This window comes from Solanum lycopersicum, chromosome 4, assembly GCF_036512215.1.
Source record: "Solanum lycopersicum chromosome 4, SLM_r2.1".
NCBI lineage: Eukaryota > Viridiplantae > Streptophyta > Magnoliopsida > Solanales > Solanaceae > Solanum > Solanum lycopersicum.
This window is the reverse complement of record NC_090803.1, coordinates 2,226,271-2,370,449: the sequence shown is the minus strand read 5'-3', so window position 1 is coordinate 2,370,449 and position 144,179 is coordinate 2,226,271. Positions and strand designations below refer to the sequence as shown.

At 31.2% G+C, this 144,179-nt stretch overlaps 14 protein-coding genes, 1 long non-coding RNA gene and 1 other non-coding gene across 19 annotated transcripts; 9 read left to right on the top strand and 7 right to left on the bottom strand.

Moving 5' to 3' along the window:
• The first annotated feature begins 5,025 nt into the window (after positions 1 to 5,025).
• LOC101262506 (histidine kinase 4) lies at positions 5,026 to 13,500 on the top strand. The gene is made up of 11 exons (XM_004236874.5): positions 5,026 to 6,058; positions 6,682 to 6,915; positions 7,011 to 7,180; positions 7,639 to 7,857; positions 7,948 to 8,134; positions 8,226 to 8,277; positions 8,383 to 8,612; positions 8,812 to 8,910; positions 9,208 to 9,911; positions 10,881 to 11,372; positions 12,884 to 13,500. Exons 1-11 carry the CDS (start codon positions 5,726 to 5,728, stop codon positions 13,143 to 13,145), a joined length of 2,982 nt encoding a protein of 993 aa, XP_004236922.1. The 5' UTR covers positions 5,026 to 5,725; the 3' UTR covers positions 13,146 to 13,500.
• Positions 13,501 to 16,204: 2,704 nt separating this feature from the next.
• LOC101262803 (U-box domain-containing protein 21) lies at positions 16,205 to 17,920 on the top strand. The gene has a single exon (XM_004236875.5). It carries the CDS (start codon positions 16,489 to 16,491, stop codon positions 17,815 to 17,817), a length of 1,329 nt encoding a protein of 442 aa, XP_004236923.1. The 5' UTR covers positions 16,205 to 16,488; the 3' UTR covers positions 17,818 to 17,920.
• A 389-nt stretch (positions 17,921 to 18,309) lies between these two features.
• On the top strand, positions 18,310 to 21,553 carry LOC101263103 (uncharacterized). The gene is made up of 3 exons (XM_004236876.5): positions 18,310 to 18,572; positions 18,716 to 18,822; positions 21,128 to 21,553. Exons 1-2 carry the CDS (start codon positions 18,480 to 18,482, stop codon positions 18,815 to 18,817), a joined length of 195 nt encoding a protein of 64 aa, XP_004236924.1. The 5' UTR covers positions 18,310 to 18,479; the 3' UTR covers positions 18,818 to 18,822; positions 21,128 to 21,553.
• A 14,901-nt stretch (positions 21,554 to 36,454) lies between these two features.
• On the bottom strand, positions 36,455 to 37,115 carry LOC104646726 (dirigent protein 11). The gene has a single exon (XM_010321081.4). The coding sequence runs from the start codon at positions 37,033 to 37,035 to the stop codon at positions 36,478 to 36,480; it is 558 nt and encodes a 185-aa protein (XP_010319383.1). The 5' UTR covers positions 37,036 to 37,115; the 3' UTR covers positions 36,455 to 36,477.
• Positions 37,116 to 40,071: 2,956 nt separating this feature from the next.
• Positions 40,072 to 44,265, bottom strand: LOC101259328 (cyclin-SDS). Its single transcript, XM_004237144.5, has 7 exons — positions 43,084 to 44,265; positions 42,643 to 42,804; positions 41,708 to 41,874; positions 41,220 to 41,348; positions 40,911 to 41,091; positions 40,643 to 40,687; positions 40,072 to 40,478 (listed from the first exon to the last, which is right to left on the bottom strand). The coding sequence occupies exons 1-7, from the start codon at positions 44,140 to 44,142 to the stop codon at positions 40,449 to 40,451; spliced, it is 1,773 nt and encodes a 590-aa protein (XP_004237192.2). The 5' UTR covers positions 44,143 to 44,265; the 3' UTR covers positions 40,072 to 40,448.
• Positions 40,452 to 41,666, top strand: LOC138348236 (uncharacterized). The gene is made up of 2 exons (XR_011220518.1): positions 40,452 to 40,656; positions 40,904 to 41,666. It is a non-coding gene; the product is annotated as an uncharacterized lncRNA (long non-coding RNA).
• A 2,372-nt stretch (positions 44,266 to 46,637) lies between the features above and the next one.
• Positions 46,638 to 46,723, top strand: LOC112941410 (small nucleolar RNA Z159/U59). The gene has a single exon (XR_003246694.1). It is a non-coding gene; the product is annotated as a small nucleolar RNA Z159/U59 (small nucleolar RNA).
• A 7,605-nt stretch (positions 46,724 to 54,328) lies between these two features.
• On the top strand, positions 54,329 to 57,622 carry LOC101263898 (vacuolar iron transporter 1). Its single transcript, XM_004236879.5, has 4 exons — positions 54,329 to 54,736; positions 55,456 to 55,541; positions 56,189 to 56,303; positions 57,140 to 57,622. Exons 1-4 carry the CDS (start codon positions 54,516 to 54,518, stop codon positions 57,435 to 57,437), a joined length of 720 nt encoding a protein of 239 aa, XP_004236927.1. The 5' UTR covers positions 54,329 to 54,515; the 3' UTR covers positions 57,438 to 57,622.
• A 1,022-nt stretch (positions 57,623 to 58,644) lies between these two features.
• On the bottom strand, positions 58,645 to 59,131 carry LOC101264206 (uncharacterized). Its single transcript, XM_004236880.5, has one exon. It carries the CDS (start codon positions 59,040 to 59,042, stop codon positions 58,833 to 58,835), a length of 210 nt encoding a protein of 69 aa, XP_004236928.1. The 5' UTR covers positions 59,043 to 59,131; the 3' UTR covers positions 58,645 to 58,832.
• A 1,987-nt stretch (positions 59,132 to 61,118) lies between these two features.
• On the bottom strand, positions 61,119 to 67,739 carry LOC101264510 (two-component response regulator ARR14). 2 transcript variants are annotated; one of them, XM_010321082.4, is made up of 7 exons: positions 67,198 to 67,734; positions 64,857 to 65,009; positions 64,384 to 64,779; positions 64,220 to 64,296; positions 64,131 to 64,139; positions 62,663 to 63,814; positions 61,119 to 61,565 (listed from the first exon to the last, which is right to left on the bottom strand). In XM_010321082.4, the coding sequence occupies exons 1-6, from the start codon at positions 67,349 to 67,351 to the stop codon at positions 62,663 to 62,665; spliced, it is 1,941 nt and encodes a 646-aa protein (XP_010319384.1). In that variant the 5' UTR covers positions 67,352 to 67,734; the 3' UTR covers positions 61,119 to 61,565. The 2 variants fall into 2 exon arrangements, with proteins under 2 accessions (XP_010319384.1, XP_004236929.1); XM_004236881.5 differs by lacking the exon at positions 64,131 to 64,139 and having other exon boundaries at positions 67,198 to 67,739.
• Positions 67,740 to 69,013: 1,274 nt separating this feature from the next.
• On the bottom strand, positions 69,014 to 74,660 carry LOC101264814 (microtubule-associated protein 70-2). 2 transcript variants are annotated; one of them, XR_740917.4, is made up of 12 exons: positions 74,182 to 74,660; positions 74,005 to 74,090; positions 73,074 to 73,139; positions 72,817 to 72,987; positions 72,553 to 72,723; positions 72,279 to 72,434; positions 72,036 to 72,182; positions 71,851 to 71,922; positions 71,228 to 71,758; positions 70,957 to 71,144; positions 69,367 to 69,461; positions 69,014 to 69,257 (listed from the first exon to the last, which is right to left on the bottom strand). XR_740917.4 is itself a non-coding variant. In XM_010321083.4 (11 exons), the coding sequence occupies exons 1-11, from the start codon at positions 74,405 to 74,407 to the stop codon at positions 69,422 to 69,424; spliced, it is 1,854 nt and encodes a 617-aa protein (XP_010319385.1). In that variant the 5' UTR covers positions 74,408 to 74,660; the 3' UTR covers positions 69,014 to 69,421. The 2 variants fall into 2 exon arrangements, 1 of the variants encoding a protein (XP_010319385.1); XM_010321083.4 differs by having other exon boundaries at positions 69,014 to 69,461.
• A 3,245-nt stretch (positions 74,661 to 77,905) lies between these two features.
• LOC101259627 (cleavage and polyadenylation specificity factor subunit 3-II) lies at positions 77,906 to 100,687 on the top strand. Its single transcript, XM_069296372.1, has 19 exons — positions 77,906 to 78,154; positions 78,258 to 78,435; positions 79,456 to 79,528; positions 80,186 to 80,303; positions 81,796 to 81,869; positions 84,613 to 84,749; positions 85,696 to 85,759; positions 86,557 to 86,622; positions 88,553 to 88,622; positions 89,959 to 90,063; positions 90,274 to 90,415; positions 91,656 to 91,755; positions 92,116 to 92,910; positions 94,275 to 94,417; positions 94,478 to 94,999; positions 98,418 to 98,537; positions 99,429 to 99,558; positions 99,639 to 99,797; positions 100,108 to 100,687. Exons 1-19 carry the CDS (start codon positions 78,130 to 78,132, stop codon positions 100,267 to 100,269), a joined length of 3,183 nt encoding a protein of 1,060 aa, XP_069152473.1. The 5' UTR covers positions 77,906 to 78,129; the 3' UTR covers positions 100,270 to 100,687.
• A 41-nt stretch (positions 100,688 to 100,728) lies between these two features.
• Positions 100,729 to 119,532, top strand: LOC101265122 (protein VAC14 homolog). Of its 2 annotated transcripts, none has more exons than XM_004236883.4 (20): positions 100,729 to 102,603; positions 102,764 to 102,877; positions 103,192 to 103,257; positions 104,446 to 104,535; positions 104,615 to 104,734; positions 105,113 to 105,141; positions 105,231 to 105,373; positions 105,473 to 105,567; positions 108,670 to 108,756; positions 108,914 to 109,021; positions 109,155 to 109,246; positions 111,565 to 111,646; positions 112,887 to 112,952; positions 115,189 to 115,304; positions 115,418 to 115,538; positions 115,759 to 115,920; positions 116,039 to 116,167; positions 117,297 to 117,365; positions 117,967 to 118,251; positions 118,874 to 119,532. In XM_004236883.4, exons 1-20 carry the CDS (start codon positions 102,508 to 102,510, stop codon positions 118,880 to 118,882), a joined length of 2,079 nt encoding a protein of 692 aa, XP_004236931.1. In that variant the 5' UTR covers positions 100,729 to 102,507; the 3' UTR covers positions 118,883 to 119,532. The 2 variants fall into 2 exon arrangements, with proteins under 2 accessions (XP_004236931.1, XP_010319386.1); XM_010321084.3 differs by having other exon boundaries at positions 103,138 to 103,257.
• Positions 119,533 to 122,185: 2,653 nt separating this feature from the next.
• LOC101265722 (probable calcium-binding protein CML25) lies at positions 122,186 to 123,464 on the top strand. The gene is made up of 2 exons (XM_004236885.5): positions 122,186 to 122,796; positions 122,910 to 123,464. Exons 1-2 carry the CDS (start codon positions 122,452 to 122,454, stop codon positions 123,138 to 123,140), a joined length of 576 nt encoding a protein of 191 aa, XP_004236933.1. The 5' UTR covers positions 122,186 to 122,451; the 3' UTR covers positions 123,141 to 123,464.
• A 3,653-nt stretch (positions 123,465 to 127,117) lies between these two features.
• Positions 127,118 to 127,698, bottom strand: LOC104646728 (uncharacterized). The gene has a single exon (XM_010321085.4). The coding sequence runs from the start codon at positions 127,680 to 127,682 to the stop codon at positions 127,383 to 127,385; it is 300 nt and encodes a 99-aa protein (XP_010319387.1). The 5' UTR covers positions 127,683 to 127,698; the 3' UTR covers positions 127,118 to 127,382.
• A 6,894-nt stretch (positions 127,699 to 134,592) lies between these two features.
• LOC101265426 (1-aminocyclopropane-1-carboxylate oxidase homolog 4) lies at positions 134,593 to 139,119 on the bottom strand. The gene is made up of 2 exons (XM_004236884.5): positions 138,121 to 139,119; positions 134,593 to 135,047 (listed from the first exon to the last, which is right to left on the bottom strand). The coding sequence occupies exons 1-2, from the start codon at positions 138,958 to 138,960 to the stop codon at positions 134,787 to 134,789; spliced, it is 1,101 nt and encodes a 366-aa protein (XP_004236932.1). The 5' UTR covers positions 138,961 to 139,119; the 3' UTR covers positions 134,593 to 134,786.
• Between the last annotated feature and the right edge of the window lie 5,060 nt (positions 139,120 to 144,179).

Genomic DNA, 144,179 nt, shown 5'->3' with positions numbered 1-144,179 from the left:
AAACATCTTATATATTGAATCAAATCTCTAACTTGATCAATTAAGATCAAATAGAGATTCCTTCTCATCATCCATTTGAAGAATTTTTCAATGTCATATCAACTTATCCATTTTTATTTATCGTCCTTTTCATATATTATCTTTTATATAATTTTGTTCAGTTAACAAACGATCAAACTTTCTAACATGACAGCTAGTCAAAATTATACATAACTAATTATAATAAAATATAAACTGTATTGTAATGAGACATTCAGTAAGTTATCAAGATGTCGCATTTGCTATAGAGTTAAAAAAATATATATTATAAAATAAAATTCGTTTAAAAAGAAGAGTTAGACAATATAAGTTGCATAAAGTAGGCATGAAATACCAATCTATTTGGATTTTCCTGCTAAGTCAAATTAAAAATCTTTTTAATATATGCATGTATCCAAACTCAGTATGAAAGGACTTATAATTTGAACACAAAGTTTGACTTTTAAGAGGCAGAAAATTCAATCGATTAATGAAATATTTGGTTCCAAATTCAACTAATTATCTTTGACCTTCTATAGTTGTGTGAATAGTTTTGGTATGACCTCCTTAATTTTATTTTTATTTTAAACATAAAAGAAAGAGAATATGAAAAAAGGATATACTTTGTTCACTTTAGAGACATGTTAGATCACCTTTTGGTATGCTTGGATTCATATTTATTTTTTAATAGAAAAGTATTGAGAAATTTATTGATAACTTTAAAAATTGGATAAGTACATAAACAGATTTTTAAATTTGTTGAGTTTTTTCTCTCATGTATTTTAATTACGTCATTTTTCTATTAAATCATTGAATCACCCATAATTTATTTCTTTAAAACATTGTTGGTTGATTTTGATCGCTTTTCTATTGTAAATGTCTTCAATTGTGTTTGAATTGTAATAATTTTGATTGAAGCAATGAAGTAAAACCGTGTTAGTTTCATTTGTTTAATTTAAGTAAAATACAATTATTTTCGAATATTTTCACTATCAATTGGACTAATGAGTTGTTGAACAACATATGTATCATCTATCAATACCCTTCACAAATCTGGTTCCACACCAGACAACGGTGTTTGTTTAAATGAAACAAATTATGGGGGCTCATTTATGATTCAATAGGAAAATGACGTAGTTGAGATACATGAGGCAAAAAACCCAATAAGTTTAGGGATCTGCTTATGTATTTGGCCTTAAAAACATTACTTTATATACTTAATTATTAACTAAACTGGATACACTTTCGATTTATCAACATAACAAGTGATCTCAATTTTTTGTAAGAATAGGAGGCTCTTAATCAAAAATCGAGAGAAGTATTGAAAGCAGCCATAAACTTGACAAGAATTAATGGGTGTGTTTCACTTATGTTGCAAGATTGAGGGTATATTTTAGTTAAGTTAGTCAAATAAAAAGTGTTTAAAAAATTGTCAACAGTTCGAGAATAAAACTAATAACTCATGCCAAATTTAAAAATATTTAAACACGTCCATTTTATTTATATAATATATTGTATCATACTTAGTCGAACTTTAGTTGTCACTTCACCTGAATTTTTGTTTTAATTGCTCGCTCAGTATTTGATTCTTACATTAAAACCTCAATTAATTTGATTTAATATATCTAGTTTATTAAACGAAAAATCATCTGCTACTAAGATTTTTCATATTTAAAAAATTAAAAATTGAAAATTTTAAGTAAGAGCGAAGAAATTATGCCAAGCTCCTAGTAAATTATTGTTAATTTTAACTACACCTTAAAATAAATGAGTATTATTATTAATTATTATTTTTATTTTCTATGAAATAATATGAAATATATTATTATTGTAATTTATTTATTTATAAGACCATTCTTATAAAATACCCATTCTTTTATGGGCAATTTTCACATTTAGCAAATAAAAAATGCATATTGTATGCTATAGCAAAGTTTGCATAATTGCGCTCTATAGCAAATATAAAACTGTATAATTCGCTATACATATACAATTGTATAACTCACTGGCCTAAATTGTATAATTCGCTAGCCTATTTTGCTGCAATTGTATAATTCGCTATCCTATTTCACTGCAATTGTATAATGCACAATTGTATAATTCGCTGCCTATTTCGCTGTAATATTTTTATAAAATTTGCTTATGCATGCAATTAAATCGAATTAAAATATATGTATATTGTATAATTATAAGTGTATAGCAAGAAAACATAGTTTTTCTCTCGCTTTATACAAAAACAGAAATACAATCTATACACTTCTGTTGTATAAAGCTAGAGAAAATTGTATTTCACTGCAATTGTATAATTGACAATTGTATAATTCGTTGGTCTTTTTCTCTGCAATATTTATATAAAATTTGCATTTGTCTACAATTGAATTGAAGTAAAATGTTTGTAAATTGTATAATTAAATGTATAACACGAAGATACATGTTTTTGCATCTATATATACAATTTTATCTCACTTTGTACAAAACATAACCAGAATTTATACACTTCTGTGTATAAAGCGAGAGAGGCGAGCAGAGGGAGAGTGGTGAGCGAGAATAGGAGAGTGGCGAACGAGATTTTTGAGAGAGAGGCGTCTGACAAACTTTTGCTAACGTTTGCTATAGAGCACAATTAAATCAAATCATAACTACTCCATTTATTTTAGGTCATTAATTTACTATTATATACAATTTTCTCTTCTTTTATCCCTTTTCTCAAAGAAGATTTTTTTTAAAAAGAAATAAAATCATATAAGGCAGAAAGAGAATAAACATAAATTATAAATTTATAATAATGTTTGTTTATTAAAAAAATAAAAATTCGGTCAAGATCATTTGGACATTGACGTAATTTAATCAGGAATAAGATCTGATCCTTGTCGCCAAGTCATTTTCTCAAAGATATGTGAAAGCGATTTATACTTTTTCGTTAATTAAATAATATATAATATAATATAATATGATTCTTATTAATTTTTATTATTACTTTTTACATTTTCCCACAATTTTACTTTTTTATTTTTTATTTTTTTATCTTCAAGCATCATTATCAAACTAACTTATTCCACTAACTAAAATTTACTAATATATATTAATAAAAAGAGCAAAATGCTTTCTCACTATGTTAGCTAATATATTTATCAATCATTTCGACTATGTTTATAATAATAATATAAGATAAAATTTTGAAATACTCATACTTTATTATTTTGATATTCACTGTAATTGTTAATTATATAAAATTGAATTACTGATTTAAATGTTATTGCTGATATTATCGATTCTAAATTAGCTAAATGACATAATATTAAATTGTGTATTTGATTTGACGAAAGCATTACATACAATTATATTTTTTTGAATGTGCTCTAACTTTTAGTTTTAGTTTCTTATTTGATATTTGATATGCATTTTAGAATGTCAATTAATTTAAATATGATTTGTATATATTATATAAACATATAAAGCTTAAACTAAATTCCTCTAATTAAATGAGATTGATGTGGACTTTGATGAAAAAAAAACTCAAGGCTTGTGTCTGTACATAGGAAATAAAATCACGATCTTAAATTCTAAATTCTCCCAAAAAAATAAATAAATAATGGAGATTCTAAATTCTATTTTTTTAATTATTTGAACATAACATAAAATAAAGCTCTTGTTTGACGTGAATAGAACTTTTCGTATTATACAAGGATAATGCATAAATACCCTCTCAATCTATGCTCGATATCTCAGATACACACTTAAAATATATTAAGGTCTCATTACTCTCCTGAACTTATTTTATAAGTAATTTTCTACCTCTTTTTGGCCTACATAATACTAGCTTGAAAAAAATAATCAGCGTTAGGCTCACAAGATAGTGCCACGTAGATAGAAAAATGGTAGAAAATTATTAATAAAATAATTTCAAAGGGTAATAGAAACTTAATATAGTATAAGTGTGTCTCTGATACTTAGGACATAGATTGAGAGGTACTTATGCATTATCTCAATTATATAAAAGAATTAAATTAAATGAACAAGTTATTATAATGATTTACTAATAGATCTCCATAAAATTATGTATATTTTTAAAAATTTTAATCACAAATATTATTTTATAAAAATAAAGAAAAATTAATTTATCAATACAAAGTTTGAAAATATTTTGATATTATGCATATCAAAATGGACCCAAATATCCAGGTAATCATCTCCTCCTGCAGTGTTCAACAAACCTGATGCTTTTATTGCCCCTACAACCTGAGAAAATAACAGAAAGCCCATCACTCCCCAATATATATTAAATAAATAAATAGATAAATTAATTAATTAATTATTTAATAATAAAGATTACTAGAGACCCATGTGAGAGTGAAAAGTCTAAGAGACGGAAGAAAAAAAAAATGTATATATGAGATTGTCAAAAGATTGAATTACTTTTTGTTGGATCCATATTTTTTTAAAAAAATTCTTTTGCAATTTAAAAGGTTAAAAGAAATAATGTAAGGAATTAATGGATTAATTGTTTGATAGGGGTGTATTAGGTAGAACAATATTGGTAATAAATTTCAGTAGTATAATATTTTATAGTAAATTTATGTCTAATAGAACTAGTCCTAGTATTAATTATACATCTACTTTAGTACTATTAATTTGATTAGGTAGAATTTCAGAAAAATGATAGGTACACCAATATGGGATTAATTAGAAAGAGAGGATAAAATTAGAATTTTATAATTATGATTTTAAGTGATAATAACTAAATTTTAAGCTTAATATTTGACTAAACTCGCATCAAAATTTCACTAGTTTAATCGATGAAAAAGTCAAACCGTAAATATATTTTGCATTCAGAAAAAGTTCAAACATCTATAATAATACTTTGACTTTTTTTTATAGAAAAAAAATAAACTTCAATTCAAACGAGGAAAAAAAATTAGGACAAAACTCTAATTGTGATAATAATTTTATCATTATGCCATGACTTTATTTTCTATATAGCTCAAAACATTAATTTTTTTTTTCCTTGTTATAAATTTAAAAGAAAATTATATATTGTTTTAGTTCTCTATTTCTAAAAATATTGAAAAGTGCTTCTCTTTTCGCTTTCTTGATTGGTTTTGTTTGTTTGTTTGCTCTTTAGCTGGTTTTTACTCTCTTCTGGTTTTTTTTGAGCTCAGTGTAGTAATTTTTTATGGTGTAAATATATAATAATGAAGAGAAAACAGTGAACATGCTCTTCATTGTCTAGATTCTTCAACTTAACTCCATGCTTGAGAGCACATGATTGGAGTGATTTTTCATTTTTTTATTCCAAAAACCCCATTGACAGACACTGTGTGAGGAGTTCTTGGAATTTGGGATTATTTTTTTTTTCATCTTTTTAGGACTGCAGTCAAGCCATGCTTGTTGTTCCATGAGGGGGAAAAAAATTGGTTCTTTTTCTTGGGTTTCACTTCTTTCCATCCTCATGATAGTGTGAGGAGAGAGGGGTGGGGTGAAATGATTTGTTTGTTCATTTTCTTGGTGGGTTTTTTGCCTTTAGCACATTTTTAGTGAATTCTTTGCTTTTCCCTATGATTTAAAAAAATGGGGTTTTAAGAAATTACTTGTACTTTTGCAGAAAGCAATGATTTTTAGCTCATTTGTCTATATGGGGTTTCTTGTTTCTTTGTGGTTAGGAGAATTTTGAAGAATATTGAGGAGTATTTTTTTTGTTGTTGTGGTGATGGGTGAGAAGATGCAAAGCCACCATATGTTGAGTGTGAAGGGGAGTGAGCAATTTAACTCAAAGAGAAAGCATAGATTTGTTCCTTCACAGGGTTATCTTCCAAAGCTTTTTGCTTTATGGATTATCTGGTGTACATTTTTTAGCATTGCTTTGTACTTTTATATGGATGCTAATCATAAGGAGAAAAGAAAAGAAGGGCTTGTGAGTATGTGTGATCAAAGGGCAAGGATGTTACAAGATCAATTCAGTGTTAGTGTGAATCATGTACATGCCCTTGCTATACTTGTATCAACTTTCCATTATGAGAAGAATCCATCAGCAATTGATCAGGTTTGTGCTCTTAAATGGTTACAATTTCTCATTTTGCACTGAATAAAGTTGTGAAATTAGTTTAGTTTAGTGAGGTATAAATTTGATTCTCTATAATTCTTGGTGGTATTGTTTTATCTTTTGCAATTTTGATGAGTTTTATTTGTCTACATATTGTGTCTTGTGAATATTTTGTCTTTGCTTGGCTCAATATTTTAACAAAGAAACAAGTATGTCACAGCTTATCGAGGACATGACTTTAAAATAAGACCTTGTGGAGCATATGGATTAGGGGTAGAAGTTTAGTATGTAGGAGTGCATTGTCTTGTTGTTTGTCCATACTACTAGTAGTAGTATTACTCTTGTAGTTTCTTGCTCTTCAGTTTTTGTAGCTATAGGTTGTTTCGAGTACTTCCATTGCTTCTTTATTCTTGACTATTTTTTCTTGAGTGGTGGTTTCTATCGGAAACAACCTCTCTACCTCTGAGGTTGGGATAAGTCTGCGTACACACTCTACACTCCCCTCCCCAGTCTCAACCGGGTATGTTGTTGTCGTAAAGAGTATGCCTCAGTTGTCAGCTGTGTGAATTGTCGATAGGTGTTTTGCTCCATTTGGACTCTGATTCTCTTTACTGAAACTGCAGAGTACTTTTGCTGAGTACACTGCTAGAACTGCCTTTGAGAGGCCACTATTAAGTGGGGTGGCATATGCAGAGAGAGTTTTAAACTCAGAAAGGGAAGAATTTGAGAGAGAACATGGATGGACTATTAAAACAATGGAAAAAGAGCCTTCACCAATTAGAGATGAGTATTCTCCAGTTATATTTTCACAAGAGACGGTTTCCTACATAGAATCACTTGATATGATGTCAGGAGAGGTAATGAATTAGTTCAGAAAGTTCCATGGATTTTAACTTTTTGTTAGTTGTGCTAGCTTATTTTATTGGACTGTTCTTTTCCCTGGTTCATTCAGGAGGATCGCGAAAACATCTTAAGAGCTAGGGCCAGTGGGAAGGCAGTTCTTACGAGCCCCTTCAGGCTTCTGGGTTCTCATCACCTTGGTGTTGTTTTGACATTCCCTGTTTACAGATCCAAGCTTCCGGAAAACCCGACGGAGCATGAACGGGTTGAAGCCACTGCAGGGTAAGCTTGTGTCAACGTCGTTTTCTAATTGGATGAATTTGTAGCATGCTCGATGGTCTTAAGATATTTGCTCATCATTTTTTGCTTTAGAAAAGTTCAGTTTATTTGGTTTTTGCATGGACGCCTAATGCCAGTCATCATTTTGTCTCAAACTTAGAGCATTTGATCCTTCTGCTTCTCACTCCCATAAGCCGGCTAATGGAAATATATGTAGCTTAAGTCAGATTCTTAAAGATGTAGGCGTAGTCTTATTTGCCGTGCTAACCACGTAGAAGGGATGAGTCATCTATTCTTTGGGTCTTGCAAGATTTCTCTCAGTAACCATTATTCATGTGCATTTGTTTTAGTGCATATTACTTGAAGACATGTTTTTGGTCAATTACCAGGTGATGGGTGAGATTGGGCAGGTTCTGCTGCTATTTGGTAATAGTTTCATCTAGCTCTTTAACTCAACGCAGGTATCTTGGTGGAGCCTTCGATGTTGAGTCTCTCGTTGAGTGTCTACTTGGGCAACTTGCTGCAAATCATCCAATTATTGTAAATGTCTATGATGTTACAAACTCTTCTGATCCTTTAATCATGTACGGACACCAGAACCCCAATGGTGATGCCTCACTAAAGCATGTGAGCAAGCTTGATTTTGGTGATCCATTTCGTAAGCATGAGATGATTTGTAGGTAAGTGCTCATCCTTCTTTGATAGCAGGTGCTCTGTGTAAGAAAGCTCAAACTTCGATGTGGAGCCTTGATATGTTTGTGCCTTTGCAGGTATCTTTACGAAGCTCCTATATCTTGGGGTGCAGTGACCACTGCAGTTTTCATTTTTACCATCTTCCTCTTAATTGGCTACACGGGTTACAAATCTGCAAGCCACATTAATAAAGTAGAGGATGATTTCCATAAAATGCAGGAGCTAAAGGTTCAAGCTGAAGCAGCTGATGTTGCCAAATCCCAGGTCTCTTAACACCTTTTTCAATTCGAGGTTCTTTATTCCATTAAATTGATCTTGAGATGTTTACGTGCATTTTCTGTTTTGCTAAATCCAGTTCTTGGCTACTGTTTCACATGAAATAAGAACTCCTATGAATGGAATCCTAGGTAAGGAGCTATTCTCATATTGATTTGCAGTATTATCTCAATAGCAATTTAACTAAATGCGGTACATCTAACTTTTAAGCGCCTGCTGTATGATTGTGAATTCAGGAATGCTTGCTCTGCTCTTAGATACGGATCTCAGTTCAACTCAAAGAGATTATGCTCAGACTGCTCAAGATTGTGGGAAGTCACTGATAAGATTGATAAATGAAGTGCTTGATCGGGCCAAAATTGAAGCGGGCAAGTTAGAACTTGAGGCAGTTCCATTTGACCTTCGCTCTATACTGGATGATGTTCTCTCTTTATTCTCTGATGATTCAAGGCGCAAAAGTCTTGAGGTACGCCCTTGAACATTCATAAGTTCCTTTATTCTCATGCACAAAGTAATTTATTGTTGTTGTCTGTTGGTTTACGTGTTAAACTGAGCCACTATGTCTTCAACTACTAATTTCTTTCGCTTCTGCTGCCTGTTACCTTTGGATTTCAATTGCTCCTCGTGCTGCTTCCTGACATGAAATGATTTATTGGGAACTGAAGTTGGCCGTCTTTGTTTCTGATAAAGTGCCTGAAATTGTTATGGGGGATCCAGGAAGATTCAGACAAGTGATAACAAATCTGGTGAACAACTCTGTCAAAGTAAGTTAAACAGGCAATCTTCTCATCCCTGAACCATAAGCACAAGTCCCTCTTTATGCTATTGGAAACTAGGAGGTAAAAAGAAAGGGATAGGAAAAGATGGAAATGGAGAAATAAATTTTAAAATTTTCCTTTAATTTGTGGAATGTGAAATTTCTGAGAAAGTTAAGATTTACCTTCTGTGTTGTCTGCTTTCTATTTTAATGTTGCATTCAAACAAGGAAATAGTAACCTTTAGAACTTCACTATTTGTTCTTTCTGAATCATTATGATCACCAAAAGTTTATTCTTTGACAGTTCACTTTACAAGGGCATATATTTGTTCAAGTTCATCTGGTAGAACTAAACAAAGATGGTGACAAAAAGGATACCTGCTTGAATGGAGGAACTGAAAGTGTTATTTCTTCTAGTGCTTTTCATTTCAAGACCTTAAGTGGTTACGAAACTGCTGATAGCCAGAACACTTGGAACACCTTCAAGCACATAATTGCTGACAATGGGTTGGACTATGAATCTGCAACTAAGGTGGTGAATGATGATCTCTCTCGGGATGTCACTGTAATGGTTAGTGTTGAGGATACTGGAATCGGGATCCCTTTAAAAACACAAGAACGAGTTTTTACACCATTCATGCAGGCAGACAGTTCAACTTCTAGAAAGTACGGAGGAACTGGTATTGGGCTAAGCATTAGCAAGTGTCTCGTCGAGCTGATGGGCGGTCATATAAGTTTCATTAGCCGTCCCAAGATTGGAAGTACATTTTCTTTCAGTGTTAGCTTCCTAAGATGCGAAAAACATGCTCTTGGTGATCTGAAAAAATCTCATTCTGATGATTTGCCTACATCATTCAAAGGTCTAAATGCTATTATAGTCGATAAAAAGCCTGTAAGAGCTGCTGTAACTGGATACCATCTGAAGAGACTTGGTATTCGGGCAGAAGTTGTCAGTAGCATCAAGAGAGCTGCAGCCACTCTTGGGAGAAATGTTTCTGTTGTTTCCAAGTATGTTTTCATCCTTTGGCAAACTCTTTGCTATTGATACTCTGTAGACTGTAAGTGATTCAGAACTGCAAGCATGTATTGCTTAGATCAATCTAACTTTGAGGCTTTGAAGGACACATTACTATTAATGTTATCTTAGACAAACTGTAAGCAAATGCCTTTGGCCATTGTAGGCACTCTACAGGCTTTGTTTGAGTCGGTGGTTGGGAAATAGACCGTTTGTTTTTTTATATGGATAGGTCCAAGTGCCGTATCTGCATGGTATTAGAGCCAGTTTCATCCCTTTGTGGGCTCCTGGTCCACACTCTGGTTTGGCCTGGGTGTGAAGGGGGGTTAGAGTAAGTTAAAGTTTCACATTGGTTGGGGAATCGACCGGTGGTTTGCTAAATATGGACTTGGACAATCCTTCCCTCATGAGCTAGTTTTTTTGGGTTGTGTTAAGCCCAAGTGCCTTATCTTTTACAGTCTTGTGTAGTAAAATGGAATTTAATCGACAAGAAGAGAAAAAGGAGTTCCAAATTGCAGATAATTGATAACAAAAAACATTTACCTAAGGATTGACTGAGGTTTGATTTTCTTCTGTTCAGTGATAAAAGAATTCATGTTCACCAATGTACGTTTCCAGACATATATGTACTAGTATTTTTCATTCTTGCATTTCTGCGCATTTCACCTGCCAGCTATTATCACCTAAATATATAGTAGCAGAAGGCAACATAGAGGAAAACATTTAGGTGTAGAAATATATCCAAATCTGTCATTTATGTGACAATGATCTTAAAATGCCACTAGGACACCATTTTTTTTAAATTCAGTTCCCTGCATGAGGAGTTCCAGTGTTTAGCAAGATGTTCAAATCTAGTGGAGAATAGCCTAAATAAAAATGCTGATATCCCCCTCAAAAGGGGAAAACAATGAACTGGAATATTGATACATTAATTTAAATAAGCATTTGTTATCTTGCTGCAGTGAGAGGAAGCTGGACATAATTCTGGTCGAGAAGGACTTGTGGATATCTGAAGATGTTGACCTAAATTTACACTTTCCAAACATCAATCAAAATGGACACGTGTACAAGTTACCTAAGATGATCCTTCTGGCGACTAATATCACCAACGCTGAACATGAAAAGGCTAAAGCAGTAGGTTTTTCAGTGATAATGAAACCTCTTAGAGCCAGTATGCTGGCTGCATGCCTTCAGCAGCTAATTGGAACTGGAAACAAGAGTCGAGGAAAAGATATGTCCAATAGATCTCCATCCCTTCGTGGCCTACTGTGTGGTATGAAAATTTTGGTGGTTGATGATAATAGAGTAAATCGCAGGGTTGCTGCTGGTGCACTCAAAAAGTTTGGGGCCGAGGTAGAGTGTGCTGAAAGTGGGAAAGCTGCTCTTGCATTGCTGCAGTTACCGCACAATTTTGATGCATGCTTTATGGATATTCAGATGCCAGAAATGGATGGGTATGTTCGAAACTTCTCATTTCCTGATCTAATGATTTTCTTCATAGTAGTTCTACTTACAAGTTTGTGACGAGCAAATTCGAATTATGCCATCTTTAAGTTGAAGCATCAGTATGTCTGTGTTGGCAGTAGAAAATTCAAAATGTGCTGTGTCAATAACAGTCTTCACATTCTGTTCTGTATTGGGACCAAATATTATTCTACTGGACTTGTGGAAGGTAAAAGGTGCTTTTGATTGCAGAAATGATTTTAATGTGCTTTATCCACAGTTAAGCCTTGTTTCAATTCTAGCTTTATAAAATATTTACTAGTTTTAAACTAATACCCATTCTTGTACCCAAGTCCTGGTTTGTACACCGTAACTATAGGAATTTAAGTCCCCTGCTGTAGTATATTGACATATTATCTTTAATCAACGAATCTGAGATAAGATAATTGCTGATAGACAACTTTTTTGTTTCTGAAAGGAAACAATGCAGCTTTTAAAGTCATATATTACAAAATTCAGTTTTAGCTCTCTGCTAACAAATAAATATATACAGACTGGTCAGTGAATTTGGGTTGCTTACCAATGTTGGTCATTGATGATTACAGAATTCGAACAATTGAAACTTACCTCAATAAAAAATGAACAAAACTTTAATTCTATTTGAAACTTGGAGAAAACTCTGATGAGAGAGTTAAATGGACAACATTCTTTTGTAACTAATACTTTCTGGAGTTTTAATCCCGACTAGACTGTCAAGACTTGTACCATCTCACCACGGTCCACCCAAAATTCAGTTGTTTGCTTTTCTTCTCATTTTGCACTTTGTGCTTCACTAAAGGATCTCTTCTGAACTGACATAAGAGAAGAACCTCTTATATACTCGGTAATGCCTTAGAAAAAGTGTTGGCTATTATTCTTGTGTTGCTTACCTCCTCAAGTATTGAGCTTAATAATCAAAAGGGGGGCTGTTGTTTGGTTGAGTCAAACTTGGAAATTTTGCTGTTTATCATTCGTCATATGGTTGCTGTCATTTGAGAGTTCCGACATTTAAGAATATGCTCGCAAATGACAGCAACCATATTTTAACCAGAAGTCTGATTCTCTTTGTTGTGTACATAGCAACTGAGATGATCAATGTTAACTTGTGTATATATTGACCATGTCTAGTGTCTGCATAGCTTCTGTATCAATCACAGGTTTAGGAACTTCTTTGAAACTGTTGCTTGTCGTTGGTGCATGTCGACCTACTTGCTAATACAGCAATGTTGATTGGATTTCACTTGAATGGCAAATGCTATTTCACTCATTTGTACACCTCTTTGTTCAGAACTGCACTTTTGGGTATTGAGATTCTGTGCATATTGAACTTCACTTCCTCTAGGAATACAGGTTTTACTAAACAAAAAGATTGTCTTTAGGACAATGTGGTTTTGTACCAAGGGAAAGAAAAGAGTGACTGAACACGAACATCCAAAGAAACTGAAGTACAAGTTTTTTAAAACTAATGCTTTTGAAATTGCAGGTTTGAGGCTACACGTCGAATTAGGGAACTAGAGAGCATTGCAAATGAACAACAGAATGGAGTGTCGAACTGTGATGGAGGTACAAAGAGGCGCAGGTGGCACATGCCGATATTGGCCATGACTGCTGATGTTATTCATGCCACATTAGAGAAATGCCTCAAGTGTGGGATGGATGGTTACGTCTCAAAACCATTCGAGGAAGAGAATCTTTATGAAGCTGTATCCAAGTTCTTTGAATCCAAGCCTAACTCGGACGAATAGCTAAGTACACCTATTCTACTGCTTTTGCTGCACCTCTCGGCTGAAACGGACTACCAGCAAATTTTCAGCATCCTGCTGGTGCATATTCTTGTTTGACTTGTTCTAGTGTATGGACATGATTAGCCACATTTAGCAAGTGATTAACATCTAACCAGTTTAGACCTCTGACATGATTAGCTTCTTAAGTATATATTGTTGTATGTATACTGCAAAAGAGCTTCTATCCCTCTCTTGTATGTACATTTAAAAGGGGAGAAGAAGTCAAAGCTGTATAATCTTGAAAATTTGGGTGAAATTTCACCATGTGTTTTGGCCATAGAATTTGGGAAATATTTATACCCATAAGTTTTAAAAACACTGTAAGTTTGTATTACGAGTTAACTGGATGATCGTTACAACAAAAACAAATAGTGTCCATGACACTAGAGCAATGAGGTAATTTGGAGTTAGTGCAACAAGTATCATTACATACATCGTGAAACAGACGAAGCACATGACTTTATTACCTTGAGCTAATTTTCATCAATAATCATATCATTATTTAGTATTCACTAAATCTTTCATCATTATTTTGGTGTTCACGTAAAAAATTATGTAATATTATGCAAACAACTATAATAGAGGGTGTTTTTGTAAAAAATAAAAGTTTGTAAAATTTTAATTTTCAAAAGATCTCAAATAATGAGATTTGACCCAACTACTAGAAAAAACTAGTATTTAAGAATTTGGGATATTTACTAAAAATATTTTTCAAATAATAAGAAATTGTATCGACAAACATTATTTGCTAAATTTTTTCTCAAATATTATTTGGGAATTCTATGACTAAACGGGCCCTAAATATGAATCTATTGTCTATTGAATTGTATTTGGTATATTATTTAACCTGATTTGACTTTTTTATCGTAATGAAATAAGAATTTTTGTCAAGAAGATTAAAAATACAAAAAAAACTACATATACATACGTACAATAACAAAAAAAAAAGGTTTACCTTTTATATATATATATGTATAATTTCCTTTTAGATATTTTTACCCTTTTAACTTAAAATTAAATATATTTTTGGAGAAAGTCATTTTTGGATCTCTATATTCTTCCATCATACTAAAAATAATTAAATGCATCAATAATTATTGAGAATCTCATAGTCAATTATGTACTACGAAATCCCTATGTACTACAATTCCTACCCAAATAGTACATTAATCATTAAGTAGATTGGATGACCCATAAAAAAAAAAATTCAATTATGTTTTAAAAATAACAATTATGACATAAACAGTAAAAAATAATTTTTGAATCACATTATATTCTTGTTGGTGTATTATAATAAAAATATACTCCATCCATAAATATTACTCAATGCTCCTTTCAATTCTATTCATTTGATAAATATTTTCTAAGTCAATATTTTTACTTTACATTTTTGACAAATCAAGAAAGAATAATTTATTTTTTTCTATTATATCATCAATTTATCAAGTTAAAATTTAACAACTAAAAAAGAATAAAAAAAATAATATATCATTCAAATATTAAAAAATACTATAATAAACAAATAAAAATAAAAGAAGAAATTATATAATATATTGTAAATTATACAAATATCTATTTTCTTGAAAACTTAAAGTTATATTATTTTTAAAGTCTATAATTATAATAATGTAATGATTATTTAAGTACAAAGACAAAAGAACACTAAAAGAGAATCATCACAAAATTTGATACGAAAGGAGTAGTTTTTAAGCCTGGATATATAATTTCATAATGATTTTAAATTTATATATACTATTCAAAAATTATAATTGCATATCACAAATTTCTCCAAAAAAAAAAAGCATGATATTATTCTTAAAAAAATTTAACACTTAACTCATAAATTTATATTTTGTAAAAAAAGAATTTCATATCATTTTAAAATTTTCAAGAAAAGATACTCATGCTCACTAATCACTATGAAATAAGATTGTTTGCACTATATGAAAGTAATATACATTAAAGAATAATTAGTTACTACTGAATCTATATATTTCGTGTATTTAAAAATTGACAATCATAAACATGTATTTATAAAAAAGTAACATTAAAACAATTACTTATTCATATAATATCTTAGGATATTTGGATATCTTGTTTATTAACATGATTTGCTCTTTCAATAAGATTGAAAAGAGTAATAGCTTTCATATCTTCTCCATGTTTATAAAAATAAAAATGTACGATTTATAATTTTTTTAAAAAATTATTTTACGTCAAGTCAAATTATATCACATAAATTAATACTGATTATGAAGGGAATAATATCTTTGACCTTACTACTTCATAGCTTGCGCGTTAGGTTTGCATGTAACAACCAAATTTTACATGTAAAACGAGTCCGTGTAGACCAAAACAAAGAAGCGTATACAAGTTTGATTCCTTTGAATTCTATTTTTTTTTAATATATAACTTTTTTTTTCTCCATATGTTTCATTTATGTAGCACTTTTCTTATATTTTATTTTAAAAAATATTGACATTTTTTTACATTGGACAGTTGGAAAAAGATTTTTAGTCTCACGATTATTAACAAAAAAAAAAAAAATTGTTTTGATTTTTGTGATACACGACTCAATATACTACCTTTATAATTAAATATTGTGTGTTTCTTAGTTCCTTTATATATAAAAAAATATTATCCTCATACATGGAGTAGTTAATTTATTTTTTAAACAAATGATCACTCATTTGTTTTTGTATATATAAATATCACAAGATTTGCTAAACTATTAATTATCTATAATATAAACAAATTACCCAACTTTGCTTTAAGTATCACATAAAGTAATTTTTTAATTATAAAAATTTAAATATACACTAAAATAAGGTTAGTCCACCGACCAGTTTTTTTGTCTTGTCTATTTTCTCCTGTCAAAATTAAGCCAACCTTTCAATTATTTTATTTTTTATTTTTTCAACCTAACATCTTTAGTCAAATAAAAAAAAAATTAAAATAAAAATCTAGTCTAAACAAATCTTCTTATATTAGCACCCCTTTTTTTCCCCATTCCTATTCAACACTTCACAATTTTTCTTAGTCAATATTCAATTTAGCTCACACGTTCATGAAATATTTTACTATTAAAATTATAATACATAATTGAAAGTACTATACAATTCAATTATATTAAATATTGAAAGTTGAACCGCGTGACATCAATAAACTCACATATATATACACATTAACTCCCTACAAACTTACCAAAATCTCATTAATTTCTATAACTTGCAAAGAATAAAATCATATAACAAAACTCATTTTTTTTCCAATTTCTTTTTGTTGTTTGTAACATAAAAATACAATGATTTCAACATGGAGGAAGAAAAGAGCATCAAAGAGGAGTAACACAAAGAAACAAATTGAAGAAAAAACCATGGAGTTGTTAATGGTTCCTAGCCATTTCAAGTGTCCAATTTCATTAGATTTGATGAGTGATCCTGTGACGTTGTCGACGGGGATCACGTACGATCGTGTGAGTATCGAGACATGGATCGAAAACGGAAATCAAACATGCCCCATCACTAAAAAATTGTTGAACACACTTGAGCCAATTCCTAATCACACCATGAGGAAAATGATCCAAGAATGGTGTGTTGCGAATAAAGAATATGGGATCGAGAGGATCCCAACTCCAAGAATCCCCGTTACCTCATCAGAGGTAACGGGGATTCTTAGAAAGATCGAGTCTTGCTGCAAATTGCAGCAAGGCTCAGAGTCTAGTCGCGAACTAGTAATGAAAATGAGGAATATGATAAAGGAAAGTACAAGGAATAAACGTTGCTTTGTTGCAAATGGTGCAGGGAAGATGTTATCATCTACACTTGATTGTTTTACGGAGAAATCATCCGTTTACGAAGTTGAAACGATGGAAGAAATTATATCAGCTTTGACAATATTATTGCCTCTAGATAGTGAGTCCAAGTCGATTCTTGGATCAAAATCATCTTTAAATTGCATGATTTGGTTCTTGAAATGTGGAAGTTTATCGAGCCGGAGAAATTCAGTGTTTTTGCTTAAAGAAATCATGAGGATGGAAGAAGTATGGAGAGTTGAAGAGTTATTAAAGATTGATGGAGGTTTAGAATCATTAGTGAAGTTAATAAAAGAGCCAATTTGTCCTACAACTACAAAAGCTTCTTTATTAACAATTTACCATATGGTTAATTCATCACAATTATCAAATGACAAAGCAAGATCAAAATTTGTTGATTTGGGGTTAGTGGAATTGCTTATAGAGACACTTGTGGATTGTGAAAAGAGCATATGTGAAAAAGTATTGGGAATTTTGGCTAGACTTTGCAACTCACAAGAAGGGAGAAAAAGGGCTAATAATTATGCCTTAACTATTCCTGTTTTGATCAAGAAATTATTGAGAGTTTCAGATTTAGCAACTGAATTTTCAGTTTCAATATTATGGAAGTTATTAATTGGGAAGAATGATAATGTTGTGCTTATTAATGAAGCACTTCAAGTTGGTGCATTTCAAAAGCTATTGTTACTAATACAAGTTGGTTGTGGTGAAAATACTAAGGAGAAGGCAAGTGAGTTGTTGAAATTGTTGAATTTACATAGAGGTGAGGTAGAGTGTATTGATTCTTTGGATTTGAAGAACCTAAAGAGGCCATTTTGAACATTTAGTTTAGTTGAAATTATGTGTATACATTCACTTTTCATATGTCAATATACAAAATTTAACAAGGAATGATAAGTTATGAATATTCTTTTGGATATAACTTTTCTTTTGTTTTACTTGTAGAAGCTTATGTTGAACATTTATGTTGTTGGAAAATGGGTAATTTTCTAGTGACTTTGTATAACAATTCACTCCCTCGATTTTAGTGTTGACGTACCAATTATGTTTTGAATTGTCTTTTATTATCACTTAGAACTTGTTGGGATGATCTTAATTAGGATTCAAGGAGGTTGAGATGAGTTTTTACTGTGCTGTGAATGTTAGATTGAATCTTTCACAATCGCAATCAATAGAAAGGCTAGTTTGATTATTGTGCTTAGTGATCATGAAATAGGAGGCGCGATCTTACCATTGCACTCGTAATACCTTGATCATGATTAACCATTTGTTATTTCTTTTAAATTTTTATGCACATTGAGCTATATTTAAAGATAATAAATACGTATAAAGCGTGAGACTAGTAGTACAATGTAAAACTTGTGGGAGTGAAGTATAATTTACATAAAATTTAACCCGTTTGAGAAATATTAACCCGAATTCAATTTTTCAATATGCAAATTACAGTGTTTCAGTAACAAGGGGTTTTGAGGTACTCATCAATGGAGAAGAGAAAATTTGTAGTGAAGGAACTTCTCAAGGACAAGAAACTCTGGTTCGCTTCATTCCTCATTGTCTGGGCTGCTGCTCTCCAGGTAATTTCAATTTTCAAGTATGCTTTGGTAAATAAATCTTAGTAGCAAGGTTGATTGACTATTTCAATTTTCACCTTGTTGGCGAGGTATCGATTCCTTCACTTTGTAGTATCTTCCTCCAATTTGTGTAATTTGTTGGGCAGGGTCACATGATGTGGTTGCAGAGGCAAGATTCTTTCAAGGACAAGTTTGGGAACCTAAAAAATGAAGGCATAGATCAACAGGAGCTGGCAGATAATCAATGAACCCGGTAACTACTTGTGAGATTGAATTCGGATAATCTGATCTTAATCTTTTGATTCTGGAATATGACTTGTATAACTTTTTGTTTGAGATGAGTAAAAAGGAAGCTGTTTTTTTTTCATGTAACTTTGGTGTATGGGTCAGCTTATGCTTACCTCGACTAATTCCATACGACACTTGTTGAACTCACCTAGTGTTTTTGCTACATGAGACATTATGGTTCTCAATGCACTTTATTGAACACTAGGCTTTTTAGTCCACTCCCTTGGGTGCTGATTTTGTTGTACTCTTATGTGTGCATTTTTGTGATTTCCTTTTGAATGAAGTATCAATATGAATGAAATATCTTCAATACCTATTAATGGTTTAATAAATTCATGCATTTAAGGCACCTCTGATCTGCGATGACGTTTGTCATGATATTGACATGAAAAATGGTGACTGTTATATGAAAGGAACGTTTTGTATCCTTTAAGGACAGGAAATGCTAATAAGAACTTATTGGTACATTTGATGATTCTCTCAATGGCCTGTCTAAACTGTACATAAATGATAACGCCAATATGTCTTTGAACTCATGCTTGATTTTTTCTAGTTGTGTTGTCAATTGCCAAAAGCTACATTTACCTGCTGGAGCGTAATGCACAAAGCACAACTGAAGCGTGGGTTTATTGAAGTAAAAAACTGTAATTATATGAGTTTATGTGGGGACAATATGGAAACCGTATTCCTTCTAAACAGTCTTGGCCTTCGGTTTTGTAATCAAGTCTAGTTGGGAAATACTCATGTGTCTAGTGGCCGAGTAAGCCACATTTCCCTAGTTGGGAAACCATAAAACCTTGAGTGAAATTTTATGGAAAAACACATTTGGCTTCAATATGTGTCTATACATACACATAATCGATAACATTCAACCAAAAGAGAAAAAACAGTTAGATTCAAAGTGAAACAGGAAGTAAGAATGTCATTTTTCATACAAAGGAAGTAACAAATAACTTAGAGCAGCAAAAGCAGTGGTAGCAACAACTGTACAGACATCTCATTTCCCTTTCACCATAGAAAGTTAATCTTAAACGGTATCGTTTCTTCTCCAACATACATCATGAAACTTAATGGGCAGTTTCACGGTTAAAGCCTCAGCCAGGAAAGGGGGAAACTCCCACTGTGCTTTTTCACTTATCACCCTACAAAGTTAGGAGTTTCTTCTACTTGCTGAATAAAGAAGCCAAACATGCCACTAAACCGAGGGAAAATATACATATAAAATATATTCAAGCCTTGTATTGTTTATTTATATCTTCTCAAGAAAATATAATTTGCAACAAGGAAAAGATTCAAGCATAGATGCAAGATTACTCGAACACATTACAGTAATTTATTGCAATCAACCATGAAAATAACACGGAATGATCAGTAGCGGGCTTAAGTTCTTTCCTTCTGTTCCCTTTTGGAATTGTAAAGTTTTAATTTTCACTGTGAAAATTAATTTAATGGGTTACTACCAAAATCAGTTGCTTATATGATATCTGCATTTCCTTTACAATATCGTAGTTAAGGCCAAACATGTTTTTCCTGATTAATTTTTTTAAAAAAATGTTTTTAAGTAGTCCAAAGATGTTTCTTTTCTAATCTATTCAGATCTCCTTTACTGAACGATTTGATATTTTGATTATAATAATTAGTCAGCATATTACTGCTGCTTTTGTTTCTGCTCGACATTTAAGTTCTACATTTTGACTGATATATATATATATATATATATACACACACACACACACACACACACACTTTTTTAAATCTCTGGGAATAAGGCAATGATTGCATATGCGCTATACACATATAGAGGTAATATTCTTGAAATACTGGGAATAGTCATAGATGATATGGTATTTTACTCTTGAAGCAGTTTGAGATTTTGTTCAGTTTGCAGCATGTGGTGATATTTCCTCTTGAATTCATTGCTTAGGTTGATAAGTTGTAGGTGTTCTTGATATAAATGTTGTCTAAAACTCTTAGTGTCATTAACTAGACTTTTTAATGCTCAAATCGGATTATCCGTTTTACTGGTTTGCCCTATATAAGCAAATGGTTGCTCCAAAGTCTCAATTTAGAAGGGTCTGACCTCAACACTTTAGGTTTCTTATCATTAGCATATAGTTCCACAAGATATAATGTCCATCATAAATCAACATCGTCTTTGTTTTGGACTTGAAATATGATATAAGCTTCAAGCCTACGTTCCTCATAAACAAGCTTTAAGATCATCTATACATTGATTCTTATCTTCTTTCTTTTCCTTTACATGGTTGCAGTAGTACTAGAAAAACAGTCGAGAGCAATACTGGAAACGGCACCACAAAGAGAAGGTTCAGTTGCTTACTGCTCACAGATGATAGATCCTCCACTTTTTGGATCCTGAACTCTCATTAGTTACTTCAATGTACGTTTTATCAGACTCTCAATCCTCAGGTCACTTGTTTATGAACTCACGTTTGGTTCGTCTTATGATGACAATTACGTCTTCTAAGATGCTATGAGGTAGTCTACTTTTGATATGTAAATGAAGGACTAGAAGTTCTGCTAAACCAACATTTGATATTGTTATCTTATGTTTTGGTTTATTTAGAGAAAGAAGGGGGATTCTTCTTTGCATTAGGTGATTTACTTTGTAATAACTAAGTTCACCCTTTGACAAAATTGAAAGCATTGTTATTTAATGATATGTTCATTCTCAATAATTCCTTTTTGATTTTGAGCTTGGCTTAATGATTTCCTTCAAGGTTCAAGCAATTTATGTAATACATTAGTTAGTTATAAAAGAACAATGTTATTGGTTTTTTTCGTCTTACACAGTGTAAGGTTTACATACGTCCCACCCTCTCGAGACCAGAGGAGGACCCGTGTGGTGGATTCGGGTGCATATGCATTCACTAACTTTGAAGAAAAACTTAGTATACATATATATGTATATACCTTGAAGAAAAGAAGACTTATAATCTTTGTATTTATAAAATGTTTCCGGTGCATCCTAGGGTGGTGTACTCGAAGGTGTGGCCTAGTGGTCAATGAAGTGGTTGAGAATCCTTAGATTTCAGTGGAAATAAAATATACTAGGTGATCTTTTCTATTGATACTTGTTGTGGGTGGGAGGTGACAGCCTAAACAGGTATCTCGTGGAATTAGTCGAGCTGAGTGAAAGTTGACTCGGACACTGCTGGCTTTAAAAAAAATTGTTTCTTGTCATTGAAATCTCTGTAAAATTAAAGACAAAACCAATTTGTTTTATTTAGCATAATCAAAAAGTTCGTTGCAACATATGGATCATTTTTCAAACCATTAAAGGTAGTATAAAATTGATCGTTTTATTTTATTTTTATAAACACTAATAATTACTCAAAAAAGCATTTGATGAAAATTTCGTCACTTTGTGTAACCAAAATTCCCCACTTTTTATTAACAAGAAAAAGCAACAAAAAATAAAATGTAGAGAGAAAATGGGGCCAAAATCCCATCAAATCTAATCAAGAAAATCATAACAAATGCTAATCATGAAAATTAGCTGTTATTGCCAAAAATCATTCCCCTTTTTCTTGGGTGAAAATAATCATTTACCTAGATTTGCTTTGCTGGATTTTATATAAAATAAAATAAAAATGTTTAAAAGATAATAAATATTAATTAATTTCTAATTTATTTTTTAAAATTCACTACCATAATGAATTGTACTATTTGCACCGCGGAAAATGAGCATGATAGACATAATTTTTATTTATTTTGTAGTAAAAACAAAAGATTCCTATGATGATAATATCATTAAGGGATAATAGCAATTTTAGTCCCTCGATATTCGACTAAGCGCATTTAATAATTAATTGAAATGTGTGGTTATATTTGTGCTAGTATTATTTTTAGAATAATATTACCTTCAAAAAAGAATTAATAACATAAATTTATCATAGCACATGAGTAATTAATGAGTAGAATAATTAATAATCATAATAAATTTGTGAACATATACTACTAGAAAAGGGATCAAAAGTATATATTTCAATTTTCAATCAATTAAAGATTAAATATGATTAGCTAAATAACAATAGAATCAAAATAGGAATTTACCAATAGCGAAGGAGGTATCAAAAGTACTATTAACCTTATTATTATTAATTATAAATGCCCTGTGTTTTTTCGAATCTATTTACGTACTATTAGACATTTGACATATGTAATTTTTCTTCAAAAAGTAATAATTAGCTTAATGGAAATGTTAAATCAGTTTGACTAATAATTACTAACGGGTTAATTACTCTCTCCGTTCGGTATTGTTTGTCATGGTTTTTTATTTTTAGAGTCAAACTATAAAAATTTTGATTAACATTTTAAGATGAATTTTTTCATCATAGTAATATGCAAAAAAATTGTTATTTATAGTACTTTTCATATAGTATGAGAATATCTAATTTTTTTGTTTAAAATACCGAATTAATGGGCTCTAATTTACTTTTAAAAATTAGTTAAATTGACTTTTAATAAGTGTAAAATGATAAACGTTTTCGGACGGAGGGAGGACTAATTGGGTAACACAAGTTGTAAATTGTCTTGAAACAGAAAATCCGTGTAGCACAAGTTGTAAAGTGCATGCAAAATTAAGTCAAATGATTAAAAAAAAGTCAATATTGAAACATTAATGAAACTATTTTGTCAATATTTCATTTCATAATAAGGTAATTTTTTCATGCTTTAGCTTCCTAATAAAACAATATGTTTGGCTTAATTGATTAAACATAGCTGATAAGTATATCTATGATAACTGATAAAAGTTTGAAATTAATTTATAAATAAGTAATTATGTGTTTGAATCGAAATGTTGATTTGATTATAAATATCTTAATATTTTTAGTTTCCTGTTAAATGGTTGAGACACCATGTCTTTATTTTATGTTTTCCGTTATTTGCCTTAGGGATTGTAAAAGGGTAATAAAATTTATTCGTATCGGATGTTTATGTTAAGTTAATATATGTATGTTATGTGTTTAAATTTATAGTTTATTTTATTTCATTAAATCACGTAATAATAAAAATTGCATTGATTTGGTATAAACGTCTGGTGTGATAAAACTATTTTTGCATGAAACAAAAAGTGTTAAAAAAATTAATTTTAGAAAAGTTATTCCTAATTAACAGAAAAAAGTAAAGAGATAAAATAATTAAAATAATATATATATATATATATATATATATATATATATATATATATATATATATATATATATAAAGACAAGATTTTATATTAATAATAAAAAATCAATACATACGTACCCAACAAGTATACTATGAAAGAGAAAACTACAGTATAAAAAACCTATAGTATATAAATACGAGGATATTAACTCCTAAGTATTGCAAGAAATGGTTGGAGTGTTAGTGGTAGAGCCGTCAAAATGAGCTTATGGGGTCGGCCTAATTCAATTAGTTATTGGGATGGAGTTGGGATAGGATTTTTTTAGCCATTCTAAACCTAGGGCTTATAAGCCCGGTCCATAAAAGTCTTTGAGGCTTTATCGAGGCCGGGTCAGGGTCGGCCCATGGGCCAATTTTTTTTATTAGGATAACTTATAATAATCTAACTAGTATATAATTTAATGGGCAACTTTCACATATAACAAACAAAAAAATCATATTTGTATAATATAGCAAACTTTGCATAATTGCGCTCCATAGCAAACATAAAAACTGTATAATTCGCTATACATATAAAAGTGTATAATTCGCTGGCCTAAATTGTATAATTCGCTGGCCTATTTCGCTGCAATTGTATAATTAGTTTTGCATACAGTTGAATCGAATTAAAATGTATGTATATTGCATAATTATAAGTGTATAGCAAGAAGATATATGTTTTTCTCGCTTTATACAAAAACAGAAACACAATATATACACTTCTGTTGTATAAAACTAGAAAAAATTGTATTTCACTGCAATTGTATAATCTTTTGGCCTTTTTCTCTGCAATATTTGAAGTAAAATGTTTGTAAATTATATAATTAAGTGTATAACACGAAGATATACATTTTTGCATGTGTATATACAATGTTCTCTCGCTTTATACAAAACAGAAACAGAAATTATACACTTTTGTGTATAAAGCGAGAGAGGCGATAATGGGAGAGTGGCGAGCGAGACTTCTGGGAGAGATACGCCTGGCAATTTTTTGCCAACGTTTGCTATGGAGCACAATTAAATCAAACCCTAGCTATTCAATTTAATTTAGGTTATTAGTTTGCTATTTTATACAATTTTTCCTAATTTAATTACTTAAATACACACTATGTTGTAATATTACGAATCTTATCAGATTTTGGTACATCCATATACATATATCTCCGAATATATGGACTCAAAATTAGGTGAATATGCTTTAGATACACTCTATCAAAGTAGATTCACGTATATCTAAAATGCATATACAGAATCTCGCACCCTCGCCTTCCTCAACTCTTGCTTATCACTTACTTATCTCACTCACGTATCTAGTATGTGAAATACATGTTAATTACACTAGACTTTTTTGTGGTGTCATTAAAATAACACAATTGTTAGTCATATTTGATTCGAAATCTTCTCATTTTCTTATAGAACTATAAGTTTGAAAAGAAAAAAATAAAAATAAAGAAGGGCCAGCCCGCCCCAACCCTCGGCCTTTCAAGAGTTTGGTTGGGTTGAGCATATTCAGACCTTTCCGAATAAAGGGTTAGCCCGTCCCAGGCCTTTAAATTGCTTGGTATGCGAGGCTTGGGCCGATCCTTTTTGACAGCTCAAGTTAGTGGTATGTTTGAATTATTTATTTTTTAAATTCTATACATGAAACATAGTAGAAATTCCCAAATTTTCTTTCATTCCTTTTAAATAGTATACACTGCTAATTCAATTCGTCAATTCTAGAAGTTTCTACAATTTCATTCAATTACATAGCATTCTTCTTCGTGAAATACTAATAGTCATGATAAATTCAATATATAGATGATCAAATGATTTTATTGAATTTTAGTGTATATCACCAAGTATAAACAAACATATCTAATCAAATAAGCTAGAATTGTTTTTATTTTATTTATGCATACTTATTGTTGTAGTACAATAATTTTCAAATGAGATGAAAACATGAATTAACTTCGCATAGTAATATTGTTATTTATAAAAATAAGCATTACTTCTAGCTAATAAACATATCACCTACATATTTAAGATATATTACCTTGGATGTTGTTTTAAAAACTCTATTTTAATACAAAATTTAAGTTATTTATTTTAAAATTCTAGAATATTTTTTTTCTTTTTATTATAAGTTTTGGACCTTTTTTTTTATAACAATCTTCAATATCATATTAAGTGAAAAAAATATATCACAAAATTTACCATTAATTTCTTTTTTGAGCCTCAATAATTTGGATGTCTAAAAATAAAAACTTTATTAATTTCGCCCTCAAGCCATTTATGTATAGAATTATACTAAACATATTTTTAGTATATTAAATATATGTAACAAAAAAAAATTAAACCCAATAAATTAATAAATAATCATAAAATTTCAAATCTTAACCCATAATATTAAAATATTGTAACTGGGTGTTTACGGGTCGGTTCGGATCGATTATTGGTCAAAATCAAAACTAAACCAACTTAATCGGTTTTAAAATTATCAAAACCAAACCAACTATAATATATATTTATCGGTTTGGTAGTTATCGGTTTCGGTTTGATTCGATTATTCGGTTATTAACCATATAAAAAAATAAAAGAAAAAATTAATTTAAAATGTGAAGAAAGTGACAACAATTCATTCAAAACAAAAAAAATAAAATTAGAATGACATAAATTATTGAACTTTTAATCACTGAAATTATTAGGATTAAAGCTTTAAATTCACTATGTTGTCTTAGAAGAAAGAGACATTAACATTTTCAGTCCCACGAAGAATTCTCACACGCTCCTATATATAAAATCAATAAAATAAATGTTTTCACCTTGAATATTTTTACTTTCAATAATTAAATTATAAAGAAATTATAATGAAAACATATATAAGATTGTTTATAAAAATAATATATTAAGTATGTATATTAATAAAATATGTGTATATTATATAATTCATCAGTTTTATTCAGTTCAGTTTTTTTTTCCGAATAAAACCATAACCAAATCAAATAATATCAATTTTCAAAAATTTCAGATCAAATCCAAATAAAATTGATTTTAATTTAATTTCTTAATTTAAAACTATTTTTATCCAAACCGTGAACACCCCTAATTCCAACCATGACTCTTTATATTTATCCCCAAATATTACTTTGCCTTTTTTAAATTACTTTTTTTTTAAGTACATAATCTCCCTACAAAAATAAAATTTTATTATTTTATGTATATATTAACATTTAACATAAATTTCAAAAGCCAAAGACGGCCGCCTCCATAACTCCGAAAGCATTGGCCGAAATTGGCGGGAAAAATCAACAGTTGAAACCTAACAACTACGCCTGACGTGGGCCCCTATTTAAATGATCAGACGGCTATCATTCCTTCACTTTCCCATTGCTTTTTATAAAGAGATAAAAAAGAAAGACTCTGTTTTCCACTTCTACTCAAAATAATAAATTCCTCTTTTTCTTCCATTTCACTAAAAAAAAAACCACAAAAAAATGGTTAGTATACAAATTAAATTTTTATATTTATATGTTTTTAATTTGATGATATTCGTTATTGTTTTAGATTTTAAACTGTAATCAGATCTTAAATTTTCAAATTCAATGATGCGATTGTTGTTGTTTTTTGTGAAGCTAATCGGAGGTGAAATTCGAGTGAGGAGTAAAGTAGATTGGATTGAGAATTTGCTTAATATTAAGTTTTTCGAATCGTGTGGATATCACAGAGAATTGAGAAGAAATGAGAAGAATATGTTTTGTATCGATTGTAATCTCTGTTTCTGTAAGCATTGTGTATCTTCTTCGTCGCATTGCTTCCATGAATGGCTTCAAATCTGCAAATACGTTTATCATGATGTTGTTAGACTTCATGAGATTCAGAAACATCTAAATTGTGCGGAAATTCAGGTATGTTTTTTTGTTTAATTTGAGATTCAAATTACGTAAATTTTGATTAGTACAGTATATAATACATTTTTGAAGTTGATCTAATTCAATTTAAAAAAATATTAGTCACATTAATCAATTAATTTGTCAATTCATGTAATTTTTAATTTTTGGTTTTTGTGTGTGTGAAAAATGAGTTTTGAGTTCTATACCCACTAACCCTCTAAAAAGAAGCAATCATGTTTTAAATTTATTTATAAGATAAATATTGATGATGATTTAAAATGTTAATTACCTTGATATTACATATTATAGTTTAATATTTTTTTGGTAGAATTAAGTCTTATTAAATAATAATTATTATTATTAAGGTAAATTTCTATGATAGATATTGATTGGTGATTTAAAATGGTACTTAACTTACATGTAGAATAATTACATGTAAAATAGTGATATTGATTGGTTTAAAATGGTAATTAGCTTAGATCACATATTCAAAATTAGCCCATAATGTTCCATAGCGACAAACCAAATCTTAATAAGATATTATCAATATTTTAATCGATTTTATTCATATATTTTCTTTTCTTCAAAAATTTCACTTTTAAGCTATATAAAACATTTTTAAGTGTTAATTCATCCAAATGTACCAATGTAGTATATATATGTGCTAATTAAAGAGAGAGAAATTTAACTAGTTGGCTCATCAAAAATATAAAATAATATTTGTTATAAATAAAAAATACTATATAAAGTTAAATATCTTTTCAATTCCTTTTAATAAATAAAGTTTATAGTGGTCTTGTATAGTAACATAGTAATGCATTTCATCCTTAAGCTCTATCAAGTTTTTATTTTAATATCTCAAAATATAATAAATTTTAATCCTTCAAACTAGAAAATTATACTATATGATTGCAAAGTTATGATTGATATTTAGAAAAGTTCATTATTTTCTTATATATAGTTACTACATTTAGGAATGTAGGAATGTAGTTAAATTTTCTTTTCAAACTTTTATGTTTTTCAATTAAGTACAATAGAACTTTATTTTATATTTTTATATAACTTCGAATTATATTACTTAAAAGCTTATTATCTATTTCTAAAATTTTACAAAACAAGAACTAAAATATTGTTTTGTGACAAATGAATAACATTTAATTAGGGAAAAGGGTCTGAAATCTACTTCAACTTTGGTCGAAATTGCTGTTACTATGTCAAACTTTATGGACCTTTTATTCTCCTGAACTATTAGTGTGTTTTTTAGCTCATGAACTATTTAATAGTGTATTTTAAAGGTATATATGTGTTCGTGTGGACACATTACTATGCTACACTATTTAATAGTCCAAAAATAAAAAGTTTTTTTTTCAAAATTTGATAACGTAATAATAAATTCGATCAAAATTTGAATGTATTTCAGATCCTTTTTCCTTTTATCTAACTTTCAAAAATCTTTTACATCTTATATAATAAGATGAATTAAATATTGATTCCTACCTACAAAATTATAAACGTTATATGATAATATATAATAAAAGAATTGGTTACTCTTGGACCTAAATCAGACCGTATTAGTAAATATAACTTAAATATCAAAATAATAATGTTTCATGGTTCATATATATTGTTAGGAAGTGGTTAGTTCGTACATTAATTATGTTCGACTTAATAATACAAATATCATAATGAATAGATGGTGTATATATATATATATATATTTGCATAATAATTTCTGTGCGCACCCAAAGAGTAGCGACTGAGAAATTTTTTTTTATCTGTATAAGAATTTATGTATAAGAATTTATGAGCTATAAATTTAATAGCTAAACATAAATATTGTTATTATTATAGTGTACATAAGAATTTGTCACTTTATTTAGCAATAAATTATCACAAAATGATTTGATTTTGCAGACTTACAAGATTAATGGTGAAAAAGCTATACATCTAAATCCACGTCCTCAATCTAAAGATAGCAAAACTTCAAAATTAAAGGGGAGTGTAACTTGTGAAGCTTGTGGGAGACACCTTCAAGATTTACCAAATCGATTTTGCTCCATTGCTTGCAAAGTAAATTATCTCCACTTTACCACATTTTTAATTATTTGATTTTAATTTTTCATCTTTATTAACGAAATTCATTTTTTCATGATAATTTTATTCTAGGTATCCGTCGATGCAAATATTTGCAAAGGACGTCAGAAGAACTATATCTCCAATCAAATCACGAAATTTGATCACTCGAATGAAAATGAATCTTGTATCTCTTTGAATGAGTCATCGGAGGTAATTCAAACATGGTGCATTTCACCTTTGAAACCAAAGAAGAATTTGCACAAAAGGAAAGGTGTTCCTAGAAGAGCTCCGATACGTTAAAAATAAACGTTGTTACTAGTATTTTACTAGTAAAACAAAGACTCATCGACTAAGAAAAAAAACTTATGAAAAAATCGATTACTATATTAACGTATGAAAATCGACCACAACTAGTGATGGTGAATATTGATCTTGCAATTTTATTTTATATTTTGAAAAGTATGGTTTCTAGTTGGGATGTACATGAACATATGATAACAATAATGTCAATCTATTATACAAAAAAGTATTCAATTATAATATTGAATGACAATCATTTTGAAAAAAATAGTCCACAATTTTGGGTTTTAGTTGGGTTGGTCGGTTTGTGATCCCCACCTTTTTGTCTGAGTAATAACATATTTTAGTGGTTGAATAGCATTAAAAATGGGGTCTTGACAGGCTTAATATTCTAACTTTTGAATCTATATACATTATTAAATTTTTTTTGATAATATCAAATATTATAATTAGAAAAATTCTACCTTTTAGTTAAAATATTATTTTTGCCATAGTTCCTTGTATGGATTTGTCAAATGATTCTCATTTTGTCAGCACAAAGGTGTAAACACATTAATATAGAATTATCTTAGGTTAAATAAAAAGAAAAGGAACTTTAGTTTCAAATATATGATATACATGTGTGATTTAATCAAAATATCGAGGGTGAATCAATTTGGAACAATAATATAACTTTAAACAAAAAAAAAAGATTTTTAGATTCAAATATATATGATATCCATGTGTTGATTTGGTCTAATTATTGGATGTGAACGAATGTAACCCAATATAATAAATTGTTTGATAGTTTCTTTTTTCGAATTTATTGATATAAATATTGGAGGTGAACTTATGTAATCCAATATAATAAATTTTTCATGTTTCTTTTTTAGATTATATCATGTATATGTATTCATTTTACTAGTTTTTTTTTAAAAAACCTTTAGAAAAACCAATAGTTATTATACATCTACTTTTATTATAGCAGTCCATTTGCTATATTCACTACTATTTTAGAGATTCAGAATCAAGAACCCAAAATTCAACATTGTCTTAATTTTTGCGTGTATTATTTTTTGAATTTTAGAATATGACTTATCGATCTTATTTGATCCATAATTTTATTAGTCCATTCATAACAATCATATTCATACATTATACAAGATTAACACCATTTTTTTCATGAAGTTTCAAGATTTTTCATATTAAAACGGATACATTCGTCATTCTTTTTGAGCAATATCGAATTAAATTATTATTCAAAATGATAAGCTCAAATACTGAGATTTTTAGCTCATTTTGTTCAGCAGCGACATATTAAAAAAATTAAAAAAAGAAAATTTTATTTTGTTTTAAAAATATTAATAAAATCAAATTTAACAAATTGCTGCTATTGCAGTGATTTTACTTTTTCCAGCGGGCAAAATCGCTACTTCATGAGCGATTTTACCGTTTTGGTTAAAAAGAAATTTCATATACCGTTTTGAAATTTTTGTTAACATTTTTCACCCTTTAAGCTCCGAACTCCTTAAAACATTATAGAAGAATACTTATCACATGATTATATTATTATACATATACTCCTTATATGTAATAGTTCTAGGTATCCTTTTTCATGAAAGGTCTCAACTTGTCATGTTATAAACGGTAGGATGTTATAAGGTAAAAAGTTTTAAATAAAAAATCATATTTTAAGTACTAAAAGTAAAAATATATCAGGTTAAATGGTTAAATTATTTTTACTACATTGATCTTTTAGAATGAAATATTTGGCATAGATGTAACTGGTAAGTGGTAAAGAATAAGAGCCGTAAATAATGATAAAATTGTATCTGTGTGAGCTATAGATTAGGAATTTGAATTATGAAAATAATCACTAATACTTACTGGTATTTAAAAAGATTATCTATAACGCATCTCTTAGAGTGTGTCTCTTTTCCTAACGTCCTTAACCCTAATTAACACAAGATATTTTGTGCACTGATATTTTGTAGTTCTTATCGTTAAAACTTATATTTCTTTTATTTTATTTTAATTGTAACTTAATTAGACCTCCATACCTTCCATGTGCTATTACAAGTTTATAAAAATGTTGTGTTCATACTTATATTCTTCTCATTTGAAAGTGGCAGACAAAAAGAGAAAAAATTCTGAATTTCTGGGACTAGGGTTTTGTGTTGTTTGATTAGTTTTCTACTTTTATGAATTTTTTTTTTTGGTTTTAAAAGTACAAAACAGCATGTGATATTAATTATTTTAATGGTAAAACTACATAATGGAGTTAGTAATAATATATGGTTTTATTAACCTAGAATATATATGCATATATATATATATATAACCTGATATGGAGTGACATTGAAGTCCACTTTAATTTGTCTTTTAATAAGACAAGAACAGTCAATATTTAAATTTTGATAAAACAAAACCAATTAGTAGATTTAAAATTAAAATTATATGTGGATATTGCAAAGTTTCCAAACTAATCTTCAAAAAATCAATTTAATGTATTGTGAAACCAAATCTTGGAGAAAAAAAGAATGGTATGGACAGATGGCTTATAAGTATATACATTTTGAAATTTTATTAGTGAAATTTAAAACTAAATGATAATAACTATTTATCAACTAAAGGGAAAAAAAAAATAGCCGTTATTTCTTACCACTAACTTAAAATATACCTATGTTGAGGGGACAATCGAAAAAAGAGAGAAATTTTTATTTAAAGTCGTAGCTTCGACTCTAATTATTAGGTAAAGTGATATATATTTAGGCCATAATAATATTGCAATATAATGTATTTGTGCGCATAATAAAAAGTATATTTATGTATATACAAAATCTCTATAGAGTAATACCATGCATCCATACATGTAAAATATAATAAATCATTATATAGTACCATTAAAAAATATTTTCAAACTAATATACAAATAACCTATTATTAATTATATTATATAATTTTTTAAAACGATCATTATTTCGAATAAATAGAAGTCTCTTTTTAATGTATCACGTAAATTTCCCCAAAAAAACGTTGAGTAAGATCTATATACATCAAACCATGCTTAGAGAAAATATTGAGACTAAAATAAGTGCTAATTTACTCTAGTTAAGTCATAAATGTTATATCAAAATACAAATTGGAGGAGACAAGTGTAGGATATGAGTTCCCAAATTCCTAGCCTTAGCTCACCACAAGCCTTATTTTTTATTAATGTTAAGTGGAATTTATGAAACAAAAATAAATCAACATTTTTTATTTAACATTGTTTTGATTTCAATTTCTTGATTGAAAGTATATGGATAATTTTATATATAAAATTTGAGGAAGATTAGAGGTGATTCGGATTAGTTTGGAGAAAATAATCAAATCCAAAATGCACTTGTGACATGTACATATCTCAGGTGTATATCATGTATATCAGTATGCATCACATAAATATATGATAGACATCACTTCAGTATACTTATATGACTTTATATGTATCGTATATCAGCGTATATTAAAAGTATAATGTCATTGACACACAAATGACGAGAGATAAAAAAAAAATATAGTGGAATGTACATGATATACGCCAAATATAATAGGGAAAATTGTATATAATAGCAAACTAATAACCTAAAACAAAGGGAATAGCTAGGGTTTGATTTAATTGTGCTCCATAGCAAACGTTAACTAAAATTTGCCAGCGTCTCTCTCCCAAAAATCTCGCTCTCCACTCTCCATTCTTGCTCGTCTCTCTCGCTTTATACATAGAAGTGTATAATTCTGTTTCTGTTTTGTATAAAGCGAGAGAAAATTGTATTTACACATGCAAAAATATATATCTTCGTGTAATACACTTAATTATACAATTTACAAACATTTTACTTCAAATATCGCAGACAAAAAGGCCAACGAATTATACAATTGCGAATTATACAATTGCAGTGAAATACAATTTTCTATAGCTTTATACAACAGAAGTGTATATATTGTGTTTCTGTTTTTGTATAAAGCGAAAAAAACATATATCTTCTTGCGATACACTTATAATTATGAAATATACATACATTTTATTTCGATTCAACTGTATGCAAAGCAAATTATACAATTGCAGCGAAATAGGCCAGCGAATTATACAATTTAGGCCAGCAAATTATACAATTGTATATGTATAGCGAATTATACAGTTTTATGTTTGCTATGGAGCGCAATTATGCAAACTTTGCTATAGCATACAAATATAAATTTTTTGTTTGCTATATGCGAAAGTTACCCAATATAATATTGAGGGATACATATATGGATTTGTTAATTGTTAAAAAGGGGAAGTTTCACGAATAGCAACTATAATAACTTGAATAGATTAATTAATTATAATTTGTATATTTACGAATTGTACCTATAGCTTATTCATTTGTATAATTCGCCCCTCGTTTGTTTAATTCGCAAACGTTTATATAATTCGCGTGTATTTGCCTAATTGGGTTATTTTTGTCCATTTGTACAAGAATAACTATTTTAGTAGACTTTTTTTTGTATAAGTAAAATATAGAAATATATAATTAAAATAACTACACTTGTACAAATATGGGCACAATGGTAGATCTAAATTTTGATCTATGTTTCAAGTAATACAAATTCTAAAATTATACAAATATGATAAAAACTTGAAATAACGAATTTATACGGACATAAACATCTGAACTTTAACAAGTTATACAAATTACGTTATACAAAGTGTGAAAGATACACTTTTGTACAAACTTTAAAGGTTAAGAAAAAAGATTGAACGCATCTAATAACATAAGTGAAAAACCAAAGGAAATCTTTATCATATACAAATACAAATTAAACAAAGAATTGTTAGTGATTAGTTATACAAATGTAGCAAATTATATAAACTCTGAAGCCAACCTAATTAATGTTAAATGTTTATGGCGAATTGTAAATTAGCTAAATTTATAACTATGTTAACTAATTAGCTAGTATGTGTTTAATTATTCACCTAATTTCCCTATTGTTATATTATCATATGAATGTTGGTTTTCTCAACACAAACAAATTCTAGCTCCAAATTATCAAACCTTACTACAACTGTACCAGCCTAATTCTTAATGGATAAAATCAATAAATAAAAAATTTCCACAAAAGGCCTAAGTTGAATTGAAAGAATATAAGCTAATAAAGCTTTTTTGGTATCCATCAAATCATCCTAAATGACAAAAAGTTGAAAAATATTGTAAATTTCTATTATGTATTTTAAATAAACTAAGATTAGTTGTGTGAGATACAGTAAAATCTATATAAATTAATGTAGATGAGATCGTGATATTTTATTATTTAATTGATAAATTAATATTTATTTTAATGAATAGTTTGAGATTTGATGAAAGTTAACTTTGATTATCTCAAAATCATTATACTCTTACTAATTTATGTATCATATTTATCGATTTTACATAAAGAAAATATCATACATAAAGTACAACAAATATATCGAAATCATCGTATCTTATTAATTTCAATGTTGTGATTATAAAAGCTTTCAAGATGTATTATCGAACATAATTTATCGTAGAATTTTAAAAGATTATGGAGTGGAACAAAATGATCTAACAAAGATCAATGTTTTGGATGCTCTCAATTATTCAATTCTTGATTGAACAACAAATGTTCAGCAAGAGACAATAAGAAATTGTTTCGATACTGTAAAAATCTTTTCGGAGATGCAATCTCAGTAATATATATATATATATATATAAAAGCAGTAAGGAGTAAGGAGATTAAACTCTCGGATGAGACTAAGCAGCTATCGACCGTTCCGACGCGCCCTTGACTGATTAATACCAAAAACCTATCTATATATATATATCTATTAAAGTTAAAAATAGTTTTAAAGTTATTTTAAAGTGTTTGGTAAAATAAAATATTTTAAGTATAAGAAAATAACGTAAATTAAAAATCATAACTTTAATTATAAGTTATAAATTTTAAAATCATTCAAACAAGACTCTTAACTCTAGCTCTTTTCAGATTATTTTCTTAAAGAAATATTATTACATTTATTTCAGATTATAGAAGTTGGGCTTTAGCCTAACAATCTATTTTTGAAAAATCAATACAAAGCTTTAATAAGAAATTCCTATCTAAGGAGTTGCAAAAGGGTAAATAAAAATAAAAATATATAAAAAAAACAATAAAGGATAATTTAATAAGTTGCTAATAATTCATCTTGCATTTAATTTGGATTTATTAGGGTATTTCAATTGAAGCTTTAATTGATAATAATTAGCTTCTAAATTATCAGAATTAATATTTTCCATTTTTGTTTGTGCAAAAATAGCTAAACCACGAGCAAAGGCAAAATAGCCAGTACCACCAACAACATTCAACTTGTTATTATCATTTGTCAAACTCTTAGCTTCAACACTAAGGCTCCCACTAAATTCTTTTGAATTAAATGTAAGATAAATAATATTAAACGCGGAATTCGCAAAATCTTGAATTGGGATTATGAAACCTTGCGCTTTTCCAACTATACGAGACGTGTTTTCAGGGCCTTCTGTTAGAAGGCGATGGAAAATTAAAGCTCCAAAGTCTGTTGGGGCTTTTTGAGAGGGAAAATTAGAAGAGGGGAATCGAGGTTGTTGAATATAAAGGGATAAATCAACCCAAGGGGGATTTTTTGATTTGTTTTGATTAGGTATTGGTGAGAATATTGCAAGGAGAATTACTGAAAGTATTGCTAATAAAATTGCAAAGCAAAATATGATTCTTGCTATCATGATTATAACAAATGTTATAATTAAGTTGATTTGAGGAATAAGATTTTGAGGTATGATTATCTTAAGGTGTGTTGCTTTTAATACTGTTCAGTTTTAGGGGATTTTGTTAAAATTTTAAAGGTTTTGGTTACTTAATCCACCTTTTTTGCCTTTTCTACCTAAACCATATAGGTTGCAACTTGCATGAGCTTTTTGTGCTTCAAAGGAATTAATTTACCCCTAATAATTGATCATGTCTTGCTTGTTAAATAGGAACTTGGTTACTTTATTGTTTAACCATGATATATATTCAATTGTCTATCGTTCAAATCTAGGATGAATGAGAACCTTAAAATAACAATAAAGTTATTTCTGTATCACTAAGTTAAATTATAATATCAATATCATATCAATCATATCATCTCCTTAATATATTTGGATCCGATGTAAACGCTAAATACTTTGTATATCAAACCTATGGTAAAGTATCATTTATGCAAAAGATCTAAAGAAACCCCAACTAATTAGTCACAACCAATTAATCAATAACAAACTTTTAGAAGAGGAAACATGGTTACATCATTACTCAACCAAGTTGGTGTAGTGGGTAAATATATATAGATTATATAGCATGATCAAATAAAACACATATTTACATTCCACATGCATGCAACTTACTAATGAAATAAAAAAGAACTTAAAAAACAACTCACCAACATTTTCTTCATGTTCAAACTTCAAAGCATTCATTTCATCCATTATGTCACATGCATGCCTTAAGCAAGTCAAGGTGATGGCATTTTATTTCATTTTCTTCATGAGACCAAGTCACCTTTTGGTCCCTATACAAGTAGAAATTGTACAAAATAACAGAAAGAAAAAGACACTATGATTTTTTAAAATCGATTTTGGAGTTCAATTAATTCAAATACGTGTTAAAAGTCTCGCTTTGAAGATAAATCATTCCCTACAAAAGACGATTTTATATCCAGAAATCAAATACGAGGTCTTTACTTAAAAATTTTTTTAAAAAAAGTATTTATTACTTCTTCAAATAGTCTATATAAACTATGGTTGATCATTTAGTACTCACATTATCCAAAGAAAGGCACAATGAGTACTACAAACTACCTAAAACTACTACACATACTCCAAATTTTATTCTCATTATCTTACCTAACAACTAGCCAACAACCATCAACAACACCAATTACCACCACCACATCAGTGTTAGATATTGGTGGTCATGAGCTACAAATTGGCTTAAAATACACAATTTTACCTATTAATCAAAATGGAAGTAGTAGTGGAGGAGTTGGTGTCCTAGCACTAGAAGCTAAAAATAGGCCATGTCCATTTTATGTCATACAAAAAAATATTGAATCATCAAATGGACTTCCAACAAGGTTCATTCCAATTGACAATAACCAACAAGTCATAAATTTATCTACTGATTTAAACATTGTGTTTGTTGCTTCCACAATTTGTGTTCAATCCACGGCATGGAAGGTCGGTGGCGCGGACGAGAGGACGGGGCGGAGGTATGTTATGAGTGGTGGCACGATTGGCCGGCCGGGGATTGAGACAATAAGTAATTGGTTTAAAATAGAAAGGTATGGGAATAATGAGAGTTATAAAATTGTGTTTTGTCCTAGGGTTTGTAGTAGTAATTGTAAGATAGTGTGTGGGAATGTTGGTGTTTTTAATGAGAATGGCAAGAAGTGGCTTGGGTTGATTGATGAACCACTTGTTGTTAGGTTCAAAAAAGTGTTGAATTAGTAGCAAAGAATTGTACTTTTCATTTTTCTTTTTCTAATATATACTTCATTTAAAATATTTGTCATATTTCATTTTTTCGAGAGTAGTAATTTGTCATAGTCTATGAGGTTAGTGCATGATTTGTACGATATAACCCTCCCCACCTCGCGTTTCAATAGTTGTATTGCTTGGTGCTCTATAACCGTTTTGCGGAGAAGAACTTATAGATTAATTTAATATTTTAAATTTAAAAGTTTGATATAAGAAATTACATGAAAATTACTACTATAATTATTATTGGGGGGGGGGGGGGGGGGGAGATTACGTCTTAAAATGCTGGACATACTCTACGTACGCTAGATCAAAATATGACAAATAATTTAAGACGGGAGGAAGTATAATTTTTTTTTCCGAGTGTGAGCTCGGAAAGTTGTATACCAAATTCATTTAATGGGTAAGTAACCAATTTCTAGACTATATAATGACATAATGTTATCTTATATGCTGGATTACAAGTAGATAACTTGCAAACTTTTTAAATTTAATGTTATGCCTTATTTTTATTCGAACTTCAGTCATACGAAACTTTAATAATTTGTTTTTCCTGAGGACTATTTATCAACAACCCATATATGGGGTTCTCAGATTTGGCTCCATAAACAAGGGAAGCCCAAACTAGCAAAGTTAGGTCCAAGCCCATTTTTCCCATTTCTATATGAGATAAAATAAATAAATTTCACACATTTGCTTATAGGAAGCTAAAAAACAAACACTCCTGCATGTTGTGAGAAGGTATTAGGAAAAATTTCCTCTTAAGGGTTCATAATCCTTATCTTCATTTGAATTTGAATTTCTTTGCATACACATCATATGCTTATTTAAATCCACATGTTAGATCTTTCTTGTTATCAAAAGCATATCCAAACTTTTATTGGACTCCTTTCTCCATTGGTTTCAAATTGCTCAAGGTGTTCGAAATGGCCAACCATTTCTTTCATATGTTACTTCCCTATTTTCGTCATTTAGCTGTATAGTTCAGATTTTTCTTTCCCTGGAACTGTGGTATGGTTGTAACTTGTAAGGTAGTGATTTTAGAATAAAACTAGGAGAGTGAGAATTAACCTGTTGAGGTATTATAAATTAGTTGGCAACGCTGGTAAAATACTAGCTTTCAGGTATGGAAGTCACAGTTAAAATCTCATACCTAAAGGTATCAAGTGGCTTTGCCATTGACAAACTCTCTCTCATTTGATATTCAGTCTTATCCTTCAACATTTGAGTTGAAAAATAGATCACAAATTTTCTTTTTCAACTAAACAATTGTTTATAGTAATTGATACTTTCTGAATACAATAGTGACTTTAAGTTCTTTCTACATTTCTGAGTACAGTAATGACTTTGAGTTCTTTCTACATCCTTGTTTCCTAAGTAAGGACAGTAAGGATTAAGTGTATATTTGTTATTGTTACAAGGACAAAATAATGAAGTAAGAATCACTTGATCAAACTTCAACAGAATATCTTGAAGTTATTACCCGCGACTTTGAGAAGAGACTAAGAATAAGTTTCGTCAAAAGAATGAGAAGATAAACTGATCAGCTCCAAAATATGAGAGAATTACTGAGATGCTGTTCCACCTTCATATCATGTGTACTGACATGCTGATCCACCTTAATATCATATGTACTTCACCAGCCATTCCAAGCTCTGTCATGAATGAATATGCCATTAGAAAATAACTTCTTTGATAAGCTAAAAGCAGTAACTTCATTTACTAATATCATAGCTTTGATGATACAAAACTCTGACTCTGCCTGTTTTTCAGCAGAGAAACAAGATGAACTAAATATTGCTAGGTAGGGATATAGTACCTTGATGCATTCAGGTAAATCTTCGTCTTCTATTTTGGCATGAGTCTGTGAATGAAGAGATGAAAAAGCATGTGAATTAGAGTTTTCAAATGCATTACTGATCATGACTCTCTACACTTATAAAAAATGTGCAAATGCAAAGCACAATTTTAGATAAAATAGTGCTTAAGAATATACTTGGATTCATCCTTGACGATACATTTCCAAGTGAAAAGAAAGTCACAAACACATTTCACTTGGATTAATATTTATGTCTTTCAGAAGTTACCTTGGTGACCAAATGGCATGAGGCATAAAGATTGGCAGCTGATAAAGCGAGAATCACCAGTGCAGAAGCTACAGTTGATGGTCTGTAGCACAAGTGTTCATGACCCAACAAAGCTAGGACTGCCAGGTATTTAGCTGTCTTCTCCATATATTCGGTAGCTGTAGCAGCTTTAAGATAGAACCTGTGCAGTTGTGACAAACGCCAAATAAAATATATGGATGACTCTTTACTTCTTCAGTTAGTGTATGTTAAGGCTAAGTCATCAAGTATCAAATTTAAGCAATTGTATAGCATGGTTAACCATTGTACCATAAGAAGTTGTAGATTGTGGGAAGAAAGCATTGGAAGTTGAGGACCTCCTGCACCAGCCACTCCATGGCCACCACTTCAGAACAGCTATATGTAGTGCCTGCAACAGAGAATGTCTTCTGGCGAATGCTGAAATGAAAGAAGTGAACTTGTCAACTTAATAACTTTTCAGCAAATGAGACTTAAGAAGACTAGTATGCTTTACTAATGATAAGGAATGTATATATCAAGACTTTTAAACTGTAATGTCCTTAGCTTGGTCAATTTGAACTTCCTTTGAGAATTTCTTACTGTATTTCCCAGCAAGTAACATCCGAAAAAATAAACGCAAGGTAATTTGCAATGCTGAGCAGTTCCCTCAGATTTTACAATTGATTTTGAGGCTCTGCTTATGTGCACTTCCTTTCGACATTTCATTTTGATACTATATACTCTAGTTGCTCTCAAGGGAACAAGCCTGGATTTAACATCAGAGCAAGGAATGTTACCTGTTGAAAGGCTGGTTTTCTTCGATCCTGACTGCCAGAGTAAGGCAGGCAATGCCAGCAATTTGAAGGCATCTTTTGGTTTTGAAGTACCCTTTACTTAGAAATCTGTCAAAGAGGTTAACACTTAGGAACATCGTCTCCTTCTGAAGGTCCTTCCTCGTGGCTTGCTATAAAAGAAACATGTCCATCATTAGACAAGGAAAAGTGCCAAAGTACTAGTGACATTAGTATGTGTATGTAAAGAGTCCAAAGCATAGGCCGTTGAAACAATTTTTAGTTCCTTTGTATTGCTTTTGTATTGCAGTTCTCTGCAGAAAAAAATGGGAATCTTAGATCCCTTGAACTACTCCCAGGACCTGGTGTTTTAGGGCCATCTTGTGGTAAACGCTTGAAATGCCAGTGGATCCAAATTCTTTAATTTTCATTACAAGGTCCTAACAGCATCCTGTGAATGAGTTACTATATGAATAAAAGGGAAATAGTATCGAGTTATAATACTCTTACTTCTTTCCAACTTACATGGCATCCTGTCCGTAATCAACTCGCCAAAATGTTTGACGACATTATTCTACACAACTTTCTAAGATCTCATGAATTTAAAATTTTAATATTTTACAGTAATATATATCAAACTAATCTTCAATTATTATACTCTATGGACCAATACTTTATTTCAGTAAAATTGTACTACTAATATTTAAGCACACACAAGCAATATGGACAGTATTATAGGATCACGTGCAAGGTGGATTCTATTGTCTTTCTACCAGTTGTTAAAAAATATAACTTCCACATGCACTATAAGCCGTAAATCTATATGGCACGAAAAGCTGATTTGATTCGCTAATAGCATCAACTTCCAGAGAAATTTTTAACTGCATTTCAGATCAACTAGAAAGGAACGCGGGGAGTAAACACGTTCATCACTAACTAACCTCAAGAATCCAATGAACCATCTGTAACCGTTGCTGCACGATTAGATCGCCGTAGTCCGTAGTGGAACAGTATTCCTCGGCGTAGTCGTGTAGATACAATTGCCTCCTCTCTCTGTTTCTTATCATCCTATAGCTCTCTTCATCCTCTTCATCTTCCAATCCCTCCATAAATTAAGGAAATAAACAGAATCATGATGATGTTAAGGCTAACTAATAGTATACAACATAATTTTTTTAAAAAACTTCAATAATTACTATCTCAATCTAAAACCAGTTCAATCCGCTAATTAAAATCCTCTCTTACTCTGGTACAACTATATTTGTTTCACTCCATTACTCAGTATTCATGAACTATAAATTCGATGAATTTAGAGAGAGATCAATAGATTTTGTGAAATGTAATTTCAGTACAGATTAAAGGAAGTTAAATAAATAGCTTACAGTGAATTCAGTAGAAATTTGATCTTCCGACGAGTTTATGGGAGTGGATTGCAAAGCAGCGGTTGATCTGCAGAACTGTTGACCGAACCGAAGAAACAACGTGAAAGTAGGTGAAGGACTAGCGTCTGCATTCGATTTCTCAGAGAACTGGCTTCCGGAGTCGTACCAATACGACGGACTATAGTCGGAGATATCTATATCGGAACTCTCCGGGAATATTTCCGATTGGAGTTCAGAATAAGCTGATGAATAGTCATCAGAGACATCAACAATTGAGAAATTTTCAGAACATTCCAGATCCAATTCTGCTTCAACGAGTTTCTCATGAGCTTGTTCTACAGCAGATAATTCTACCTCTGGACAGACTCGTGAAACTTCAGACTCGACCTCTTCCGCTGCTCTGTTTTCACTACATTTGATTGATTGAACTGATAAATTTCCACATTTTGACTCCGAAGGCGACTGTAAGACGGAATTGAATGAAACGACATCTTCATGGATGATTTTCGCAGCATTCCTGCTTCTTGCAACAGCATCCTCTCCAGATTTTGAGCTTTCACCGCAAAAACCACCAGAAGCTTTCAGAAATCTCGAAATTACTTCAGAATCCTCAGTTCCTTCAATTACTTTTGCATTTCTATTCCGCTTTGAAACAATATCGCGTGAGATATCAACTGGATCTTCAATTTTTATGATTTTTCCGATAACTTCAGAACACGAATCAACACAAGAGCACTCCGATAATTCGACTTCAGAATCCTTCTTCTGATCCACAAGTAATTTCTTCCTGAAATAAGCTCTAGTAATTCTCCGAAATTCCTCTCCTTCAATTTCACGCTTCTTCACTTCCTTATTCACAGAACCTTTGCTCGATTGACGCGAGACTTCACTTGTCAAGTACGACGAAGCAGCAATTGAGAATGAACGCAGAATCGGAGATATATGTGATCGCTTCCGGCGAGGTAATTTCGACCGGAGCTGCCTCTTCACTGCCGGTAGGATTTCCTTCGGTTGCTGAACCGCCGGTTGAACTGCTTCTGCATGTAACTTTCGCTTCATTGCTTGTACTTTGCTTAGAACGTGTGAATTTTCTCAAACTGAGTGTGTTCAAGTTGTGTGCGTCAGTGAGAGAAAGCCGTTAATGGCGTTTGTTTGCTCGGAGAGAAAATGAGGAAAATGGGGAGTGTGAGAGCTTATATACGCTGTGGTCGAGTGGGACCACGTTGATGTCACGTTGTTGTGTATTTTTCTTTCACATTTTCTTTTTCTTTTATTTTTTTCTCTAGGTAATATTTTCTTTTTCAAAAATAATTTAAATTTGATGAAAAATTTATAAAAAAATATCACATAAAATAAAATAGAGTGTGTATATATATATATTTTTAAAATTTTAAAAAATACAAATAGTTTAAATTATTTTATTTCTTATAAAAGAAGTCAGCCGATTATTTAATTCTGAATAAGATAAATCTACTAGTATTAATTTAAATGTGGATATTTTCGTTTTGAGAGTGAGAATTGTAGCTCACAGCATTACAAGTTTTTGCATAATTTGCTTCTGATTTCAATAAAATACTCCAAACTAATTGACTTGTATAAATTAATATCTTCAATGAATAACACGTTCATTATACAATGTTGCTCAAACAAATCTTATATACAAGGAATAATATTTTTATTGTTGACGAATTACTTTCTATTAATATTTATTTCTTAATTGAAAATATATAAAGAGTAAAAGTAATATTCAAAACTTAACAAATAAAAATAATTTCAAAAGATGTGTTTTGATGTCTGTGGATCTCTATGCAAAATTCAATAAGAAATCATATAAGATATCGATGGACCCTTATCCAAAATTTAGTACGATTCAATTAATTGAAAGCCATAAGTTAGATGCAAAAATAAGTACTTCATAAATCATTTCACTTTCTTCAAATTACTTCATGTATAAGAATGCTAATGTTTCCTACTTCGACGAGCGGATCTAAGTGTGAGGTAAGGGGTTCACCCGAACTCTTTTGATCGAAAAATTACACAGTATATACGATATTAGATTTGAATATTATAAGTTTATAACTTTAAATGAATACCCTCAACACCACTGAAAAGTGTAGCCCAGTGAACTTTGGGGTTCATTAATTAGCAGTCGTATGTTTGATCCTCTCTAACATCATATTTTGTACGTAAGCATGAATATTGAATCTAAAATGTTATGTAATTTTTAAAATATAGCTAAAATAAAAAATATTTCAATCTCTCCAAAAAAATATGATGTTAGGGAGAATCAAACACACGACTGCTAATTAATGAACTCCAACGACCACTATGCTACACTTTTCAGTGGTGTTGAAGGTGTTCACACTTAGATAGCTTGAAAGTAGATATTTAGACGCTCTCCCAACTGAGCTATCCCCGCAAACATATTAATTGCACCAACCGGGAATCGAACACGGGTCTGTACCGTGGCAGGGTACTATTCTACCACTAGACCACTGGTGCTAGATGCAGGCTTTTGAATAAAACAGAACTCAAAACACATTAAGATAAAAACAAAACGCCTCACTACAAAGTAAATTTTGTAGCTGAATACAAACGTTTCTATCCTCCCCACATGGCCAAATGTAGATAAACAAGAATTAATTCTAACTTCCGCCTGATGAAAAAAAGTAAAAGGTCCCAAATATGAAAGTGATCTAGTTTGACCATTGTATAATGCTAACATGAGAAAATTCAATAACCTAGAATTCCGAGTAACTTGCGAAGTCACAAAAATCGCTAAAATATTGATAAATCTTGTTAATAAAATAGATCTTATGATGATATTTTAGTCATTTACATCAGACTCAAACTTCCTTCCTGCATGCGCATCCCCCAAAAACACACACTATAATAAGAGAGGTAAATTTTTAATTGGCAGCATGTTCAATCAAATAGGTGATTTTCTCTCTAACTTAACTTATAACACTAAAAGATTTGTGCAAAATCTACTTTATTGTTTAATAATATGGGCCACTATGACCTACTTTTAGCTTTTTGAAAAAAATAAAAAATAATTGCCATAAAAAGATAAAATATTTTTTTAAAAAAACAAACTAAAAACAAATTAAAAAGTATATCACCAACTTAAAATTTTGTAGATGTTAAATGAGGCCTAACTGTTTTGTCAGTTTCAAAAGGTTGAACAGAAAAGGAACAACAAAATCTACGTGTTTATGATTAAGATGGGCCAAAAGAAGGTGATGAGCCCAAATTATCCTATGATGGGCCAAAAGCAGGCGAAGAGCCCAAAAAAATTAGGGTTGTACAATTTCCACACTTTGTCCTTATAAATACACCAATTATTCATAAAATTTTCATAGACGGCTTAGGGTTAAAAAAAAAATAATTGTTCTCTCTTCTTGTGTTTGGTGTTATCTTTCTCAGACTCATCTAACAAAGGATATTTTTTGTTTTTATTTGATGTGTGGTATAATTAAATTTGAATTCGATCTTTGTTTTTTTTTTTTTCAATTGCCTTCTTTTTGTGTTTTAATGCTATTTTGTTCAATTTAGTCTCTGATGATGATCAAATATATAACTTTCGTTCTTCTGAGATTAAATCATGCGGAAAAGTTATGGAGACCTGAACTGAAGAGACAAATTGAAAGTCTTTTTTGTATACTATATTTATTTTTCTGTTTTTTTTTAATAATATGGCTGTTCTTTTATTGATAATATTTTTGAGTACTAGAATAATTTTTTTAGAGGTTGAATTTTTTAAGATGGATCTTATTTTTTGTCTTCTAATGATGATTATTAGTAACGTTTACTGATATTAAATCGTGTTGATAAAAAACTTTGGAGACCTGAACTGAAGAGTCACTAATAAGATCATTTTTTTTTAGTACTTGTTATTTTGTGTATTTGTTTGGATATTGAAATGAAAATCCGTAAAGATTTTTAACCAATTCTAGTTAATTGAATAGATATTTTAATCAAATCCACACATCTTTTAGATTTTAATATCTTTTCTTTTAACTAATCTAAAATAATATCAATAGAGGGAAAAATTAAACAAAATAAACCCAATTAAGTTCTAGAATTGAACCTTTAAGTATATTTCATCTGTTCCAAATTAATTACATTGTTGTGGGGTTTCACATTCTTTAGGGGAAAAAAATTAATACATAAATTAGATCTAATTTTTCATTTTTATTTTTATTAGTTATTGTTAAATGTATTATGAATATAAATGAATATTAATTAATAATTAATTTCAATGGCAACTTGTGAAAACTAAATTGAACAACTTTCTAAAATACTCTTGAATATTGAATAATTAAATTAATTTGATATAATAGAGGGCTTAACAAAATAAGCTTAATTTGCAAAAATATCATCCTTATCCAATAAAATAAGCTTAATTACACAATTTATTTTATCATATTCTCATACAAATTAATTATCACTAGAAAAAATTATAAAAATTTCTGTTTTCTCTTCTTTTCTTTTTATACATTATTGATCAGATACATCGTCATGTATCATTATATAATATATTATTTTATGAGACATCAATCGAGATATTGACATTACTTCACTTTATAAGATGTTTTGGGACATTTTTGGAATATATCCGAGTTTCTAATTTTTAATACTATAGAATTTATGTAAAATTTCGAGCAACGACTATTTACGAAATTTCAAGAAGAATAAAACTCAAAACAATTATGCTCAAACTGTCTAACAGTTTAGTGATTTTATGGGCTACTGTTAACTGGGTCAAAGTGATTTGCAATCCAAAAAGTCGAACAAATATAGTCTTTTTTATGCTATTATTTAAATTTAGATGCCCTTAAAATATATATTTTACCAAGGATAAATTCATGTACGATATGTTTATTTGCTCGAAAATACCTTCCAAGTAGTTATTAAATAGTTGATGGTTACTCCATAACCAGGAGAAATGGATCAATTTCCTCCTTGTTCGTTAAAAAATAATGACATTTAATATGTTTTTTTCTTCTGATTTCTTACACATTAGTTTTAAATGATTAATTTTGAATAATAATATCATACACACTATCAATGTAACAATTTTTTACCATTTGGTTCACATAATCAAATATTTATATAAATATACAAGCCAAATAACGTATCAAAACTTCGCTCCAATCGCAAAATAAAAAGTAAAAGAATTACATAAATTTTAAATTCTGATTTCGTTCGCTCAGACTCATGTGCATTTTTTTTTGCAGCTTTTTACATACGAAGTGCATGGAGATTATTTGGTTGTTAATTTTGCCTTATTGGCGTGTGTCTTTTTTGTACTTTCATGTGAACTATTTTTTGGATTTGCTCTTGTTCTTGTTTTTTTTTAAAAAAATAAATTAAAGTATGTCTGGATATTATTTTAAATTATAATTTCAAATTCAATTGATCTAAAATTGAAAGTATATCTTAATTTTTTTAGTTTTCACCAATTATATGTTATTTTATTTTCTTTTAACTATATTTTTTTAAGATTGAAACGAAAACAAAAACAAAATTCATGTATATTTATTTCTTCAAAACCTTACTAAATATATTATTATCTTGAATTCATAATCTTGAACCTGTCATTAAAAAGATATACATGAATGTTAATATATTTACTAAATATATTTAAATGCAGTCATTATATTTAAAAAAATAAAACAGAAAGCCACTTCCCATGTGCATCTGCTACAGCTTTATTTACATATCAAGTGCATAAATATTTGTTCGTTAATTTACTATTGAAAAGAAAAAGTCAGTGATGTAAAGATAAATATAAATTTTTTATTTATAATTAAAAATATCATATTTAATCTTTTTTAGTATGATTATTCTTATTAGAAAGTATCTTATTTTTAATGTGATAGTTTTTAATATAAATTTATATTTAATCGAACTTTATCATTAATACGAAAGTGGATGGAATTAATTTTTCCATCTCTAGTGTTTTCTTTTTGAACTATTTATTGTTGTTGCTGATGATATCTTCAATTTTAGATTATTTTATTTTATTTTTATACTGTAGCTTCGATTAAACATAAATTGTACACTTCAAGATTTATAAGTGACATTTCTAATAAAATAATTTTCATACATAAAATTTGAACCGAAAATTTTGATTAATAATGTAGCAATTTCATTGTTCCATCGCAATTTATATTATTATATCCAAAAATATACATAATTTTGGCATGCAATCAAAAACTTTATTTTATTTCCTTGTCAATATACGGCAGTCATTAGTCATCCATCTTCTCTTCCGATTTCCTATGTATTCAAAATTTTCCTTCTTCCGACGTCGAAGAATCAAAGCATTTAACTCTATCGTATTTGATGTTTAAATTAAATTAATAAATATTAAAATTTATATATATTAAATGTGAATTTTAATTCAATCACTTTAGTTTCTTATCATAACATTTTTACTTGCCATTTACTAGATAAACTATTTATATATTAGATAAATTTTAATAAAACTATAATATTTAAGTAAAAAGATTTGTCTAAAAATTTAAGACTCCGCAAATATGTCAATGGAGTAAGTAGACATTAGATCCATTTACATTTGCTGCAGCTTTTTAGTCATGTGCATACATCTCACTGAGAAAAACTGAAAAAGGGACGACTGTTAACTGATAAAGAGGAACCCTCCAATTATTCCGATGAAATTTTGTTATCAGATATATTAAAATCAAAAGAAAAAGCAAATAAAATAGGAAAGAAGCGAGAGATTTGTTATGTATTTTGAATTTATTTGAATGTATTAGTAATATGAGAGATAGATGAACGAGATTTGATATGTATCACAGATACTGTTAAAAACAATATTTTTTTCTAATTTTTTCACCTTATTTCAAGTCTATAATTTTCATTCATATTTGAGTTATTTCCTTTGAAGAACAGATAGAAAAATATATAAATTGAAGATCATTATTCTCATAATCGAACAAAATATCTTTGTTTATGAAAGTTTTTCTCCTAAGTATATTTATATTTTTCTTAATATATTAGTTTTCAATATGTAAATTATTTGACCAAATCATATTAATAATATTTTTTAGTATACTTTTATTTGTCTGACTTATTAACTATACGATTTGTAATTATAAGCTTTTATATGATATTCTAATTATTTACGAATTCAAATATAATTTCATTTGAATATAATATATCTAATATAATAAGATACGTAATATTATAAACTAAAACGTATCCAAGTGGGTGGGTGCTATGTATTATAAATGGGCGTGTGCTGGTCGTGTGTCTTTTTGTACCTCCTTCCCAACCGTTTCTTGGACTTTGTATTCCTATGGCATCTTTCGTCCTATTTAGCTTTGTCCATATATTACGTAGGGAGTTGCACATTTAACTAAGACTAATATTTTTATGTTGTATATAAATATGATATTTTCTAAGACAATATTTATTTTATGAGAAGTACAATATATATTATTAAGGAAATTGTAGTTTTTTATTCAATAGCTAGACATGAAGTTTAAAAGGATAAATAAAAATTTAATTAATAAGAATATATATATATATATATATATATATGTAAGGTATCAAATTTAAATAGTTTGTTAGAGTGTATGATTTAATTTTAGTTCATTAATTCACATTTTCTCCTCAAAACCATTACCACAAATTAGGAGGTTCACAGATTAATTTGGATTCGTTACTGAATAAAATCAAAATCAAATCAGTATAATTGAAATTACAATTTTAAAACAGTAAATTTACTATGAATAAAGATTGAAAACTCACAATTTGACTTAAAAAAAGAGATAATAACATTTTTCAGTCCCACAAAGATTTGTAATTGACACTCATATGCATGAGTAAATGTTTTCACTTTGGGTATTTGTGTTTTCACTAAGTAAATTATAAAGAATTTTTAATAAAAACGTATATAAATCTCTAAAATTGTTTCTAAAGATAATATATTAGTGTTTATATGAATAAAGTACATGTATATAATTTATCGGTTCCTTCAATTCGATTATTTCTTCAATTTTTTGAATAAATCATAATCAACCTGAATACCATCGATTTTCTAAAATCTTAAATCAAATCAAATTCAAATAAAATTGAATTGATTTGATTTTTCGATTTGAATTAATTTTTACATCAAATCGTGAACACCCTACCACAAATTATTGCCAAAATCCTTCATATGGTAAAAATATAAAATTTGAATCAAAAATTAATTTTAAAAGTTAGCTTATATAAAGAAAATCGTCGAACACAATTCTCATTTTTTTTTGTCTAAATTTATATGTTATTTCTTTTTAATCATTAAAAAAAAATGTTTTTATGGTTCATACTCTTTAAAATATTTATCATATTTGATGAAGTAATTTATAATCGCATAAATTTAATTAATAAAATATTTTTTTTATATATTTAAAATTTTATATCAAATAAAGTTTGCCAATTGTGGAGGTGATTGCTAATTAATAGATGTGTGGCAGGTCAGTGGCTATACACCTTTTTTCTTTTCTATTGTCTTTTTGTTAGTAGTAAGAATATCAATCTTTTTTTGAAAATATTAACAACTTTTTATCTTACTTTATTTTTTTGGTCAAATAATAATGCTGCGCATCATGATAATATAAGGACAATCTAGACTTGTCCCATTATTATTTTTTTTTTTTAGGGTGGGGGGAGGACACAAAAATAATAAAATTATTAATTATAAATTACTGTAATTACGTGGGGATATTGTAATTTCAACTTACTTTTTAGTATTATTATTTATTTTGAGGTTAGTTATTTTAAAATTATTATTTTCTTTTTAATGTAGAAAAAGAAAAACAATTTTGGAGTTAAATTTTGTCCCTATTGGCCTACTTCAATGAAAATTATTTTAATATTAATCTCAAAATTATTTATTTTTTTAAATATCGATTAGTAAAAATATTGAGAAATTGTTATCTTTGTTTATGTTATTAACCTCTTGTAAACTTTATCAATTTCGAACCACAATCACCTGTGAGGTTTGTGATGAAATGAGTAGAATTTTTTCATTTTTAATTAAAAATTTCAGATTAAACTCAAAGTATCAAAAAAATATTTTTTTTCTCAAGTAAGTCTTATGTAGAATAAATTCAAATTACTCAATTTTAATATAATATTACTAAATATGAATAATAATTTTTAAAATAATGTATGTCCACTCACAAGTAATGATTTTACTTGATCACAATACTAATTTTAGATAATTAATATTGAAAGCGTACACGTAATCAGAATCATTGTTGTCTAAGAAGGGAAAAATCCAAAAGAAAATCATTTACTTATTTGACAAGAGATTATATATTATAGAAGAAGCAAATTTATAAATGGATTGTATAACAAAAAAAAAATTACTTATATTGGGTGTTTTTGCCAACTAATATACTATTTTTAGAAAAAAAATTAAATTTACTTATATACAAAAAACTTTAATTACAAAGCTTAGTTATTGGGTGTTTTTTTCTTAAAATTTTTCCTTTTAAAAATTGCAGGAGATTGCGTTTTTCTTTTTTGAGTTTGTACAATTTTTTTAAAAAAATGTATTAAAAAAGGTAACTTATTATTAAATAACCTAATTAGTTTGTCTTGACAAATGTCCTTTTATTAACTTGCCACTTTGCTAATTGTTGTAATTCTTTTTAAAAATTAATCTTTTAATTTAGTTTTTGAATTTATAATAAAATAATTAATTTGAATTCATAATCAAGAATTCATAGTACTGTTTTTGTGATTTTGATACGACACAAATTTATTGCTCCTATCAAATTGATATAGAGATAGATATCTAATTGACACGTGATAATTTTTCTTATATCTAATTTGATATTAATTTAAATTGATTGAGGTTTAAATATAAATATTATTATTTTGATCGCATTTCAAACTATTCTCTTTATATTTGTTATTAGATTATTTATGTGTGATATTATATAATATTATGATTCAATTTAAATAGTGTATTCATTAAAAAAAGAATAACTTTCATATGTAGCAAATATAAAATTTATAATTGCGTTTCATAGCAAATTTATATATGTATAATTCGCTATACATATACAATTGAAGTGAATTGCACAAAACAAATTATATAAAACGAGAAAAATAGAAATTATATACAATTTGAATTGTATGAAATGAGAAAGCGAGAAAGGCAGAACTGAATCGTATAAAATGATAAAGAGATAAATTATATACAATTTGAATTTGCATAAAACGAGAAAGAGAGAGGCAAAAAGAGACCTGTGCAGAGAATACACAATTGAATCGAATTGTAATAAAACGAGAAAGAGATAAATTATCTACGATTTGAATTTGTATAAAACGAGGAAGGTAAAAGAAACTTGGACGGAAAAATATTTGTATTGTATAATTATAAGTGTATAAAACGAAGATATATGCATTTACATGTATTTATACAATTTTTTCTCGCTTTTTACAATTAGAAACACAATTTATATAATTCTATTCTACAAGCGAAAGAGGCGAGCGACAAGAATAAGCGAACAAAATATGAGGAAGAGAGAGATTGACAACAATTTACTATAAAACACAAATAAATTAAACAATAACTATTATATTTATTTTATATTACTAATTTGTATTAAATGATCCCTTAAAAAAATACACTAACATAATATCACACACATCATGAAACGTCAATGACCATCCAAATATATGGAATTAAAATTAAACTTTAGGTGGAAATATCACATGAAATGTTTGGAAAATATTCATATACTTTTTTTAAATTATTTTTTCATTCCATATTTGACATCGCTATGAGATTCTAATTAATTTAAATTTATATCACGATATAGGGCCTCAAGAAATATAATATTTAATTTTAAAAACTTTTTAAATTTAAAGTTCTAATTTAAAATCTCTAATTAAGTCAGAGGATATGCTTCCACTATATTCATTGGTGATACTTTTAAAATTCTTTATTCTCCATTTAATAATATTAAATTTTTGGGATAATAGTAGAGGCTCATTCAGAAGAGACAAATTCATCAAATTACAATTAATTTATATTTATTTTAAATAAATTTAAAATTAAGTATTATAAAGAAATATTTCGAGAAGATTTTTTGAAATAATCATAAACTTTTAAAAGTAAAATATTAAATGTTGGTATTATTATATGGAATGTAGAAATGTCTTTTTCTCTGGAATTTCAGTTCCATTATATAGTAAAAATAAAAGTCAGAATATTATTGACAGATACTCAGAACTTTACCTGCTTCCATAAAAATCCAAAATACAAAAATCATCTTCCATTTTCTCTATAAGAACACTACACACAAACTCAAAAAATATATATATATAACAGAAGAAGAGAAACAAAAAAATTATTTTTATTTTTAAGATTATAATTTTTGTATTAGTAGAGAAATTGAGATATGGCTGGTGAATCGGAGCAATCGTTATTGGATCAACACAAGGAAAAGCATTTCACCGCCGGCGAGATTGTCCGGGATATAATAATCGGAGTTTCAGATGGACTGACGGTGCCGTTTGCATTGGCGGCGGGTTTATCAGGGGCAAATGCGTCATCTTCCATTATTCTTACCGCTGGAATTGCTGAAGTTGCTGCTGGTGCTATTTCCATGGGACTTGGAGGGTATTTTTGTTATATTTTTTATTTACAAGCACTCGTATCGGAGTAGAAATAGAGAAATTATTTTCGATAAATTTCGATATTAAAATTGGAAAATATTACTAATGAAACCAGGGCGAATTCAAAATGTAAACATGATATATATATATATATATATATATATATATATTTTGGTTATGAAATTTATTGTACTTTTGAATATGAGTTTAGAATTTAAAATTTACTTTTGAGGTTTATCGGAACCGTCTCTTTAACATATGCATGCATCTTACCATTTTCAGACTTCATTTGTGCGATTACATTGAATGTGTACGTTAAAAAAAAAGTATTTTTTATCTCATTTACATATATTTGTATCGAAAATATTTGACGTAAATCAGTGGCAGAGACACCTTTGTTCAAATCACTGAAAAATTACATTGTGTAAAGTGGATAACTTTTTTTGTTTGTTTGTATAAATGTATATAGTATATACTAAGTCATTTTTTTTATTTTTATTTTGTGTGATGTTACTCTTTTATAATTTGACTATCGTCGATGAAAATCCTGTCTCCGCCAATGATTTGAATTCTACCTGTGTGAACTCAACTATGTGTGTTTTGCATAAATGGTTTAAAGTACAGATTGAAGTTCATAGAATGTGAGATTTGTGATTATTTTTATTATAATGAATCTGTTAGGAGTAGTAATTATAATTAATAATTGATCTATTCGCTTTACAGTTATTTGGCTGCAAAGAGTGAGGCTGATCACTATATGAGAGAGCTGAAAAGAGAGGAAGAAGAGATCATCTCTGTACCAGATACGGGTATAACTTCTCAATTCTCACGACACGCGCATGATTTCATTCAAACAGCGTGTCACGTTTTCATCATAATTGAGCTTGTATATACGAGTATACATTCGAGGTCATGGAGGTTTAATAAGGATTACTTTTGTGTTATTTTTCAAGTGATATTGTATGCATAAGTATTTAACGATATTGTTTAGTGAATCGATGTCAGATGACACCACTTGGAGCAATGTGTGTCCCTGCCTGTCCGTCACTGATTGATCGACAATAGTGTTATGCTTTGTCGACTTCTTGTTTGTTGTTTTTTCATTATTGTTTACAGTCCATTGAAAAGAAGAATCCCCTGTTCATACATTAAGAGTGGCATAGCTTTGTTAAAACACATTTACGTTTCCGAATTAACGTTCACTTCTCTGTCCTTCTCAATATACGCTGGCTAGATTTTTTATGCGGATGGTGTGGGAGACGAGGAAGAAAGCGTGGATACATATATATATGACATGTTGATTGAATTATAGCGGTAACTAGTTTTATGAGGGAACTATTACTTACAAGAAATTAAAAAGTTATTTTGTGCTGGTTTTAAAATGTGCTAACTTGCAAATTTGGCAAAGTTTACTTGGTTTGACGAAGAGTTTGTGGTATCTTGGTATAAATTGCAGAAGCAGCGGAGATTGCAGAAATTTTGTCAGAGTATGGGATTCAGCCCCATGAATATTCACCGGTGGTGAATGCTTTGAGGAAGAACCGACAGGCATGGCTCGACTTTATGATGAAGTAAGTCTATCATAATCTAATCTTTTTCTCTGATGATACATCTAAGTCGAGATTTTCTAATATCATACTTTTATACGTGTTCTGTATATGCAATGTTCAACTCTGGAAAGCCAATTGATAATTGGTTCAGAGATGGAAAAAAGATGAGAAATGCATGCTAAAATTTTATGAGTAGTGTCAAATTTCGAGTTTTTAGATTCTTATTGCAGTATGTGGTACTGGTGTTTCAGCAGTCTGTTTCGAATGTACAAAAGAAGCCCTACCTGAACACTAGAGATTTTAATTTCTGCTGCCTTATAGCAAGTTTTTTTTTGAAAAATATTGGACTGAGACGGACTTAAATGGAGTGATATGAACAGTGAGAATTTATATCGATGGTGACTTGCTCGGGATTGAGGCATAGCTGTTGTAGTTCCATATAAGACTCGAGGGAAAAGAAGAGAGCATTTGAGTCCGATTTGGACCACAGAAGAAATCATGATTTTAGAAACCTTATCACGACCTATACTTAATGGCAGGCCACTCAAAGTGGAGCAAACACTTTGAATAGTTTCTTGCTTTTCTTTTTTGGTCCCTCCATTTAATTTTGGTATTTAGCTGATCGACGACTCCCTTTCTGTCCCGTTCTTCAACTTTATTGAGTTAGTAGGACGCATAAGTGCACATTGTCTGGTTTATCCGATCAATCATAGCTAAAATGTGGTCTCAATGCTAGATATTGTAAATTTCAATAAAAAATTCATCTGTCATAATTGTGAATATGATGAATAGTACTTTGACCTTGGCTTCTAATGGCGCGGACCTAGCTATAATAAGAACTTTTTGTTGAATGTCAGATTTGAACTTGGTTTAGAGAAGCCGGATCCAAGGAGAGCGCTGCAGAGTGCATTTACCATCGCGATTGCTTACATCTTGGGAGGATTTGTTCCTCTGGTTCCATACATGCTCATTCCTATCGCAAGACAGGCTGTCGTCGCCTCTGTTGTGGTAACTATACTAGCCTTGCTAATCTTCGGCTTCGCTAAAGGCTACTTCACCGGAAACAGGCCATTTAGGAGTGCTTTCGAAACTGCACTTATCGGAGCAGTTGCATCTGCTGCTGCTTTTGGCTTGGCCAAGGCTGTTCAAGGCTAGAGGACCTTGACATTTCATGTTTCTTGTAATGTAGTTTTTGTTGTTTTCATCTTTTGATTATGTAGACCTCTGCTATCTCACTAGTTTTATTTTGTGTACTACATGTTGGGACATTAGTTCTGAAGCTCACTTTTTGTTAATGTGCATTTTGTTGTTTTCGTTGTTAAAAAGTATATTTTAGCAAATTATATTCCATGATATTAGGGGTGGGGACGGTATCGTAGATATCGAATATCATATCTAGAATTTTTGATATCGTGGGTTTAGTATTATGGTATTTGGCCGTATGCATTTTTGAAAAAATTGATATTCGATACGGTATTTAATATTTATGTTGAAATATCGGATACTGTGCGAAAGCACTTAGTTTCGTACATATTATTATAATACTAGCAAATATATAGAATAAAATAAGTACAGACGACGTTGAAATTTTGATTATTCTATTTTGATTGAAATGTCTTTTATGTGTAATTGATTAATGAAGAAAATTGTATACTTGTACATTCTTTCGAATATTTCTACATGTATAAGGTGTTAATATAATACAATTTAGACTCTTCTCAAAAAGACGAAGGCATAGCTATATTATGTAAGTAAATGAGCGTCGAAGTCGAACAGACTATGATTATTAATTTAACTGTACTTCAAAATATAGAAAAACTAAACTTAAAAAATGTGAAGCATTTTGAGGAACATTGTCAAAAAGGGGCTAAAAGAGCATAATATCATACCATATTAAAAATATTTCGAGCTAGCTTAGCCAACACTGATAAAGGGTTGCATTGTTCTTTGATAAACGCTATAATCTTTTCTGTATCGTTCTAATTTTATCAGATTGTAATGATTGTAATCCTCGCATTTTAAATCATGTAGCCACACAACGAGTCATTACACTTTGACCCTATTTGGTGTTGGTCTTTAATTTATGCTAGAAAAAGAAATACATCATCGATAAATTGTTTGGATAATTTTTACATATATCATTTCATAATATATTTTACTGCTTCAAAGCATATGATGTTTAAATAAATTGATTTTCTGTCATTTCATAATACACACAAACAAACAGTCTAAAGAATAAACTTCAATATTGCAAAAAAGATATTAGGGTATACGAGATAGAGTCATTATAAAAAATAAGAAGTAAGATACGATTATCAAATAAAACATAACTACAAGACAGGAAAAAGATAAGTCAACAATGTGATCATATCAAATTAACGGTTACATAAAATATCATTTCTCATTGTTACGTAACAATGCATCAAGCAAATACAATATAATAATATTCAAATAACAATCAAAACAACCATCGTTCGTACGTATAGTACCAAATACCAACAAAATACAATAGGTTATAACAACTCAAACAAAATGAATACATTCAAATTTTTAACCAAGGTAGAGATGAACCTTAACAGCCAGAAAGAAGACACAAACAAGAGCAAAATAGAGCAAAGTATGAATCATAATTGAAGCTCCACTTGTATGAAAATTTCCAAATTCAACACAATGCCTATGCCCTGGAAGTTGAAACAACAATCCTGGAGATAACAGGATGAACAATATAACTGAGACCAAAACTGGACCCCAATCCAACATGGTTATTTTCCTTAAATTTGACAAAAATAATAATAATAATAATTGTGAATTTATGTAGTTGAAAAAAATAAATAGAAATGAAGATGATGTGAGATGTGGAAATGGGAGTAGTTGTTTATATATATATATATATATATATATATATATATGTTAAGGTGAGACAATATGAGACTTTGAATGGAAGAAAAGAACACCATCACTCTCCATGATGAGAATGTTTGCGAGCGGATTTAAGATTTTGAATTTGTATGCGGAGGTGTTCAGAATATGTGAGTTAAATTATTTAATTTTAATTATGATATAGTTTATATATTAAAAAAAAACTACATAACAAAAATGCTAGTCTACTAGAATAAATTAACATAATTAATGATTTTTAAAATTTAACGAAAAAAAAAAGAAAAAAAATTTGATTTTTCAAACAGTAACACTTCCGCGTAAAATGAGGCTATAGAAATACAATTCAATTAATTCTACTTTTGAAATTACTATATTTTTTAAAATTATTATATATAATTTATATTAGTGCGGTTAAACCTAGTAAATCACCATAATAGAGAAATAAAAAGAGTTTGAATTTTATATGTTATCGATGTAAATAATTTTTTCAAATTATCAAGTCATGTACGCATGAAGTTACTTAAAATGTAGATTTAAAATATTGAAATAAGATATGTAATTATTCGATAGTTAAAATACTATCAACATATACTATTATTACTTTAATATTTAAAAAAATAAAAAAATAATAGGAAGTGTGAAAGGAAGTAAAATGTAGTACTAAGTAACTTGGATACTCGGTAGCCGTCCCATTTCCCCTGCATGCACCTTGCTTCTTTCCAACTTTAATGCCAAGTTTCAATTTACTACTTTTATCGTGCATTTTTAATTGTTATGATTTTTTTAATAATTAAATTATAAAAATTTTATAATGTATTTTTCATTATTACTATATAAAAAATTATAATTTTTAGTATAGTTTTAAATATTTAAATATTTTTATTTAAAATATTAAATTAATCTAATATAATTTAACTTTAAAAATCAATCAAACTAACTTTAAGAAATGCAAGTATAACAAATAAAGACGAACAGAGGAGTACTCTTTAGTTTTCTCTGTTTTTTTTTTTAAAAAAGTATTATTATTATTGGACAATTTTTAATTTCAATTTTTAACGTTTTATGGCCGTGAAATAGTTGTATAGTCATACTACTCCAATTTTTTTTTTAAAAAAAAGCTAAATGAAAGTCAAATACTCTCTCTTTAAATACTACCAAAAAAATCTCTTCTGCCATATAGTAAATACGTCCTCCGTCTCCGTCTGGTATTGGTTGTCATCGTTTCTATTTTTAGAGTTAAACTATTAAAATGTTGATTAACATTTTAAGATGTATTTTTTTCATCATATTAATATGCAAAAAATTATAATTTATTGTACTTTTCATATTGTTTTAGAATATTTATTTTTTTAAAAAAAATATCAAATTAATGTAATCTAATTTATCTTTGAAAATTAATTAAATTGACTTTCAATAAACACAATATTACAAACGATTCTGAACGGAGGAAATAGATTTTAAAAAAGAGTATAAATAAGACTATTCATGTTCTCTTCTTAGTTATTTTCAGCAAGACTTTGCTACACTTCCGTATTTGCTTTTACATACTCCAATTTTTTAGAGGGCTTACTCATACAGAAAAAAATCTATCAGAAACAATCTCTTTACCTTATCGTAAGGATAAAGTTATGTACTTGCTGCACTCTCCCAAATCGATTTATAAAATTACATTGAATATGTTTGCATTTTTCTGCAATTGATAATTTATACAAGTAGCTACCAATTTATCTACTATTTTCCTAGATTTAATGAATAAGATTATATAAAACGTCAGATAAAGCTTCCGTCACAAGAAGCTCAGCAGACTCAAATCTTTCACATTACAGCAAATCAAAAGCACTATCATAATATTAAGCTTTCTGCAAATATAGTCTGGTGCAATTAACTTCCATGTTTTCACAATCAAGATAATAATGAAAAGAAATTAACAAGAAGCTAGCAATGAAAAGTAAAATATACGAAAAAAGACAATTGTTATGCATTTCAACAAAATCGTAACAACCAGTGTAATCCCACACGTAGAGTCTAGGCAACTGGCATGAATGTCAGTTTTATAATTGACATTCTTTTCATCTGCAACAGCTCAACTATCAATACTACACAACACAAAATCTTGATGATACCGTCAAGGGGATATTTTAGAACAACATACCCAGTGACATCTTCTCCAAATACTTACAAAGAGTATTATATTATACTCGATTCACACTCATTACCAAAATAGTAGATTGATAAATACACAGGCAAATAAATAGCCTTTACCTACATTTCTTCAATTCACACTATACGTGAAACTATAAGATAATATAAGACTTCAAAGTGGGATCTTGCAAACTTATATGGCAGAACTAAATGTTATGATTCATGGGGAACTTGAGACCTTCACACGGGCAAACGACAATCCTGCAGTAACATCAACCTAAAATTAGCAATTTATTAAAATTAAGAAAAGAAGCATGTGTGGACACAAGATCCAAAACCATATTACATAATAATAATCATAACAAAACTCAAAGATTTTATCCCCAAGGGATCAAGGCTAAATAAAGCGTTAGTTGCCTGGGATAAGTCACGCTCTCCTATGTTTACTGATGGTTTAAGTCTGATAAATCTTTACTGAGTGGAACAGGGCATCAATTGCTAAAACCTGTTGGGATCTTACTCATACGCAAGATCAACTCTGGACCTATGTTGATCAGACTCTTAAAAAATGTTGACGGGTGCGTGTCAGATACTACAAAAGTAGTGCATTTTGGAGAATCCGACACGGGTGATGCAACAATTTTGGAAAGTCCAAGCAACATAGATAGCTCTGGACTAAATGGGTACATTGTTTCTTACTACATCGAAGAAAGACAGTGGGATAGTATTTCAACACTAGCTCAAGCTTGTTGGATGCTCAGGAAGGTATTGGAGTCCAGAAGAATATTGGAGCAGGTGCATTGAGATTCTAATGATAGAATGAACCTTACAAGGCAAATATATACACGGTCCTAGCCCCTACCTTTAGAGTTCCATGGGAGTACCTCTTATTTTCTAATCCTGCTAGACCAAAAGCCAGATTCACTCTATGGCTTCAAAAGCATGGGAAGTTAGTAACTGGTGCATGGAAGGTTAGTAACTGTCAGACAGACTACTCAAATGGGGAACGGTGCTTGAATCCAAATGTAGCTTCTATCAAACCTGTAATGAGACAGAGAACATCTATATGCTAGATGTCCTTTTGCTAGAGATGTGGTGGATAGATTTCCAAACTGGATACATCAACAGTCTCTTAAAGGAATACTGGGGAGCAATTCATGACAGGAGTCATTCAGAGAGCCAAAGGGAAGTCACAACAGGCAAGGTAAATACAAAACAAACCACAGATAACTACTTAATTCTCAAATCACGTTAAAGTAATTCACTTTGTTTTCTTTCTTTTTGGGTGAGGCCGGAGGGGATGGGGGCTCTTTATGGGAACAGAAGAGACTAAAAAATAAGAAGACCAATTGTTTTACCTAGTCACTGAAGACACTCATAAGATCACCCGGTTGAAATTTTTGAAAAATCGCTGGACCAACTTTAGCATTTTCCATGACATTCATGTTAGGCTCCTGCTTAACTTTAGTTTCCTCAAGATAGATTTTTGCAGTATTGAAGTTGCACATTGGCGAATCAGACTCATCTACTGCAAAACGGCTGGGAATGGAGGCACCTTTCATACGTCCTTGATCAAGAACCAGGCTTGAGTTAATACAATATGGAACCGGTGAGCCCAAATGGCTTGGGATAAGGCCTGGTAGTTGTTTAGAAGAACCAAATGCTGAGCTCGAGTTATGAAGCTGCAGATCAACACTATTGTCAGCATTTATCGAGCATGACCGAGAGAGAGAACCTCCGCTGGGGAGCCTGTTTAAGCCACATTCTGGTTTGAGTTCCCTGTCTAACACTTGAACCACACCTGATGAATTATTTGATTGTGGCGACAGAACTCCATAATCAATAACCGAAGATTTACTCAGACTGCCGGCGCGGCTGATGGAAGCAGGACTATCTCCCACTTGGAAATGACCTGGTAACTGAGAGGGCAATACAAGGCAAGAAGGTTGCACATTAATTGAACGGTTGACCTCAGGAGGTCCAGACTGTCTATGTTGCAGTTCAATCTGCTGCTGCTTTTGCCATTGCTGCTGTTGCATCATTGCCGTTAACATGTTGCTGTTCGGAGCAATGGGATTGCTGCTAGGGACCATACATATATTTTTTGCTCGCTGCGATCCAAATCCGGAATGAACATCTTCAGCAGACAAGATAGCTTGAGAAAGATGTTTAGAATTAGAAATGCTGGCAGGGCATTTCAACAGAGGCTGACCATAAGCCATAACTTGGTCAACAGGTATGCACTTTGCTTGCTGCAGGGAAACTTGTACGAGATTCTGTTGCTCTACTGCTGGTAAAACCAAGTTACTTGTCGATCTACCTAAAAGTTCAGCATGAAGAGCTGTCAAAGTTTCAGGAGGAATTTGGCCAGATGCTGCCAGTGCTTGAATGTCAAATCTTCCAAGTGAACCAAGTTCTGAATTCTGCTCTATTGGCCCACAGAAGGTACTGGGGAGGCCACCCTGCTGTTGAACTACTCCACTTAACCTCTTCAAGTATAGCCTAAATTTCTGCATATTAGTCAATAGAAATACTTTAAAACATTCTACCGTTGAAACTAGAATTTAATGACCAGAAAGGAAAAAACAGCATGCTTCCTAACACAGAATATTGATGGATCACATAGCACATGACATGCCCATAAGGACTTGAACGGACTATGGCACAAACAAGGTTTATGAGTGACTAAAACAAACACTACATGAGGACATGGTATTTAATATTTAGGTTTATGGGTAATAAACACAAAAGCTACATGATGTGGATTCGTCTTGGTGAATTAGGAAGATATGGGGCCTTTTAGTTCCAAGTATATAGCATCTTTACCTGATTTTCCTGAAAAGGCAACCAGAACACTAGCATTAGGTAGAAAAAAAGGGACATTGGCAACCTTAAACATGCATAGAGATTCGAACCTGCAGATGGCTTGCCACATTTTCTCTTGTCAAACCAGGAACATTCATCAGTTCAAGGATTCTCTTAGGTACAGCCTCTGCAAAGGAAGAAAGGAGGCAAATTAATATTAAATAAAATAAAAAGATCTGAACTAACTGAAAAAGTCAAAAACTAAAGTTCATACTATCAATGCCAAGTTGGTTGACTGCACTAACAAATTGCTGATGGAGCTCCACTGACCAGACCACACGTGGCTTTTTGGTAGTACTTGGGTCATCATTTTCCATTTCAGTGTCGTCTTCTTTGGCTTCTCGTTTCTTTTTCTGTGGTTTTAGCACTCCATCTGCGCCTTCGATTACAGAAGAAGCACATTCAGCATCATCACTTCTTCGCCTATACCGATCATTATCATCCAAGCTACCAGAGCATTCAGGCTCTTTACTGGAGTTATATCTTTTTCTAACAACATGCTGCCAGATATTCTTTAGCTCCTCGTCCCGTATAGGCTTAATCAAATAATCACAAGCCCCATGTTGAACTCCCCTCATGACGAGGTTGGTTCTTCCATCACCTGACATCACTGTAGACAAAAAATATTAAGTTTAGTAGTTTACAGATGAGGCATCATGCTGCCGCAGCAGGAGAGACATCACTTACTTATTACTGGAAGGTCCATTTCCAACCCAACAAGCTCAAGAAGTTTAAAACCATCCATATCAGGCATATGAACATCACTCAGTACAATATCAAAAGTCCCCCTTTTTTCACGTAATAGATTTAATGCCACCATAGCTTGCGTGCAAGTAGTAACTGCAAGCAACTCAAATAGTCAATGTTAGATTTGATTTTTATAACCAATAGATATGTATGAAAACAAACATTAAGCTAATACAACACTCGACCAACACAATGTCACGACCCGACCCCTTGTTTTGACTAATTGTGTTTCAACTCATGTTTTGAGCATCTAGATATGTTGATATAGTAATTTGTGACTGGTTTGGGATGAGACCAAGGGGTTAGGACCTGTTCTGGACAAGTAACAAGGGATCTCATTCGCAAAGAATTAGGTCGTGATCGTGAAGGGGCTTGACCAGGCCTAGCTTTAAGTGAAGGAGGATACTTTGACTCATGAGCTTTTATTATCATCCACTTAACCTTTACCTTACCCAAAAAAACAAAAAAAGAACATCAACATAGCATATCTGTATTGGAGATATAAAGTTAAGCATATCTGTATTGGAGATATAAAGTTAAGTAGGTTTAAAGGAACATCTTGTGAAAAGCCAAGAAAAACAACTCACTGTCACTGGAGGTTGTCGCAGGAGCTTATGCAAGAAAACTTAAAGCTATTGTTCTCAATAGTTTTCTGTTATGACCAAACATGAGATGACTTTAGAGAAGGTTGTTACAGAGTCTTATGCAGAGCTCATTCTTGGTGAAAATTTAGGAGATAGTTTGGAGTCCACAACAAACGGAGGCCCTCATGAACATGTTTGGTATAGTTTCCAAGACCCTAACCTTATGATACTAAGGAATTCACGAATGTCATGTATGACAAGAATGGACCTGACTTTGCTGCAGCAATTGATGGAGATGTTGATATAAACGTGATTCCTGGAAGTCATTTTTTGTCACTCCAGAAGATTTTGTTTCAAATGTTGCTGCTAATTCATGATGCTATTCCATATTTCCAGTCTGATCCTAAGGATCTAGCCCGACAGATACTCACCAGTGATTCTAAATCGCGTCGCTCAAAGGCTTAACCTTCCTTTTTATGAGGTGCCAACTAGTTGGAAATTCTTAGGTGATCCAATGGATGCTCGAAAATTGTCAATTTATGGCAAGGTAAGCTTTGGAACAGGTTCTAACCACATTTCTTGAAAAAGATGGTATATAAGTTGTTTTAGCTTGGCTTTACATAATTACCTATCAGAACAAGGACAAAGATCAGGGAAGTATTCCAAAGCTATTCATATAATGCGACATTTCTTATGCTGACGAGGAAAAGAAGGCGTACAAAATTTGCAGTATCTCTTGTATCTTTGTCGGATAAATTTTATCATGGTGTAACAAATTCTTTCTTATTAAGTTAACAACAGAAGTGTTGTGGTTGGTACAAGTTGTGTGTGTTTTACTCTTCTGATCCACCTCATTTCCTGTACAATAGTGAACATACACCAATGTAACTACAATTCCAACTGCAGATGTATATTCTACTCATTCAAGACAGGAAGTTCTTGGAGCACTAATTACTCACATAGCCTTTAGGATACGTCATAAATTGACCTATGCTATGATGTGATGGTTATCACAGCCTACAAGTATTCACTGGAGCTTGTTCCACCTTTCATTTAAAGATAATTGGCATCCTAGATTACTTGGAGGCGTTCAATGGTGAAACTTACACAAGGTATAAGAAGTGCCTTCTATTTTGAGTACAAGGCCCTTTGCATTTTCTTGTGCAAATGGAACTGTAAAGGTCTATAAATAAGATATTCTCCTTCCAATGTAATTATCTTTTGAGAAATGAAGTAATCTTAGTTTAGTTTAAGTCTTAGACTTGTTCTTGTTATTCCTTCTCTACAGTAAGTTTTGTTAAAAGTTCAATGAGCTTCAATTTGACATTGTATCATATTATTATGAGGTGAAAAATAATGCATGGAATGTTATGCAATGATTGCCTATTTGTCTTTAGAATCACTTATCCATGTATTGCTAATTCATGTATTATCGTCCCACAATATATCTCGCTAATACATATATTATGCTGATATAAGTTTAAGACCACCAAACAAATGACACAATGCAATGCAATTGGGATTATTTTGCTCGTCTCCTTATACAACCAACCAATCAATGTACTACCTATCCAAGTTTACGCAAATTATCTTCATTGATGCAGTCATCAATTGACAAACCGGCAAATGGAATTCTAGTAAAGTCGTACAAAGGTTAAAACACCACAATAGAAATGAAGTGGTTGAAGGAAACAGACCTGAATACTTGCATCTGCGAAGCATTTGCTCAATAATTCGGAGGCAAACAACGTCGTCATCAACTACAAGGACTCTTAACCCTACTGGAAAGTGATCAGTGACAACCGTAGCTTCCGACTTACACGTGGCAACTTCGCCACTCATACTTACCATTGAAGACCACAAAAACGACAAAAAGAAAAACCCCGCACACACTTTCACCGATAGCTAAAATTACAGAAATGACACTGGTTTCACTGAACTGCAGCTGCTTCCATTAACAAGTGATGTTATGGTAGTGTTGGAAAATGCATTGTTGAGGGTTTAAGAACAAAAAGTGAGTCAGATCCAGAGCTGAGCTGAGCTATACAGTGTAACGGAAGGTGGAATTAGGGTTTCGATTATTGATAAATGAAGAATGGAGGAAGAAGAAGAAGAGCACTAGGGTGGGTGGGGTAAAGAGGAAGGATGTCTTAAATGGGGAAGATAAAGTGTGACGCGAGGAGTCGAGAGACACGCAGAAGGAAACTGCACAACACCTTTGATTATTTTTTTTTTCCATAAATAAGAAGATAATTTTATTATTTTATATTTTAAAATAGCTTTTGGTAACTTCACAAATAAATATAAATATTTTTTTAAAAAATTTAATCGTAAAGAAGATATAGATTAATATACTATTGATTAAATAAAATAAATAATTTATTTTAGAGTAATGATAGTACTTTTTTTTTTGCACATTATTGTTCCAAAATATTAAAATGGTAATTAAATAGAGAAATTTAGGAAGAAGTAAAAAAAGAAGCTATTGGCTCCACTTGAGATTAATGGTATTACGGTATGTAGGAGTTAGGACTAGTTGTTTGTATGAAAGTTCGAGTGTTAATTATATACTATACTATAATTGTTAAATTTATTTATTTATTATTCTTAATTAATACAGTATGTTTGTTAACATTAATATATTGAATAATAAATATATGTTTATGAAAAAATCTATAAAGATTAAAGTTTACGATTTCATTTCTTCGTCATCATCAATTATCGCTTTTTTTTCATTATCACCTAATACCACCTATCACCATTCACGCACAATTATTATTACTATCAATTATATAATCAATTGTCGTCATTATTATACGTAATAATCACCCATCACTATCAATAATCATCTTTGTTAAGCACCGTCATTATTCACTTGCATCATTAGCTATTACTATCTTCATTATTATTCACTTGCACCATTAGCTAATACTTTCTTCTAACCATTATTGTCTATCACCATCACCGCTAGCTACCCTCTACAACACCACCATTAACCAATATCATCCATAGCCGCATCCATTACCACCACAACTAATAATTATTGTTGATACAGTATCAAAGTAACTATTTACTATTTTTTAGATAAAGACAAATTATACATCCAATGAAGATCACGGTTTATTTGCAGAACTATAAATTGAAATTCAGTAGTTTCCTAGCAATTATTGTCCACTATTTACTTACCTACCTTATCTCAATGTTAGGTACTGATTGTATTAAAAACAAAAATTGTACATATAAGTATTGAAATTCTCTATGTTTCTCACTTCTTGTATTCGAAACTTAGACTTGACATATCTATGAAATTCCAATATTTTTAGTCGTTTGAACGTGACGTTTGTTTAAAGTCGCCAAGTTGCTAAAAAAATGAAAATCAAGTCCAGCTCACTAAACAATTTTTTTTTTTGAGTGTTATACGACCGCATATACTCAACTTTAGTTGAGCATGTCTGGATCAAGAATAGTAAACAAAAAATGGAACACATTAGTATTGATCTGATTACTAGAATATTGACAAACCTGAACCAATAACATATCACTTGAGCTGCAGATTACAAATATAGACTGCAAACAACATGGAATAAAGTAGGCGAAGTAAGTGCCAACACAAGCTATCTATACAACCACACAATTACTACAATAGAAAATATTCTGCCAAACGGTTAATTCAACTTCAATAGCTTGAGTTCCGTTCGTGCTGATCGCTTACCGTGCTTGGATCATAGCCTAAGTCAGAGGCACACTCAAATGTCACCTGTTGTACAACCAGAAAGCAGCGAGTACAGGCATCGACATGTATGTTACTATTTTACAATCAACCATTAGAGGAAGTAGGAGAATTGAAAAGAAGGCAAGAAGCACACCAAGCCTATGCAGAGTTGCTTCTTACAGCTGCCTCTACGGGTTTTCCCTTGAATGTTATTGTGTGCCTCGCATTAATCCATTCCGTGCTACATTCCTGTAGATAATCACATGTTATTTGAAGTTAAAATTAAATAAATTTGGATGACTGGCAAAAGGTGAAGTTCTGCATTGTAGTGTTTCTCCTAGCACTCATTGCAAGGGTGAGTTGGTAGTAACAGAAGAAAATGAACTAAGCATTAAAATCTTAGAGAAAGTTTTCTAGCTAGTGCAATTTACAAGTTTAGAATTGCAGCACCTATTCCCTTGTAGACCTACCTACATTGCCTAGAAACGCCATGTTACACCTTTCCAAAGCAATAAACGGATGTCTAGTCATTTATAGTTTTGGCAAGTTGTAACATGGAGTTAAATGTCTATAGTCTTTTATGGTTTCGGCAAGTTGTAACATGGCGTTTCTACACAATGCATATGCAGCTACAAGAGATATGTTACCTATAGCTGCCTTAAGAACCCTCACCTGTATTCAACTTTAGCAACATAAATTGATTTTGAAAAGGATTCTCCAGGATGAAAATTATGTGAGTTTCTTTTCAGGTATAAAGATTATATATCACTTATCAAAATTTAAAAAAGAAAAGATTATACTCCAAGTCAGAGTCTTGTCATTTAAAGACTTATTCAAGGAAATAAGTTATTAAAAAAACTAACAGTGCAGAAAGGGGTGAGTCCTCTATATGCAATAAACCACAACAAAAAGCTCACTAGACCGCTCCTCTCTTAATATTGTTCATGGAGTTATATTCTCCGATGTTAATCCATCCACTCTACAAGTTTACAGACATGTTTCCCTCCATAATTTTGTCAAAATATATGGCACAAGTCTTAATATGACAAGATAGATAACTTTTAAGTAAAGATATTCATATGTGATACAATCATCTGTTTCCACTACCATCATTATTTAAGGCCTCAATAAAATAAATAAATTGATAACCAAGAAATCCCAAGGCCAATGGCGCACTTTTCAAAATTCAGCAGATAATGGTCCGTCCCTCTACCTTTATACACTTAAATGCCAGGCTTTTGCATATCCCATACATTACAAATTGTGGCGATGAGCATTTACCACTTCACATTTTCTAAGGAAGAGCTCACTACCATTATGTGTTAGGTAGCAACAACACTAGAAACATGTGAATTTTCAGTGTCAAGATGATACTATTTTTAATAAGCAAGGAGGTCCTAAGTCTTACCTGAACAGAGTCTTTTTAACTTGGAACATAGATATATGTGTGGAGAACTACTAAAATTTCAACAAATGTTATACTTTAGACCAATCATTTCAACAATGTGTTTGGTGCGAAGAACCTTAAAGGATAGAAACTTGAAGCAACACAACAATTGTTGGTGTACTCTTCAGGATGTTAAAGACGAGAATAGAATGCTCAATTTCAAAGATTTTATTCAGGAATAGTTGTTTGTTCATATGGAACTCTATCTTTTTGTTTTTGTACAGAAAGTTCAGAGATGTGTATTCCCTGGCACCATTTTAGTGTTAGGTTACTGTTTTTAATACATTGAAGGCATACCTTCCTGGAAGTGGCTGAGAACTGTTAACTGGGCCCTTAGAATTTGCAAATCTTTTTGCTCTATTTTCTTGTTCCTTCTCAACACGCATGGCAGAAACCTCCTTCTCCATCGCAGCGACTTCCCTTCTCATCTTTTTGGCCTCAACTTCCATGGCTTTTGTTAAAGTCTCTACTTTCTTTGCTAACATCTAAACCAGAAAATACCATCAAGCTTAGCAGAAAATCAAAGTGAGTGAAGGTAGTCATGATACCAATCAGAAATCGATCTAACCTCAATAGCGTCGTCTTTGTCATTAAGACTTTGATCCTTCTCATGACCAGCTTTCCTCAAGGCAATTACTTCTTTTTGCAGCAAATCATATAAAACTCCTGGCACAGTATCCTCTGTTCTTGCCATTTGCGAGTCATTGTGTTTTTCATCTTGATTCGCTTTCCATGAATTGCTTTCAGTCTCATTGTCTTTGGACACATCACATGACTTGCTGCTGTTGAAATTTGGACCTGTTCCATTCAGAAGTTTTTTACTCCTGTCCAAAGATCTTGAACCACCATCAAACGACTTAGATGTCCCTTTAGCATGCTTCAACACTGTACTGGCCCCAGAAGATCTCAGCTGAAATGATGGTGATCTCTTGGGTAAGATACCATTGGAGGTCAATTTGGAGATGTTGTCAGCACCACCCAGTGATCGCCGACGCGAAGGACCGTTGCTTGAACTTCTTCCATCTGGTATAGTGCGGGCGCCTGTGCTAGTTGATTTTAATGTCTCTTCAAGGACCTTGAGCCTTAAATGATATTTCTCCTGAGGAGATTATCAAGGTTGAGATAGAAAAAATTATAGAAAAGACATCTGAATCATTTTAAGATACACCCTCTATTGGACAGAATTATTACTTTCAACTGGGCTTCAGATTTCGCAGTTCGTTCAGAGATTGCAAGCTTGTCGCGTAACTGTTGCAACTCACCCTGCAGAAAATTTTGTGGTGTGAGTTCATTTTCTTTATTCAGAACACTTTCAGTTGTATCAGGAAAAGATGACCCTATGATCTAGTTTCAGAAGTTATGGAAAAGTATCAAACCTGCAGAAACTTCCTTTCTTCAAGCCACTGTTTAACAGGCATTACTTTATCACTGGCATCTTTCCATTCATTAGCAACCACGGTTGCTACCCTATTAGCTGTAACCTTGGCACGTGCTAGCTCCCGGTCAAGAGTTTTTCGTTCTTCCTGTAGAACAGATAAGTAGAAGCATTCCACTTTAGGCTTATCCACGTACAAACTATTTAGAGTATAATTTATTAAAATATCGCAACGATCGATTACATTCATCTCTTGAACTTTTCTTTGGTAATCCCGGACAGCATTAGCAGCAGCACCGCCAGCAAGAACAGCCTCTTCAAGCTCACGTACAGTTTGGGTAAGCTTTTCAACCTCTGCAACTTTTTGTCGATGCATTCTGTCTAATATTTTATTTTCTTCCTGAAGTATGTTTGTATGAAAAACAACAAATAAGGGAAGGATGATTTTGAAATTAAAAGAACAACAAAGTGATCTTTATAACAGCAGAAGCACAACACAATTTCTGTGACCAACATACCTGGCATATCTCTATCTGTTTCATCAAGTCCTGATTCTTGTTCTGAAGATCATCCACCATAGAAGCCTTTGCTAATGCTGACTGCACTGTTCTCTCAGCATCAAGTAGAGCTGCTTCTTTTGACTTAGTAAGACGGTCCAGTGCTTTATTATCATCTTGTAGCTTTGCAATCTAGGAGAAGATAGGCCAGAGAATGAGAAAATATCCTTCTACGAGGGTGAGGATATACATAATCACAGCCAGATGCAAAATACAGCCACAGACCTCCTGGCGAGCAAGCTTGAGTTCAGCCTCCAAAGGTGCAAGAATGGCTTCAATTGGAGGCATATCATCATCTTTTTGAGCAGCATGAACCCTTCGAAGGGTGGCTTCTGCTGCAAACTGCGCTGCCATGGATGCCTTTTTCTCTTCATTAATTTTCTTAATTTCAAGATTCTGGCAAGCAAGAATTGTATACACAGTTATGAACAGCACATTAACAAAATAAAAGAAAATTTATAGGGAAGAGTTTGAGTTAGCACCTTGCTTTCCAAAAGAGACTCAGTCAGCTTGAGCTTCTCGTCAACCCTTGACCACTCGTCCGTAAGCTAACATCACAGGAAACAGTTAACTTTATCAGCCTGTGTTCTTAGCACAAACCAATAGCTTTAAAATTAGCACAGGAAAATAAGTCATATGTACCCAACTCAAAGTGCCTAAGGGACAGATATGCAACACTACCACTAAGAATTATGTTGCCAAAAAAGGCAACATGAATGCAAAGACTAATCTAGACCTGCCCATCAACTATCAGTAGATTGCAGTTTTCAATAATTGATGTGGAAGTTTGTAGAGTTATTCTAATTTTGGAACAAGCTGCCTTCCTTAAATGTTGTTTAATGAATCCTCGAATGTGAGCCAAATGATACGAACAGCATTCTGTTGCTCGACTCTCCCGTACTAAAGCAGAAATTAAAAGAAAATTCAATTACATAACACCAATTCACATTCAAATGAAACTTTTTCCAAAACAGAAGAATTTAAACAAGAAAAGAATTGATTGATACTGAAGGCCCCAAAAACTGCAGTTTGAATCTTATAGTTTTACCATATATTTCTCTGTTACAAAACAATCAACAAAATTATGTCCTCTTGTCCTAGCTGTTTCATAACTCCTACATTTCTTTCCATACTCCGCGATGGAAGTCATTTTCCATTTCACACTCAATGCTTCTCCTAGTCAAACCCAGTCTTTTTCAACAGTTCCAAATGTGATTATACTTGACCTTTGAACTCAATTTTCTAGATGTCAAAATTGAAAATGATATCACCTTCTTACTTCGTCTTATCCTCAGTAACTCAAAATCATACTCTATTAACACTTAGCAGACGATAGACAAATTAAATCAATATATCAGAAAGCATAAAATAGATAATTTCATAGCATGCCATATAGTAAGAAGTTAGCAGAACCTCTTCAACAGCCTTTTCTCGTAAGCGCTCTGACAATCTCAATGACTTGATCTCCGCCTGAGCCTCAGACAATTCTCGGTCCTTATCTACAATGACATATTCACACACAGTATTAGCAGGGAAAACACAACAGAATTAGTCAAAAAAATCGCATTGGATCCAGCTATAAATACTGACCTCTAAGTTCATTCTCCAGTCGATTAAGCTCCAATTTCACCGGATCCGATCCGTGGAGAAGGTTTAAGAACTCATCGGCGTCAAGGCTTGGCCTCATGGACGTCCTTCTCCGGTAAGTCTTCCCTTCCTTGAACGAAGCTGATACCGTCAACGGCGTTGTATAACCTGCTGTGTCACTCGTCGGCTGTCGCACATTGTAGCTGTTATCGCCGGAAACCTCCGCCATCTCCGATCTATAAACTTCTACGGTAAGCTCACTTTCAATGAATAATTCATATTTACAACCAGTTGTACAGATGGAAATGATTATATAGATATTTATAAAGAGATAAATCTGTTGTTTAACTAATTTAAATTAGCATTTTGAAACAAAATTTTTTTCATTAAATATCAAAATTTGTAACTAATTAATTGTCTCTTGTATATCGGTCAAGCTCACATGGGACGCAGCTAGTAGGTACATGAAAAATCGTTAGTCTGTCACCATCCAAGAACCAAAATACATTTAAAACATAATGGGCTACGCAATAATTTTAAAATAAAATGTAAGATTATTTTTTCGTAAATTTGATTAGATATATTAGGTTTGTTATTGTGTTTTATAGGGAAGCTATTGCAGGTGATAATAATGTTTGTTGAGTATAGTCTTTATATTTTATTTAGATTTTCAATTTAAATAGTTCATTTTGAAATTTTAATTTGAAGCTCAAGATATATTAATGATTGATCTCAGCTTAGTTTAACGTTCCGCACCATTCAAGCTCATACAAAGGTTAATCATAAAGACATTTTTTAGACTTTTCGAGCTTCAAATTTCTGTAATTTTTTTGAGTTTAAAATGCTAAATCTAAGTCTTAACGTGTTCTCTGTATAATCTTTTCCATTTTAAACCTCATTAATCCACGTGGTGGAACATCATGCATTCAAACGATTATGCATTTAAACGATTTAAAATGATTAATGAAAAAGGGATGTTGGTGTTATTTGATGGGTTAAATTTTTTGAATAGATCGGATATTGGGTTAATGAATTTCAAGTAAGATTGGACACCTCTACTTGATTTGGAAATTTCAGCATTTGAAGGGCATATCTTTAAGTTTTCTAACGGTTGAATTGATCCAATAATATAACGAAGGATAAACTAATAACTGAAAATAGAGGGATGGTTTTAACCCTTCTTCCTTTATTATGATGCTTATATTATTTGTTGTTTAGTACTACGTCTCGAGAGTGATTCAAGAAACAAATAATTAATATTGTTAGTAAAACACACAAATAAAATATTTTTCTCTTGAAATACTAAAAATAGTAGGTAAAATTGAAAAGATATTTTTAATATAGTAAATAAGTAAAAGTGAATAGAAAAATATAAAACTAACACAATCATTATCGAAATTTCTAAATGTAAGAGTTTATCTATAGATCACTTACACTACTCAAAATATATACTATAAATTTAGATATTTATATATTAGACAAAGTAAATGTCATTCACTCTTTTGGACCACGTAATACAACTAAAAATGCTTACTCTTTTCATTCAAAACAAATATTAAATTTTAACTTGTTTATTGTGTATAAACGAAAACACAAAAAGAGAAAATACAATTAATCATGTGAAAAAGGATTGGGGAGGGGCTATGAAGAGGACGTAAAAGGGACCGGAAAAGAAAAATCTTTTGTTATTAATTCGTATCATATTAACTTGTTTTTAAAGGGCATGTCCACTTGTTATTCATGTCTATGCGTGTCACTTAAACTTCACATTACAATTTTAATCTGATCTATCTCACTTAAAAAAAAGAAATGAAAACAGGTGTCTTTTTTAAATTTTTTAATTTTAAAATATTTTAGACAAGAAAAATATATTTTTCTATTTAATCTGACACTTTATACATATATAAAATATATAATGTGTTCGATTAGTAGACTCATTACAAATAAAGAGACAATAAAATATAGAAAATTCATTTCATTTCATTGGGATTTTTTTTTTTTTTGGAATTAATAAGTTTGTTGTTTAGGCTAAACTTGTCATTTCTCTCTCTATTAATTTGCCATGCATAAAGTCTCAAAGACAAAAATAAAATTATTAATCTAATTTGGTGTGTGGTCATTTTCCTAATTATTAGCTTTCTCATAGGATAATTATGATCACATGATAAAAATCTAAAGCCTCTTTGCCCCACTCAAGTTGTACGGAATGGCCATTTAAAATCTATGTTCACTAGTTGAATTCGAAATAAATAATTTATTTTTTTAGATTTCTTAAAAATAATTTTAATTTATTTCATGACATATTAAAATTAGAAATGAGTGAATTAAAAATAAAGAATTATCATAAATAGAAAAAAAGTTACATTCAATTTTATTGCTTCTTTGATTTAAATCGAGGAATTTCTTAAATACAACGTAAGGAAAAAAAAATGCTACTAGTTAAGAAAAATTATACACTTCTAAAATGTGAGATTTTCTAGAAGAGAGATAAAATATAATTTCATTACATATTAATGTATTTCGGTTGAGAAAACAATAAAAATGTCCCTTATGTTTGAAATTAGTAGGCAAAAAGTGATACTTTAAATAATATTTTTTGAATTTTTTTAAAGTTTGTCATACATTAATATATATTACGGTATTTGATTAAATTTGTGAAAAATAATTCACAGGTGACCAAAACTCTCTAAATCAAACTTATATGAACGAAAGATTTACTCTTTAGGCGATTTTTAAGATAATTAATTGCCAAATTACATACTAATACTATTTTAAAAGATCTATTATTCCTACGAATAAGCATACGAGAAATAGAAAAAAGCAACACTCATAATTATAAATTACTGTACATAAATTTAATATGTGTAATTTTACTCCCAAACATTTGAACAATATACATGCATCAACCCTTTCAATTTTCGACAAAAATGATTATGTCAAAAAACAATGTACTGAAACTATTGTTATTAAAGTTAACATATTTAATTTTCGTTCAAATACTAATCAAACTTTATTTATTAGGTTTTATAAAACAATATACATGCATCAACCCTTTCAATTTTCGACAAAAATGATTATGTCAAAAAACAACGTACTGAAACTATTGTTATTAAAGTTAACACATTTAATTTTCGCTCAAATACTAATCAAACTTTATTTATTAGGTTTTATAAAAAATAATAATAACTCACGTTTAAAGATGTAATTATATAGTTTTTACTATTTTTAAATTATTTCTATACTTGGGTGTAATTTTTAAAAGTATAATTTGTATTATGAGAAACTTATATAAATATACTACAAATAAAAAATATGTACCATTTATAGCAATAACATTATTTTTTTCACATTATCACTTTTAATACATTCATAATACACTTTTTATTCATATTACAAAAAAATAATAAATTTATAATTCACATATAATATAAGTTTTTTTGATGAATAATGCATTTATCACACATTTTAATACACTTATAATACAATGTGTCAACTTCTTACCCAACAAGCATAATATATTTTTAAAAATAGTTATAATACATATATATCACATACTTAATTCACTTTTAATACATATTACATATTTAACATAATATTGCTATAAATAGTAATAAATAAAAAATATTACAAAAATCAGTAATTATTTATTAAAACGCATTCATTCGGCTAATTTTTCCTTTCTATTTTTATTTTGTATATGTTTTCATGTTTAGTATAATTTTTTTGTGTGTATTATGAGGTCTTCTTTACATTTATAATTAAATACATTTTTAATTTTTTTGGTCAAAATTAATAAATACAAATCATTAGGTACGGGACACAAGTAACCATTTTTTTCTTTATATGAATAAGTTTTTTCTTGAAGGCAGCTTTTACCAAGCAAAAAGTGAAAGAAAAAAACCGCGAAAGTTGAATTTTACGAATTCATAAAAGAAAACTGAAAACAAGAAGATGACGATCGATTGTTTAGTTTTGGGTAAGCATTTTTTACGTTATTTTATGATGATTTTGATATACTATATGTTATGCCTACCACATGTTTGATGAAATGCTGAAAAGAAACAATTTTGAGTTTACAGGTGCAGGACAAGAGGTAGGAAAAAGCTGTGTAGTGGTAACTATAAATGGCAAGAGGATAATGTTTGACTGTGGGATGCATATGGGACACAGCGATCATCAGAGATACCCGGATTTCTCTCTTATATCTGAGTCTGGTGACTTTGACAATGCTCTTTCATGCATCATCATCACACATTTGTATGTCAACTCTGCCACACCCCCTTATCATATGTTTTCAGTAAACCCCTTTACACCTTGTTGGATGATTGTTACATACTCCCTACGTCCCGACACCTTTTGACTTGATGACTTTGACAATGCTCTTTCATGCATCATCATCACACATCTGTATGTCAACTTTGTCACATCCCCTTATCATATGTTTTCAGTGAACCCCTTTACACCTTGTTGGATGGTTGTTACATACTCCCTACATCCCGACACCTTTTGACTTGACATGAAGTTTTAAGGGAAAAGAAAAGGACTTTTGAAATTTGCGTGGAAGGTAAGAAGAGGAATTTTAAAATTAAATTGTTAAGTGACATTCTTTTATGGAACAGACTAAAAAGTAGTGTGTGTCACATAAATTGGAGTAGAGGGATTATCACTCATTAGGTATATTGATCAATATAATGGTTGGATAAATTGTATCGTTTTACATTTTGATGTAATGCTATATATAAGCAGTATGAAGGATAAATTTACAATATTTAAAGTAGGTTACAGGGTAATTATTATAAGAAAAGGTAGAGTTAAGGATACACACCTACCTTGTCGTTACATAAAATAAGACTTTTCATCCTTACACAAGGATAGATTTAACCATACGAACAAAATTTAAGTAGCTTCAGTACAAATATTGTATTTAGATGTTACAATAGAATAGGTAACAAGATATGCCCTAGTGTGGTGAGTCACATCCCCTATTTATGTGATGGCTTTGTAATCTCTTACTTTTTGGTCTTGTTTAGTGATATTCAATGCACTTCTTTAGTGATCGAGGGAAAGTTTTCCCCTGCTTGACGAATTGCATCCCCTATTACATGCATATGTCACAGTAAAAGTTGCTCTTTGTTTAATTTAATTAAACCAATGACCCCCTTTAGAGACGGGGGAGAGATTTGCCCCAACTAATTGAATCACATCCCCTGTTAAATGTATATGCTATTTTAATTTTTTTTATCCGTATGGATCTAATCTAATGAACTTTGGTTGCAGCCACCTAGACCATATCGGAGCTCTTCCATATTTTACTGAAGTTTGTGGATACAATGGCCCCATATACATGACGGTATGGAGTTACGCTGTTATCCAGGAAAAGTATAACTCATGATCTTGGAAATTGTTCCGACTAAAAAATCTATCTTACATTATGTAATAAACCTAATTACCTAATATTAGAGATACACTTGTTATCAAAATGCTATTATAAATTAATAAATATTGAATGAGATTATAAAAAAAAAAGTCACGAGTTGCTGTTTACATTAATTAGACAATATGAAAATAAAACGTGAAGCAAATCAGCGCAAAAAGAGTTCTGTTTTGGACATATATCCAGATACTTCCTTTAAAATACTAAAGCACTAGAGTAGATCAAGAGATTAGGGAGATGCCTTTAACAAATTAACAAATATATGACATAATCGGGAGTTGTTTGCCTACAGACAAACCAGATATGTTGGGAGATTTTTAAAAAATCTCAATTTTGTTTTATGTTTCGGCCAATATTTTGAATTTCTCTTTTATTCACATGTGGTATGTAATTATCAGCCCATGTAATATATGCTTTTAGTATCCAAATTCTTTCTTTGCTAGAAATATTATGAACGAGCAAGAATATGTACTTGGATTTTCAAGCTAGTTTCGCGTGTACTTGGATTTTCAAGTTAGTTTTGCCTTAGTTTATGGTCTACTCTGTGATCAACTTTAATAACTCGTCCTCCAGTATCCAACAAAAGCTTTAGCTCCATTGATGCTGGAAGATTATCGCAGAGTGTTGGTTGATAGAAGGGGAGAGAAAGAGCAATTTAGTTCTGAGAATATCGCAGATTGCATGAAAAAAGGTATCCTTTCTCCTACTAGTCACTTCCGTGACCTATTTATAGTATGATTAGTAATTGGTGGCAAATAGTTAGAATTTTTTACAGTTTGCAGTATATGTTCATATTGCTTCCGTTAAAGTTATCAATTAGGCAAGTTAACTTCTCAGTAGTTATACCAACTTTATTTGGGTCAAAACAAAGGTAAGTTAGACTGAGCATATTTATGATATCCGTTGAGAAAGTACACTTCAATTAATTTAATTATATCCTCGACATGCCCCCTTATGTGCACTGCTCATTCTTTTTTCATCGCTAAGCACGTAGATTTTTTTTTGATAATGGGTGGCGTTGAGATTCGATCCCAAGACCTCTTTCTAATCTGATACCATATTGAAGTCAGTGTTGTCAAACCATATTGAAGATTTGAGGTGTGTGACCATATCATCTAAAAGCTTAAGCTTAAAACTGTTAGAGAGCACACCTTTATTTACTTAATTATTTCCTCAACAATCTCTCATGTTGAAATAAGATAGTAATATATATTGTGTATCACTGCCATAACCACTTGCAACTCTAATATCCTATTAGTTCTCCAAAAAGAGAAAACCATGTGCAAAGCGGGAGCCATTTGTAATTGTTGCATATATATTGGTGATAAAAGCTAACTGACAATAATTGGGATTTTCCACTCACATGGTTGCATGAGTACATTGCCTGACTAATGGACAGACCCTTTCTGTTTATTTTGGTTAAATCTTCTGTCTCAGTTGAGCTGCAAGTCTGACAAATGCACACCCTTTTCTGTCCCCCCCCCCTCCCCCCCCCCCCCAAATTAAATCGGCTGCTGCAGGCTCTTGACAGTTGACACCATTAGTGTGGTTCAATGGTCTAATATTTGCCTTCTCTGACTCATAGGTTAACTGACGAGCTTCTATTGTGGTTTCACTAGTTATAAGTCTAGTATGATAACTATGTTAAATGTGTTACTGCTGACATCAATGGATCATATAGCAGTAACAGTGGCTTGTTCTGCTGCCTCCAGAAGCCCACTGTCGAGACCATTCAATACTATTGAGCTTATTACATGTCTACCTACAACTCAGAATTCACACATTGAGCCATTTAGACACACCCCGATCATAGGGATCCGTTATAGATCTTGCCAATGCCTCATGCTAAAGTTATACTGTGGAAACAAAACAAAGGCAGACCAGACGGTTCTTGTTGAAGTACAGGTGTTTTATGAAATCGCCAAATTAAAGCTAGACTTCTAAAAGTTTGGCAAGAGAAGCTAGATTCCAAGAGATTGCTGATTGAACTCCTAGATTGAGCAATATTAATTTAATGCACATGCAAGATTGGATTGATGAGTGAAGTGAATTCTATCGATCTAACAAAATGCAGCTATTATATAAGTTAGCACACATGCTGAGCTCTAATGATATTTTCTGCATCTTTTCTCTTATTCATCTCCAAATTGATGTGTTATTTAACTTTTGCAATCGGTTTGCAGTTACTGCAGTGGACTTGAAGCAGACTATGCTGGTTGATCGAGACCTTCAAATTCGAGCATACTATGCTGGACATGTATGGTTTAAACTATTCATTTGCACAAACACTCCAATAACTTTTCACGTGCATTCATCGGTATCAAGCAGATTAACCTGTAGGTTTTCTTTTCACTCTTACGGGAAAAAGGGAACATCAATTAATGATGACAAAAGCCACATCAACTTAATTAATGACTTATTTTAGGCAGTTTTTTAAAAGGTGGGGGCACGAGGCGAGACATTTTATGTAGCATGGATGAGGTGTAAGTCCCGAAATATGGGGGCAATTCCCATGGATCTACGGTGCATATCTCATGTATCTTTAATTTTATAATTTTATTACTATGAAAATAAGAAAATGTAAAAATTTCAATAACTCTGCCAAGAAATTCAATAAATCACTGCTTATATAGAAAAAAATATTATACTTATTATTTTATAAAGGTATCAACACAAAAATGATAATATTCGAGATCTTTAAAATAAAATCATCATCCATTTCATCATTGATCTCTACTTCTTTTCTACTAGTACTTCCATTCTCAACTAATATTTGCACCGGTTAAAAGTGTAAGAGCAATGACAAAAAATGGATAAAGTTGCGTCAAGAACATAGTGTTACGGAATCTCTATCCTATCAATTTCAGGCATGACTGTCTAGAATATTATTTTTGGCAGTGTCATTTTCTATGAGAGGAAGAGAGACTATTTTTGGAAATAGCCTCACTACCTCCATGAGGTAGCGGTAAGGTTTGCCTACATTCTATCCTTCCTAGACCCCACTTGTGGGATTTCACTGGGTGTTTTGTTGTTTGAAAAAATCTCTACAACATGAAAACATGATAACATTAAGTATAAAAATCACTACCCCAATAAAAATATGATTAATACTTTTAAGATACTAAAAAACAAATTTATCGCCCAGGAATTACACTTTTATGCTCGGGGCTTATGCCCCAGTCTAGGCTGCCCTTCCTATGAATCTAGACTTTTCATTTGCACTCCGGAACGTTTTTGTTACGCCCCGCCCCGAGGTTAGCCCCGAATTTGCCTTTGGAACACTGATTTAGGTGCTTTTAAGCAGTATTGTAGGTTTTGGGTTAAAATAGTGATTAAAGCTCTTGTTTTTAAGCTAAAATAACAAAAATAAGCCAAAAGTTATGGGTAAAGATTTCTAACTTATAAGTTATAACTTTTTACTTACAAGTCATAAGTTATAAGCCCATACAAAAGGACTCAATGTTAGAAAAGGATTATGAATTGGAGGGCATCTTTTCAAATTTTAAAGGAACGGAAAATGAAGATTAAGAGAGTCATATCTATCGCAACTGATTCTTCTCCTTTAGGTTGATCCGATCTGAAAGTGTTCTCAAGTTTAAACTGGCTATTTTCATGGCACGTATTTCTTGTTTCATCTTCTTAGAATTGATTATTCCCTTTCCAACTGACCTACATTTCTGAAGCATATGCAGATTGTTGATTGACTCTTCTAACCTCCTCTTCTATCACGCACATACGCGATCTTGTGTTAGTGCTTCTGGATACAGCTAATTTACTCGATGGCTGTGTGAAGCGCACTAGATTTTCTGTGTTCTTTCTTTAATTTGGAAGTTACAAGCAGCTATATATACTCCATGTCAATAAGCAGAGCTGTGTATGTTTGTCTTTTTCTTTCCTGGCTCAGTTTCTCCAACTTGAGTGAGAACAATTTTTTGTTACATTTGGAAGTTCCTCCATAAAAGCAGCAACACAGCAGTATCACAAAACAAAAAGAAAATAACAGCCGTGAAAATCCAATGTCTTAAACAATGAAAATAGGAGAAAGAAAAAAAAACAGCTAATTCATAATATGTCTACCACCAATGATAAAAAAATGCTACTTATGAAAGTGATATTGCGAAATATACTACCAGCAGAACCCATCCTTCAGGGTGGCCCAGTGTTTGGACTTGGGACTTCCATGTTGGAGGTCTCAAGTTTGAAACCCCTTGTTAACGAAAGCAAGAGGTTTGCCTGCTGGTCGAGCTCGTGGCATCAGACTTGCCTAGTTTGGGTCATCTCTCCTATGTGGTTTGCGAGCTATTGTATAGGAGCGGGGGTTTTACCCTGTCCGCTCCCTAAGGGTAGTGGCTGCAGGTTTTCATGTAATAAAAAAAAATACTAGCAGAAACCAATTGATCGATCAGGAAGTTTTGACACCACACTACTTGTGTATATACTCATATATATATATATATATATAGGATTTCCCCACTACATTGGCATACTGACTTGCGGAAAAATAAAAGCACTAAAGATAACCTGATTGCTAGTGCTAGCTGCAAGTTCATTCTTGGAGACAAAGTCATGCAATGCAAATTATAGATCTGAGCTTAACATAGATGCACATATTGTCCTTCTCTATATTGCTGTGTCTACCTTCCTTTATTTCCCTGTAATATGGCACATGTCATGGGTGATCTCATGTGGAAGCCATTTGAACCACCAGCAAATGTGGAAGAAAAACATGGAGTAAATTAAAATTCTGGACTGATGAAATGGAAAAGAAATTTGTGTTTATCCCTATTAGTTCATGATGTTCGGAACGAGCTGTCTTGTCAAATATTTTAGATATCTTTGATTGAAATCTTCTTATACATTCCTTCTTGTGAATTTTCACTCAACTCCCTTCTATTATTATACACAAAAAAAAATATAGCCAGAATTTTTTCATCCAGCTGTAAATCATGCATGAAAGGTCAATCAATATAGTGTTGTGAATATCAAAACTCTATGTCTAGGTTCTTGGTGCTGCAATGTTTTATGCTAAAGTGGGCGATGCTGCTATGGTATACACTGGAGATTATAATATGACGGCTGATAGACATCTTGGAGCTGCTCAAATTGACCGGCTGCAGCTGGACCTTGTCATAACAGAGTAAGTAGTGGATACTGGATACCATCTAAAAAATCACCTGCATATACATCATGGTTGTACCTGCCGAAAGAATATTATGGTAAACAATCTTGGTCAAATATTTAGTCTAAATCAATATTGATGATCATTTTTCCAGTTCCTTTTTTATTTCACGATTTTATGTATTTCAAGTGGATTGATGACTTTTGAGTCCCACATCAGTTGCGGGAATGGAAATTCGACTCCTTATATAGTTGGCGACAATCCTCACCCCTTGATCTAGCTTTTGGGGTTAAGTTAGCTTCAATCCATTCCTTTATTATGCTATAGAGCCATATCCTTCCCAAATCATTGTTTACCCGACATTAGGCCCCATCTTATATTGTCAACTCTTTGTGTGCAAGGGGTGTTGAGTACACATTGGTTGTGAGACCGGGGATTGGACTCCTTGTATGGACTTGACAATCCTCACCTTTTGAGCTAGCTTTTGAAATTGAGTTAGGCCTAAAACCCATTTCTTTCCTGATTTCGATGCTCTTTTGGCTAGGCTTTGCTCAAAAAATAGTTTGCACTTGAGAAAAAATATGATTCAAGATTTGATGAAATATTGAGAATTAGTATGTAGTTTTTGTGTATGGCTGTAAACTAACAATTTTAGACGACTAGCACCAAAATCATATGTTAGTTCTTGCCAAAATTTATGTCTCCTGCTAATTGGTTTGACTGGAACTTTGCAGTGTTTAATGGTATGAACTTGATGTAACATCCTCCTTTTCCATGTCTTGTCCATGTTGGTGGTATCATATTAGTGTTCTTTCCTTCTTCTAGCCTCTTCAACAAGTTACAATAATCACTTTTGATTCAAAATTTGGAGATATCCTGATAAATAAATTTAATGGCATTATCCTGGCTTGAAAAATGATATTTTTTGCTGCCAAGATCTCTACTCATAATTTTGTTCTTACAGGTCAACTTATGCTACCACCATCCGCGATTCCAAATATGTTCGGGAGAGGGAGTTTCTTGAAGCAGTATGATACTTTTGGCTACTAGAAAGAGTGCTTTTTTTTTCGCTATCCTGCATATGTTTTTCTTATGATTTCTGCTTATAGCACATTGCTGTGACAGAATATGCTTGTGAATGCTTGTAAGGGTCTTGTCTGAATATCCTTGTCCTGGGTGCTATGTTTTATCTCCCGATGTCAATGACTAATGTTGATTGGTATAAGGCCCCTAGTCTAGTTCTGAAGCTTTGACTCTTCTAACAAAGTCAAAAGCGTGGTGTGCTCATAGACTCACAGTGATTTAAAAGTTGTGAATACAATCTGAGTGCTGTACTCCATACCTAAAACGATATTTTGCTTGTGAATCGACAAATCATAGTTATTGTCCAAGTGTCTCTTAAAAGGTGGTAGGGAAAGAGGCTGCATTGCATTTTCTTTTAGCTGTACCCCTTGATTGATGATTGATTTCTAACACTGAACAAATCTGTACCGAAGGGAATTTGTGTTTTGTTTAAGACTTGCAAATTAAAAGATGTATGCATGTGCACTTTGTTTTCTTTGTTTACTGCACTTCATCAATTACGGCAATTCGGCATAATCTCTTTCAGTTGTATATTTTTTCTGCTCACCTTGCTCTCTTTCGTAATTGGAGAGTTTTTGTCTAAAACATTGTATTTATTGCCATTCTCTATTATTAAGAGTCCTTTATTTCTAAAATATTTGTGATTCTTTTCTTGATATTATCCATTCAATTTGCTTTATTGTATTATTGAATTCGTTTTTATTTACTCTTGCTTTAATACCAAAAATTGATAATTTTTTAGATTCACAAATGTGTTGATAGCGGAGGAAAGGTGCTCATCCCTGCATTTGCTCTTGGAAGAGCTCAGGTTTTTATTCTTTATTTTGGCTACTTTATAAATCAAGTCTATTTTTTTTTTCCTTTTTTCTTTTTGATAACTGTGGTGTCTGGGCTAGCTTGTGCGTATCTCAACTAATTCTACTGGATACTTATCAATAGGGGTGGGTGTTCGGTTCTTCAGTTCAATTTTATCAAACTTTGATTCGGTTGTTTGGTTATGGAAACATGTGCAACAAACACCGAACCAATTTAGTTCAGTTTTTCAAAGTTTGTTCAATTTGGTCTTCTGAAACGTTTTCTCGACGCAAATGAGAAACAAAATAAGGACCAAACCAGAATAAATCTAACGTTAATACTATAATTATACCAATATATGGTACTAAATTACTAATTAGACCAAAATTATATTGGAATTATACCATATGTAATACTAACTATACCACTATTATACTAGAATTATACGATGTATAATACTAGATTATCCACTATTATATTAGAATTATACCACATATAGTACTAATTGTACCACTATTATGTTGATATTATAACATATATAATACTAATTATACCACCATTATATTTTAAATTATACCATATATACTACTTGCAGTTAATTGCCAATAAATGTTAATTAGTCAATTATGATAAGATTCTATAATAATTAGTGATTTAGTATTGCACAATTGTATTTTCTTTTTACATAATAGAGAAAATTAAAATTTGAGTTGTGAAACAAATTAACACATGAAAGTTGGCATATATGGATAACCGATTCTTTTAATGAATAATTATGGAAAAATAGGAAACATTTCATTGGAATTGACGAGCGAGATTCTGTCTGGAAATTAGATAACTTGTTCTTTGGTTTTTGCTAATTTTAAAATATTTTAATAAAGCTTTTATTAATAAAAGTTTCGTTCTTCGGTACACCGAAGAATCACGACCCTTAAATGGAACACCGAATCAAAGGACCAAACCTTTGAAAAAAAGAAGAAGCCGAAACCAAAGAGCCAAATTAGTTAGGTCTGGTCTATCGGTATTTATGCCCACCTCTACCTATCACTCACCAACAACATGTACCCAGTAACTTTGTCTATCGAGGCTAGAACATACGTGTAGAAGTCACACCTAGTCTTTCGTTTCTACTATAATTTGAACTTGAGACTTCATGTGCTCAATCCACTTCATTGACCACTAGGTCTCACCTTGGGGTGCTAACTCTAGCTTTTTAAATGCCTAGATTTAGGACATACTTTAGCTTTAGGTCTTGTATAATGACAAATAATTCAAGGGAGGGTGGGGACAAGTGAACATAACATTACTGAAGAGTTAAATGTTAATCAATGGTCCTAAACTTCTAATCAGTATTTCCGTTTCCAGACATTCCATGAAGAATGTGGTCAACTAGTCCAAACTCTAGTAAGTTATGCATGTAACTCTCTGAGCTGGCTGTCAATTTGGTTTCAAATATTTGATTATGAGAAACTAAGACATCAATGCTACCAGAGCTTCCGTCAGGCTTGTATTTATTTGGAAGTCCAACTCTCTTCAACGAGAGCACCCACATCTGATAGTGCCTATGTACAAGTCGTGGTTTACATATTTCAATCAATCAACTTGTACCTCGATTCCAAACTTGTGGTCAGTGAGTATGAATCTCTATATCTATTTCACTCTATCTGCACTAGTTTCACTCTAATATTAAATAAATAAGGAAAATTATGAGTTTTCTAAGTCTAGAGGTTCTCTATATCTCACACTTATCACTGCTTATGATCTATACATGTGTGGTATAAGTTGCCGAATTATATAACTGATAAACATGGGCTTTCCTCAATCTTATTTTTGATGTTTTTCTTTATGTTCGTGCTGCTTCTTACGATTTTCTTTTCTTCTGTACTGTAAGATATTATAACACAAATATTTGTTTTATTGGTGAACTATACTTCTCCAAACAGGAACTCTGTATGTTATTGGATGACTATTGGGAGCGGATGAATCTTAAAGTTCCTATTTATTTTTCCGCAGGTTCTTCTCCCTTGATTTCCTTGCATGATATCTTTGGTCATTGCAGTTATGTGATATTTCTTTGTTGAGATCTTGATCCTTCCTTGATCAGATCAGAAGAATTAGAATCAGAACTAGAATTCTGCAAGTGCACACATATCTCTGTAACTTTATGTGTGATTTATTAAGTGTTGTTGGAGCTATCAAGCTGTCTGCACTATAACATGCCAAGCAATTTTATGTTATATTTAAAAACTAAAAGAATAAGCCTTCCCGTGTATGTGAAAAATAGTTATTACTTGGTAGAAGGTATACCTTTTAGGATAATCTACTTAGATTTACTGGAGATACCTAAGATAGTGTTGCATACCTTTGTTACCATCTCTAATTACCAGATATTTCCCTGCGAAAAAGTTAGTGTATGTCAGTAATAATAATACAGCTTCTAGCCACCAGGTTTCTAACTTGAAATAAGATTTTTACATTCCCAGTTTCACAAGTCAACAAAATGGGGTTATGATCAGATATCAACTTTGGTAGAATGGTTTGTTTGATTTGAGAGAAGCTCTCCCGCCATTCTGCATGTAAGAACCTAGCTTTTCTGGAGGCACAATCAAAATCCTCACCCCTTCTCCAAGTGAAGGATCCTCCAAATGAAAGGAGGATCCACCAATTCTAATTCCTGTATGCAATTGGAAAATTCAGCATGGCCCCACTTAACCTGCAGCAGTTTGTTCCCTCCGAGGGGTATCTAGTGTCATTAAAGTCACCACATACTATCCATGGCCCAAGACAAGTGCTCCTCACATTGATCAACTCTTGCCAGAGTATCCTCCTTGTCACTCTATTGCAGTCAGCACACACACCAGTTAAATGCCAGCTCTAGTTATCATTTAAACTGGTGAACTTGCCTGTTATGCATTGGTTGCCATCCACCACTGTCTTCCCATTCCAGATTCTTTTATCCCAAAGAATTAGGATTCCCCCACTGCTCCCCTGAGCCTCCTTTTGGATTTTCCCCATCCATCTATTGTGCCAGATTCTCTGAATAACATTGTCTATCTGACCACCAAGTTTTGTTTCTACCAACACAAAGGCATCAGCCCCTCACTGTTGAAGAAGCTTTCTCACTAACTACCTCTTACTTCTCCCATATAACCCCCTAACATTCCAGGACATTAAAACTTCAATAGTTTAGTCTTGAATAAATATTTTACGTATTTCTTACACTAGGTTGTCATTAGTTCTCTTAATTAATCTTTTCGTGGTACATAATTCTGCAAACATTTTGGATTTACGTAATGTTTTTTTGGTAGTTTGATGCCCTATCCTTAATCCTGAACTACTAATCTTTCAGGTTTGACCATACAAGCTAATATGTACTATAAAGTTCTCATAAACTGGGCCAGCCAAAAGGTGAAAAATCTTTCCGCAACACGCAATGCATTTGACTTCAAAAATGGTGCTTCCTCTATCACTCATTGCAAGCTTTAGTAAATTGTAGATTACTAAAACAGTAACAGGGATCACCAAACTTTCTTGTTCCACGATATTCCTCTCTGTATTCTTTAGTGGTTCAAGTGAAAGTTAAGATTGATCTGAAAAAGTGAATGATTAAGATCATACATAATGATATGGTCATATTACATTATCTGATGCTTGTACTTTGTAGTCCACAGTTTTGAACGTTCCATGATAAATGCTCCTGGACCTTGTGTTTTGTTTGCTACTCCCGGCATGTTAAGTGGTGGATTTTCACTTGAAGTTTTCAAGCAATGGGCTCCGTGCGAACAGAACCTGATAGTTCTACCAGGGTACCACCTTTAATTCACTTTTATTTAATATCTTGTCGTGAGACAAAAAGACTGCATTTACAAATGTTAATGATACATCCTTGCCTTTGTCTTTTAATAAAAGAGGTCTGGGTTCAGGGACGGATTTATAGCCCAATTTGTGAACCCATGGTCTCTCGGGCAAGCTAATATTATATGTACATATTCTTTTAGAATAGATCTAATATTATGTGCTGGGTCCCATGCTCCAAAGAAGTCAAATGGTGCACTTCATTGAACACTTGGTTATTTACCCAGAGGAACAAGGATCAATTCCCCCCCTAATACTTCCTTTTTTCCTCCTTTCTTTTGTGGTGTGCCCACGTGGTGCACCCATGTTATACAAATTCTGGATCCACCTTTGCCTGGATTGAGTAAGCTGCTTCAAAATATTTGTCAAATATTTGCTTTCTCTTTTGCTTCTTTAATCCGAAACTCTTGCAGAAAAACTTATAGTTTATCTTTACACATTGTCAGCATTACCAAAATGCTATTGAGAGCGTAAAATCATGAGAACTGACTTCCATCAATTTTGCGAGGTGCAACAAAATTTTCTTTGGATCTAATGTCTCAATATACATTCTTTCTTGGTCGAGATGATCGATACTGCTCTTAGCATCAACTGATGATTGTCAAGAGTTGTTTCATTTCGTAAGTGAATATATTCAGTCATTCTTTCCTGCATCGCTGGACCTAAGCACTTGGTGGTATCTTTACTACCAGGAGAAAGTGGGAAGTCAGATTAGAAAACGAAGCTCAGGGTTTGACTTTTTGCAATTCCCTTGGGAATGAGAAAATTGAAACTCATAAATAGGGATGTAAATATTTCATTCGTAATGCTCATTTCTTGTTTATGTGTTTTTATCTTTCGGTGTTACCCGTCTCATGTTCCTTTGCTTCTTCCCTATTTACTTTTACATATAGGAGCTTTAAGGTCAGCTAGATTCCATTTTAAATACTTCCTACTCTGATTGTGTTCTTTACCCTTTAAAACTCAGTTGAGCACATCATAAAGAACAGTGGTATGCTATCTTCATCAATTAATTTTCGGCTATTGCCTCAGAGAAAGAACTTAAAACTGTCATTTCTCTATGTATACGTTTAGTCATACGGATTATTGGTCTTTATCATCATTAGGACTATCTGGCTTCCTATTCCGCCTTCTCTGTCACCATTTTACCTACACTTATGTTCTTACTATCCTTCAAATCCTATTTTTCAGATATTGTTTGGCTGAGACAGTAGGGCACAAGTTGATGAGAGCTAAACCTCCTGCCAGAATAGATGTTGATAAAAGCACCCAGATTGATGTGCGCTGCCAGGTATTTCTATTCTTGTATCCTCTTAAATTTGTTTAATTCTATCACATACTAGCTCTTTTGTACCTCTATCTAATCATACGCTCCACTACAATGATGATATTTTTACTCGAATGACTCTTCAAACAACTGTTGAACTGTCTCGTAATGATCATGTTAAGAGTTAAATGTGAGGGTTCCTGTCATTTTTCTTTCTGTACAATACTGTCTTTGTTTCTCTGTTTTAGATTTTTCTACTTTTGATATCATAACTTGAAATTATGGATGATATTTAGAAACATTTTCAGTTTCTAATTTCTTTTGGTTATTTAGCTTTGATCTTTTTAACTATATAAGTTTATCTGTTTCTTGGATTTTTGCCAGATTCATCAGCTGTCTTTTAGTCCACATACTGATTCCAAGGGAATCATGGATCTGATCAGATTTCTGTCACCCAAAAATGTAATACTTGTACATGGGGAAAAGCCCAAGATGGCATCGCTCAAAGAGAGAATTGAATCAGATCTTAGGATCCCATGCTACTATCCTGCAAATAACGAGTCTCAGCGCATTGAAACAACTCATTATATTAAAGCTGAGGCATCCAAATCATTTCTCCAAAGTTCTTTGAGCCCAAATTTCAAGTTTCTAAAAACAATTTCAAGAGCAGACACTGGTTTCGTTCTTAATGAGAGAGCTGAGTCTTGTGTACAAGTATGTGATGACAGAGTAGCTGAAGGTGCAGTCATCATGCAGAAAGACCAGCACCCAAAAATTGTACACCAGAATGAGTTAATGGACATCTTAGAAGCAGAAAATCATAAAGTTCAGGTTGCTTACTGTTGTCCAGTGTGTGTCCCTGATGAACCTAAAAACGTAGCTTTGTCGCCAGGAGAAGATATGCATCCTGTGCTTGATAAATGCTCCTTGCTGCATTTATTATACACAAAACTTTCAAATGGTTTTCAAGATGTAACCATTCTGAATGATGGAGACCGTCTCCAGATACAGTCATTCACTGTCTCTCCCTGTCTGAAGGAGAAGTGTCCTCATAGAATACATGTTAATCCTGATAGCACATCTGAAGCAGTAAACTTTTGCTGCACGTGGTCAATGGAAGATGAGAAACTTGCTTGGAGGGTCATCTCAAGCATGAAGAATTTGGAGTTGAAGACTCGTTAAGTTTAACTGCTCGTGCTCATTTAGAATTGAAAAAGATGTGTTCTGATGAGGGTTCGTAGAGGAGACATAATTCAGTTTATTCTGTTATGAAATGTCAAGAATCATCGCATAGTCAATGCTTGATAATTACAGCATCTGGAGTAGTTGACTGTATCAAGTACTATAACATATAGTCCTATCGTGCAGTATTCTTTTGGGATTTATGAGAAGAGGGAACAAGTATCCTAAGAAAAATCAATTGTAGTTTGACTGTATCAAGTGCTAATGTGATGCCTACATTTTTTTGCAATGAAGAAATATTGAGCTCTTTGGGACTATAGCCTGTTTTATGCTCATTACAACACTTAGCTTTGCTAAGTGCTTTTTCTGGTATACAATTTTTATTTCCTTCTTTGGTAAAAGGATGAGATTTTTGTTGGTAGTTGTTGATGCTCCTCATAAACTTTTAGATTTTGATTTTAGTCGAGGCAAAAACATTAGGTAAATTCTTTCGATCTGTCCAAGCATTGGTTGGTTGTGCTTATGGTGACATAGTTGGGTTTTTGTGTTCGTGTGAATTGTGATCTGTTCTTAGATCATGAAATAATGTTATATTCTTTTCAAAAAATACTTAAATATCTGTGTGCATTCACGTTTAAAGTCTCATATAATAAGATGGTTATTGGTACACTTATCTAGATAATGTTACAATAACAGAAAATTCAGTGCATCTCTCTATGTGAGGTTAGGAGTTGAATTATTATTTTGTCTTATTTATTTTTCCTTTTTCTAAAATTGATTACACTTCTTTAAAGTGTTTTGTAGATAAAATTAGGTAAGAAATATAATGTAGAAATTTTAATATTGAATTTTTTATGAATATTTGATTTAATAGATTGAAAATAAAATTTATGATTCATATATTTCATTTATTAGAGGCTTTATAATGTATTCTTATTTGTTAACCACATATTATCGAGAGAAATAAAAAATTGTATCGAAAAAACACCAAATACAATCCCTTTATCTAATTAAATCTTGAATAGATAAAATTTAGAAACATTTAATCTCTATTGTATTTTATACGATAAATGCATATTCATGGTCAAAATTTCATAACAAAATCTAATTCGACTGTGAATTTCACATTTAGATTTGTGAATTTCTATTCAACATTGTTGTATTCATTGTCAACATCCTAATTATACTATCAAATGACGTTTTTTAATCTTCTTAAACAAGAAGATCATATTCAATATTCAATTTGAATAAATTTTATGATTTTAAAAATATCATATAAAAAATATTTTTTTCTTCGAAAAAAAATAAAAAGAAAATTTCGCAAAATCTCCCTTATCCTATTTTGTCTGTCTTTTTATCAGTACAAAGCTGCTACAAAATTGTCAGTAGCCAGACACAGCTCCCCACCCCCACCCCCCACCCCCACCCCCACAGTGACACCAAATTCATCAAAAGTTTCAGCAAAAGCTCAAAAACGTCAGCTAAATCAACGCTTATCGATGAGGTAATTTATAGAGATAATCAAGATTCAGTTTTTGTTGAGCAAAAAGGAGTTGAAAGATTGAATTTTTATCCATATTTTGAACCTTCAAGAAAAAATGGCAACTGAGCCACCAAATTTGATTTCCTCTGACCCCACAACTCCACTTCTACACCGGCGACTCGAAAACGGCGGCAGAGGGGGTCGTCAGTCATCACTTGCGGTACTTCTTGGTCGGGTCACCGGAAGGCGCGGTGGCGGAGGAGGTGGCGCGTCGTTGTTGGTGAGGGAGACGGCGGCGCGTGAGCTGGATGAGCGAAGAGCTGATTGGGGTTATTCGAAGCCGGTGGTGGCGTTGGATATGATGTGGAATTTGGGGTTTGTGATTGTGTCTTTTGTGATTTTGTCATGTGCGGTGGATGAGTCGCCGAATGTTCCGATTAGGCTTTGGATTTGTGGGTATGCTTTGCAGTGTGTGGTGCATGTGGTGCTTGTGTGGTTGGAATATAGGAGGAGGAGTTTGCAAGGAGGAACTGATGTAGAGGGAAATGATGGTGAGGGTGGTGAAGAGAGGAACGGGGTTTTGGGTATTGGTAATCAGTCAAGGTAAGGTTCATTTCTTGTTTGATAAATTTCAGATTTTTCTTTTGTGTAGCATGATGTTGGTAGTGTTACTAATAGTTACATATAAAACAACAACGAACTCACTGCAATTCCACAAGTGGGGTCGGGAGAGACTAGGGAGGATAAGATATATCGTATTACTAGTAGTTACCTATAAAACAATAACAAACTCACTGTAATTCCGCAAATGGGGTCGGGAGAGTAAGATGTATCGTATTACTAATAGTTACATATAATAAAACAACGAACTCACTGTAATTCCGCAAGTGGGGTCGGGAGAGTCTAGGGAGGGTAAGATGTGACGAGCCTTACTCCCTACCGGCAATGTGAACGAGCTCATGCGGGAGGAGTTAGTTTCACTTCTAATACAATAAACCAAGTGTTGTCCAACAAGTAGGCTCTCGGGAGTCTAGGGAGGATAAGATGTATGCAGCCCTACCTTTATGAGGCAGAGTGATTGTTTTTGATTGACCCTTGCTAACTTCCCTCCTTTATCCAAGCTTGGGACTAGCAGTGTGAACGAGTTCACATGGATGGAGTTAGTCTCACTTCTAATATAGCTAAGTTAAATTACGTTTAAGCTCGTCGCTCATGAGACGGTACTATGTTTGGAAGGCTATAAAGGGACTATATAGACCTAAAATCACATGAGGGGAGGTTTTCTCTTAAAAGAACTAAGGCTCTTGAAATTCATCTGAACTTATGAACATAGTGGAAACGAATGGATTGGAAGAATTGATTTAAATAGTTGGTTTAAGGATATATTGGTATAATGTATAAAACATGAAATGATGAAGGAAGTGGTGGATTCTCCATTCTTGTTAAGCCATATTGTTGGTATCAAACGAATATTGTACTTTCATGGAATGCACGTGCTTTAAGCCTCTTCCGTCAATCTTCTAAGTACCTTTAGCCTCAAAATGGCTAATGGTGACGGCCACGCTAGCATATGATAAAGTTAGCAAAATGCTCAGCAACTCCTTAAAAGTACTTTACAAAATTTTGTAATTGCAAAACTAGACGACGAGTACAATTCCATCTCTTGCTTAGGCTCCAATAACCATTGAAATCTTCATCTTCTCTACAATTCCATCTCTTGCTTAGGCTCCAATAACCATTGAAATCTTCATCTTCTCTTCTGATCACTGATATGATCTTCTCCTTCTCTTAAAGGAACTATTTGAACTTCAGATGATGAGTTTACAAAAGAAACCTAATGCCAGTGCTCTCTGTAAGAGGCTACTATCTTGGCATTTTCTTCCTCTTTCCCCTACAAATATTTTGTAATCCATTTTGAAGACTTGCATGTTTACTCTCTCTAATTTTTCTATCATAGTACTTGAGATGTACTCGATAAGTTTGCTTTGTATGTAGTGTTTATGTACATAGAAATAAGTACTAAATTTGAACCAAAGGAAAAGTTTTGATTGATCAAATGACCTATGGTAATTAATTGTGTTTTAGAAGCTGAAATCTTGATAACTGCTATATACTTCAAAGGCAGGAACAAGTTTACTTAACAGAATGGCTAGACGGAATATTTTAAAGCTTATATGTTTCACATTGATTCAAAGGCAATTAACTTTGTTAAGACTTTGTATGAGAGGGATTTATGGTTAGTATGAGAAATATAAGAAAAGAATACTATTGAATTGTTGTTGTTTACATTATTACATTGAGACCCTATTTATAGACACTAGAATACAATCCTTTACCAAGTAGGATACTATTTACTATTCCTATTCTAAATAGGATTTTATAAACCTATTCCTATTCTAATAGGATTGTGTAATCCTATTCCTATTCTAATAAGATTGTATAAACCTATTCCTATTCTAAACAATTAGATTTTGAGAGGGCATTGATTAGTGATTACAAGGCTGCCTGCCGTAGTGTACTTGTATGCCTCACCAACTGCTATATATTGGAAGACATGCACACTTTTTATATTCAACCTAGTAAATGGAACTTAATGAGATAATATCGACTGGATCTCATGGATTTTGTTTGACCCATATAGGCATTGAAAGATCCGTATATCAGAGAAGGATAATATTCTTCCAAGAAAAGGAGCAAAAGAGAGCCCAAACTTATGGAATTTTTTTATAGATTTCTTTATAGGTTTAGGAGATGAAAAATTTACTGAGAATAATGTATCTTTGCTCTGTTATTGGTTAGAGTTCATGGTAGTATCATGTCAGTGATTCTTACCGTTTGGATCAAGTTAATCTAAGTAAAAGTAGTGTTGCAGGTCTTCATTCCATGCTGCTAAGCAATTTTTCTTATCTTCTGCATGACCTTTTGATATTCAATGGATAAGATACACACACATACATATAAACTGTAGAGCATATACAAATATGAATGTATGTATTTATGTATAAGAAGCTTTTATGTAATTCATTTGACAGACAAAATTTATATAACCCGGAATTTGTGCCGCCAAAGAAGCAGATGAAACTTCAAGTGACCTATCTGTGCTAAGTAAATTTTAAATTTTCTTTCTCATTAAAAAGACATGTGGCAGTTGAGTAACAAATCAGGCTTGACACTGTAAAGATATACCATTTTCTGGAATTAAATCAATATAACATTGTTTCAGACGCTTATTCTAAGAAGAAACTGTTATTCAATTTGATTGGTTGTAAGTTTTTGTACTTGTAAAGGACAGATGAGAAATCACCTAGTGTTTTTGTCTCTATTGGGATTTGAACCAGAGATCTCATGGTTTTCAACCTACTTCATTGACCACGAGGCCACACTTCTTGGAACTAGAAAGTACGACACAAATTATTACTGATTCAGAAGTATAATGTTATCTTCTTTCTAGAATGTTACGAATACAAAACGAATGAGGTTTAGTAGGGGAAGTTCTATGACATCTTATTATGAAATCTTTCCAGGAATTTTACTTTTAAGGCATTCAAACTATTCTTTTGCAGATATTCCAACTTATACTCAATAGTGTATCCAAATTTAATTTTATTGATCTGTGTGCATGAGATATGATATACACCTGATCCACCTATTCATAACTTATGCATTACAGCTAACATCACCTTGTAGGTTTCTGACCATCTTTTACAGTATGATTGATCTGCTATACACCTATACGTAGTAGTAGATTATTACTGAGTTAGAATTGATATTTATTACTTTGCAAGAATAAACTACTGCTTAAAGAAGCGTGGAAATTATGTCATTCAACTTGGCTATGTTATTAGCACCTTTTAATTCTCTGGATAAACAAATAGATACATGTATTCTCATCATTTGACCGACAGTTTTAAATGTCTTTTGAGCATTGAAAAAAATATGTTTTCTTTTTTCTTGGTTAATGCTTGCGCTATAGAGGTGACAAATTTAATTTATTGACTCCTTTCCATTTTGAACATTGCAGTTTTGCTAAACGATGTGAATATATGAATACAATGGGGTCACTTCTTTGGTGGATAATTGGCTTTTACTGGATAGTCTCTGGTGGTGAAATTCTTTTACAGAATGCTCCACATTTATACTGGTATGTCAAGATCTACTATCACTTCAAGCCTTTGAGTTATAATTTGTGTTAAAAGTAGTCTTACATTATAAAACTTTTATGTTTAGTTGATAGTCCTCTATGAGACTTGTATTTGTTATCTCTACTATTTTCAAATTTTGATTACAAAAATGACGATCCCCTTTAGGAATTCTCCCCTACATTTGTAGGAGTAGTCATTTTAGGACAGCTCAAAAATGTAATATTGGTCATAGCAATGATGGCATAACCTGTTACATATAGGCTCTAATTGAGTTTTTCTTAATTTCAAATTCCTTTAAACATACTAGTAATACTTGTACAGCTCAAAACAATTCCTTTAAATATACTAGTAGTACTTGCATAGCTCAAATAGACAACAGTTCTAAATCTTTATGATATATTTGTCTAAATGCAACTCTGATCTTTTCACATTTAAGGAAATGGTAGTAGTGGAAAAGATGTTATTGTTTTAGTTCATGAATTGGCCTTTTTCATTATTGTTGTTAATAACAATATAGAAGGACCAAAGATTGAAAAATAGAATTCGTTTTTTAATCTAGTTATCTAGAATTTTATATGTCCCTTAAAAGATTAAATTACTAGATTTGTTTGGTTCAGCTGCCTTTCATGTTTATGTTGCGGTCTAGCTGAATTTTGCTTAGATCTACTATCTCATTACATCTCAGAGATAGATAGAGAGGTAGGAATTTCTCGAACGAACCACACTTCTTTGTATACGTCCGTATATAAGTTGTCATCTCAAGAGAAGTTGTGGATTATTATTATCTACGCTCTCCCTTTAGAATATTGTTTCTGTTGTTTCCTTTTCTTTTCTTAAATGTTCGTGATCACCAGACAGTCATGTTTGATCACTGATGTAAAGTGATGCAGGTTGGCAGTTGTATTTCTGGCATTCGATGTATTCTTTGCCATCTTTTGTGTTGCTTTGGCATGTCTGATAGGAGTTGCTCTCTGTTGCTGCTTGCCTTGCATAATTGCAGTACTCTATGCAGTGGGTCAGGTAAGAGACACACACTATAAATAATTACAGGCCAGCTACTTGATATGTTTCTGGTATGATCTCTTGCCTGTAATATATAGGAAGGTGCGTCCGAGGAAGATCTCAGAGTTCTCCCCAAGTATAGATTCCATATTTGCAAGAATGAGGAGAAACCAAGGGTAGGTGCTGGTAGGATGGTACCAATTGAGACAAGCAGCGGATACCTGGCCACTGAGCGTATTCTTTTACCTGAAGATGCAGTAAGTTAATTTTTGCGTGTCTAAAAATGCTTAAAGCCAATTATCATTTTCTTTCTCCTTTATTTTGATCCCAATAGTCTGTCTATATTGGAATAAAACTGTTTCATCGTATGCATATTCCACAACCTTACTTTGGTGTTAACATTTAACTCTACGGTACTGCAATGGTGCTAAGTGAACTTTATTTATTCACTGTTTCAGTTAGAATCCGCATTATGTGACACATGCTGAATAGTGATAGATTTAGTAGTATTTCTGAATTATTATTTGTGATAAAATAGTTACCAATATCTCAACTTTTGTTTGCTAGGAATGTTGCATATGTCTTACCTCGTACGAGGATGGGGCAGAACTCCATGCTCTCCCCTGTAATCATCATTTTCACTCCACCTGCATCGTGAAATGGCTTAAAATGAACGCTACATGTCCACTATGCAAGTACAACATCCTGAAGGGAAATGATCAGGTTTAAAGCAGGGAGAATGAAAAACATTGTACATTGTTTCGGGTTATTAAAGCCACTTATGGAAGCTTGAAACACTACTTGCTAAATCCATATCAGAACAGAAATCTGCTTTCCAACTAGTCAAGCTTCCTCTCATGTTCGCTTAGCATATTGAGATCTTCTCTGTAGTGAATCGTCTTCTGTGATTAAAAAAAATGTAGCACCCCGCGAAGAATTAAAAACGAAGAAGAGTTGGTCCTTCCCCCCAGCTCATGTAAATTATCTTTGGTTCCATTTGTTTCCAATAGGTATACAGGATCCAACTCTTGTAAGTATATGCTATTTTCTTGTGTGTGGTTTATGTCCAGTTTTACTGTGCTCTTTTCTCTAAGAAAACAGAAAAGTGGGTGATAATTTGATATCTAAGTTTTACTCAATTTGTTAATTATGAGCTTTGCAATTTTGTTGTTGTTATTTTGGTTTTAGCTTGTTTTGATGATGCATCGTGGTTCGGCTATTGATATAGCATTTCCCTCCTCAGATCCCACTTGCGGGATTATATTCGGTATGTTTGTTATTTTTTGTTGGGCTCTAAGGCAAGAGTTATTTATACAAAGGAAATACTGATATTATGGAACTGTTGTAATTTTGTGAAGCATCTCTAAAAAAATATTACACCGACAAAGAAATTGGATTAACTTTTGACTTATGATTTATAAGTTAAAAGACATAGATTAGGTTTATTAACTTGTGACTTTTGACTTATTTTTGTTGTTTTGGTTTTAAAATAAGTGTCTATAAGCACTTTTTAACTTTGTCGAAATATTTCAAAACTGTTTAAAAATTGTTTTGGCTTTAAAACACCTAAAATAAGTCGATCCAAATGGACACTAACAATGTCAATTGGATTTCTTTAGAAAATTATATTACACTATTTCTTTTTTATGAAATCAGATATAATAATATTTTTTCATTAATCGGTTGATGCCTTATATAAAAAAAAGAAAGTATTAAGTACAATTTCTGATGAGGTTATATTTTGAATATATTTCAAAAATAAAAGTATCATTGAGAAGAACCAGAGTAACATATGTGTTGTGCTTTATTTTCGTTATTATAATATTTATTTATTTACATTTTAAAAATTTGACATTATTTATTAAAGACATTTTATGTTGGTACAATAAAATCATCTTAATTTGATTTTATGTTTGCTTGATATCATTGTAGATTTAGCCGATTTCATATAAATATTAACTACTGGTTGACGATAAATTTTAAATTGATTTAATTTTTTAATATTAGTAATATTATTTATGAATATTTTAATTATATATGATGATAATAAATTGTTTAAATTGCGAAATGAGAAAAACATGATTCAACTTATTTGAAATTGGAAATGATAATTATGTGTTATATTTCATTATTAAAATAAATAAAGTATAGACATTTGAATTATCTAAATTTATGTATGAACTTTACGCTAGTTAACTTCTATATGACCAATAAATACTATCTTAATAACTAATTTTTTTAAAAAAAATGTATATATGAAAATAAAAGATCTCTCTTCAAGTTTAATATATTAATATTTGAGTTAGATATTATATTAGTGAGTCATAAAAAATTACAACAATGATTTAATAAAAGTTAGCTAGATAAACAAACAAGTACTATCATATATAATTAATATTTTTTAGATAATTTAATAAATCGATTTTATAAATTTTTTGGAAGTGGTATAATGAGAACACGCATGGGCATTTATTTATTTTTTTCTGGTAAAAGATAACCATTTTATTTTTATTTTTTTGGTCAAAATTATTAATTTATCAATATTGTTAATTTATCTGTGGAGTATGAATAAGTTTGAAATAAGAAAAAAATAAAAAAAGATATCACGAAAAAGAAGACTTTTCGTATAATATTTTTTTCACCAAACAACACTCTCTGCAAAGCAAAATAAATAATAATAAAATTACAATAAAATAAATAAATAAAAAAATTTCAATCTTCCCTCTCGAGTCAATTTTGGTTTTAGGCCAAAATTTTTCTTCAATTTTTTAGATCTGTTTTACTTCAAATTTTTCAGTGTTTACAGTCATATAGTTGTTTGAGTTTTTTCTTGTGTGTGTGTTTATGCACAAAAACGGTTTAGATTGATGTTTGTGTTGAAGCTTAGGGAAGATCAAATTTGATTACAAAATTGGGCGAAAAAGTGGGAATTTGTTTCATACAATTTAGGGTGTTTGAATTCTTGTTATGACTACTGCGGAAGCGTTATCTGTGATTCCAGCAGCTGTTCTTCGTAATTTATCGGATAAGCTGTACGAGAAGCGCAAGAATGCTGCTTTAGAGGTTTGTTTTAATGGGGTTTTGATGAATTTTTGTTTTTCGTCTTCATTTTTTGTGATTTGGGTTTGTTTTGGTTTTTCCAAAGCTGTGCTTTTTCACCTCCTGTTTTTGGGATTTGGGTTTTTTCAAAGTTGATATATTGATGCTTATTGATTTTGTGTAGTTGGAAGGGATTGTTAAGCATTTGACATCTGCGGGTGACCATGACAAGATCACTGCTGTTATCAGTTTGTTGTCTCAGGAGTATACTTACTCACCTCAGGCTCATAACCGGAAAGTGAGTTTGAATTTTACTCTTTTGGAGTGGTAGGCTTTGGTATATTGGGAAATGATATCCATTATATTGTGGAAAAATGATTTCTAGTGAAAAAATAATTTCTTGGTGTTTCTCGTATGGATGTGGAAGTATTTTCTTTTCAAATATCATAATTCTTACTTATATAACTTGATCAACGACATGTTTGTCAACCATTAGTAATACTGAATATCAGCAAACACTTTTTTTTTGGTACCAACTTTATACCAAACCACACACAGGCAACTTTTTTCCAGAAAGCATTCTTCTCTAACAAACACACACCTGAGCTGCAGGGAGGATTGATAGGACTGGCTGCAGTAACTGTTGGTTTGACTTCAGATGCAGCACAACACCTTAAGGTAGGGTGTTTACCTCGTGATCAACTTTGTTTCCTATCAGTTCTCAATTTTGTGGAAATGCTCTATAAATTTCTTGTTTAGCTGTGAGAAAGGGTGAGGTTATGCCCCAAGGCTTTGGTCTAGTGGTAAGAGCACAACGCGTGATGTCGAGTTAGGCACACATAATGGGTAGATGGTCCATTATCCAACAAATTTTTGATTGTGTGCCATTGGCACTCGAGAGTTTCTCGATTATCAAAGAATAAAACTGAGGGTGAGATTATATGTGCCTAGATCTGAATTTTAGGTTGGTGTTTTCAGAGAACATCATCTGCTGTTAGTAATTACTAGTAATAGATAAACCTTTGGACGAGAAGAGAGATAAAATAAAACTGAGAACATGCATGTTGAAGCTTTACTAAGGTGAATATAGGGTCAGGTATCTTTAGCCTTAGTTTCAATTAGTTTTCCTTGATTGTAAGTTAGAGTACAGAGCAAGTATTTGGGAGAATGATATAGATGTGAGTTAGTGTGTGTATTACTTTGTCCATACGGGTAATTGACTGGATATCAGTGTTTGGATTATCATAGACTTGCTCCTCAAAGAAAAAGCAAATGGCATAAAGATGTAGGTTTGTCCACCATCTTATTACTCATATCTTTCTTTCACAGGGGTAATCCTGTTTATTAGTTTTGAACAAAAGGGGAAGTTTCACTGTTTTCTTTTCATTCTCTACCTTTTATAAATTATGTTCCTATAAAGAAATCCTGTTTATTTGTTTTGTTCTAGAAATCTTCATCTCTTTACAATCGTAGTGCATTTATTCCGTGAATAGAGAACTAAGATTTTGTGCCTACTGTTGTTCTTACACTACTTCAGTGCCTGGACTAGGAAAGGCTTTAGTTTTAAGTCTTTTAAAGATAATAGAACTCCAACCCCGTTCCCGTGAGAGAGTGTATTCATTTTACTTTAGGGTTTAACCTTTTACACTTCACAATTTACTTTTTGTTTCAAATACTTCTTCCTTGACATCATATGTAGCTTTTACCTTTACTTATCCAGAGAACAAGTAGCTTTATATATGGTTCCCTTGAAAAGATTACTGATGTTGTTTCTGTGGCTGTTATTGTTATTTTGGGATGTTGCATTGAGGATTGTGCTATTTTCCCCATTATGCAACTTACCTCTCATCTGGATTTGATGTCCAGCAAATTGTCCCGCCAGTCTTACACTCTTTTTCGCACCAAGACAGCAGAGTTCGTTATTATGCCTGTGAAGCTTTGTATAACATCGCAAAGGTGAGAAAGTTAACGGAGCCTGTACAACACATGTATTTTTGATTCTTGTTGTCCGGATTTCATTTTTTCTACTTTGCAGGTTGTAAGAGGAGATTTCATCGTATTCTTCAATCAGATCTTTGATGCTTTGTGTAAGCTTGCGGCAGATTCAGATGCCAACGTGCAAAGTGCTGCTCATCTTTTAGATAGACTGGTGAAGGTAACACATCACTTCATTTGAAGGCATTGGTCAGAGAGGGAAGAGTATGCAAACATTTTAAAAAATGATGTGTTGTTTAGATGATAATGAATTCCAGTTCGATACACTACAAGGAGGAGGATAGGAGGTGTTGCAGAGGAAAGGAGAGTCTAAAGATGAGGCTTGAGTATTTTTTTCATTGAGGAGTTCAAAATGGTGTAAATTTGCTAATTTTGGGTAGAAAAGTTGGGCGTCCTTTTCTGTTATTTCCTTTCCCCAATTCTTTTTACCGCCAGTGCTTTATGGAGAGCGGGGCAAATGAGTTGCTTTAATCAAAAGATATGCACAGTTTTGGTATTTTGACTTATAACATTGTGCTTAAACTTTTGTTGGATGCAGGATATCGTCACAGAGAGTGAGCAATTCAGGTGAGTTTGGGTTGTTGGAAACCAGGATCTTCATGATGGAACCGAAGTTTGATTTTTCCACTGAATTGGACATTTTGTTTCTTACACAGCATTGAAGAATTTATTCCTTTGCTAAGAGAACGAATGAATGTCCTCAATCCTCATGTCCGCCAATTTCTTGTTGGGTGGATCACAGTTTTAGACAGTGTTCCGGATATTGATATGCTCGGTTTTCTTCCTGATTTTCTTGATGGTAATTTCTTGTTTTTCAAAGTCAAAACCTTCTTATCACGCAACTCAATGTTCTAAATTTGTTAACTCATGTGATTTCTCTTGACTTGATGAAGTGCAGGATTATTTAATATGCTGAGTGATTCTAGCCATGAAATACGGCAACAGGCTGATTCTGCGCTTTCAGAGTTTTTGCAAGAGATTAAGAATTCTCCAGTAAGATCTCTGTCATGTGTGGTGTGTTATATTTTTTAATGCTCCCAAAGGAAAATAAAATTTTGAACTTGCAACTTTTTTCCTCTGCTAGTATATTGAGAGTTGAGGCTCGGATGAAAGATATCTGAATATATGTTTGTCCCTCAACCTGCAACTTAAATTTACTAATTTTTGTTTAGTAATTTGTTTCGCTTTCCATTTGTATTTAAGACAGTTGTTCTTTGCTCTGCTTTTGTATCTCCATCCTTTTGGGTTAGTAAGATCCTTTTTTTTTTGACAAAAATCTTAAAGCGTTTTTAACTAGTTATTGTGCATGTGTATACCATATCATCAATATTGTTGAAGTGTGTAACCATCTCATCTAAAAACTTAAGCTAAGCTTTTAGATGAGATAGTCACACACTTTAATATGGTACCAGAGCAATATGGTATCAAAGCAGGCAGAGGTCATGAGATCAAATTTCACCGCCACCCAAATCAAAAAGAATTTCCACGTGCTTGGCCATGAAAAAAAATCAGGCCAGCACGTGAGGGGACGTGTTGAGAATATAATTAAATAATTAAAGTGTGCATCTCTAACAGCTTAAACTTTTAGCTGAGATGGTCACACACTTCAACAAATATAATAGAATTTGTAACAAAAATAAAAAAATTTCTTCTTCATCTAAAAAAACAAAACAATAAAATACATTTTCACTGATATATATATATTTATATTTGTATATATGTATTTCTGAAGACATTTGTTCAAGTTATAAAATTGAAATTGAAATTGAAATGGCGTCATTACATAATCCTTGACCTCTCCCATACATAAGGCAGAAAAGAGGAGTTTTTGACCAACTTCAGCTACACTATTGGTTATAGTAATGGAAGCAACTTCAGTCTTAGTAGCAGTATGAATATGAATATCATTTGTTAGGAAGTGTTTGTATGGTAAAAGGAGTAAGTCTAGTATTAGAATCTCTCAGACCTCATTTGTTTGCACTTAATGCAGGTATTAACTCTAATCCTTCCGATCTCGGTCATTTAGTGCTTTTGTTTTTTTAGGTTTGAATTTTTTTTTGGATGACTGTGGTGTTATGGCCAGGTTTCGCGCACTTCGACTAATTCCACGGGATACATGCCACCTCCCACTAGCAATAGGTACTAGGTAACTCTATCTAGCAAAGCTAGGACAGATAGGAAGAAATAAGAATCACCTAGTGTTTTTTTGTCTCCCTGGGAATTGAACCAAAAAGCTCATGGTTCTCAATCACTTCATTGACCTCTGGGCCACAATCTGAATGATTAGGTGTTGTAATAAGGGGCCTTGTAGTAAAGTCTTAATATCATTAAGATGTCTATTCAAGGACTACTACAAATATGAGTTCACCAATCCCATCCATTATACCTCTACCTCCATTGTCCACAATTATCAACTGCCTATGCCACCGCCTATCATTATCAGATAGCACCACCCACTACCCACAACCACCATCCTCAACCATAACCACCACCACTGTCAATCACTACAATATGTCACCATCATCAACCACTACTGCTAACAACCATCAACACTAGCTAACCACAACACCACATTAGCTAACAGCCCAACACCATAACCAATCGGCACCATAACCACCACTGCTAGCCATCAACACAACCAACCTCCATATAATTTTCTTAAAATATTTTGTTGATATCGTATTAGACTAATTTAGTATTTAATTTAATTTATATTTATTTTAAATGAAGAAGTTTTTTTTTTGAGAAGGTAATATTTGTGTATATTGACAAGCTCTATATACTCAGATGTTGCAAAAATAGTCTTAATTATATATCATTCATATCTTAATATAACATCTAAATAGTTAGTTGTGTAGTCATATTCAAACATCTAAATCTTAATCCACATCTTAATATCCAAATATTTATTCAGTTTCAAATGTCTCAATTTTAATACAAACAAATGAGACTTCAGTATAGAACTAGATGGATCACAACTAATCTTTCAAACCAGTGTCAGCCCAAACTGAATCTCTTATCTACACAAGAAAAAAAAAGGAACAAACTAAAGAGGGCTTCTGATCCATAATAATGGATATTTGGCTCCTTCAAATAGTTCAATATCATGAATATGTTGCTAATATTTACTCAATATTCTTCCAAAATATAGCACTTAATTGCCTAGCCACAATAAAATCACACTCCCTGCATCATCGTCTATATAAAATATTGATGACCAATCTAGTACTTTGTCGAAACCACTAGCCAACCTGAGCCAGCCGAAAGAGCATAGCTAATACATCCTCCTTTTGCCAGTTCAGTTTGAAATTAGGTCTTAGGAGCTCTTATATTGTTATTGCTGCACTTGAGCCGGGTTCTTTCAGAAACAACCTCTCTATCTCCATGAGGTAGTGGTAAGATCTATGTTTATTCTACCCTCCCCAGGCCAATCTTGTGGGATTTCAATGGGTATGTTGTTGTACGAGCTCTGATATAGTTGTTTTCTTTTAAAAAAATATATATGTAGGGGAGAGGGAACGGGAAATGAGGGAGGGGATTGTAATGTGGTAATCGAACCCCCTTACCAATAAGGTGAAAGTTCAAGTAACCAACCAATAGAACTACTAGATCCCTCTAGCTCTAATATAGTTGACTCTATTGCATTTCTAATTATCTTAGCTCAAGATTTAGTTTTAAAATGGCAGGACAAGTTTTATGGGACCGGATTATGTTAGAGAAAGAGAGAAATTGAAGAGGTGTCATCAATGTATACCTTATTTGTCTAATTTCTGTCCTTCCATGTGTCCAAATAATGTGTCATTAAATATATCAGTCAAGAGTGACCATTCAGATATACTCAAATGAATTTGATTCATATGGAAGTACTTTTTACCACTCTATAATTCTCGGTATTTTGAGCACAAAAAAGAGAAGATTGGTTATTGTAGTGATTTGTGGAGAAATAATATGGTTCTTGAAGGAAATATTTGTCATCAGTATTACAAGGATGTTTTTGTCTATCAATATTTAGTTTGATGCTTTCAACTTTTATAATAATGTATAGATTCTTTTTGTCCTTTGTTAGTTTCTAACTTGACGAATGCTGCTCTTAAGTCTGTAGATTATGGCCGCATGGCTGAAATACTAGTGCAAAGGGCAGGCTCACAGGATGAATTTACTAGGCTGACTTCTATCACTTGGGTAAGTATGTTGATATGCATGTTGCTTGTGTACCATGTTATCCTGCTTTCTATTGACCGATATTGTGTCTCTTGGCTACGATATCTTCTGGTGTTAACTATATACTAGTGTTTTAACTTGTCAAATCTGTTTGAATAGATTATTTTGTGCCATGCAGATAAATGAATTTGTGAAACTTGGTGGAGATCAACTTGTCCCTTATTATGCTGATATTCTGGGAGCAATATTGCCTTGTATATCTGATAAAGAAGAGAAAATAAGAGTTGTAAGTGGAGATGGTCCCCTTTTCCTTTTATTGTATTTGTGTTTTCCCCCCTCTAGCGCTACCTTTCTTCGTTGTTTTTGCTTCTTTGTCTGTCACTCTCACTTTCCTATTCGTCTGTGCTTCTTCCTTTTAGGTTTCTCGTGAAACAAATGACGAACTTCGTGCAATTGAGGCTGATCCAGCTGAGGGTTTTGATGTAGGAGCAATCCTCTCTGTTGCTAGGAGGTATAAGTTACTTATTGAGGGATATTTGGATTGTGAAGATTTGAAGAAGTTGAAATGTCTGATAGTTTATAGTACAGTAGATAATCAATTAAAGAATTCACTAGTTTCATTAAATAATGGTAGTTGGCTTTTTGTTGAAATATGATTTTTATAATAGCCAAATACTTCTGACTATAGAACTATGACCTTAATACTTAAATTTTTATGTTCTTTGTGTTTGTTAAGAAATGGATCTTTGGCCTAACTCAATCCCAAAACTGATTGCCCAATATTATACAAGGAGACAACAACCTTTTGCCTTGAGCAATGTAGGACTTGACACCCTCCCTCACGCCTGGACTACTGTAGAATGGCTAACAACATGGGGGCTCAACATTGCAAAACCACATCAACAAGGATCAATGGATCCAGACCAGATACCATGTTAAGTTATGGACCTTAGGCCTATCTGGTAGGGTCTTTGATACGGATCTAGTTATGTGACGCTGCAAGATGAAATCAAATGTTCTTATGCTACGACCTATGGTGCTGGTTCGTTAAGAGAGATTTCTCGAGTTTAAGTACTCAAAAACTGGAATAGTTTTTTGCTTATCTTTCCATTGAATTCAAATAACTTTAAACACAACATTGGTGGAGTAACTACCCACCTAATAACAAGGAAATAACTTCCTACTACTACTAGAATGAGAAAGTGGAGTAATAACCTCCTATAAAGAAACAAGAAAACATAATTAATAGATAAGTTGAAGTATTCTACTTTTAATTTCTTTAAATTTTCTTTGGTAGACTAAAGGGATGCTAGCACTATATCAATCTTTAATGCTAGCTCATGAGAGGATGATTAGCCAATATCATATTAGGAAACCATAACTCAGTTCAGAAATTGACAAGCTCTGTTGGGATGTGGGCCATTTCTCTTCCCTGCCTTCCAACTAATTTCTAGCAAATAGGTTTATTTATTCTATTAGCTACTCTTCCTGATTCGGGTGTCAATCTCATGTTGATCTCTTCTATTTTCCTGATACGGTAAAGGTTTCATTAAAGGAAGTACCAAAAAGGTACCCAAAAAATCTTACAAGCTCTAGCATAGCTGTATCAGTAACATTCCCAAAACACCTAGAAATTCCATAAGCTGATCTAAGTTATCCACTATATCTCCCGTATCCTGCAAGTACAAATTTTCAGGACATGAATTCTTTGGTAAATCTAGGTAACTCCTTTGGTTCTCAAAGCATCTCTTATTTCTTTCCAACCAAATGGTTCAAGAGATCCAAAAAGGTATAGTATTTTAGATTGTCTTAAGATCTTTCTTGACTTTCTGAGATTGCCAACATTATCCTGCTAATGTCTTGTCCCTTTTTATCTCTATTGCCTCTTGTTTGATCTTCATGAGGCAACCATTGCCATGTGTAAGATCAGTGGATGTGTAAGAGTTATGTTTCAAAAGCAATTACTTAGACTGGAAAGTAGAGAGTATTCTTTTAGTTACAGGAGTTTGAACAGGTGTACTACATGGCTGATGAGAAAGACTTTCTGGCTTTTCACTGCACATAGAAGTGGCAGATTCTCAGTGAACTCCTGCTATTGGAACCTTGACTCTGGAGCCTTCAACTTCCAGCAATGACTTGGAAATTGATTTAGGGAACTAAATCTCCTCAGACAAGAGCTTATCTTTTGGTGTTAGCTCATGGTGCATGTCCAAACAAATTTGCAAAAAGCAAATGCAGTGAAACAGATGTTTTTGTGTGGAAAAGAAATCGAGAGTAGCAAACTCTTATTTTTGCTTTGTACTGTAGCTGGATAATTGCCGAACCTGCTTTTGAATAAATTTGGGTGATATGGGTGATGCCAAATACTATGATGGAACTCTTGTGCCGCTGGACGGGATACATGTGTATGAATGAACCAAGGAACTTATGGATAGAAACCCAGCTTGCCCGCGCTGGGTGGTATGGAAAGAGAGCAATCTGAGACACTTGACAGAATATACAGTTGTACATATTATTAAACATGTCGATGCCTAGATATGGTAGCTCTCGGATGTAATTTTCACAATGCATGAAAATGCCAAAATGGTACAATTCATTTGTTCTATGCAACAGTGAACATGCTTAGGAAATGTTTACGACCCTTTTCTACTGCCTGTATACTTGGCTATCAATAAATTACATATAGGAAAAGCTTACCAATTTAATAATGTGATTGGATTATTTATGAAAATCAAAACATAACAGAGTTTGTGATAAGAATAGTTATATCCAAGTAGCTATATGTTATAGTATTGCTTAGTTAACTTTCTGTCTCAATTTGTTTATCAGGCAGTTGTCTAGTGAATGGGAGGCGACACGTATTGAATCATTACATTGGATGTGGACCCTGCTTAATGGACATCGGTCCGAGGTGAAGACCTAAAATTTAATGACGGTCATCTTGTTTATTCTTTTGTTCAATGAGAACACTCTCTTATGGGCTTACAGAATGGCATAGGAGTTGATATCTTAAACTACACTGCTTTCCAGTGGGGATACAATACCATTATCTTTTAATGCTGATTGCTGAGAATGGAGCCTGAGTTGCTAAAAGTACTAGCTCATGTGTTGTTGCTTGTTGGGATGCTTATTAAAGAACAAGGACACAAGGTTTTGAAAGTGTTATCTAAAAGAGAGGTCATGAATCATGTTTGAAACCTACAATTTGTGTGTTTCAAATTTGTATTTTTCATTTAGAAACTAATTGAATTTGTGTAGAAGAAGCAATGGGCTTTAGAAGGAGAGAAATCTCAGTTCCCTGCTCTTTGTGGTTGTACTTGTCCCTTCTATCTCTCTGGAATGAGATGGAAGATCTAGGAAATGTGGTGCCAGTTTCTGCAATAATCTTTGAGCTATATTATACTCCTGTGTGGCTGTGACATGGTTATTCTTCTACAGCTGCAAATGCTTATTGAAGAAACAAGACAAAGTTTTGAAAAGTGTTTTCTACAGGAGAGGTCATGAATCATGTTTGAAACATAGTTGTGTATTCCACAATTTGTATTTTTCATTTATTTCACAAAGCATGATGGGCTGGTACTTACAATCCATGGGCGTGTAACCATGTATTTTTCATTTAGTAACTAATCAAATCTGTGTAAAACAAGCAAAGGGCTTTAAAAGAAGAGAAGTCTCAGTTCCTTGCTCTTTGTGGTTTTCCCTTCTCTCTCTGGGATGAGATGGAGGATCTGGGAAATGAGGTGCTAGTTTCTTCAATAAATCTTAGAGCCTTATTATACTCCTGTGACATGGTTATTCCTCTACAGCTGCATCACCTAATGTTCTGCTGCATCATAGTTGCATTTGATGTTTTGTCATATTCTGTTCTATCAAAATAAAGCTCATTATTCATGCTACTATAGTTGTATTTTTAGGTAAAATCATGCATAAAAATGGATTTACTATTATTAGGACAAGTTTTTTGCATTATATTTAGGTGTATATATTACAAATTCGATTCAACTTTCACAAGTAGTATCATATATTCGGTATCGGAATAAGTTCATTGGTAACACTCAGATAATGAAAAATATCTTATTGTCAGTATTTTTTATGACTTCTAAAGTTTGATCTGGTAAGTGAATGTTCATGTTTCCAATTTTTCGAAACAGGTCTTGGTTTTTCTGAATGATGTCTTTGACACTCTCCTAAGGGCGCTATCGGATCCCTCCGATGAGGTATCTCTTATTGCTTTTATTCTTTTTCATTGAGTTTGTCATGCTGGTTTGCTTTGCTAGGTCTAGCCATTGTTCTAGCTTCTGATGGACAAGTGATAATAATAGCCAATACGACTTTTCTGGTAGCATTATGGTTGTGTTTTCCAGGCATGTGCTGACTTTCAAAAGTTCACTTAGGTTTTGTGCATTAGCTGTGGCCTTTGTTTTGTTCCCCTAGCGTAGTTTCTTGGCAAATTTTGGCCGTAATTCATCCTTCCCTTTGCACTCAATACCCGTGATTCTTTTTGGCACCCCCTTCTTGATTCTTCTGGAAATTTTACAGCTCTACATGACTCCTTCATTCTTGTTTCCAGATCATCCTTAACCTAATTATCAATCAGTTGAAAAAAAAGAAGAATAAGAATTAAAATCTTACCTCACATTAATCATTTTTTTAATCCATTGTACTATTTTAAGGCTGGCAAATATTTGCTGCTTGAATGATTTCTAAAAGTGCTCTAAACTGCATACATGATATTTGATATTTCCTGCATTCATTGCCACAAATATTCACTTGTTTTGGAGGATGAATGCGAAAAGTTTATTCTGGACTCTTATTACCTTACTAGTTTTTGGATACGCGCGATGCACATGTACTATATTTCAAGGAGTAAAAGTTTATTTAAAATTTGTGTTTGAGATATAAAATAGAAGAGTAAGTCGATGATGGATATTATTTTTCCTTATTGATGATGAATGTTAAATCCTATATAACTAACTCAGTAAAAGATGAAATTGCCCCTCAATCATCCGTCAGTTATTCAACTTATAATTTGTTCTACTTTTATAATTCCATCATTTTAATTTTACAAATTATCATACTACCTTTTTAGTTTCAGTACGAGCATATGACTCTTGAAAATCTAAAAGTTTTGGAGGATAGAACATATAAGTAGGCAACAAATATTCCACGAGCTTCAAATGAACAGACCAAACCCCACTTCGTGGGATTTCACAGGGTATGCTTCAGATGAACAGAAAATCAAAGTTCCATGAAAATCATAAAAAGACTATTGAAAGATGACGTATACACTGAGTGTAAAAAATAGTTACAAAATCAATTTATTTATTCCCTTCGCCCCATTTTATATGAAAGTATTAATGATTGGGGAGTCAGCCGATTTTTCTTTGACTATAATTTTCTCAAACTTATTTGAATTATTTTAAATCATTGACAATGTTGACTTGTAGTTCGTGTAACTTTCAAGAATATACCCGAATTCATAGTACTCCCATGCTAATTCTTCCAAAGAATTAATTAAAATTAAAAAGGAAAAGCAAAACAAAACCAATTTCATGAAAGAAAAAATGATAAGAAAATTTAGTCACAGAAATATCTGAAAGGGAGACACTTGATGGTTTATTACTCATATATAATAGTAGCTCGATCATCAAAGAACATAGGCGAGGAACTTAGAAAGGCTTAAACCAACTTAATAGCTGTAAATACAAGTAAACAAAGAGACCAAAATAGGAAATGTCTTTTTGGCATCATTAATATGACTGATCATTATCCTATATCAAGGTATTTATGTTCCCTTCGCGTTGTTTGGGATTGAGACTTACATGTTGGAGTTCAAAAAGTCTTGTCAGTGAAAGCAAGGGGTTTGCTTTTTGGGTCTAGCTCGTTGCACCGGGCTTGCCTAGTGTGGGTTATCTCTCCTATGTGGTCGAGCTATTGCATAGGAGCGGGGGTTTTACCTTGTGTACACCTAAAGGGTAGTGGCTGTGGGTTTCACTTGTCATAAAAAAAAATTAAGGTATTTATGTTTTTGTATATTATATAATTATTTAATATATATTTTAAATGGACATAAATGTCCATCAATATTATAGGGATATTATCGTTTTTCAACTTTAGACTTAAAACTTTCCCGCTTTCAGTATAGTAAGATGATTTAAAAAATGATGTTTGACCCTTATTACCTGATTTAAAGAACCATTATGCTTGACCTTTGTTAATCTGTCTTGAAATGAAAGAAAGTTAAAGATGAAATAAGATAATGGGTTAGATGTTCCAATAAACATTGCCTCTCAGTCAAACTTTTGTTTGAGATTGCTGAAGTCATCTTTCTAACTTCCAAATTTAAATGCTCGTCTCAAATGAGTCTAGACACCCACTATTCCGCAGGGTGATTTTAGAGGGTGCTTCCTGCTATTTTTGATTGTTCTGAGTCTTCTTTAAATTCTCTTCCAGGTAGTGCTCCTGGTTCTTGAGGTGCACGCATGCATAGCTGAAGATCCGCAACACTTCCGGCAGCTAGTTGTTTTCCTTGTTCACAGCTTTCAGCATGATCACTCACTCCTCGAGAAGTAAATGCTATATTCTTTTTTCGTTTCTTGGGGAAAATTTATTGGTATGCTTTTGTTGTTTGGTTTATTGAAGATTTCTCTGCTGATATCTTAGCTTTCCTAATCTCTTTCAGACGTGGGGCTTTGATAATTCGACGGCTATGTGTACTTCTAAATGCTGAAAGAGTTTACCGTGAACTGTCCACAATACTTGAAGGAGAATCAGATTTGGACTTTGCTTCTGTGATGGTTCAGGTTTTACTTATATCTTATTTATCAAGAGAATATCACTCTTCCGTATATACAGAGTGAAAGTGCGACGATATAGAGCTCAGACTTTGTTTATTTAATTAATTTCATGTGATCACAGAACTCTCAAGCTTGGTTTTGATATATTGTCATTGGGGCTCATAATTAATGTATGGTGCTTAATGTAGTCTTTGCTGTACGCTGAGTGTGCTGGTGTTTGTTTCAGGCTTTAAACTTGATTTTGCTTACTTCACCTGAGTTGTCTGACCTTCGGGAGGATCTTAAACAGTCACTGATCAAAGATTCTGGGAGAGACTTGTTGCTTTCTTTGTACGCATCTTGGTGCCATTCACCAATGGCAATGATAAGCCTCTGCCTGTTAGCTCAGGTAAGCCTTACATCCTGCAAGTTTTAAGGCATTCCTCATTCCTCATGCCTGTAGCAACTATCAAGCATTTGTTACTGTTTTTTCACAGTGAATATAATGAGCTCTGTCTTTGTTACAGTCATACCAGCATGCAAGTTCTGTTATTCAGTCTTTGGTTGAAGAAGATATCAATGTGAAGTTCTTAGTGCAACTACATAAGTTGATCCACCTTCTGGAGACTCCAACCTTTGCTTACCTTAGGCTTCAGGTGTTTTGAATTTCTCCTTTTATTGATTGTGAAACCTAGAATTTTGAATTTATTTTATCATTTAAGATTCTTTATGATCCAGAAAATAAACATATGTATGTTCGTAATTCCTTTTGCGCTGGAGTTCTCCCGGAAAAGGGAATCTAGTACCAGAGAAACCTGAGTGTCTCATAACTTCTAAGAATATATGCTTATCTTTTAAGCGGTAGATTGAGGGAAAAGGAAATACATATTCTTTTTAGAGTAGATCAATTCAATTTTTGGTCGTGAAAGCTCTGTTCTTTTCTTATAGCCGACCCCACCTAGTTGATTGAAGTGTAACTGTTAGTTGTTTTTAAAAGCGGTCTTCTTTGCATTTAGCGTCTTTTGTGTAGTGTGCAAACAAGGCTTGTGAAGAAATTGCTGCTCCAATTTCCATTTGCATACATGTTAAGAAGGCAAACCAGATTGAAATTTTGAAGCTCAATGCATTACTACCAAACTATCTCGACAATCTGCTTTACTGCACCAATGAGAGAAATCGTGTATGAAATTCTGACATCGCTGTTAACAGACTTCAAATTGATGACCTGCCAATGGGCAGAAATAAATATTAAGGTTGGGTGTTGTGTGGTGGTGGTAATGTTATATAGTTGAATGTTATATGCATTAGTTCTGATGATTTGTTCCACAGTTGGGATTTTCATTGTGCCTTTTATGAATTGCCAGCTTTTCCGTGTCTTTTTGAGGAGGCTGCAAACTCATAATTGCTTGTCTTGATACCCTATACTGATTTCTCTTTGTAAGAGGGACATGCATTTTACCTACAAATTGTTGCTGCATTTCTATTTGAAGTCCCTTTCCTCTAGTCATTTGTTGGTGCTCAAAGAACTCTTGGTACTAACTGCAAATATCAGGGTTGCTAAGATTAACTCTTTATATAATATCTTTTTCTATTGCTGTTGATTTATTTGACAAATTGGATTATTTTTGTTTATGTATTTATTTTTAAAAAACCTCTATTGTATTCTGCTTTTTACCTGTTTTATGAAGTTGGTGGTGTTATGATGTACAAGCAATTTTATTGGGTTTCTCTCTTTTTCACGAACAAGTTCTTTTAGGAGTATCTTAGTGGCTCTATTTCTTGCAGCTTCTTGAACCTGGAAGATACATATGGTTATTAAAAGCATTATATGGTCTGCTGATGCTGTTGCCGCAGGTATGTTATGGATTATTTTCTCCATTGGTAACTTAAGTTGAAGGTTATTGCTATCAACCGCATATCAATTCTGATGCATGCCAGGAAAAGTTTGCAGTTGTGCATTTGCTTGTGCAAGTTGAGTTTCTGTTGAATCATATGTTTAAGAGTACTGACAAAAAGCAATCGCCGGGTTGCATTATTTATTCAATCCATTTAGTATTATTATATCCTAAGAGTTAGTATGTCATGGTTATTATTTCGTGAGTTGTTTCCCTTTTTTTTTAATTACAATTTTGGTGTTAGGACTTAGGCTCAAATTGGAAAAACCTTGATCATTCGACCGATACCTGCTACCTACCATCAACAAGGTACTGGGTAACGCCTCATCTCCACTCACCAAGGCTGAGGCAAATTGGAAAAAACGCCTATTGTCATTTCTCTCTACTGGGATTTGCTCATTAGTTGGTTTTTATGTTAGTAACATAGTGAACTACTGAACTCTTTACAAGAGTTTATCTAAAAAAAAAATTCCTGATTATCACTCTTATATGCACCACTTATATGTATTAAGCTGCATATCAAGTTTGCTGATGTAGATATTCTTTATCAATTCATGTAGCAAAGTGCAGCCTTCAAGATTCTTCGTACTCGGTTGAAAACTGTTCCTTCATACTCTTTCAAGGAAGAGAAAGTTGCACGAACATCGTCTGGGATTCCATTTTTCAACGGCGGAGGTGGATTACAAATCTCTGAGGATGGCAACCCAAGTGAGAGTTCACATGATATGCATAACGGAATAAACTTTAGTTCTAGGCTGAAGCATTTTAAGCAAATTCAGCAGCAGCATCGTTTGCACCTAAAATCAGAGACTCAATCACGATTTAGTTCTGCTTCATCAATGAAGGTTTGTGTGCTTCATAGTGTCTACTTATTTTGCTGATAATATTTTGGTTGCATATTGCACTCTGATACTTGTCCAAGAGTTAAATACCTGAGGCTAGAAATATCCTATATGTTAAGGTAGTTAATTATTTCCACCGTGATAACTGCTTGTCTCTCTATCTGGGTTGAGTATGGAGAAAAAGAGTTCTTGGACTTTTGGGTTGTGCTTTTTATGTGTCAATGACAAATGATGGGTATATTGGTGTGGGTTTGCATTTGCGATAAACAAGTGCTTTGTAATGAGGATTGTATGTGTTTCAATATTGTGAAATTCCATATCTCTATTATGTGTGCGCCTTTTTTATATCTGGGAAATTCCCGGTGGGCTTCTATCCAACTCCAGTTGGTGCACCAGTTCAGAACTGCTCCTCTACCCTTTTCCCAACTCAAATACTAAACTTTGAGTTTGAGTCCATGATGTGCCTCAACTCACAGATCACATACTTGTGATTCTTTCATCACTGAGCCGAAGCTCTGAGACCCATATACTCTATTATATTGATCATTGAATAAACCTTCCTTTCTTTCCTAAACTTTGCTCTTTGAGTGCGGTAGAATCTTAGCTTGAACCTATCTTAATTCAGGAGTTATGAAGACCAGAGGAATCAAACAATCTGTCGCAGCAACAGACTTGAACGGACCACCTTCTTCAAGCGTATGGCGTAGAGCCCCAGTACAGTTGCAACTTTGATTGTTTACTTTTGCTCCTAATCAAGGTTTCTTATACAGCAACCTTGATTTGCTTTCTTATTCTTTTTTTGGAAAGCATAGTCAAGCTCCGCTAAGTTGTATATTGTATATCTAGTTATTTGTTTTGTCAAAATTCATTGAGTTGGAAAAAGTGGAGAAAGGGATATTACTTTTAGCTTGGATATTCCAAAGCTATTTTAAAAAGTTTTTGAAAGATATTAGAAGGTAAAATTAGCCCATGTGGTTATGTTATTTTTTGTTGAAGGGGAACCTTGGAATAACATTGGAAGTTGTCTCTGTGTGAGACATGTAGGTTACTGGTTCGAGCCGTGAATTGACTATCTACATCACACCCCATTCTGGGATGTGACTCTTCCTCCTCGAACCTTGCGTAAATGTGGAATACTTTGGGCAAGGCAAAGTGGTAGATGCATAGGAGATAAAAAGTTCCCTTTTATACATGAGTCTTCGTCTGTTAGACAGAAAGATTCAGTTTTTGTGTATTATGAAAACTATATCCTTTATCCCATTCTTTTTACTTTGATTTGAATAATTCTCAAAGCTTGAGTTTTGTGATATTTCTGATGTTTTCTTTGAAATGGTGTTGTTAATCTGTTCGATAGATTTTTGGTTCAAGGAAAAAAATAATTCAAAGCAAGTCGAAAAAATAATTAATCAGCTACGACTACTATTACCAAAAATTCATCCTAATTCATGTCGTCCATGATGTACTCGGTAATTTGAAACTGTGTCATGCAGTTGCGAAGCCACTACATATTTAGGGGTTTATCCGAACTTTCTTCGGCGAAAAATCATATTATTTTTATTTGGCTAAAATAATTTTATAGGAATATATAGTAGATGTTGAATCTCTTTCGACTTCTTCGTGTGTCCATTTCTACAGATTTCGAAACTCATTATTAAAAATTCTGGCTCCGCCACGGGTGGCATATATTGTTTAATCACCTTTTCCCAATATTTTTTCGACTTCTTCAACATCTCATGAAATTATTCATAGTCAATTTCTCATACCTCCACACTGAAGTGTTTGTGCATTTCTTCTTCACATGTTCGAATCATTTTAGTCATCTTTCTTGCTTCTTATCCAGCATCGAGGTCATTTTCATCGAATAACTTCATTCATAATCTTATTATTCCTGATATGACCACAAATTCATTGCAATCAAATGTACTAAATTGTAACCCATGTATGTCCAGTCATAAGCTTTTGTCTATTTATTTGAACTCCATGGTGGTTTTTGGAATTTCAAACAAATTTAGCTTTTGATAGGTTTGTTGATTCTGGTTTAGTTTCTTGAAAAATGATCTCTACAGTTGGATTTGATATTGAATAAGCTCAACATATATACATAAATTGTTGTGACTAGTGAGTGCTACCCTGGGATTTTTTTCACAAGATAGACATAATTTAGTTTCTCTTTTTTGATAACTCAAACCTTTGTAATCTTTAAGATGAAGTACATCTTTCTATGGTAGGAGACGGATTCAGAATTTTAAAAGTTTGGCTTACGTATATTTGTTGAATATAATTCTATATTCTATAAAAGTTTGGCTTACGTATATCATTTCAATTAACAAAATAATAGCATATATGTGACTATTCTTAAACGAAAATGACATAGATAAACTAAACATTTAACAGGTGTCCTGATTCTTTTTTTTTTCAAAAATCGATGACATATTTAAGCCGTTTATATTTATAGAAAATTGACCTAGATCGAAGTAATTTATTTGAATCAGCATATATTAAATATCAAAAAGAAAAAAGAATCTAAATCTTTGTTATATATATATATATTTGTTGGAAGATATATTCAAAAATGTTTGCTAAGCTATATCCACCATGTATATTTGTAGATATCCTTTCAAACTCAAGATTTAGTAGGTTCTCTTACCTAATGTGCACCGAATGCAATAGGCATATCACATAACTTCTTATTCATATTATTTGACTAATATATATAAATCAAATGTAAAAAATAAAAATAAATTTATTAAATGTAAGATAATATTAACAGATTAAGTATAATTTTATAACTGAAATTTGACGATGAATAGTGTGCATTATATTCAAATATTATCCCTACTCCGTGGAGGTTCATATTCTCTAATTTCGTATTTTAAGGTAACAAATGAAAATTCATGATCCTTTACTATCTTTTTTTTTTTAAGTAAATCAATCTAAATTGTATTAGTAAACAAACACAAAAATCTAGATAACTTTTTAATTTATTCAATAAAATTTGCAGAATCTACTTATTTTAAAGTTCAAATAACTTTAAATTTGTTTAGTCAAATTTGATGAACATTTATGATCCTTTACAACCAACTTTTATTAAAAAGTATATATCAAATTGATTTTTCTAAAATGAATTTTTTATAAGTAAATCAATCTAAATTGTGTCAGTAAATATGCACATTAAAGTCTAAATAACTTTTAAATAAAATTTGATTAAACTTTTAGAACATACTTATATCAAAAAATATTTTTTTTTATCATAAATAAATTTTAAAAGTGCTTTTGAAAATGTTAAAAGTTTGTATTTAACTAATTAGTTGATTTATCCTACCTAAATTAACTACTATAAAATCATTAAGTCCAAATTGGAAAAAAACTTAATACAAGTTCAGTCTAAATTACTTTTGGTAAACAACACATTAAAAGTTTTAGATAAATTTCTTTATCTGGTCAAACTTCCAAAACTTACTTATTTTTTTAAAAAAAAGTATTTTTTTAATTGTAGTCCAAAGTAAATTTTAGAAAACTACTTTTAAAGAGTTATAATTTGTTTTTAATTAAGCAATTTGAGAACATTCCTTCTAATACTATAGCATCAATTCACCAAGACAAAAATAAATTTGAGAGGAATCCTATTTTTTCCTTTTCTGAAAAAATAACTTATACTATAATTATAAATATTTATTTTCAAACACCTTAATTATTACTCTGAAATATAATTAACCACTTTTTTCGCTTTTTTTTTTAAAAAAAATTAATCTTCTAGAAGTTTGGTCAAACATGTGGAGTTAATGTATTCAACATAAGTAGTAAATCACTATAAAAATCATTAGCTATTAAAATAGTAAGTATAATCCAAAAATATAAATATTTTCCTTAAAATAGTTTATAAATATTCCACTTGTCATTTAGCCTTTTCAAAATCACAACTAATTCATAAAAATCAGTCCTTAACGTGCATGCACGTAATAATAAAATTTTCTTAATTTACCTAAAAAAAAACAACCAACAAAATCATTTGTATTCCTTAAATATCTCAAAAAAAAAACAAAAATAAATTTGAAGTATTCTTTAAACAAGATCCTTAATTATCTCTTTCTAATCTCTATCTAATCTTCTTACCAAAAATTATAATCACATTTTCTATTAAGGTTTTCTAATTTTATTCGTTCGTTCGTTCATTCATCGATTTGTTGAGTATAGCTTGACGATATGGGGTTGAAATCTTTGTTCAAAATCAAGAAAAAAGATGTCCCTAGTGGAAACCCATTCGTTGTCAACGATAATCCAATGTCTGTGAATTTATCGAGGGTATCCTCGATAGATTCACGTGCAAGGATCGAGGAGGAACTAGAACAGGTGTTCAAGAAATTCGACGTAAATGGTGATGGAAAGATATGTTCATCAGAATTAGGGTTCATCATGGCTAGCCTCGGGAACCGTGCCACGGAGGAGGAGTTGGTCAACATGATACGTGAAGTGGATTCGGATGGGGATGGGTTCATTGACTTGCAAGAATTTATCGAGCTTAATACTAAGGATATCGATTCTAATGAGGTATATGTTTATTTTTAAAAAATATTTAATCGTATTATTATTATTATTATTATTATTATCAAATTATTTAAGACAAGTCAGACTTAAATTTTTACGTTTTTTTTATTTTTAAGGTACTTGAGAGCCTTAAGGATGCATTTTCGGTGTTCGATATGGATAAGAATGGGTCCATCTCCGCCGAGGAGTTGCTAACCGTTCTCCAAAGCCTTGGAGAGGATTGCAACTTGGCGGAGTGTCGAAAAATGATTAGTGGTGTTGATTGTGATGGTGATGGGATGATCAATTTCGAGGAGTTTAAGATTATGATGGCAAAAGGTTCTCGATTTGACGTAAAAGGATGTTAGGATTGTGTAAATTTGATTAGGTACTTTTATGTGTTCTTTTAATTTCGTGTGTTTGAATCGAGAAGTAGAATTTCAAACTCTATATAGAAAAAAGAAAGAAAGGATAATGGAGGATGAATAGTTGTTCTCATTGTCGGAAAATTGCTAATTTCAATGAAATTCATGATTGATTAGTCAAATCTTGAATGTTCGTCGAAAATTAGCAATTTTTTAATAGTGTCTCTTTTATTTTTAATTTATTGTTTTTAGAATTTTTTTATATGTAGTACTTGTGAGCAAATGGAATTTAGAGGATTTTAAAGAATTGTTAGTAAATTACTGAAATTCCATTTTATGAATATTATTGTGTTTGATGGTAATTGGGGAGATATATACATGGTTTTAAATTTTCGTTTTCATATTGACATTTCTAATTATTTTCAATTGGTAAAAACATTTATGAGATTCCATTTTTATTTCTTTTCTTTTTTTTTCCTCAGTTAATTGAGGCTATGTATTTAGACTCATTTACTAAGGTTACATATGAAAATGATCCCAAAGCTTTCTAAAAGAAACACATTAAATAGTTCCTTATATATAATTGCAATATTATACGATTTCCGTTCACTTTTAATTGTCATGTTACGTTTTTTGAAAGTCAAATTTAGATTATATTAATTCGATATTTTAAAAAAAAAATCAAATATAAAAAAACTATACAAAAAAGATACAATAGAATAAATTTTACAATATTTTTAGGAGTAATAAATGATAAAATTTCAATGCAAATAACTTTTGAGCAGATCAATATAACTTATCTATTTATCATCTTAATATATCTAAATTCAGTTCAAACCGCTTCACATATCACTCTTTTTTTTTCAATTTTATTCGAATCATGAACCCCATGTCTAAAAGAAAGTCAACTTATGAGCATATACATAATACTTCAAGATGTGAATCAAGAAGCTTGAAAGAAAATATACAGCGCCCAACATACACATTTTATATAACTAATAAATTGTTTTGCAATAAATGTATATATCCTATATACATTATTATTATTATATATACAATATGTTTTATATATTCATATACTATGAATCATGTATCCATCTTGTTTTTTATATATATATAAAATGTGTAAACATATATATATTAACCTTATATTACGTGCATAACAATGTATAAAAATATGTATAGTGACAGAAAAACTTACTACGATTTCAGATGCAATTGTCATTGAAAACTAAATCCAAAATTTTATGAAATGATCTCAAATTTTGTTAAGTAATTTGTAACGAATTTTATTGAAAAATAAATGAATCATACAAATAAAATTTGAAGAAATATAAATATTTAATTAATAACTCAATGCAGGTATAATTCTGTCCTCTCTTGATTCTTCGCTCATAAGATACTTATCCATTATTCGAGGATCGTTTTTGACGTATTTCTTAACTTAAAATGATTTGGACTTGATTTACCTAGTATTTCTCAAACTAGTATTATTTGGGCTTGATGGACATAATATCCAAGAGTTTATGGGATATTTTAGATGCGTTTTAAGAGAATTTTATACACTTTATATAGGCGTAAATTATGGTTTAAGATTGAATAACCTCCAAAAATTCTAAGTTGAACACATCTTATAGATTCCTACAAAATTATAATTTCAATGTCTACAAGCTTATTAAAATATTTCAAATAAGTCTAAAAACACTCATTTCAAATCTCTCAAAAAAATCAAATTTTAAATACTTTTAGGTAACGAATACAAAATTGGATTACCACCTATAAAATATATAATCTAACTAAATTGAGGAATTAGTCTAACTCATTTCAAATTTTAAATATTTGAAATGAGTGTTTTTAGACTTATTTGAAATATTTTAATAAGCTTGTAGACATTGAAATTATAATTTTAAATACTTTTAGGTAACGAATACAAAATTGGATTACCACCTATAAAATATATAATCTAACTAAATTGAGGAATTAGTTAGAGTTTAGTTACGATATCCTTTTGATATAATCTAGTCTACTCTAATGAATCCTTGTTAGCTCATATTTTTTGCCATTTGAATAGTCATACTATCTAACAAAAACTTATAGCGTTTTGAATATTTACCGATATCAGTTGTACAGTATTTTTTCTGTCTCTGTTTAGTTGTCAATTTTAGAAAAGGCACACATATTAAGATAACAATAATTAACATAGTCAAGTTATTATTTTATCCTTATTACATATGGTTTCAAAAAGGATGAATTAAAACTTAAAAATTTTCGAGAAGTTTAACTGAGGGTATAATAGGAAAAAAATTATCTTTTCTTGATTTGTCAAAATGAACAAGCAAATAAGGACATCTAAAAGAGAAAATATTGACGAGTAAATAGGGACGGAGGGAGTATGATGGTGGGAACTTAAATTGCTTTTATTCTTAATATAGCATTTTGCAATAAAATTTTGAAAACAGGATCTGAAAAATATTTTAACTTGAGTCGAAATTGTTGTTATAACACCAAACTTAATGAGTGCAATATTCGATATTATTATAACAATTTTAATCGAATATATTTCAAACCTTTTTCCCAAAAATTTTCTATATTTATTAATATCAATTGTCGTGAGATGATAGGGACTTAAAATGTTTTCATTCTTAATTAAAACATAATCTTCATAAATGAATCTTTATAACAATACATTCAAATTTAGTCGACTTCAATAATTAAGAACATTTTCTTTATTTGTAATGTATAACCAACTAGCCGTTTAATCATGATTAATTTTTTATTTATGATTTATAAAAACTTTAATTTTGTGACCCCATGACAATGAGTTGGCTCAACCACACCCCAAAAAAAAATAAAAGAGAAATTTTTATTTTATTTTATTTTATTTTTTAAAAAAAATGTGGAAAGAACCTCATACATTAGATTTTTTGAATTCCATCCCCACTAATTTACAAATTTTAAAAGTTGAAAATTAAAAATAACGTTTCTCCCACTCAACATACTTTTCACCAAATGAATATTTTGTCTCTAATATTCAAAATTTGAAAGATGAATGTTATTTTGAATATTTGATCTTCTTCTATACTCTCTAGTATTCAAATTTAAAAGGTCATTATTCGTTAATTAATGTCTTTTAAGTCTTAACAACTGATAACTATCATATCTTTTTTCGTTCTCACTTGTATTATTATATTAAATAGTAATAAGAATCTGAAAAATATTTTAACTTTAATCAAATTTGTTGTTGCAATACTAAATTTTTATAAGAATCTATTACTTCCTTGGACTATTTGATACCGTATTTTAAAAATATATATTTGCACACATGAATTTATAAATAATAATGTGTCCACGTGGGCACATATATATATCTTTAAAATACACTATTAAATAGTTCAAGGATAAAAAAACACTATTAAATAGTTAAAGGAGTAATAGATTTTCATGAAAATTTAGTATCGCAACAACAAATTCGACCAAAATCAAAATATTTTTCAAGACACTCATCTTCAAAGTTAAACAACGAAAACATCTTAATCATTAGATCACATAAAACTACAATCATCCTTGACATTTTTCCAAATTAACTCTAATTAATTTAAAACGGTATCCTAATAATTTCTTGTTACAAGCCGACATTATTTTGCCTACAAAAAAAGAAAATATATCGAAATCATTTTAGAGGCATCAATACTTTATAACAATTGGAATATAAAAATTGAAAAGAGTTTCTTATATACATTTTGAGAAATTTTATACCAACAAATTACATTAATTTTAATGTAGATAATAATTTATTTTCTTTTATTTTCAACAATATACATAGTTTAAAAAAGAAATAATTATTGACTATTTCATGTTTTTTGACAAAAATATGTACACAAAGCCAGCAAAGAAACAAGCAGTCATAAATGACTTTCAAATTTTAGTCATTACTATTTATATGAATTTAGATTAATCAAATCTAAATAATAACAAAAACCTTTCTTTAGATCTAAAATAAAACTTTTAGATATAAATTCAGATTAATCGAGTCATAGAAACACACCAATTAAATTACGAAACATAATCTATTACTGCAAAATCTGAAAACAGAGAAACAGGGGATCTGCATCTCTGTATATATACAAATCTAAAGCAGAAGAAAAAAACTATTGAATTCTCGAGATTCGAAACTTCTGATTAAAGGTGGATGAATCGTAATCTATCTCATCACGACCTTCGATTTAGTGGAAATTAAAAGTAGAATTAACTTCCAACAGAAATAGGCCTATGAGCTAATCCAAGCGGCGATCTGGATCGTTGCTGCTGCTGTTTTCCGGTGAACTCCGGTTGTTGTAGAGCTGGATACCTAATTTTCTCCATTTCTTGTCTTATTTTTCGAACTTGGCTATGAATTATAACAACTCCATCTTCCAAATTGTTATAATTATTGATGATTTTGCCTTGTTTCTGCTCCATTTCTGATAATAACAGAAATATATAATTAAAAAAACTAGTAATTTTGAACAGAAAATTTGTGTTTTTTTGTGTGTTTAGTTGGGACATTCATAAGGTATGGGGATCGTATTTATAAGTAGAAAAAGATTGGTGAAAATGACATGGTTGGTTAATAGTTTGTTCACGAGTCTCTATTTTTTCTAGATTTTTCTAATGAAAAATAAATTATTCTTTTTCTTTGTTTAGTTTTACGATAAATGTTCGGAGTCCATATTAGAGCTTCGACAAAATTTAAATTATATTATGTAGGATTCATTTGGAGTGGCGCTCCTAACAAGATTTTCTTCATATCCATGGCTAAAATCTGAAACTTCTGATTAAGGGTGAAGCAGTTCTAGTAGTGCACCACAAACCATATTGGTTATTGTTTAAATTATTAATATTATTATGTACTCTTTGTTTTAATGTATTTGTCCTATTTATATTTTAATAACAATAAATATAATTTTTTTAAAAAAATTTGGACAAAGGTGTGTATTTAATAATGTGAAAGGGAAATTGTGGTTTTTGAAATTAATAATGCAAGATGGCTCCTTTTGGTGAACCGTATCTATGCCGAGATCTATATCAGATTGTATTGCCGAAAATGCCCTTAATGTTTTTGAAAATTTCTAAATTTCCCACGTAAAAAAAAAAAGGAAATATTACTTTTTTTTTAAAAAAAAAAATATGGATGCTTGACGATCAATTTAAAAAATTAATGATTTATAGTGAATTATTTTTCATATATGAGTAAACATAAAAATCTCGTATAAAAATATAATAAGATTAAAATAAATTTATCATGAAGAAATTTATATAGGGATAATTTATGTGTTTAAATTGTATATTTATGTTTGTTTTTTTACCCAAATTATAAATATATATTCTTATGAAACTTTTTAGTCATAATAAGTTAGAAGAAAAATGTATGTCTCTTTTCAATATTTAGTGGCTGCAGTCAAATTAGTTAGAAGAGAAATGTATGTCTGTTTTCAACAGTCCACCTTAGATGATTCTTTAATGTGACTCATCTTATGTTATTACTTTGATAATAAAATTACGAAAATGAGAATATTGAAAATAATTTATAGATATATTAAAAGAGATAAGATTAAAAATAATAATATTTCTGATAAAATAGAAATAATTGTGATGAAGGATAAAGTGTAGTAAGTAAGATAATGAGATTGTTCCGAGATGTACAGATGCACTAATGGAGAGTGAAAAATTAGTTAAGGTAACAAAAGTATTGTGGAAAGGTAATTAAACACGATATGATATGATTTTATTTATTAAAAATATGTTATGAAATAGAAAATTATAAATAATATGAGTTAGATAGGTTATTTAAAATTGTCGCAACGATAAATCGTGATATCATCCTTAAAGAGTTTCTTGGTACTCCATTTGTGTTACTATTTACTATTTTTTTCCATTTCGATTATCGTAGCACTTCTTGGTAGTTATATAGTTTTGGTTTTAGTTACTTTGTCAAGTTTTGTTTAATATTTTTATCTTGATTTCTTTATTTATAATGTTTTTTTTTTAAATTGTTTTGTTGTGATTTTACTTAGGCTATCAAAAATAATTTATCACGATAAGATTCATAAGTTGATAAACACACTGACTTCTTCAAATCTTATTTGTGTATCTTGATTTCTTTATTTATAATGTTTTCTTTTTAAATTGTTTTGTTGCGATTTTACTTAGGTTATCAAAAATAATTTATTAGGATAAGATTCATAAGTTGATAAACACACTGACTTCTTCAAATCTCATTTGTGGAGATTACACTAAATATATCCTCCATACCAAATATATTCAGACTGTCTAAAAATTAAAACCAAAAATAAAATAAATTTACGATATATATATATTTAATTATATTTAATAATTTTAATTCAAAATTCATATTTATTTTTATATAACAACCTAAAATATCTCCTATGTAAACTTCATATTTTGATTTAGCATTTAATTAAAATATTCATGATTCCAAGCTCATTTAATTGGCACATTAGATATTTTGCCCTTTTTATTTTTTTTTCATTGTCTACTTGAGATATTTTGGTAAAATAAAATAATAATAATTTGCTTTGCAGAAAATGATGACGTGGCTCATACGGCATCTTAAAGGGCGTTAACAGTTCGTTGGCGGTGGGTGGGCGGCCGGCCGTTCAAATTAAGCATCTGGGTTTTCTCCACGTGGCATTATTTTGGGGCCACGTGTCTGATTATAATTTGTTAAAATTGTATCAATTCTTTTTTGTGTAAATTTGATAGAAATTAAGAAAAATGATAGTGTGAACTCATGTATAAAGGAATAATCTTTTGTATTATTTGCTATCTGATTTATTTTCAAGTATGATATGATTTTTTGAAATTTTATCTACATTATCTTTTAATGTCTACTTGCAATTTTTGGGTTACAGAATGTAAAATTTAATAAGACGTTATACTTGTGATGAAGTCTGTTATTTTCAAATCAAATTTAATGAATATAAATTTTCAATATTTAATAAAGATTGAAAATGTTAAGTTTTAATAAGAAAGAATCATTTAAAACATATTAAATTTGGCATAAATTATTAATTTTATTTCTAAACTACTGATAGTGTTAAAAAATTTTCTTGACTTGATTAACTCAACTTAAAAGTACATTTTGATTTTGTACGAATTTGAGATCACTTTATAAGTAAATCGACAGTAATTCTATAAAATATTTTTAAAAAAATTATCAATATTTAAAAAAGAAAACTAATAATTTATATTAAAATTTGAAGAATTTTAAATATTCTCTCTTTTAACAAACTTTGAAGAACCAAAGTTGACAATACATACTTAAAAAAAAACTATTTTTAAATTTTATACTCAATCAAAATTTTTCTTTGGCTAGATATTTTGGTAATACGAAATTAATAATTTTTCAGAATATATGCAACTATCATTACTCTATTTTAAAAAACAATTTATCCAAAGCGTGAGAGATTAAAATCAGCCACGTGTAATACTATATGATTAATTATGTTAAAATCAGCCATTTATTGTTACACGCATTGTTTTTGACTTGGCTAATACTATACGATTAATTATGTTACGTTATTACTCCCTCGGTCCGAAATTGTTTGTCATGTTGTATTTATTAAAAGTTAATTTGATTAATTTTTAAAGGTAAATTAGATTACACTAATTTGATATTTTAAATAAAAAAATTAAATATTCTAAAACTACATGAAAAGTACTATAAATTACAATTTTTTGCATATTAATATGATGAAAAAATATATTTTAAAATATTGATCAAAGTTTTTATAATTTTAACTCTTAAAATAAAAATCATGACAAACAATTTCGGACGGAGAAAGTATTAAATTTATATTTAGTAAATTTTACTCGTTGTAGGACCCCTCCAATATTGTATTAAATAAAATAAAATTGGCATGTTGGCTTACATAATTACCTTTAGATTATTTTATTATGTGTGGTTGGATGATTATATTTGAAATAATAATATTAATTTAGGTATCTATCACATTGCTTCTTTGTTTCGATGATTATCTTAATTAAGACTCTCTTTTCAACTTATTTGGACTAATTCAACTAATTAATTTATTAGATTACCTTTTACCGTTCAAATTAGTGCATTTTTAGACGATTCATCGTGACATATTTCTTTTACTAATTACGTTAATTAAATGGTCAAAGATAAAGGGTAACCTTTGGAAAAATTTTTATTAACTTTTGATCTTTGAAAAATTCATTTAGTTTAATTAAATAGAAAGAAATTTAAAATCTATTTGGATTGACTTATTATTTTTTATTATAAGTTAAAACTTATAAGTTATATAATTTTTTATTTATTTTTATTATTTTAATTTTAAATTAAATACTTATATAAATATCATTTTTTTTTTAATTTATCAAAACACTCTAAAACTAATTAATTTCTTTTATTTAAAACACTTAAATTAAGTTAATTCAAACGATCATTTTGTTTTATCACTTTATTTCTATCATCATTTGTAAACTTGGTCATTTAGGAGATAATTAATCAAAAATGGGAGGAAATCAAGTTGTTTATGTGACATATTGAGGTATATCTAAATTTAATTATTCAATAAAAGAATAATTTTAAAGTTTTTAATAATTTATTTGAATTTAAGAACATTTTCAATTCTTCCCTTTCAATAATCTAATAAAATTATATAGAATCATTATAAAAGGACAAGAAAGGAATATAAGCCGGAAAAGAATGAAAATTTATTTTCTAATTGTTCAAGAGATATAGAAAAGAAAAATATACCATTAGGTTTCTTAAATTGAAAATCCAATTAAATAAAATCAAATCAACCCTACCTAAATAGATAAATATAAATTATAATTTGGTTTTAAATTATTTAAAAGTTATTAAAGTAATTTAATTTTAATTAAAACAATTAACTCAAATTTTTGTTCAGACATAAATTTAATATTTCTAATTAAAAATAAAAAATCTTAATCGATTCGATTTTTTTTTTAAAGTTGAGTTATTGGCATATCTACTTTTGGGATTCTATACATCATCATTTTATTGCCCAAGTTGAGGAGAAAATCTTTGTCAGATTTAGCTTTGTACCAAAAGGGTAATAATTTTAAAAAAAATTATTTTTTTAATCTTTAAATGTATTTTTTATATGATGTGTTATACATTAACAATTCACTTAAAATATGAATTAGGAAGAGTAACATATTTAGTTTTGATTTATTTGTCTTAATAAGAAAAAGATAACACTTTATTTTTGGTCCGTTAAAAAGTTATTGGCTTTTTCTTTTTTTGATAACAGTATGATTCCAATTAATTTCTATATATCTTTTTTAAGATCATAAAATTAAAGCACATTTTATTGGTTTAATTTAGATTATAAGAGATTTAAAAGTCTTACAGTATATATTTTCTTTTAATTCGATGTAAAGTTAAAACTAAACAAATTAATTAATTAAATAAGAAAATAAATAGGCTAACCCCGTTTTACTATACGGAATTATGTAACCAAAGTTAACGTTGAACGTTAAATTAGTGTTAACGCATAGTTGACCATATAAAATGCATGAAATTCATGTGTTATGTAAAGATGAAATAATAAATTTGAATTTCATGTGTTTTCTATGGTCAAAACTGTACATCCACACAAGTTTAACGTTAACGTTAACTTTGGCTTACATAAAACAATTTTTTTATATAAAATATTAAGAAAACATTTTAAGTAAGTTATATGGTGGTACTGATAGTGATTGACAATAGTAATCAGTGATAATTATTTTCATCTGATAATTGTGGAGAGTTGCAATGATAGATAACGGTGAAGGTGAAATGTAAATGTTGGTTGGAAGATATAATGATAGCTGAGAATGATGATTGTTATAGTGATTTACGGTTGTGCGTGGTCGAAGGTGATATTGTAAATCGTGGGTAATGTGATTAATTTAATTAACCCTATGATTAATTGATTATAATGTGAAATTAGACCATCGATAAAACACTAGCTGCTATACATGAAGTTGACTAGGGCAAATTTATAACTAGTCAAAAGTTATACACCAACAATTCGTTACATAATTTATATAATATGTTTCACACTTGTGGAAAATAAAGAAATTAAATATCACAATAATTTGTCTTTTAGGTGACCATAGTATCATTTATTCTTGTTGCGATGGTGTTGGTAAACTTCACTTTATTATAATAGTCCATAAACGATTCAGAAAAAATAAATTGCATTAGACAGTGTTTAGGACTTAGGGTCCACGTAGACTATACAGTAGAGGTATGCTAATCAATGATTTACTGATGTAGCTGGTGTTACTGAAGCTTTTGCTAGATATGCAATTGGCTAAAGTGGCTCTAAACCCTCCAACGCTCTTACGAGGTTGTGATGAGTTAAACTACTCGTATTGGCATGGAAGTCAGTCCGGTAAACTGATTTCATTCTGCTACTAGGGTTCCAAGTGCAAAAGTAGTCCTTTATGCGAGGAAACGCCAGCCAGCCAGACCTCTGCTAAATACGTTTTATATAGACCCGAAGTTAGAGAGATATTGCTGCTACCAGCAGAGAAGGCTCCGGAAAGAGCTAAAATAGTTGCGGATGCAGAGTTAGCACTACCCTGCTTCCATCCCCTATCACCTTCCTTTCCTATGTCGACATTGTCATTTGGCACATTTAGGGATTCGAAGATAAAGATCGGATAACGATCTCACTTTCTTCGAAAAGATTTGTGTTAATTCGCTCTGCTCGCAGAGCGGTATACCGAAAAAGAGAAGCGACTATCTTACTTAAGCAATTATGACCGAGCAAAAAAGCAAGGCAAGGGATAAAGAAAAAGTACCCGGCCCCACGCAAACGTAGACTCCTATGACTTTCTTGGAAAAAATGCGAGTACCGAGATATATATCACAGAGCTTAACTAAATTGAACGTCCTTACATGCCATATAATTAGCAATTATTATTTCTCACTTTATCGTGTTGTATCAATATAGATCCAATAAAGATATTTACAAGGTTGAAACATTGAAACAGAACATGAAGTATGTAAAACGTTTTCATCAATGACTTGTACATTTAATTTGATGCATTAGTGGGATGCTTCAAATAAGAGTTGAATTATATAATTACAAAAACATTGTTATTCAATCAGTTCTAATCAAGTAAAAAGACAAGAAAAAAAATGATACGTTGATGTTATTTATTATCTTATAGTTATAAATTAATTGAGAAGAAACTATGATTGGAAAAATATTGCAATTATAGTTTCTTTCTTCAAAATCAAAAAAAGCTATGATGTTGATGCACCAACAACTGCAATAATGTATTTTTTGTTCTCTTTGGTAATACTTTATCTTGATTTTTTGGAATCAAATGATAGATGGTAGGTCAAATAAAATTTGAGATGCTAATTTACAAAGGGTTGCAAATAAAACTTAGAACGACGATAAAACAATTAAAGAGAATCAAGACGGATATTATAGATATCGCCACACATGTTTAAAGTACAGAACATTTACAAGCATATATATGTTTGATGAAATTTTCTACTTTACAGTAATCTTATTCCACAACATATGTATAAGAATAGTAATTATAATATGTTAATCTTATGATAATTTGATGCAACACATATATATAAAGATGATCTTATATTTGATTTGAAACCCTGTAGTAATTTGTCAAAGTCTTCCCATCCAACTCCTTTGAAAAGAACCTCCCCATGTAATCCGTGTACATGAATTCGCGGTAAACTGCTGGCTTTTCATCTGATATCAGTTCAGGCAGAGGTCCAAATGAGTTCTCTCTTTGTCCTGGATTAAAGAAGATGGCAACTGATACGCGGGGTTCTTGGAAAGGGTTGGCTAGAACTCGGTGCACCACGCTCTTGTATTCATCATTCGATATTATCTGTAAGTGTGAAGTCGATTCATCATGATACATATTGTTCTGAGGAAGCATGAGAAATAAAAAAGATGTGCATTGAACCAGACTATGTTCAGGATGATAGCACCAGCAAAAGTCAAATTAAGCATATAAATAGTTGTTCTCGACACAGCATTTTGGTCTCAGTTGAGTCTACCATTACTACCCCGGGATGCCCGCCAGTCGGTCACCTCCTACCAGAAACAGATACCAGGTAATTCTGCCCACCGAGGCTAGGACAAATGGAAAGAGTCACCTAGTGTCTGTAGTCTCCACTGGGAATATGAACCTCAAACCTCATGGTTCAGAACTACTTCATTGACCACTAGGTCAGTGCCTACTAATACTTTGTTTGGCACACTTTTTCAATCTACATATACACTCTATTTGGTTTATGCTATGTATATACATGAAAAACCATGGCATGAGCAATGCAAAAGATTTTAATGCGTGCATTAGCATAGTTAAAAACACAATTGCCCCTCAAAATCTTTCCCACATCAACTCAAGTGTCAGTAAACGAGCTCACCAAACTAATGGTCAAAAGCTGAAGACGCCCTCACCCATTTTTTGTTGCTTGTGACTCACCCAAAATAACATTTCTCAACAAGGAAAGAGTATATAGGAGATGGAGCTCAAGGGAGAAATTATAAGATAGGCCAATAGAATGACAATTATTTGGTTGAAAAATATTAAGAATCACAGTCTTCATCAAAAACAAATATGCAACATCACCATCCTTCCAAAGCTTCTTGCTGAATAACATGATTTCCAGAAAGAAGTCATGGTGCAAGTTAGTGTAGGCATGCCAGAAAGACAAAGGTGCATCAGCACATGCAATCAAAATAGCTTGTCTTTAGCGGAAGGCTAAAATACAACAATATATCCAGTGTAGTCCCACAAGTGAAGTTGGGGAAGATGGTGCGGGGTAGGTCGTTTCCGATAGACTTAGTGGAAGGTTAAAATGAGAACGAAAATTTTGAAAATAAGGTTCCTAGATATTGAAACTGTTCCCAACAAGGCAAATAACTGTTGTTGACCAACAAAGTTCTACAACAATTTTAAATGTCATACCAAAACATTACAAGAACAAATACAATAGCGAATTAACTTCCTAATTCAATCAGCATTGTCAACATTCAGCAGTTGAAATGAAATTTCGAGTCATTAGCAATGCAAAATCAAATTTTTACTCTCTTGAACCCTACAAGCATGCATGCTAGTCTTGGATACCTAAACTTGGAGAACATGTCGGCATGCCTTTATCACAAGAGTCAAAATGAGAAAAATGCAAACATGATTGCTTTCTTTTATAAGAAAGGAAAGTGCTCAAATAAGAACTCCATCCTAAGCATCCCAAAGAGTATCGGCATTGAAAATCATCTGGCTCTGCAATGCAACCTAATACTTCATCTGTTAAGCACCTAATGCACGATTCTATTATTCTTGGTACGGCTGTTAAAATGGCATCTTTATGTTAGTGTTGCTTGAGCCATTAAGTTTATAGGGATCATATAAAGTGTTCGTCAAAGATACTAAGCAATTTATGTTACAATTCCTTGGAAAAAAGAACAGTCAAGAACAAATGAAAATGATTTTCATTGGTCTAATATGACACCTTTGTATCGGCAGTTTAACTTCTCCTTGAAATAGTAAAATATAAGATCAGTTCCTGATTAATATTTTAGCAAAAGGCACATGGATGCTCTCAAATCCACACAATGTGAGCCATAAAATGAACAATTTTGAACCCTCTCAGTAATGACAAAGCATTTTCAATACGTCCAAAAGTTAAAATTTTTTGCATCTACTAAAGCTAACAACTAATAATAGTTGGAGCAATTAGAAAAATCGACCTTACAAGTTACTCCTAAGAGGGTGTGAAATGTTCCAAGTTCACACATTTACCGCTGAAAAATCTGTGTCATATAAGAACAGGGGATTCATCCCCAATCTTCTCTTTTCCTTGGTAAGAAAATGCTTATTTGAGAAAAGCAAAAGCTATTTCTTTTATCAGCCAATCCAACAAAACACAAACAGAAAAACCTGTTCGAATGGCATTGAGGCCGTCTCATGTAGGACTTTTCATAAGCAACTAGCTATTTTGAAGAGTTCTTTCACCTATCAAGATCATTCATTAGTCACCACTCACCCCCTCACCTCCTCCATAATGCACCCATAGGATCTATAATCGGAAACCAAACCACAATGAAAGAAAACTATCAATTGCGCATAAACGAGTCAAACATACCTATATGCTAAAAGAAAAGCAGAATACAGCATAGACATCGGACACGCTTTTTACCTAAATGGTTACTTAAGTTCAGGTCTTAACTTTATCCTAAAAGAATTGAATCTGAACTTGGATAAAGTCTACATTTTGCATTTTTCGAATCAATCCTGGTCCATGTCTAAAAGCTAAAGCTGCTTTTGGTTTAATGCAGCCAAACGAGAACACGACTAAATTTATCCAGTAAGCTCACAAGCTTGATAAAATTCATCCCTCGAATATTTACTAGCCACATAGAACGAGTTTTTGACCTAAAAGTCAAAAGTCTAGGAATTGGCCTAACCTTGTCCTAAAAATAATTGACAACAGACACAAATAGTCTTATAAGTTTGCATTTTTTAATCAATTTCGATCCAATTTGCTTATCATCATATAAGTTCATGTATTCGATCAAATTCATCTCAAGCATAAAAGACCATTCAACTTATTGGATTAGACTCATCCTAGGGCCTTGGTTCAACTAGCACATATGTATGGTAGGTAAAGAAGCAACTTATTCATGAACTAATTTCAGTATAACAACCGATAGCTACTTATGAAATAAGTTATTCATATATAAAAACTAATACGATATTTGATTTGCAATTAGAAGCCGCATAACTAATACATGTCTACCTGCATAATTCTAACCAGCTACCATACGACCCCTTTTTAACATTCATGTTGTAAACCAAGTTGTTATTTTTAAGTAAAGAACACACATGTGCTAAACAAAACATAAACAATATCCTCCAAACATGCAAATTACAAGCAAGTAACAGAGTATACCTGAAGAATATCACCAATATTAATCACAATAGCCCCCGGAATCGGCTTCAAATCCACCCAATCTTCCCCAAATTTCACTTGCAATCCACTCATTTCATTCTGCACCAACACCGTCAACACACCGGGATCCGTATGAGGCGTCAACCCTTTCGTCAACTCCGGCTGAGGACAATAAGGATAGTAATGTGCAGCCATAACTCTTCCATCCAAACAAGACAATTCCTTCAATCTATCTTTTTCCACTCCTAACCCTTCACACAACAAACCCATCAATTCTTCCCCAATTTTCACCACTTCCTTATCCCACTCCATCACCGCCTCCCTACACACCTCCGGCACATACTCCCAATCCGGTGGAGTAGGCGACAATCTCACCTGCAACGTATCCCTCCAGCTTGCAGCTTTCGAGTTATACAAATCAAAATTCGTAGAATACGCTGCTCCATGAGTAATATCCCTACTATAATACTTCATCTTCAATTCATTATTCTGTTCGTTAAACGATTTAATCGAACCTACAATTCTATTTATAGCACTGACCGGAACAGAATGGTTGATAATCTGGAAGAACCCTAAGCTCGTTGAAGCACGATGAACTTGTTCAACGACTGTTTCCCGAGAAGCAGAAAAGTCGACGACGGGTATGCAGTGATTGTTACTTGATCGGGTTTTGGGTTCCGGGTTTGATTCTTCTGAGTGGATGAAGAAACTGGGTATAGTAGTAAGGCCCTTATCAACAAGCCCTTTAACTCCAATTTTCGACTCATCGAATTGTTTCAGTTGTTCGAGACGATCGGAGTTCGGAACCGGGTTTGGGTTCAGAGGACCGGAATTCGCCATTTTAGTAACAAGCTTTTTGAGCTACACAGAAATGGCGGATTTGAATTGTTAAGAAGAAAATGAATACAACACGTAATTTAATAGTTAGAAAATTCATGGAAGTTCAAAAAGATGTCAGTGTCGACAATGAGTGATAAACTGCGAATTTAAATTTAACGTGCTTTTAATAAGAATAGTAGATATTAATATTTTCATACCAATTTAAATTTAGTTACAGATATAATTAAACTCTAATATAAATAAAAGAATATAAAATATTTCTTATTATCTAAAAATAATTAAGATAAAATTTTATTTTAAAATATTATAAATTATGTTTCTGACTAAAAAAAGGTAAAGTGTACATAAATTCTATATTTAACTTAAAAAAGTTAAAAAATGATTATTTTTGTTAGATCTTTAACTTAGTAAACTGTAAATTAATAACAATCAAATTTTAAATTTAAAAATATTGTTAATAAAGTTAATTAGTAAAATACACCCCTAGCTATAACATAGAGTTATAAATAATATAAGTGAAATGAGTATATTTTTATGTTTGGAGAAAAGTTTTGGATAATAATTACACAATTCATTATGAAAAAGGATAATTTTCTGTTAAATTTATGGATATTCTTTATAGTAATATTTAGAATTTATCGACATAAATTAGTTTCATGTTTTTTTTTTCTTTAGAAAGAATAAAATATTTTTTTCTCAAAAAATATAATAAATATTTAAATATATGTATATTTAAAAATTTATGATTAAACTTTACTTTATTTATATCGAAACCTTTATAGCTTGACATATGGACAAGTAGTTTCACTTTCACAAATCAGAATTTTCCATTTTGAATAATCTTTCTTTCTCTTCATCACGTCTTCTCTTCTTTGTTTGAAAGCTTAGTATATATAAGTCCAATTCTTTTGTTTTTTTTATCGTAGAATTAATCTAAAATAGTTAATAAAATATATCAAAGATGATATAAAAAATAACAAAAGAAAGTAAAAATAGATTTATCTTTTATTCTTTTTATAAATATTTTTCAAATCTGCAAACGTATAATATAATATTTGATATCATTATTCATATGATAATATTGAAGAATACAAAAGATTATAATGAATATGACATTATAATTTATTTGAAATTATGGAAGTTGAATGATGTCAATGTCGAATGTGGAGTGTTCTTTTAAATTTTAATTCAACGAAAACAAAAGAGATTTTTATAATAAAATATATATTGTTTTAAACAAAGTAAATATTATATATTCAGTTTTAATTTATTTGTCTTGATTTTCTTAGTTTATTAATAATATATTTTGTTTAAAATATTGATTGTGTTTGATAACTTTTGAATTTTAACTTTTCATTAAATATATATTAAATATTGGTTCGATTACATTAATATGTAGCTCAGATACATTAAATATATTATGAGAGAAATAAGAGATTTAGAGGTTTTTAGAAATAGATAGGAATATTGAAAATAAGGAAAACATAAGACATATATTTTAGTAATTTTTAAATTAAAAAATTGTCATTGTCAACATCTTAATTGCAATAAAAACACTATATTAGCTTAATAATGCTCCATAGTTATAGTTTGTTAATTATGCTTTGTAACTACATGTTTTAGGGAGGAGAGCAGCGAGCAAGATAGGTGAATTGTATATGTATATCGATTAGATAATCGTATATTATACATATGCATTTGTATATTCTGGCGAAAAATTGAGAAACAGAGGAGAAAAGCTAGCGAGATTGGGAGAGGGAGGAGAGAGGCGAACAAGATAGGTAAACTGAATATGTATATCAATTAGATAATTATATATTATACATATGCATTTGTATATTCTGGCGAGACGAGAAACGGAGGAAAGAAGCGAGCAAGATTGGGAGAATAGGGGAGAGGCAAACAAGATAGGTGACTTCTATATGTATATCGATTAAATAATTGTATATTATATGTATGCATTTTGTATATTCTGGCGAGAGATTGAGAAGGAGAGGAGAGTAGTGAGTGAGATTGGAAGAGGGAGGATAAAGGCGAACGAGCGGGAACAATATTTTGTATAATTCGCATCTCGTTTGTATAATTAACAGATATATTTGTATAATTCACGTATTTTTGTATAATTGAGTAATATGAAGTCTGGAATTATACAAATATAATAAAACTCAAAATATCAAACTGATACAATATAAACATATGAACTTTAAACAATTATACAAATTACATTACATAAGTTATATTATACAAATTACCAAAATTATACGATTATACAAACTTTAAAAAGTTATACATAAAAAAAAGATTGAATGTATATGATGACAAAACTGAAAAATCAAAGGAAATCATGGTCATATACAGATACAAATAATCGTATACAAATAGGAATCAAACAAAGAATTGTTAGCTGCAAATTATATGAATGTGACAAATTATACATATACAAACATGACTGATTATACAAACTTGAATCACCCAAGTAATTAGTGTATAATGTTAGTCGCGAGTGATAGTTATAGCAAATCATAGCTATGATGAGTAATTAAGTAGTATAAATTTGCTTAACCGCGTAATTTTTTTAAAAAAATTGATATGTTATTATATATATATATATATATATATATATATTATTATGAATTAGTTAAATCACTTGTGATCATGTAGTTGTAGGTATCGAATTCTTTTTTTTAATAGTTGAGAAAGGAAAAATAGAAATAAGACATATGTACACATAGATTGTCTTTTCACTTGAAAGCAATTTTTTTGGTCTAATTTCACTTTCATATCCTTCTTTTAGATTGCAAATTATCTATGCATTCAGAAAATAAAATATTACATCAAATCATTCTAATTTTTAAGTTGGAAGTCACTGATGGCATAATCTATCGGTACTTAAAAGTAGCGTCTCAATGAGAGTTTTTTCCCCTCCACAATAATATAATATCAAAACTAGTAAAAGAGGACGAACTTCATCCACTTGGACGAAATTCATGTCCCCCTACCTAGACGTACTTTGATTAAATTTTGAAAAACTTCGAGATTACCGAGATTCTCAAAAGTTGAAGGGTCAAAAGCCTAATCAGGTCCCCTAGATGGTGAAGTTGTTATCGACTGTTAACCAAAATCGAATTATTTACATGAGGAATAGAGAAAATTGCGAAAAAAAATTGAACAATTATATAATATTAGCCTTATGCACCACATTGTAGAAATAAATAAATTCCAAACAATTTGATTACTATAATTACAAAGTGCTAAACTTAGGTTATTTTTACATTTTTTTTCCAGCTTATTGCTTATCTATAATTAGATCAAACAAAACAAAATTTTGTGTAATTAGATGTACTTATTTGTAAAGGAATGAACTGTATGTCCTTTATAATATCTTATAAATATATAATATATATAGCATGTACGAATCATAGAGGATTAATATATATTTTTGAAAGATGAACCAGTCTTTTATATTACTCTTATCAATATAAAATATATATCATATCAAAAATAAATCATTACAAAGCCAAATAGGTGTTGACCACCTATTTTGAAAAAATTTAAAAACACCACAGCTTAATAATGAGATTATAATTTGTTTAGATAATCCAAACATGTTGGGGTGTAATTAATGAAGAGCTTGCATGTGTAAATGAGTTTATTAAAGTCATTACTAAATAGTTTAAATGAATTTTTAGTTTTTGATATGTTTTTATTTTTATATTGTGTATATATATATATATATATTTTTTTTTTTAAAAAAAAAAAAATCAATATCTTAGGACGAATTGAGATTTCATTTCTATCAGATGAAAATCGCAGATTCAGAAGTTGAGTTATTTCATTATTTCAAATCACGAGATAAAATCGCATGGTTAAATGAACACTTTTTTTTTATTTGAATAAGTTTTAATCATTAAGGTCTTGAATATAGTCTTAATATAATTAAGAGATTTTTTATGTGAATAATTTTCATCACCGTATGTTTTCCAAATCACCTGGCATCACTATTAACTATCTTTGACATAATAATTATCACCAACATTATTAATTATCATTGATGTCAATCACATGCCATCATCCGTGGCGGAATCAAAATTTTTAATAAGGGGTTCAAAAATCGTAGAAATAGACACACGAAGTAGTCAAAGGGGACCGACATCTACTATGTATACATAAAATATTATTTTAACTATATATAAATAGTATAATTTTTCGTCGAAGAGGGTTCGGATTAACCCCTTTGTACCAAGGTGGCTTCGCCCCTGGCCATCACCATCACATTCGCAATCACAACCACTATTAGCAACAAATACTACTACTAACCAATATTGTCAGTCGTTACCATACCTACCATCTCCATCATTATAACAATGTTCACTGCACACTATATATCAACCACAATCACTACAACCGATCTCTACTATCAACCACTTTTACTATCATATTATCAACAATCCACATTTTTCATAATATCATACAACAATTTATTAACATCAAACAGTTTCAACATTACAACCAACACTATTAATAGCCATCATCACACCAATAACTGCAACACTAACTATCTCTGCTATCACAACTATCATCACCACCATTACTAACTTCTAATAATGACAGAATCAAATTTTCCACTAAATAGTCTAAACTATGAAGAACACACGAAAAAGTTGAAGAAGGTTCAACATCTATGTTTACAAATAAAGAAGACATTATGTATATTCACATATTTAACGTTCAGTATTCAAATTAAGAACCAATGCATTTAGTCATTCAGATACACATTTAAATTCAAACATTGCGATCATTTATAAAAAATGTTTTGATATTATTAAAATATTTTTTTAAAAAAAAGACGAGACTTGGGTGGCTAGTTTTAACAATTTACTTGAGGAGTCAAATTTTGCTCTTTTCACTTAACCAAACAAAAAAAGTTCAAGCCGTGAATCGGTGAGTGTGACACTAAAAATGATGAACATATTATTATCATCAATTCATTTCCTCTTTAGTTTGATCTTTTTCCCCCCTTTTTACCTAAAATCTTATCCTCAAAGCTTTGTCAAATTGTATTAGCAGTTGTAAACTTCACACAGTGAATAGTAGTTAGTGTACCATACAGCTGCATTCTTGATTTAGGGAGTTGGGACCAACATTTTATTGCCCTTTCCCCCTATTTCTCACTTTCTCTTTCTTGTTGCCTCTTTCTTAGGTATACCCTTTTGGTTTTT

Excerpts from the sequence above, each read along its gene's own strand:
- LOC101262506 (XM_004236874.5), top strand. The coding sequence starts at position 5,726 with ATGGGTGAGAAGATGCAAAGCCACCATATGTTGAGTGTGAAGGGGAGT. Across the intron at positions 8,911-9,207 it reads TGGTGAACAACTCTGTCAAA|TTCACTTTACAAGGGCATAT; the intron begins GTAAGTTAAACA and ends ATTCTTTGACAG. Across the intron at positions 11,373-12,883 it reads CAGATGCCAGAAATGGATGG|GTTTGAGGCTACACGTCGAA; the intron begins GTATGTTCGAAA and ends TTGAAATTGCAG.
- LOC101262803 (XM_004236875.5), top strand. The coding sequence starts at position 16,489 with ATGATTTCAACATGGAGGAAGAAAAGAGCATCAAAGAGGAGTAACACA.
- LOC101263103 (XM_004236876.5), top strand. The coding sequence starts at position 18,480 with ATGGAGAAGAGAAAATTTGTAGTGAAGGAACTTCTCAAGGACAAGAAA. Across the intron at positions 18,573-18,715 it reads TCTGGGCTGCTGCTCTCCAG|GGTCACATGATGTGGTTGCA; the intron begins GTAATTTCAATT and ends TTTGTTGGGCAG.
- LOC104646726 (XM_010321081.4), bottom strand. The coding sequence starts at position 37,035 with ATGATAGCAAGAATCATATTTTGCTTTGCAATTTTATTAGCAATACTT.
- LOC101259328 (XM_004237144.5), bottom strand. The coding sequence starts at position 44,142 with ATGAAGCGAAAGTTACATGCAGAAGCAGTTCAACCGGCGGTTCAGCAA. Across the intron at positions 41,875-42,642 it reads TGGTTCATTGGATTCTTGAG|CAAGCCACGAGGAAGGACCT; the intron begins GTTAGTTAGTGA and ends TTTCTTTTATAG. Across the intron at positions 40,479-40,642 it reads ATTTACCTGAATGCATCAAG|AGCTTGGAATGGCTGGTGAA; the intron begins GTACTATATCCC and ends CATTCATGACAG.
- LOC101263898 (XM_004236879.5), top strand. The coding sequence starts at position 54,516 with ATGGCTGGTGAATCGGAGCAATCGTTATTGGATCAACACAAGGAAAAG. Across the intron at positions 54,737-55,455 it reads ATTTCCATGGGACTTGGAGG|TTATTTGGCTGCAAAGAGTG; the intron begins GTATTTTTGTTA and ends TTCGCTTTACAG. Across the intron at positions 56,304-57,139 it reads TGGCTCGACTTTATGATGAA|ATTTGAACTTGGTTTAGAGA; the intron begins GTAAGTCTATCA and ends GTTGAATGTCAG.
- LOC101264206 (XM_004236880.5), bottom strand. The coding sequence starts at position 59,042 with ATGTTGGATTGGGGTCCAGTTTTGGTCTCAGTTATATTGTTCATCCTG.
- LOC101264510 (XM_010321082.4), bottom strand. The coding sequence starts at position 67,351 with ATGGTAAGTATGAGTGGCGAAGTTGCCACGTGTAAGTCGGAAGCTACG. Across the intron at positions 65,010-67,197 it reads TCGCAGATGCAAGTATTCAG|TTACTACTTGCACGCAAGCT; the intron begins GTCTGTTTCCTT and ends AGTTGCTTGCAG. Across the intron at positions 64,297-64,383 it reads CAACCAACTTGGCATTGATA|AGGCTGTACCTAAGAGAATC; the intron begins GTATGAACTTTA and ends CTTCCTTTGCAG.
- LOC101264814 (XM_010321083.4), bottom strand. The coding sequence starts at position 74,407 with ATGGCGGAGGTTTCCGGCGATAACAGCTACAATGTGCGACAGCCGACG. Across the intron at positions 74,091-74,181 it reads ACTGGAGAATGAACTTAGAG|ATAAGGACCGAGAATTGTCT; the intron begins GTCAGTATTTAT and ends ATGTCATTGTAG. Across the intron at positions 72,724-72,816 it reads TCAAGCTTGCTCGCCAGGAG|ATTGCAAAGCTACAAGATGA; the intron begins GTCTGTGGCTGT and ends ATCTTCTCCTAG.
- LOC101259627 (XM_069296372.1), top strand. The coding sequence starts at position 78,130 with ATGACGATCGATTGTTTAGTTTTGG. Across the intron at positions 80,304-81,795 it reads CGCAGATTGCATGAAAAAAG|TTACTGCAGTGGACTTGAAG; the intron begins GTATCCTTTCTC and ends ATCGGTTTGCAG. Across the intron at positions 81,870-84,612 it reads GAGCATACTATGCTGGACAT|GTTCTTGGTGCTGCAATGTT; the intron begins GTATGGTTTAAA and ends CTCTATGTCTAG.
- LOC101265122 (XM_010321084.3), top strand. The coding sequence starts at position 102,508 with ATGACTACTGCGGAAGCGTTATCTGTGATTCCAGCAGCTGTTCTTCGT. Across the intron at positions 102,878-103,137 it reads CTCAGGCTCATAACCGGAAA|GCAACTTTTTTCCAGAAAGC; the intron begins GTGAGTTTGAAT and ends AACCACACACAG. Across the intron at positions 115,539-115,758 it reads TTGCTTCTGTGATGGTTCAG|GCTTTAAACTTGATTTTGCT; the intron begins GTTTTACTTATA and ends TGTTTGTTTCAG.
- LOC101265722 (XM_004236885.5), top strand. The coding sequence starts at position 122,452 with ATGGGGTTGAAATCTTTGTTCAAAATCAAGAAAAAAGATGTCCCTAGT. Across the intron at positions 122,797-122,909 it reads AGGATATCGATTCTAATGAG|GTACTTGAGAGCCTTAAGGA; the intron begins GTATATGTTTAT and ends TTTATTTTTAAG.
- LOC104646728 (XM_010321085.4), bottom strand. The coding sequence starts at position 127,682 with ATGTCCCAACTAAACACACAAAAAAACACAAATTTTCTGTTCAAAATT.
- LOC101265426 (XM_004236884.5), bottom strand. The coding sequence starts at position 138,960 with ATGGCGAATTCCGGTCCTCTGAACCCAAACCCGGTTCCGAACTCCGAT. Across the intron at positions 135,048-138,120 it reads ATATTGGTGATATTCTTCAG|ATAATATCGAATGATGAATA; the intron begins GTATACTCTGTT and ends TCACACTTACAG.